This window comes from Molossus molossus, unplaced genomic scaffold (genome assembly GCF_014108415.1).
Source record: "Molossus molossus isolate mMolMol1 unplaced genomic scaffold, mMolMol1.p scaffold_m16_p_4, whole genome shotgun sequence".
Taxonomy (NCBI): domain Eukaryota; kingdom Metazoa; phylum Chordata; class Mammalia; order Chiroptera; family Molossidae; genus Molossus; species Molossus molossus.
In genome coordinates this window covers 73,392,534-73,500,466 of record NW_023425377.1, presented here as the reverse complement: position 1 = coordinate 73,500,466, position 107,933 = coordinate 73,392,534, and the positions used below count along the sequence as shown (strand labels likewise).

At 50.8% G+C, this 107,933-nt stretch overlaps 4 protein-coding genes and 1 long non-coding RNA gene across 7 annotated transcripts; 2 read left to right on the top strand and 3 right to left on the bottom strand.

The window, feature by feature from the left end:
• Positions 1 to 9,934: 9,934 nt before the first annotated feature.
• On the bottom strand, positions 9,935 to 15,048 carry SPC24 (SPC24 component of NDC80 kinetochore complex). Its single transcript, XM_036240873.1, has 4 exons — positions 14,889 to 15,048; positions 10,471 to 10,615; positions 10,194 to 10,298; positions 9,935 to 10,076 (listed from the first exon to the last, which is right to left on the bottom strand). Exons 1-4 carry the CDS (start codon positions 15,046 to 15,048, stop codon positions 9,950 to 9,952), a joined length of 537 nt encoding a protein of 178 aa, XP_036096766.1. The 3' UTR covers positions 9,935 to 9,949.
• An 8,051-nt stretch (positions 15,049 to 23,099) lies between these two features.
• Positions 23,100 to 47,849, bottom strand: KANK2 (KN motif and ankyrin repeat domains 2). 2 transcript variants are annotated; one of them, XM_036241347.1, is made up of 12 exons: positions 47,628 to 47,849; positions 46,574 to 46,688; positions 44,916 to 46,139; positions 33,660 to 33,827; positions 33,462 to 33,564; positions 32,350 to 32,586; positions 31,704 to 31,791; positions 30,713 to 30,932; positions 29,638 to 29,780; positions 25,916 to 26,116; positions 25,748 to 25,837; positions 23,100 to 23,611 (listed from the first exon to the last, which is right to left on the bottom strand). In XM_036241347.1, exons 2-12 carry the CDS (start codon positions 46,608 to 46,610, stop codon positions 23,558 to 23,560), a joined length of 2,565 nt encoding a protein of 854 aa, XP_036097240.1. In that variant the 5' UTR covers positions 46,611 to 46,688; positions 47,628 to 47,849; the 3' UTR covers positions 23,100 to 23,557. The 2 variants fall into 2 exon arrangements, with proteins under 2 accessions (XP_036097240.1, XP_036097241.1); XM_036241348.1 differs by having other exon boundaries at positions 33,687 to 33,827.
• Positions 47,850 to 49,393: 1,544 nt separating this feature from the next.
• LOC118615348 lies at positions 49,394 to 67,191 on the top strand. Its single transcript, XR_004956423.1, has 3 exons — positions 49,394 to 49,471; positions 61,519 to 61,756; positions 65,841 to 67,191. It is a non-coding gene; the product is annotated as an uncharacterized LOC118615348 (long non-coding RNA).
• Positions 50,280 to 95,686, bottom strand: DOCK6 (dedicator of cytokinesis 6). 2 transcript variants are annotated; one of them, XM_036240237.1, is made up of 49 exons: positions 95,636 to 95,679; positions 88,218 to 88,305; positions 87,337 to 87,512; positions 86,998 to 87,066; positions 86,621 to 86,750; positions 84,910 to 85,122; positions 83,775 to 83,860; positions 82,142 to 82,208; positions 81,892 to 82,041; positions 80,461 to 80,541; positions 80,195 to 80,348; positions 79,928 to 80,055; positions 79,730 to 79,823; positions 79,163 to 79,325; positions 75,949 to 76,066; positions 75,808 to 75,878; positions 75,463 to 75,601; positions 75,276 to 75,377; positions 74,472 to 74,558; positions 73,853 to 74,084; positions 73,432 to 73,593; positions 72,598 to 72,761; positions 71,260 to 71,364; positions 68,565 to 68,660; positions 67,770 to 67,910; positions 65,452 to 65,565; positions 65,178 to 65,348; positions 64,594 to 64,733; positions 64,338 to 64,507; positions 61,557 to 61,717; positions 61,248 to 61,430; positions 60,791 to 60,917; positions 60,388 to 60,472; positions 60,163 to 60,259; positions 59,894 to 60,028; positions 59,422 to 59,574; positions 59,124 to 59,282; positions 58,906 to 59,006; positions 57,733 to 57,925; positions 57,505 to 57,648; positions 54,270 to 54,401; positions 54,166 to 54,180; positions 52,731 to 52,856; positions 52,547 to 52,636; positions 52,001 to 52,237; positions 51,420 to 51,563; positions 51,230 to 51,336; positions 50,901 to 51,062; positions 50,280 to 50,499 (listed from the first exon to the last, which is right to left on the bottom strand). In XM_036240237.1, exons 1-49 carry the CDS (start codon positions 95,677 to 95,679, stop codon positions 50,457 to 50,459), a joined length of 6,249 nt encoding a protein of 2,082 aa, XP_036096130.1. In that variant the 3' UTR covers positions 50,280 to 50,456. The 2 variants fall into 2 exon arrangements, with proteins under 2 accessions (XP_036096130.1, XP_036096131.1); XM_036240238.1 differs by lacking the exon at positions 71,260 to 71,364 and having other exon boundaries at positions 95,636 to 95,686.
• ANGPTL8 (angiopoietin like 8) lies at positions 77,372 to 79,043 on the top strand. The gene is given in 6 exon segments (XM_036240239.1): positions 77,372 to 77,662; positions 77,862 to 78,023; positions 78,564 to 78,673; positions 78,840 to 78,903; positions 78,905 to 78,996; positions 78,998 to 79,043. Coding segments are annotated over 6 exon segments (765 nt in total).
• Positions 95,687 to 107,933: the final 12,247 nt, after the last annotated feature.

The window sequence follows — 107,933 nt, the reverse complement described above, 5'->3', positions numbered from 1 at the left end:
ATCGTGACTATCTGGCTAGTGTTTCCACTTCTATGCACATGCCCCTGAGCCACTAATCTCCCCGACAGGACAGTTGCTAGATGGGTGTCCATCTGAAACATGCATGGTGTTTCAGCCCTAAAACGTCCCCTGGGTGCGGTCATTGTCTGGGGCTTATGAAACAAGAATGCTTTCTGAAATTGTCACATTTACAACCGAAGAGACAGTGGGAGGAGCCCCCATGGCTTCCTTGTCAATTGTGCACTACACAACCACCAAACACTGTGCCCACCCTGTAGGAAACTGTAAAAGATGTTCCTTTCTGAAGCCTGTAAATAGAGCCCTGTACTTATGAGTGGGGCATTTTTCATTTGCACTTTGTATATTTGTTGAAACATTTATCACTCATATGTGAAAAATAGATCTATTTATTTTTACAAACCCTGGTACCGCATTTGTTCGGTGACCCCTGAGGGGGTCTGCATTGGGTGTGGCTGTCTGAGGTGCCTGTCTTTCTGTACAGATGATTCGAGCAACCCGTGCCTAGTGTTCTTCAGGAGAACCATGTCCATGTCTATATGGGACACTTTAGGGGGGGATGGGTTTTGATTTTAAACCATTGTATAGGATTTTGTATAGTCTGAATGTCTTACTTTGACTGATTAAATTTCTTAAATGAACCATTTGGTTAAACCTGACTCACTTTTGTCTTCTGTTCCTTACTTCATCTGTCAGTGGGTGGGCCTCAGCAGGGAGCGGGATCTGGAAAGGGAGCATTTCCCCACAGCTCAGGACAGGCTGCAGGCTCTGGGGGGTGATGTGCTCAGCTAGGGAGCAACTCTGCTGGGTACTTCCCTGAGTTTGGGTTTTGCTAAATCTGCTGCTTGTTCATTCATTCAACAAACATTCATTGGCCATCTGCTGTGTTGGCAGGTCCTGTTCTAGGCATATAGGACACTGCAGTGAATAAAAGACAATGAGCCCTGGCCAGTTTGGCTCAGCGGTTAGAGCGTCGGCCTGCGGTCCGGAGAGACCCGGGTTCGGTTCCCGCTAAGGGCACATACTTCGGTTGCAGTTTGTCCCCGGCCCTGGTTGGTCGTGCGGGTGGCGGCCACTTGATGTGTCCCTTCACGTCGATGTTTCTCTCTCTCTCCCTTCCTCTCTCTCCCTCCCACTCCATCTGTACAAAAAATGGAAAAATGTCCTCGGGTGAGGATTAAAAACAAAAAACAAAAAATAAAATAAAATAAAGAAAATAATAAAAGACAATGAAAGTGACCAAGAGCCTGGGCCCTCAAGGACATGACATTTTAGAAAGGGAAACAAAATTACCATTTTAAACAGGATAATGGGACAGACATACACCTGGCAGAGAATGATTCTCTAAGGTGACATTTGAGCTGAGTCCAAAACAATACCAACTGGCCATGTCAGGATCTGTGGGGAGAGTGTCATGCTCCATCGAACACGGTATTTCTGAAGGGCATATTCCTTCAAACCTTTGGGCCCTTGGAGTGGTTGGTGTGAGGTCCTCTTAAAGGATAAAAATGTGACTACATTCATCATTCTGAGATATAAAAATCAAGATTTCACAACACAAATCCAAATACATTTGGTGAATCTAACTTCAGATTCCATGTGGGAAAATTTGGCTATAGCCTTGGGTGTCTGCTGTGCATGCCATGGTCCGTCTCAGTACCCTGGGCCTGTGGGCATTTCAGACCCCTGTCCTTGAGCATGGCAGTCAAACCACAAATAGTCCTGGAGTATCAATTGGGTACAGTCAGAGCCCACTGCAGGTCTTTGGACAGAAAGAACTTAATACAGAGACCTAAGTATAAAAGACAAATGGGGCAGACCATGAGATGCATCTCACACCCAGTAGAATGACTGTAATAAAAAAATAAAATAAAATAAAAAGCATTGGCGAGGATGTGGAGAAACCGGAGCCCTTGTGCACTGAAGGTGAGAGTGTAAAATGGTGCAGGTGCTGTGGGAAATAGAATGGTGGTTCCCGGGAAAACTGAAAATAGAATCACCACTGATCCAGCAATTCTAGGTTTATACACCCCAAAAGAATTGAAAGTAGGGACTTAAACAGTTACTTATACACCAGTGTTTATAGCAGCATTATTCACAATAGCCAAGAAGTAGAAACAACCCAAGTGTCCATCAATAGATTAATGGATAAAGAAAATATGGTATATTCATACAATGGAATAATATTCAGCCTTAAAAAGAACATTCAGAAACATGTTACATGATTCTTGCTCAGTGAAATGTCAGTCACAAAAGAACAAATACTGTCTAATCACAGTTATAGAAGGTCCTTGAGGAGTCTGAGTCAGAGACAGGAGGTAGACTGGTGGGTGCTGGGGGAGGTGGATGGGAGTTAGCGGTTAGCAGGGGAGAGGTTATGTTTGGGAAGATGAGACAGTTCTGGAGATGGGTGTTGGGGATGGCTGCACAACTAGGTGAGTCTACTTAATGCCCCTGAGCTGTACATTTGAAAATGGTTAAGAGGCCCTGGCCAGTGTGGCTCAGTTGGTTGAGCGTCATCCCATGCGACCGGACACCCCATACAATGGGGAATCCCATGCGACCGGGAACGTGAAGGAGACAACCCATTGATGTTTCTTTCTCTCTCCCTATCTCCCTTCCTCTTTCTCTAAAAGCAACAAAAACATATTTTTAAAAAATGGTTAAAACAATAAATTTTATTTATATTGGACCACAGTTAAAAATAATTAGTGATGCCCTGGGCAGTGTGACTCAGTTGGTTGGGTGTCGTCCTGTGCACCATGGTCAGAGCACATGCCCAGGCTCTATCCCTGGGAGGGGGTGTGCAGGAGGCAGCTCTCACATTGATGTTTCTCTCTCTTCTCCTCCCTTCCTAAAAATCAATTAAGATATTAAAAATTAATATTAAAATATTAAAAAATTAATTAGTGATAATAGTTTTGGTATTTGTTTTTTTTTAAGACCAAACAGGGGCCCAGCCGGTGTGGCTCAGTGGTTAAGTGTCGACCTATGCACCAAGAGGTCGCTGGTTCGAGTCCTGGTCGGGACACATGCCCAGGATATTTCTACCTCTCCTTTTCCCTTCTTCTCTCTAAAAATCAGCAAAACACACACACACACACAAAACAAAATAGGGTACAAGGAGGCAACTAGAAATAAATTGCAGCAAAGGGAAGGCTTGACAGGAATGCCCTGGAGCAGAGGACGAGTGTTGGGCAGTGGGGCGGGAAAGAGCACAGAATGGGTCAGGCGCCTGGGTTGAGATGGATGACCTTGGGCCCAACAGAACGTTCCTCCAACTAAAAACAGGGTCAAGGCTAATCCCACCTCCCCATTCTGTGCGTTGAGGGTGGAGGATCTGTGGTTAGAGGTGAAGGCCAGGGAGCTGCAGGGACTGTTATCATTTCTGTCCACAGGGTGGCACTTCCTTCCTTCCGCCTTTTGTCTTGGGAAGGTTCCAAAATGCCTCTGGGAGTGAAAGCTGAACAGGACAAACAGGAAGCATCAGGGGCTTGCACAGGGGCGGTCAATAATTGGTTGATTGACTGATTCCATGCTCAGCCTTGTGGCAAATGGGACAAATGAACCTGAATAGCCTGCACAGGGGAGGGGCTGAAGGATGGCTGAAGGGAGCTGTGAGGGAGTGGGGGCAAGACTGAGAACATGGAAGAGGCCAGAGGTAGTGGAAGTTTCTGGTTTCTGGCCTTAGCGGTTTTGTTAAAGAAGTAATCACTATTATCCTTCATCAGAGTGGAGTTAGAGGTTTGTGACAAATAAGAATAAACATATCTCCAGGATTAACCCATCTGCTCCCCACGATGGCTGCCAGAGGGGGCGGTGACCAGTGCCCACTTTACAGATGGGAAAGGGGAACTCAGCGTCCCTGGACCGACTCCCCTTGCCTTTTTCCACCACCAGCCAAGGACCGTAACCATGGGGATCGTGATCTCCTTTCTGGCTCGTTCTCTGGGCTCAGAATGGGGATCCCTCAGTGAAAGTTATGAATGCCATCCAGGTAAGATTCGGTCCTTGGATGTGTGGCCAGTTCCCTGGTCTGTGGGCTTGGCGTGTGCCCAAGGTGCTGGTCCTGGAGTGGGAGGGGGCAGCAGTCTGGAGCTTGGGGCCTGCCATCCCAATTTGGGGTACAGGCTTGACAGCACTGGCAGCTCAGGGTGGGTGGCAGAGGAAGCTGCTTTCCCAAGTCTGAAACTCCATCTTGTGTCCTCTGCTGCTGCCCACCCCCAGCCCTGGCATCCCAAACCACAGCTGCCTGTGGTGAGTCACACTGGAGCCTGCAGGGCTGGACCCGGGTCCTCTGGAGGGAAGGGGGAGAAGGGGGACAAGGGGAAGGCTGCCCCAATGCCCTGCCTGGCAGGCCTCCACACAGGGAATGGGGGAAGCACCCCCTCACAGGAAGTGAATCCCTGCGATGAAGGAATGAGGCTGAGGATCGTGTGAGTGCTCAGGTCATATCACACACCCCTGGGTCTGGTCCAGTGTCTCCTCCAGGCAGTTCAGCTCAGGTTTCAGTGCAACTTTCTGCCCTCAGTGGAGGGGCTTCCTCCTTCCCAAGCCCCACCCTTCCCAGCCCAGCTGCTCCCACTCACCCTGGCCTCCTCGCCCATGCTGCCAGGATGGAGGAGGGAAGCTTGGGGTTCATAGTGAGACCAACCTTCTGGAATCTGAAACCTTCCCCATGCCTCACTGGACTGCAGGCCCAGGGTGACCAAGCCCTGTCCCTCAGGATTCCCTCCCCACCAGCCTCTGCACTTGCTGTTTCCTCTGCTTGGATCACTGTCTCCACACTCTTGTCCCCTGGAGCCTCAGGTCTGGACTCACATGAGACCTCCTCCCTGGACCTCCTACAAAGCACCCTGCCCGCGCCCCACCCCAACACACACACAGGGAATAGCAACAGCATTTATCAATAACTGAAATTACCTTCCGTAGGTCAGGGTTAAATTCAAGTCCTGGATACAGTTCAAACCCAAACTCTGCCAACCATCAGCTGCAAACCCTTACCCAGATAACCTGACCTTTCCGGCCCGTTTCCTCACAGCACCGGCTCAACCAGTTTGTCACGGCCTCCACTGGGATGTGGCTTCCTGAGGGGGCTTGGCAGGCCACAGGTGTGTAGTCCACATCTCTAAGTCAGTCAGGGAGGCCACTGGGAGGTCCTGGGGCCACTGGGAGGTTGGACCAGTGTGGGCCACACACAGAGTCCCAGGGAATCCAAACACTGTTGTGTTAATGCCGAGACCAGTCCTCTGGGCCTCTCCCCAGCCTCAGCTCACAAGCTTGTCAGAAGTCCAGGGAGAGGGGTTTGGCCTCTCAACTCAATATACCCTTGGCTATTTTCCCCAACACCAACTATCAACCAGGTGTGCAGATATCTGACCAGCAATCACCAATAAATAACTTGATATAATCTATTACCTTAGTCTGCTTTCGTCACTCTAGCGCTTGGCCAAGTGCAGATGTTAGTTCCAGTTCTCACTTGGTCTCTTTCTACCTGTGTGACCTCAGACAGGGGGCAGACACCTCAGAGGCTACTTCTCTGAAAAGCCAAGGGACCCTGGGGCCCCATAGCTAGGACATCACTGTCCTGATTCTGGGTAACAGACTGGGCCATGCCATGCCTGTTTCCCCATCTGTAAAATGAATATTCCTCACTACTTCGGATGATGCTGGCCCTTGGGATGGGGCTGTGAGGTACAAAGCAGGATCAGAAATGGGGGCGATGGTGTAGGGTTGACCCTCAGTTCTGTAGTCCAGCAACTTGGTTCCCCACTCCCTGGTCCTGGGGACATGAATCTTACTCCTCCCTCCACAGGGCTGGGCCTAATGCTCAGCATGCCTCTGGCCAGCCTCCAGAATTCAGAAAAGAACTGGGGGCTGCCAATGGAGCTGCTCTCAGAGAAAGAATGGGAGGGGGTGAGGGCTCGGGCTGGAGGCTGTGGCCTGAGCCTATCCTGCTGGCTGTCCCAGGCACGAGGCCAGATCTGGGCAGTGAGTCAGGGCCCAGGCATGTTAGAGGACCAGGGCCTCTCCAGGCCCCTGTGAGCTCAGGCACTTCCCTGAAATCACCTACCCGCAAGGTTCTGGCCAGGCCACGTTCAGCCCCAACACTTGCTTATTCCTTTGGGTCAGTCCCTGGGGTGCCTGGAGAGATTGGGGTGTGGGGGAGGACAGATATGACCCCTGAATCAGGGTTCACACAGCCTCCCTAAAGGGACCTTCTTCCCCTTGGGGAAACAGCTCCAGGCAGGCAAAAGCCTCTGTGGCCCCTTCCTAGAACAAAGCCAGGCTATTGCTCAGAGAGGGATAGCAGGCCCACAGGGGGATCAGGCCCTGGGCTGGGGCAGATAAACCTCTTCTGTGATGGAACCCAACCCCATGCCTGCTTTCTCTCCAAGGCACTCCCGGTCTAGGGGAAAATACTTTCTCCCGCCCTCGGCTTTCAGCTGGGCTAGGTCTATTCTAAAAAGTCCTTGGGGTCCTACCAGAGCTGGGGCGCACTCCTGGCACTTTCACCCACAGTGAGCAGGTGGGGAGGCCAGCTGTGTTAGCAGGAATGACCACCAGGGTGACAGCTGTTACTCAGCTGGCCACAGGCCAAAGCCTGGCTTGTACCTGGCTGAGGTTGCAAGACTGGTGGGCAGCCTTGTGCGTGGGCCTCCTCCAGGGATGCTGGCCAGAGTGGGAAACACTTGTGGATGTCACAACTGAGGTGGGTGCTCCTGGCATCTATGGGTGGAGGCCAGGGATATTGCTAAATGTCCTGCCATGTGCAGGACTGCCCCAACCACAGAGAATGACTGGCCCTGACTGTCACCAGGGCTGAGGTGGGAAAACTCTGGTCTAGGTCAAACCTTTTGCCCTTTGGACATTGACAATACAGATGGGGATTCTGCTCCTATTTCACACCATAGGACTCTACTGACATGGAAAATAGCAGCAGCCCAGAAAAGCTGTGTGAACATTTACTTCAATACATATAGCCAGGCGCTGGCATTGAAATAGGGCCCCTGAAGTTCTTCTGGAAATCTTGTGAGTTGAATGTACTGGGGTTTCTTACACTTCAGGGACTGTTGAGCCCTCTTTTTTATAGGGTCCATCTCCCTAGAGCCTGACAGGCAACCTTCCTTGCCCTAGGCTTCTTGTTCCGAGGGTCATTGAAATGAACTGTTTTTAGTGCTCACTGGACGTGCTCAGATGCTACTAGAACTTACTGTTTTCTCTGCCTAGATTGCCCCTCTGATTAAAACACTAATTGTGCTTATTGTAAACAATTCAGCTGTATAGAGGTTACAACACCCACGGGTTCATGTAACTACCTACTTGCTTCAGGCAAAGCTGTATCCAGGAGGCAACAGGTATCTTTCTCCTTAGGCAGGCAGACCACACTCTTGCCACTCTCAACAAAAACGAGGTTTAGAATCAGTGGTTTTCAACCTTCCTAATGCCGTGACCCTTTTAATACAATTCCTCATGTTGTATGTGGACGTATCTGCATGTGGGCAGACCCGCCTGGAGACGGATAGAGGAGCAGTGTCTCGGTTTCTAAGACCATCGGAAATATGTGTTTTCCGATGGTCTTAGGCAACCCCTGTGAAAGGGTCATTCAACTCCCAAAGGGGTTGCGACCCACAGATTGAGAACTGCTGGTTTAGATGAACACAATGATTGGCCGGCCCTGGTCTAGGTTACATACTTAATCAGTTAGGGTTTATTTTGGTTGTTTGTGATAGAAACACAAAAATAACAATGGCACATACAAGATAGTTTAGAGTCAACCTCTCTTCCCCCCTTAAAGAAGTCCAGAGTTGATATCAGCTCTACCATCATCAGGGAACCTGTTTCTTATAATAATCTCTAGAGCACTGCACCCTGGCATTATGGCTGCCAAGGCTCCAGCCATCACACCCAAATTCCAGAAAATGAAGGGAAAGGGAGGGGAAAGAAAAGGTATACTCCCTGCCTTTTAAGGATCCTTCTAGAAGACTCATACAACACTTCCACTTATATTTCATTGGCCTGCAAAAGAGGTTGGAAAATGTGCTTTGACCAGGCATAGCTTCAGGGTGGCATCTGCTCACATGTGGCTCCTCCATGAACCGAAGGGTTCCTTGTCACAGTCATTTGTGTCTTGGGTTCTTAGCACAATTCTGGAATACAATGGCACTCAAAGATACATCCTGAATAAAAAGGGGTCAAACTTGAATAATAAATGATAAAGACTTGGAATTTGCCCTGGCCGGTTTGGCTCAGCGGTTAGAGCGTCGGCCTGAGGTCCAGAGAGACCTGGGTTTGGTTCCCGCTAGGGGCACGTACCTCAGTTGCAGTTTGTCCCCAGCCCTGGTTGGGTTGTGCAGGTGGCAACCACTTGATGTGTCCCTTTCACGTCGATGTTTCTCTCTCTCTCTCTTTCTCCCTCCCTCCCACTCTATCTGAACAAAAAATGGGAAAATGTCCTTGGATTAGGATAAAAAATAAAAAAATAAATAAATAAATAAAGACTTGGAATTTGTCATCATACATTATGGTGTCATTTGTATCGTGTTGTCACACGTGACGTCACAGGCCTGGCGCAGTTACGTCAGTTCTCTATGGTTACCTAGCTCAGGCCAGTCCAGCATCTGAGGCCAACATGAGGGGGAAAAGAAATCTGGTAAAAATCCCATTTATGTACAAACATTTAATTTTAAGCTGATCTCACCACCAAGGCAGTAACCACACACCACAAATGATTTCTGCTATGTGCAAGACATGGTTCGCGAGGCTCCTGGCTACCACTCCGTGTCCACCAAACTCCAAAGATAGTCACTGATGAATTTCTGGGAGAGTTGGCTGCTGTCCAGGTGGATGGGCTGGGCAACGCTGGGGCCACGATGAACTGAGGGCATGATGTAAGGAAACCAGCCACACACAGCCCTCTCCATAACCCCTCAGTAAAAGGATACTGTCTCAAAAAATTTGTAAGGTATTAGAGCCTGAAACAAATTTTCGTGAAGAAAAATTTAATCTCTAATAATGCACTATCTTTTTTCTTTTTTTGGTACGTGCCCCTAGCAGGAACCAAACCCGGGACTCTCTGGTCTGCAGGCTGACGCTCCAACCGCTGAGCCAAACTGACCAGGGCTGCACTATTCTTTTTTTTAGATTATGATAAATACATACAAAATTTACCATCTTAACAATTTTTAAGTGTACAGGCCAGTGGCACTAAGCACATCACATTGTTGTGCAACCATTACCACCATCCATCTCCAAAACCTTTTCACCTTGTAAAACTGATACTCTGTCCCCATTAAACGCTAACTCCCCAGCCCTGGCACCCACCATCTACTGCCTGTCTCTATGAACCTCATGTAAGTGTAATCTTACAGTACTTGTCTTTTTGTGCCTGGCTTATTTCACTCAGCATGTCCTCCAGGTTCGTCCATGTTGTAATATAGGCCAGAATTTCCTTTTAAGGCTGAGTACTATTCCATTATACGGATACACCCCATTTTGTTTATCCAGTCAACTATCAATGGATACTTGGGTTGCTTCCACCTTTTGACTATTGTGACCAGTGTTCCCATGAATGCTGATGTCCAAGTATCTGTTCCAGTCCCTGCTTTCAATTCTTTACTGTTTATACTAGGAGTGTATAAGGCCCTGGCTGGTTTGGCTCAGCAGTTAGAGCATCTGCCTGCAGACCGGAGAGTCCCGGGTTCAGTCCCCGCTAAGGGCATGTACCTCAGTTGCAGTTTGTCACCGGCCCTGGTTGGGGCCGTATGAGTGGCAGCTGGTCGATGTGTCTCTCTCACATCGATGTTTCTCTGTCTCTCTTACCCCCGCTCCCGCTCTGTCTAAAGATAAATGCAAAACAAATGTCCTCAGGTGAGGATAAAAAAAAGTGTATAGGACCTGCCATCCTGTTTTTCATACCAGCTGCAGCATTTTACATCCCCACCACCAGAACACAGGGTTCCTTTTCTCCACAAAGGATACTGCCTTTGATCATCCCCGGTTCACACTCATAATCCCACTCAATTTTACTAATTCGGTGATAAAGTTGAGCCACATACCTGTACAAGACAAAAAAAAAAAGACAAGTGAGTTATCCCAGCGTCAACCCCAACACAGAACTGTGGGATTAAACACACAGAAACTTAGGCACACACACAGGAATTTATGGGACCTACATGGCTGCAGGGATAGTGACCGTTGTATCTTCGTCAACTTCCTTCTCCCGTTTTTCAAGGTCAGCCTCAATCTCCTTGAGGTCTTCTAGCTCCCTGGTGAGCTGAGTAAAGCAGGCAGTTAAGGATCCCTGGCTTTGGAGGGAGAGCTGCCTATGTGCTAAAACCAGCCATATGGGACCCAGGGCCTCTGGCTCCAAGGATGTTTTCTAATGTGAATGACTTTGCACCTCCTGGGCAAGCAGAGGCCCAGTGGTTTCGAGCAAGCAGGAAAGGATATATGAGGTTGGCCTTCAGGTGAGTGTCCTCCTCGCTGGCCTTCTGGAGCTTGGCTTCAATCTGCTGCAATTCAGCAACCCCCTGGCATGCTTGCTCCTTCGCATCAAGAAGGCTCTGGGCCACATCCTTCTCTGTATTGAGGATCTCTGCAAGGTGGGAGAGGGTTGAGCCCTCTCAATTCGGGCTTCCCAGAGCCTATCCTGGGAGAGCCCGAGGAGCAGATGGTGGTTCATCAGCCTGTGGCCTCAACTGCCCCCATGGATGATGAACCCTCCCATTTCCCGGTCGGTACCTCCCCAACCTGCTCATCCTATTTCCAAACACCCACTAGACAGTTTCACCTGGACCTTGCATAAATGCTTCCATTTCACTGAAACACATTTGAATCCACCAAACAAACAAAAAACAGGTCCAGCCCTGGCCAGTTTGGCTCGGCGGTTGAGCGTCAGCCTGCAGACCAGAGTCCCACGTTCAGTTCCTGTTAGGGGCATGTACCACACACAAAAAAGGTCCTTCTTTGCACATCTAATCTTAATTTATAACATCACGGTCCGCCCTGCTACCCAAGCACGAAGCCTGGGACTAACTTACATTTTTCACCCAGTTGGTCATCCAGGCTGGGCAAGTCCTCCTGCTTCCCTTGTGCAGGTCCTTTGTCCCTCCAGGACCACCCTGGACAGCCCCTGTGCCCTGCCTTGGTCTCTCCCGTCGCCAATCCTTTCTGCCCTCTGCCTTCAGGAGCTGCATTAGAGGCTAAATGTGAAGTCGCTCTCCTGCTCAAAGACCTCCCATGGCTATACAGTGGCTCTAGGACAAGGTACAGGTCCCTTTGAGCATCTTCATCATCCCTTCCAGCCTCCTTTCTCCCTACGTTTCACCCCACCACATGCCTTCCTCTCTGCTCTGGCTGCAAATGCCACGTTTTTCACAGTCCTGGGCCTCCACCTGCCTGTCCTCCATGGGACACATCCAGACCTGCCAGGTAGTGCCAGACTCAGACAGTGGGACACTCTCCTCTCCCTCCTGGGGCATGACTGTGCTCCCATGAAAGCCCCTATTACATTTAATTACTTATTCCTTGTCTTTCTTCATCGAATCAAAGACTACATTTTACAATCTCCATGTAGTGCCAGCACCTACTCAGAATAAACACATGTTGAACAAAACATCCAGAAAGATTAAAAGTACGTTAAGATTACTGTGTTCCTTCCCATAGAGTTGGAGGAACCTGCCAACTCAGAAAAAGCAGATAAAAAAATGCTTCCCAAAGGACTGGCATTTAAGTGTTTACAAACTGACATTTTAATTTGTAATCAAACTATTACATGTATATGGTTGTGAAAATGTAAACACATACACACCCTCTCTAAGCCTCTCCATCCCTCTGAAGCAGTGACTTTCAACTCTTCATTATTTTCTTGGGCACTGACCTTCATACTTCTAAATAATTTGCTTATGCTGCTATTTCTTGATTTGTCTGTTTGAGATGGTGCCTGCTGATTTCATTAGGCGAGCTGAGGGTCTGGCTTTCTTATGAAGCCTTCGCCCCTTCTCCACTTACCCTCCCGAGTGTGTGCTAAGTGTGCAGGAGAAGCTGGGAGCCCCTACTCAGTGCATTCTCACAGTGCTCTGAGGAGGTGGCTTAAACCCTCCCACCATTTGAGGTGAAGAACAGAAGCCAGAAAGGTTCAGTGACTTGTTCACACACAGCCCCGAAGCCTGGACTTGAACCAGATTCACTGACTCAAAGACCCAGCTCCCTAGAACACTGACTCTTCCCTTCAGCCCCAAATCCATCTGTTCTGCTAAAACCTAGGCAGGCTGGGTGATGCTGATCTCCCCAAACCATCCCTGGAGGGTGAGTTAGGTGGAGGGGAAAAGGAGGAAAGAATGAAGAGGACAAGAAAAGAGGGCAAGATCTTGACCAGGACACCCATCATTTTTAGATGAACAACCAAACTCCTCCTGAGGACTCACAGGCCTGGTGGGGTCTAGATGCTACTGACCCAATCTACCTCTTTCTCTTAGGTCTCTAAACTCATCCTCACTTCATAACCCTACATTTTTGTTCTGCCAGGAATACTCTTCCCCGAGTCATACATGTCTAGCTCCTAAGTCATTCAAGTCTCAATACACATGACACCTCTTCATAAAATGTAAATATAAAAAGGCATTAAAGCCCAGTGGGTGTGGCTCAGGGGATTGACTGTTGGCCCATGGACTGAAAGGTCCAGGTTCAATTCCTGGTCAGAGTACACCAGCTCAATCTCCAGTAGGGGGCATGCAGGATGCAGTTGATTGATGTTTGTTTCTCACACTGACAGTTTCTCTCTCTATCCTTTCCTTTCTTTCTAAAAATATCAATAAAAACATTTAAAAAGGGGGAGGGGGCATTAAAAACCCCTGGCAAGGAAACCACTGTGAAAAACTAGATGGCAATTCCTCAAAAAATTAACCATCAAATTACCATTTGATCCTATAATTCCCTCTCTCAAAAATACAAAAAAGAATTGAAAGCAGGGTTTCAAGGAGATATTTGTACTCCCACGTTCATAGCAGCATCATTCACAATAGCCAAGAGATAGAAGCAACCCATATGTCCACTGATAAATGAATGGATAAAACAAAATGTGGTACCCTGGCCGGTTTAGCTCAGCAGTTGGAGCGTTGGCCTGCAGTCCAGAGAGAACTGGGTTTGGTTCCCACTAAGGGCATGTACCTTGGTTGTGGTTTGTCCCCGGCCCTGGTTGGGTCGTGTGGGTGGCGGCCACTTGGTGTGTTCCTTTCACATCAATGTTTCTCTCTCTCTCCCTCCTGCTCTATCTGAACAAAAAATGAAAAAATGTCCTCGATAGGATTTAAACAAACAAAAAAAAGGTGGTGTATATATATGTAATGGAATATTATCTAGCCTTAAAAAGGAAGGAAATTCTGACATACTGTATGTTACAACATGGGTGATCCTTGAAGGCATTACGTTCAGTGAAATAAATGAGAGACAAAGGGACAAATACTGCATTATATAAGGTCCCTAGAGGAGTCAAATGAAGAGAGAAAGTAGAAGGGTGGATGCCAGGGGCTGGGCAAAGGGGGAAGGGGAGTTAGTATACAAAGTTTCAGTTTGGGATAAGAAAAAAAGTTCTGGAGATGGATGGTGGTGCTGGTTGCATAACAATATGAGTACATTTAATGCCGCTGAACTGTACTCTTAAAAGTGGTAAAAATGGTAAATCTTATTTTATGTCAATTTTACCACAAACAAATTTTTTTTTTTTTTTGTAGCCTTAAAAACAAAAAACCCTGGCACTGAGGATAGTAGCAACAATGCTATCAGCAGTCCCATTTCACAGATGAGGAAACAGGCTTGAGAGGGAAGTCACTGGACTGAGACCACAGGGCTCATGAGTTGACAGCTGAAATCCAGGTCAGAGCTTCTGGGCCTCACTCGTGGGAAAGGTTGGATCGAGCCTTCTCTATGACATAGTAAGATACTTAGTAGCAAAACTTTTTTCCTTCTCTATAAATTCTCACCTGAGGATATGTTTTACTGATTTTTAGAGAGGAAGGGAGAGAAGTAAAGAAACATCATTCGGTTGCCTCCCAGACACATCCCGACAAGGACGAACCTGAAACCTTTTGGTGTACTGAACGAGCCTCCAAGCCAACTGAGCTACTCGGCCAGGGCTAAGAGTCTTATATTTGATGGTGTCTTGGATTCGACCAAGTGTTTGTCCAGTGTTCTCTCCATATACAGTAGAAGGCACTTTATCAACATCGATTTATTTAATCCTCACCATAGCCCTGGCTCCCTCACCTCCTTTGAGTTCCTGCTAAAACATCACCTCGGAAGACTTTCCCTGACCCTGCCCCCAAAACATCATCACTCCTCCCTACACAACCTACTTTTTCTCCTTAGTCCAACACCTCCTGACCTATCCATTTTTCTTGTTTATTCTGTGTCACCCCCCATTAGCACACTTTAAGGGGTTTTGTCTGTTTTGTTACCTGCTGCCACCCAGGGCTAGCATTAAGCCTGGCACACAGCAGGTGCTCAGTAAAACATCTACACAACCCCAGGAATAGAGGTGCTGAGTTTCAAACACGACGCTTTGACTCCTGAGCCCCAGTTCAAACCCGGAGTTCCCCAGTTCCTGCTCAGCGAACGCTCAGAATTGGGCCTGGCGCTCAAACTCCTATATTTACCACTAAACCCCTGGAGGTGGTACTGTCCTAAAGCCCACTTCACCGGTGGATAAACTGAGGGTCAGAGCGAGCAGCGCCCGCCCGCTAGTCCCACGGGAAAAAGACCAAGGGTTGGGGGGACCCAGGAGGGAGGGTTCCGAGGCCGGCCTGGCCGCACCCTCCCATCCCCGAGGGCCTGGGTCGCGGTCGCGCCACCGCGCGGGCCCCGGTCCTCACCTCGCAGCTGCTGCTCGGCGCCGTCTTGCGCCTCCAGCAGCCGTTCCATCATCTGTCCGTAGCGCCCCAAAAGCCGCCGCTGCTGCGCCGCAGCGTGGTTGGCGCTCAGGAGGCTTAGCAGCCCCTGGCATAACTCCTCCATATCACGGAAAGCCGCCATGACTGCGAGAGCGCCAATCCCGCGCAAATTTAACTGCCTGCGGGGGTCCACCCCCTTCCTGAAGCGACACATTTTCATTGGCTTAACCCTCCGTCAGTCTTGAACGAATGTAGGCCGGCCCCTTCTGGTCTGGTCTAGTGCGCTAGCGCTGAATCCTCCGTCAGTCATCGCCGATGGCCAATCGACGCAGGGAGGGGGTTGTGCCTCCAGGAGTACCTGACGCGCCAGTGCAGACGCGAAGGCGGCTACCGGAGCTTGAAGCTGTTCGTTTCTCAGTAAGAGGAGTACCTGCTGCACACGGGACCCGGTTCTAGGGCCCAAGCAATGAATTGCTTCCAGTGTGCATGGGAAACTCACAATAAACAAGTAAATTCTGTAAGATGCTGCATAGCAAAATGGAGTCCACAACCAGATTCACTGGATTCCAATCCGTTTTGCCACTTACTAGCTGTGTTACCATGGTCAGATAACTTCATCCCTCTGTGCCTCACTTTCCCTTTCAGTGAAATGAGGGCCATCATAGTACCTACTTCAGGGTTGGCTTGATGATTAAATGAGAAGGATCTCTTACTCAATAAGAACTATACAGATGTTAAATAAAACTTAAAATGCTAGCCGGTGAGGTACCTAAGGCACCAAACATCACGCTATGTGCGGGATTACAGTAGGGGAAAGAGACTGCACACTTGCGACATGATCCTCAAACTGAAGTGAAGAAATCAATGTAGTGGGTCATGGCCAACAGTTTCTACAAAATGTAATGGGAAAATTTAGTGCATTGTGTGTGGAAGGTTAGTCAAGTACCTGTATTGTTTGTGAACATTCTTTTTTTTTTTTTATCCTCACTCGAGGACATTTTTCCATTTTTTTGTACAGATAGAGAGGGAGGGAGAGAGAGGAAGAGATAGAGAGAGGAAAACATCGATGGGAAAGGGACACATCGAGTGGCTGCCACCGCACGACCAACCAGGGCCGGGGACAAACTGCAACCGAAGTACGTGCCCCCCGAGCGGGAACTGAACCCGGGTCTCTTTGGACCGCAGGCCGACGCTCTAACCGCTCTAACCGCTGGGCCAAACCGGCCAGGGCTGTTTGTGGGCATTCTAAACTCTGCATTTGTATACTGGGTGTGGCAGATTGTGTTTTTGAAAAATGGCTACAGAAATACTGTAGTCCCAACCTTGCCACTCCCCATCAAAAGGTAGACTCTAATTCCTTTCTTCTTGAACCTGATTAGGATTTTGTGTAACAAATAGCATGTGGCAGAAAGGACACTGCAACTTCTGGCCATAGGTGAGAAACTAGAATACATCTTTTGCCTGGTGCTAGCTCTCTGTCTCTCTCTCAATTTCAGGATGCTCTTTTTCTGAGCCCAGCTGCTATGCTGGGAGGAAGCCCAGGCAACATGAAGTTCCCAGCTAAAGCCAGCATGAAGCACCAGATGAGTGAATTAATACTGAAATGATTCCAGCTCCCAGCCTTCAGGCCATCCCAGCTGACAAGAGGAGCAGAAATGAGCTGTCCCCATCAAGTCCTGGTCAAAGTGCAAATCTGTGAGCAAGATAAATAACCAGTGTTTAAAACCAGTAAATTTGGGGGTAATTTGTTACACAGCCATGACACCTGGATGGCTGGGTCACATGTGAAATTTGTATTACTTTAGGTCACATAAAAATATTATTGAAAGTCACTACTGTAGTGGCAAGACCTCATAATAAGCAAGAAAACATGAACAGGATCTTTTTAGACAGGAACATCTGCTATGAAGGAAATTAAACAGGGTCATAGGATAGTCACTAGATTTGGGGTCAGGGAGGTAAGTGACTTAAGTCTGGTGATCAGGGTTGGACTTCCTGAGCAGGGGACATATGAACCAGGATCTGAGTGATGAAAAGGTGTTGGAATACAAATAGCCAGGGAGAAGAAAGAGCAAGTGCAAAGGCTGCTGAGGTGGGGAAAATTTTAATTTGTTTGAGGAATATCAAGGAGGTTGGTGTGACTGGAGAGTGAGAAGGTTGCCAGGAGCCCTGGAGTTCTTTCTAGTGTAACAGGAAGCATTGGAAGGCATTAAGTAGGGGTGAGATAGGGAAGATCTCAATTCCAGGTATTCTGGAATTGAGAGAACTTGTGGGCAGACTGAATATGTAGAATAAGGAAGAGAAAGAGAAAGATTCCTGGGTGTTTAGCCTAATACCTGGATGGGTGGTGGTGCTAGTAGCCAAGATGGGGAGGAGCAGGGTTGGAGGTGAGGGGCTGCATGAAATGAACAGTTTGGGGAAGTTCCTAATGCCTGGGAGATGGTCACATGGAGCTATCAAGAAGGTGGTTGCTTTGCTACATGAGTCTGCATAGACATTTGGACTGGGGATAAAATCCAGGAGTTGTCAGGGTACAGATGAGACCACCTTGGGGGAGAGTAAGGAGTGGAGGAGGTCCAAGGCCCAAGCTCTGAAACTTTCCAACTCTAGACATTGTAGAAAATAAAAGAAGCTGGCAAAACAGAGAAGACGAGACACGGAATGAAGAAAGAAGCTACCACAGAGCAGTCAGGAAATGTGCTTTCATTTGACCATCAGGAATCTGACAGGTCCTAAACCCCAAGCCTGTGGCCACCTTCCTTCTCAGAGCTTACTTCTATGAGATAGTTTTTGCCAAGACCCAGGGGTCATGTTTTTATATTTCTACAGTAGTCATGTAGCTGGGGACACTCTTAGGACTAATAAATATATTTATTTAGTCTCCCTTAGGTCACAGACCACTTTGAAATCTGATGAAAGCAATATCCATTCGTTTGAGGATTTTGTGTAGCTTATGAGTTTAAGACCCCAGAAGACCATCCCAGATTTTTGGGTTAAGAAACTCCCCAGCCTTTGTCTCATGGACCAGCTAGCAGATGTAGAAGTCATGACACCTGAGTTATTTACTGCAGAAATACTGGTGTCTGGGCATGAAGCCAGGTCCCCAGAGTCAACACTCAAGGCCAGGATTGCTCACCCTCCTGATGGCTGAGCACTGGATGCTGACATTGCTCTGTCAACAATCAGCTATGTGACCTCTAGTGGCAGGGGCTCACTTTCTGTGCCTAAATGGAGTGGGGTGGATTACTTAATGCAGAGTGAAATAAAGAGGAAATAAGACCTAGGGTTCAGTTTCTAGTTCTGTAGTTTACCTGTGACCTTGGTAAGTTCTTAACCTTTCTAAGCCATAGACTAATGATAGCTCTTTCTTATCAGTTGGGGTGGGAGGTGTTCAAGAGATAAGCTATTTGAAATTGCACAACCATAGCCTGACAGCTATAAATTCTCCAGTCAAAAAAGGCCACTCCCTCCCTTCCAAAAAGCAAAGTTAGAACCACCTCACAGCCAGTAGGATGGCTAGTATAAAAAAAAGCAAGTCTTGGCCAGTGTTGCTGTTGGTTGGAGCATTGTCCTGTACACCAAAAGGTCGTGGGTTCAATTCCCGGTCAGGGCCCTCAGCTGGGGCACATACGAGAGTTGGCCGATCGATGTTTCTCTTTCACGTCGATCATCATTCTCTCAGTCTCTCTTTCTCCCTCCCCCTTCCTCTCTCTAAAATCAATAAACATATCCTTGGGTGAGGATTTGGAAAACAAAACAAAACAGAAAATAACAAGTGTTGGTGGGGATGTGAAGAACTTGGAATCCTTGTGCATTGTTGGTGGGGATGGAATGTAAAATGGTGCAGCCACTAAGGAAAACAATATAGCGGTTCCTCAAAAAATTAAAACAAAGTATCATATGACCTAGCAATTTCACTTCTAGGTATATACCCCCCAAATTGAAAGCTGGAACTTGAAGAGATATCCGTACACCTACCATTATTGACAGTAACCAGAAGGTAGAAGCAACCCAGGTGTCCACTGTTGGAGGAATGAATGTGGTATATACATATATGGGATATTATTCAGTCTTAAAAGGAAAGGAAATTCTGCCATATGATATAACATGGATGAATCTTAAGGATATTGTGCTAAGTGAAATAAGCCAGACACAAAGGACAAATACTGTATGGTTCCATTTATATCAGGTCCCTAGGGTAGGCAAATTCATAGACACAGAAAGAATGGTGCCAGGAGTTGGGGTGGGGGATGAAGAGTTAGTGTTTAATGAGGACCGAGTTTCACTCTGAGATGAAAAGTCCTGGAGCTGGATGGTGGTGATGATTGCACAACAATGTGAATGTGCTTAATGCCACAGAACTGGACAATTAAAAATAGTTTACATGGTAAATGTTATGTATAGTTTATTATTATTTTTTTTAACTTTTTTTTTTTTTATCCTCACCCGAGGACATTTTTCCAACTTTTGCACAGATAGAGTGGGAGGGAGAGAGAGGGAGAGAGAGAGAGAGAAACATCGACGTGAAAGGGACACATCGAGTGGCTGCCACCCGCACGACCAACCAGGGCCGGGGACAAACTGCAACCGAAGTACGTGCCCTTAGCGGGAACCGAACCCGGGTCTCTTCAGACCGCAGGCCGACGTTCTAACCGCTGAGCCAAACCGGCCAGGGCGATGTTATGTATAGTTTACACAATGAAAAATACATGTATTGCCCTGGCTGCTGTGGCTCAGCAATTAGAACAACAGCCCTTACACCAAAGGGTCACAGGTTCAATTTCTGGTCAAGGGCAAGTATCTGGGTTGCAGGTTTGATCCCCGGCCCATTGGGGTTGTGTGAGAGGCAACCAATCAATGTGTCCCTCTTGCATCAATGTTCCTCTTGCTCTCTCTCTCTCCCCCACCCTCCCTCCCTTCTACTCTCTCTAAAATGCAATGGAAAAAATATCCTTGGGTGAGGATTAACCAAAAATAAATAAATAAATAAATAAAAATACATGTATTAAAAAATTAAAGTACCCGGCTGGTGTGGCTCAGTGGTTGAGCGTTGACCCGTTCACCAAGAGGTCGCACATGCCCAGGTTGTGGGCCCCAATCCCCAGTGAGGGGCATGTAAGAGGAGGCCAGTGTTCTTTCTCATTGATGTTTCTAGCTCTCTCTCCCTCTCCCTTCCCTCTCCCTAAAATCAATAAAGAAAAAGAAAAAAAAAATTAAAGCAAGAAACTGGGTGGTGATAGGGAATGGGTTCTTAAGCATTAGCTGAACAAGATTAACAAAGATGACAAAATGGTCCTGGGCAATTACTTACGAGAAACAATTGAAAATTCCCAAAGGCCCCTTCTTGGCTCACAAATCCCTCTGAAAAACTGACAAGTGCAGTGGACCTTCTGCTCAGAAATACACAACTTTGCATAAAATTCCTGGGACTTCCTAAAACCTCTGAAAGCCACCCATCATCTCCTGGTTGAACAATCCGGAGGTAAAACAGAGGAAGTGAGAAGTCAGGAGAGCAGTCATGAATCATCAGTCACCTTTACAGGGAGCGAGAGGAAGGGGCCCAGGGACTGGGGACCAGCCCGGGATGCTCCACTTCCTGGCCTGGTAATGGTAACTTGAGGATGTTCAGTTTGTGAAAAGCCATAGAGCCATACATTATTGTGCCTGACTTGTGCACAAAATGTATGTATATTATACCTCAAAAAGTAAAACAACAAAACATTTAAAATGTTTTTTCCTTTATGGATTTTAGAGAGGAAATGAAAGGGAGATAGAAACATAGATGAGAGAGAACATCGATTGGCCACCTCCTACATGCCCCCATTGGGGATTGGGCCCACAACCTGGGCATGTGCCCTGACTGGGAATCGAACCGGTGACCTCCTGGCGCATGGGTCAGTGCTCAACCACTGAGCCACACTGGCCGGACTCAACAAAACATTTTAAGACCCAACCTATTAGAAAAAGGTGTTGACATGGCAGTGTTTATACTAAGTGGGACCATGGCCCCCTCTACTATGTCAAACATTTCTGTCTTGTTTGAATTTTGCCTTTTACGATTGCTCTGAGTTGTTCTGTCATGAGGAAAAAACAATCTATGAGGATTTTGTTTGAGGTCTTCACTGTAGGTGTTTGTTAGAACTTTCTGCCATGGTGGCAATGTTTTCTATCTCTGGAGCCCAATACAATAGCCACCAGGCACACGTTAATTATAATTTACACTGAAGTGGAAATAGCCACATGTGGCTAGTGGCTACAGTATGGGACAGTGCTGGTCTAGGACAGAGCATAAGTTTATTATGAGTCTTGTCACTTTTCTGTAGCTTTGAACACTGTTCAAAATAAGTAAACTAAAAAAGGTATCTATTTTAAAGATTAAAAAGGAATACAGCCCAGCCGGTGTGGCTCAAAGGATTGGGCATCATCCCCTGGACTGAAGTCCTGGTTTGATTCCCCATCAGGGCACATACTCGGGTTGTGGGCTGGATCCCCAGTAGTGGGCGTGCAGGAGGCAGCTGATGGATGTTTCTCTCTCACATCAATGTTTCTATTTCTCACCCCTTCCTCTCTCTCTAAAAAATCAATAAAAACATTTTTTAAAATAAGAGGAATACACTGAGACAAAGATCAGACACAGATATTGGCATTATCATAAAGTAGTTTTATTAAATTCCTTTACCATCTAAAAAATGATTACAAAAAGGAATACTTCATTTAAGTGTAATACTGTCTGTATGGATGTACCGTGGTTGGAAAGTAAAGTTAAAGGTCATGAATACATGTGAGAAGAGAATGGGGACAAAGGCAGGACCCCCATAGCATACCACGCCAAGCCCAATGGGTACCAGGGGAGAAGAGAACACAGGGAAAAATGGATTAGGTTTGGGGGGAGGGGGCAGTGTCAATGAGCTGCTTCTAGAAGCTTAAAATAAACACATCCCCTGGCTCCGGGCCAGGACACACAGGCACACAACTCTTGTACCGATTCTCAAAGCTGCCTAATGCTGCAGCCTTCCATCAGATACCAGAGGACATCTTCAAGCAGCTTTTTTTGTTTTCTCTCCAATTTACACCACACACACACACACACACACACAAAACGCACGCACGCCTCCCTCCTTCGACCATCCAAGCTCTTTTGTCTTAGGTACAAAGTAAAGATTTTGATCCCTTCAATCAAAATCAAAGCAAGCCAGACTACATCAAGCCAAGAAATCCACTTCTGTAGGAGAGAAGCCAGCATTTTGCTTTATTGAATGAACATGTGAGCACTGAGGGCCTGCCCTGTCCCCCTGTGGTCTGGCTTCGACCCTGGCAGCCGAGCTGAGAACTGGACGAGGGGGCAGGACACCTATTAGCTTGGGGTCTTACTCCCCTGTCACAAAGGCACTTTCTGAAGCTTGGAACCTATCCTTTTCTTTTTTTGTTCACAAAAGAAAGAAACAGGAAAGAAAATTATGTTGAGATTCTGGGGACAAAACAGGCCATTAAGGAAACTGAGTGTCTGGCGAGCCCCATTTCCAGCAGGCTCTGTTCCAGGCAGCTCCGGAAAGCCTGTAGGTTAAAAAAAAACCCAGCTGGCCCTTGTTTAGTTTTCGGCAAGGCCCTGACTCTTTAAGTTTGCGATGGGAGCCCTCCGGGGGCAGCCAACTTTTAATTGTGCACACATGGGGTTTCTGGAGCCGGCCCTGTGCTCTGCCAACAAACACATGGCCTGTTTTCTTTCCTTTGAAGAGAGAAATTCTGGAGTTTGAGGAGGATCAGGACGGCTGGTAACCCGGGTTCTAAGACCAGGGACTCAGCAGCCACTCTGGGAACAAGATCCATTTCCTGTGTCTCCAGGTCTGAAGGATTTTTCTAGGAAAATTAATATTTGGTGGGGCCTCCATGGGGGGAGGGGTCAGATTTCAGGGTAATTTCTTGATATGAACTGCTCAAACACCTTGGCTTGCACACCTCAGTGCTGAGTCCTGAGGCTCCTCCCAACCGGAATGGGGGCAACACTGGCAGTGGCACCGAGAAAGCAGAAGACAGGCCTAAACTTCCTACTCCAGGTGACAAGGGCAGAATCTATCTTGTGAAGAGACCAAAATCCTCCCCAAGAAAGCAGTCCGGGGAGAGTGGACAAAATGTTATTATATACCAGACAATTAAATGTGGAGGGCAGGGGGGAGTCAAGCCACTCCGACACTCAGGATCAAAATGAAAATATGCAATTCCAGTGACTTTAAAATTTGGCAACAAGTAATATGATTTCCCCCTTCCCTGATGGTGATTCAAAAATACAATACTTTTCCTCTCACCCTCCTCCATCCATCACTTTCAGTTGATTGTTCTCAGTGTTCTCCATAAACCCACGCCCCAGCATCAGCCACTGGCGCCAGTTTACATGAGAATGTAGCTTCAGTCTGCTGTGGCTGCTTTGAACTGGGGTATGGGGAAAAACCCGCTTCAAGCTGGAGTCTTGTCACTGTTGGGGGCTCCCCGTGGGAATTAGAAGAAAAACCCACTTGCCTTTGAGACTTAGGCCTTGGTGGGTATGGGTGGGGGTTGGCCGGGGAGGAGACCGGATGAGGAACAAGGGAGGAGGGACGGGTCTCTGTGGGGCTGACTGGCCCCTGAGGGGAGGTGCCTCTGGTCCCCCCTCATGGCTACTCTTCTGCAGAGGATGATGCAGGACTTTCGTCATCTGACATCGGGGCAAACTGAAACGAGAAGCAGAATTCCTTGTTTGGCATCCTTTCCACCAAGGCGCCGGCTTTGTTGGCTAGCCCTTTGGCTGCAGTGAGCGAACAAGAGGCTGCGACTCCTTGGCCTCAGGGAGGTGACATTGTAGGAGAGATGCCTCTAAGGAGTAAATAAATAAATGCAACAGAGGATTTTCATCAGGGATAAGGGATGAAGGGAATGGACAGCGGGTGGTCAGGAAGGGGGGTGTCTGAGCTGAATGATGCTGAGGGGCCAGCCCAGGGGGCAGAGCAGGACATTTCTGGCAGAGGAATGAGCCAGTGCAAAGGCCCTGAAGCAGATGCAGTGATAAGGCTGGTGTGTTGGAGCTCAGTGATTGAGGGGGAGAGACAGGAGAGTGGGGTGGAGGTGAGGGCAGTTGTGCAGGGCCTGACGGGCTTTAAGGATGACTTTGGCTTTTTCTCCAATTGAGGTGGGAGCCACAGAGGGCTGTGAGTAGAGAGATGTGCTCTGACTCAGGTATCCACAACGACCCCTGGCTACTCTGGAAAGAGCAGACTGGAGTGAGCAGTGAGGAGGTATGCAAGGGAAGAGGCAGCTATGGCAGTGGTCCAGGTAGACAGGGATGGAGGAATAGGGTTCCTCCCTCAGGTGTCCCTGGGGGCAGAAGCACAGGTCGTACAGCAAGCCATCACCAGCCATACCACCCCCATTTTTCAGTTGAGGACACCAAGGTCCAAAGCTGTTCCCCAGGTGATCCTGAGTGTCACTGCTGAGGCCCAGGGGTTCTGCAACCAGAAAAACTCAGAGCCTCAGAAGAACCTGGGAGCCAGGTGGAGACAGATGGCATATGTCTCTGCAACTTTTCCTCTCTTGTACTGTTCGGTAGACACTGACCATGCTACTCTTGAACCCAGACCCAGACATGCCTCGGGAAAGCTGGGCAAGTGCAGCTGGTGGTGAGGAGAGGGCAGCAAGGCTCCTGCCCAAGTTCTGGTCTGATGGACCCCAGGGCCTCTGCCCCTTTCTGGCTATGAGACCTTGAACCAAGGATGTAACCATTCTAAGCCTCAACTTCCCCACCTGAAAAACGAAAATAACAATAGTGCTTTATGCAAACAAATCAGGTTATTGTGAAAGGTTCAAGGAATCACACTCAGTAGGCACTTAGTATATTGTCTCCTCCATCACACAAGAGTATTGCTTTGAGGACCTACAAGGGAGTGCCCATCTCCCCCATCAGACTGGAAGGGCTTTCTCCTCCATCAGGCACATAGGACACAGACAGTGTCAATATCATCCTGCTATTATGCATCTGGAAGAGTGTTCTGCTAACAAGCACGATTTTTAAAAAGCCCAGATTTCTGTGATCAAATAAAAGAAATGCTGGGTTAAACTCAGTTAAATTAGTTTTTTTTACAGTGAGACTTCTCAAGGCCTTTCATACACTGATATGCTTCTAAATGCCGGAGTCCTCACTGTGGCCAACGAGGCCCTGCATGATCTGTGATGTTGTCTTCCTGTCCTCATCTCTTCCCAATGGGGAGCCTTGATGCCCCTCAAACACAGCAGACATGCTCCTGCCTCAGGGCCTTTGCACTATTTGTCCCTTCTGCCTGGAGAGCCACATAACTTGCTCCCTCACTTCCTCAAGTGTTGGCTCAAATGTCACTGCTTCATCAAGGTCTAAAGTAGCTCCTCCATCACTCACTGTCCCTCATATCCTGTTATATATTTCTTTTCAGTACTTATCATCCCCTGGCTATGATACACTAATTTGCTTATTTTGTCTTTCATTAGAATGTCTGCTCTATGAGGGCAGACACTTTTTTCTGTTTTGCTCAGTGTTGTGACTGCCAGGGCCTAGAACAGGGCCAGAGACAGTCGGTGCTCTGTAAATATTTCTCCAATGAGTGAATGGTGATTAAGAGCATGCATTTGGCACCAGACAGAACCGGGTTCAGATAGTTTTGCCGACCATGACCATGCAGTCTCAGCTCTCTGTGACTCATTTCCTCATGGGGCACAATGAAGGTTCAACAAGCAGATGACTATTAAGTCCCTGGCTCGGGACCCATACACCATTAGCTCTTCATAAACATCTGTCCCCTCCTAGAACCCCCACCCCCTGCCCTGCCAGGGATGAGACTCACCGAGCACTTGATGTTCATGCGGGAGTACAACATGGATGCAATTTCACTCTGCCCCGCGTCCAAGGCCACCATCAGAGCTGTGCTCCCATCCTGTAAAGCACTGTAGCTATAACAACACCTAGCACTGAGCTCCCACCCTCCCTGAGGTACACCTGAGTGCTGACTCACGCGGTCGGTGAGTGAGATGTCACAGCTGGGCACCGCCAGCAGCAGGCTCGTGATCTCCTTGTGGCCGTGCTCACAGGCGCACATGAGGGCTGTGGAGCCGTCATCATCTTGCACGTTGACGTCCGCCTCGCAGGCCAGGAGAGCTTTGACCACATCCACCCGCCCATGGCTGACTGCCAGCATCAGGGCTGTCTGCCCTGCCTGGGCAGGACAAGGCACAGGTTTATGAACTATGTAGGTCCGGAGGCATGTGACCCCTGCTCTGGAACCTTTCATGTTTCCCAGTAATCTGATGTAACAGCACCCCCAATCACTGGCCTCCGACTGTATCTCAATCAGTCCTTCTCACCACTGGGCCTTCATACTTGCTGATCCCTCCTCCTCCTGCTGTCTCATTCTCATGCCTCAGGTCTCAGCTTAAATGACTCCTCCTCAGGAAGATGCCATTTGCCTCCCCACCCCCACACCCACCTAAAGCAAGTGCCTAACTCACAGGTCTAAGCATATGTAAAAATGTATCAAGCTAAGATTTGTACACTTTTCTGTATGTCAGTAGAACCTTAAAAATTAAATCAGTGATCACAAGTAAATGAACAATAAACAAATTATGGTAAACCCATACTACAGAATATTATTGAGCTTTAAAAAGAAATGAAGTACTATACCATGGATGAACCTTGAAAACATTATGCTCATTGTCAGAAACCAGACACTAAGAGATACATACTACATGACTCAATTTATATGAAATACCCAAAACAGGTAAACTCAGAGGCAAAAAATCAGACTGGTGGTTGCTAGGAGATAGGGCAGGGAGAGTAGGGAGGGACTGCTAATGGGTGTAGGGTTTCCTTTAGGGGTGATGGGAATGTTCTGGAAGTAGATATAGATGATGGTTGAACAACACTGTAAATGTACTACATGCCATTGAATTGTATACTTTAAAGGAGTTAATGTTATGCCCTGGCTGGTTACTCAGTGGTTAGAGAGCTGGCCCACTGACTGAAGGGTCACGGTTTTAATTCTGGTCAAGGGCACATACCCGGGTTGCAGGTTTGATCATTGGCCCCAGTTGGGGTCATGTGGAAGGCAACCAATTGATGTGTCTCTCTCACATGGATGTTTCCCTCTCTCCCATTCCCTCTCTCTAAAAAAATCAATGGAAAAAAATCCTCAGGTGAGGATTAACCCCCACCCAAGATACTTTTTTAATTAATTAAAAAATAAAATAAAAGGGTTAATGTTATGTGAATTTCACCTCAATTTAAAAAAGATAAACTACTAATAACTTTTTTTTTTTTTGGTATGTGCCCCAGGCGGGAACCAAACCTGGGACTCTCTGGTCCACAGGCTGACACTCCAACTGCTGAGCCAAACCAGTCAGGGCCTAATAACTTATTTTTAATTAAAAAAATGAGATCAGTCCTGGCCAGTTTGGCTCAGTGGTTAGAGCATCCGCCTGAAGTCCAGAGAGACCCAGGTTCGGTTTCCGCTAAGGGCATGTACCCCAGCTGCAGTTTGTCCCCGGCCCTGGTTGGAGTCGCGTGGGAGGCAGCTACTCCATGTGTCCCTTTCACGTCGATGTTTCTCTCTCTCTCTCTCCCTCCCACTCTATCTGAACAAAAAACGGAAAAATGTCCTTGGTGAGGATAAAAAAAAAAAAGAAAAAAGAAATCAGCCCTGGCTGATTTGACTCAGTGGTTGGAGCATTGGCCTGCGGACCAGAGTCCTGGGTTCGGTTCCCAATAGGAAAACGTACCAAAAAAAAAAAAAAATTTTAAATCGGAGGTGTTTCATCTTGAAGGGTATTTGCTGCTTTCTGTTCTGAAAGATGGCATTTAATACCAGTCTTTGCATGCGTCATGATTGCTGGTACTCGAACTTAAAATCATTGGAATGAGTTGTGAAGAATAGTGCAGAAAGGATATTCAAGTAGAATCTGCAGATTTTTTGTGATTATTTCTGGTATTACGCTTTTCATCATTCATGAGCTGATGGCCATTTATGAAAGATACCAGGAGTCAGAGGAAATCATCACAAGCCAACTTCAATTAACAGGGTGTTTCATTAATAAGAATCAAATTGATGCCTCAGTAATGAAGAAACCAATGGACACCACCTCAGGATGATCTTAAATTAAACTTGGACATCTTTGGGCCTTTAAAAAAATCTCTTAAGCATTAAAAAAAAATTTTTTTTTCTTTATTTATTTGAGAGAGAAAGGAAGGGAGAGAGAGATAGAAATATCAATGAGAGAGAACATCAAGTGGCCACCTCCTGCATGCCCCCCACTGGGAACGGGCCTACAACCTGGGCATGTGCCCTGACCAGGAATTGAACTGGTGACCTCTTGTTGCATGGGTCAACACTCAACCACTGAGCCACACCGGCCTGGCTCTTAAACATTTTTAATTAGAAATAAATTCTGGCTTTAAAAACTACAAAAAAAGAAAAAAGAAAAGAAATCAAGCCCTGGCTGGTTTGACTCAGCGGTTAGAGCAATGGCCCATGGATCAAAAGGTCTTGGGTTTGATTCCTGGTTAGGCACATGCCTGGGTTGTGGGTTCAATCCCCGGTCCCAGTTGGGGTCATGCGGGAGGCAACCAATTGACGTTTGTCTCTCTCTCTCTCCCTCCTTCCCTTCTACTCTAAAAAAAGTCGATGGAAAAATGTCCTTGAGTGAGAATTAACCCCCAAAAAGGCCCCTCAAATCAATAGAAAAAAGCAAGCAGGGTTTGCTCCTGTCTTGTGCATCATTGCACCCTTCTTTCCTTCACTGCATTTCTGCTGTTGCAATTCCCTTCACTCCTCGCTGTCCCCACTGGGTTCTGGCTGCCCTGCTCTTCTGCCCCGACACCCGTCCATACCCCTGTGGCTTTCATAGTCTCCCAGCTTCTGCTCCCCAATGTGCAGCCAAAGGGAGATTTCAAAACAGAAAGTGGGCCATGCCACTGCCCTGATGAAACGCTTCTAGTGGCTTTCTGCAGCCCGAATCCGAATCCACTCCAAGCCTCCATACTGCCTGAAATGTGAGTGGCTCCCAGAGCCCCCCACTGGCTAGTGAGCTTCAGGAGGATGGGGACCGTGCCTGCTTGTCCACCATTTGAGCCTCCAGCATCCACTTGCTCCCAATGAATTACCAAGCAGCATGTGGGACAGTGTCAGGTTAAGAAAGGCTGAGGACCCCGTCCCCTCCCACCCCCTACCCGCTTCCACCAGAATATCCTGCACCACAGGCAGCATGCTGGGGAAAGTCATAAGAACGGGACTCTGGCCCTGGCCGGTCTAGCTCAGTGGTTAGAGCGTCAGCCCGCAGACCAATGAGTCATGGGTTCGATTCTAGTCAAAAGCATGTACCTCGGTTGTGATTCATCCCTGGCCCTGGTCGGGTCGTGCAGGAGGCAACCAGTCGATGTGGCTCTATCACATCGATGTTTCTCTGTCTCTCTCTCTCTCTCCTTCCTTCCTGCTCTATCTGATAATAAGTAGAAAAATATCCTCGGGTGAGGAATAAAAAAAAAAAGAACGGGGCTCTGAAGCTAGAACCCTTTGGTTCAAATCCCCCCTTCTCTAATTTGACTTTGAGAAAATGACTGCTTCCTTGTCTGTGGAGTGGGGACTCTCTCCTGGGTATGAACCAAGGTCATGTTTGTACTTGACGCACAGCTAGGACTTAGTAAATGGGAAGGGCTGCCCAGGTTTGTAGTGCCAAGGGTCCATACCTGGCTGGCTTTGGCATTGACGTCTCCAAGCCGGAAGAGCTGCAGGAGGGTCTCGATGTCATCCTGGGTCTTCAGGGTGGCCAGGGCAGTGAGCATGATGGGGCTGTAGCCAGCACGGTTCTGCTTGTCCACCTGGCAGACACCTGGGAGTGAGGGGGCAGGAGGATATGAGCCCTCAGACCTGCTGACACTGTCCAGGCCCACCTCAAGGTGGGGACGGTCTCCAAGGACCAAGCCACATCTCTCTTTTTCTTTTTAAATTTTTTTTCTTTATTGATTTTAGAGAGAGAGGAGGGAGAGGGAGAGAGAGGGAAACATTGATGAGAGAGAACATCAATTGGCCGCCTCCTGCATGCCCCCCACTGGGGATCAGGCATGTGCCCTGATCAGGAATCACACCGGCGACCTCTTGGTGCATGGGTTGATGCTCAACCACTAAGCCACACGGGCTGGGCCCGAGCCACATCTCTGTCAGACTGGGAGCCTTGTTTCACTTGAGCTCTGGGCATTATGTCTCCTCCATCAGTCTAGGTGTGGCCTAACTCCTCCCTTTTCTCAGACTGAGAAGCCCCTCGGCCCCAGGGTGTCCATCTCCATTCTGACACCATTAGGGGAGTGGCTCCTCTAAATGGAGCCATTCTACTCCTCCCTCAGACTGTGGCCCCCCGACACTGACACCCACATTTAGGGCTGAGAGTAAGAGCTGTGTCTCTCTCATTCATCTGAACACGTCTCCTTCAGACTGGCCTATGCTTTCTCCATCAGTTTGTGTGTTCCAAGCCCTTCATCAGACTAGGAGTCCATGTCTTCCCAGTTTGACTTGGAAAAGGAAAATATTTTTCTGCTGCATTGAGGACTAGAGGTGTGATCTCCATTATACAGGGGTCCGTGTACATGGTGGAAGGACCACATTTTCCCGAAGACCATGCTGCCCTTTCCAGATTACTGGGGCTATAGGTAGGGCGTGCATCTCCCCCACCAGAGTGGGTGGGCAGTGCCTCTCCCATCAGACCAAACCAGGGTGGCAGCTGGGCCACTCCCCCAGGGGCCCCTCAGCCTGCCTGGCAGGGCTTACCGCTGTCCAGCAGCTGCCGCACAACTGGGAAGTTGGCATGGGACACGGAGTAGTGCAGCGCGGTGTTGCCATTGCTGTCGGCAATGTTGACCACATAGTCCAGCAGCCGTGACGACATGGCCCGGAAGGTGACCAGGTGGCGCCGCACAAGCTCAGGGTGGGCATCACTGCGGCAGGCCAGGCGCAGCCACTCCTGGAGCACTGTGGTGTAGGCCACTTTCTGGATGCAGGTTGGAGAGGAGAGGGGATGAGGGCTGGCGGCAGCCCACCTTCTCCAGGGCTAAGCCCCAGGAGGGAAGTGTGGATGTCTCTATCCTGAACCAGAGCCTTGAAGGGGGAACGTGGGCACCCCACCCAGATGAGCCCCCAGAGTAAAGTGGTTTTCTTGTTAATGCTCACCCAAAGATATTTTAGATAGAGTGAAAGGGAGGGAGGAAGAGAGAGAGAAGAAAGATTGATGTGAGAGAGACACATCAACTGGTGGTCTCCCACATGACCCTGACCAGGGCCAGGGATCAAACCTGCAATGCAGGTACATGCCCTTGACCAGGAATCAAACCCAAGACCCTTGGGTCTGCAGGCTGATGCTCTAACTGCTGAGCCACACTGGCCAGGGTATGTCTTGTACCCCCACCCTGGACAAGGACCCTAGAAGGAAGTGTAGACATGGCAATCCAAGATCTGCCCCCAAGAGGAAGTTGTGAGCATCTCCATCCTGGATATGATCTTCAAAGGACAATGTGAGCACCAGGAGAGAAAAATATGACAGCCTCTTCCCTCAAGCTCCCAAAGGACCAGGAACCAAAGCCAGAGGGCAATCATCCTTGGGCCCCTCCCTGCCTCCCTGGCTCCTCTCTAAGGCCCTTAACTCAAACAGGCTCCCCCAAGCCCTCAGGGTCCCCCTGAGACCGGCACAGGGAGGCACTGCAGACCAGGAGAAGCCAGGGTACAGGGGAAAGAGGGCCCTCCCAGTCCCAGGGCCCTAGCATACCAGCTCCCGCTCAGTGAGGGCATTGGGGTTGTCCAGGTACTTTTCCAAGGCCAGGCAGGCTGAGATGAGGTCGGGGCTTAGCTCCATCCTGCGAGGAAGTTGGGGTTTATCTCGGGAACATCCACTTCAGCCTCCTGGGTTCCCCCTACTTTCCACATCCAGCTGGGGTGCTGAGAGGGCCTCAGTGCTCTCCACCATGACACTATCCGATCCTGCCAGGGCTTATCCGACTGGTAGAAACTCAGAGGCACCCTTCACCAGGGCATACATAGGGAACAGACTCCAAGATAAAGTGGACACACAGGCTAGTTTACTCCAAGTGGTTAGGAAAATCTTTCCTAATGTCAGATTTTTCTTCAAGGAAAAAAAGAGATAAATGGGATGGACAGGTAGGACAAAAATATCCCAAAGAGGTGGGTAGCTTAAGGACTTTACCTGCACCCTAAATCCTAACCCACCCGCCCAACTGTCCCCATCAGGCTCTTCATCAAAGCCTCCAGACCTTCAAGATGCCCAGAGGGAGAAAAGTGCTTCTCTGCTAATTTAGACTAAGGTGTGCATAACTGATGGGATGTTCACTCAAAAGGTGGGATTTGAGGTCACCCCACATACAACCCTGATCCTGCCTCTCACCCAGAAAACTAACCGGATCTCCTCCACATTTGATCCTGATGCCCCCTCAGCTGCAGGCACATGCTGAGATTCCCGAGATAGCTGGCACTCCTCCCGGTTGTTCTTGGCCACTGCTGTCCCCGTAGGCCTCAGCTGGGGGGCTTTGGCCACACTTGGCACCCTCGCCTCAGGCTCTGGGGTCTCGTTCTCTGTGCTCTCATTGTCTGAGAAGTTCTCTGCTGTGCTGGAGTCCTCAGATGAGGACTCACACCTGGGGAAGAAGGACAGGCAGGGTGGGAGAGATGTTGCAGATGGGACAGGGGGTGTTGAGGGAGGGACTACTGGACCACGGTTTCCCCATCTGTTAAATGGGGATAATGTCAGTCCTGCAGGAATGTGGCTTACAGCACTTGGCACACATTAAGTGCTCAATAAACACTAGCTGTAACTGGGATCACACTGGGGCGCCAAGAAGGGACACTGCTTTTCCCTTCTACCTTGTGGTACCTCTCACACATTTTGCTGCTTACACAGGTGTTACTAATTCAGACCCTCGCCACACCTCGAGCTTTTTGCTTCCTCTGGACAAAGTATAAGCTTCCTGGCATTTGAGGTCTGAAACTGTCCTTGACCATCACTCCCCATGCCTTCCATCTCTCATGTCACTGCTTCCTCTCACCTTTGAGCCTTGGTCCAGGCTGTGCCCTCCACCAGGAGAGCCTCTCACCCCCCTCTCTTCACTTTGCTAGCTCCTGCTGTCCTGCAGCACATGTGCCCATCCTTCAGTGATGTCCCTGGGGCATCCATGCCTCCCCAAGATCCCACACTGCCATGCCTGTCATTGCTCCAACCACATGCTGGAACCTCCCAGCAGGGCCAGGCAGGGAGTGAAATCCGATGCCTCCCAAGGGGTAATGCAGCACAGTAACTACAGCACAGGCTCTGTAGCCAGGCTGCCAAGGCAGACTCCTGCTCACCGCAGGAGCCCCAGCAAGGCACTTGGCCTCATGTGCCTATTTCCTCACCTCTCTACTGTGCTTTAGTTAAATGAATGAATCAAAGTGAGGGGCTTAGACCAGGTCCTTGGTACATTCTTGGAACAAACAGGGTGTGGGAGCTGGTGAGTGGTATGGGGGTTCCTCTCACCCTCCATTGACCCCCACGAACTGGAGGCTCCTCTGGTGGGCCGTGAGGTCTGTGGGCTCCTCTTTCCGCTTCATGATGGACCGCATGCCCACCAGGGGCCCACCTGGGGGAAGGGGTGGTGTCATAAGGGTCTCCCAAAGCCAAACTCCATGCTCAGGCCTCCAGTTCTCTGTCCGCTTGGCGGCCACCCCCACTCACCTGCATCTCCAGACTCCTCTGACTCACTTGAGGCTGCTTGCCTGGCGGGCTCCCTGCTGGTAGTGTTGCGGGTGGGCACCTGGCCTGCGTTCTTCTTTGGCTGTGCCAGGGGGGCTGCTGCAGACCCTGGGGGTAATGAAGATGACTCTGCAGAAGCCTGTGGGAGACCTGGAGGGGCAGGAAAGAGGCATTCACTGTGGGTAAAAACAGCAAAGCAATAACAATAATATTACTGCCTCCTGGGGTCAGGGGCTCTGAGGGCTAATTCTTGCATTACTTCCAACTCTTCCCAGTACATGAGAAGTTGGATTGTTACAGATGAGCAAACTGAATCACCAAAAGGTTGCTCAGTGACCAAGCAGCAGAAACTCCAACTCTGGTTTGTTGCCTGCCCCACACTGGTCAGGGACAAGGAAGAGCCTATGACCCCACAATGCTGGCTCATAACTCCTCTCCAACAACATACTAAGTGTTGTCTGGAAACAAGGTTTGATCACAGCTGAGTGTGGTGGTCACTGTAGGGAATCACGTCTTCCAGGAGCAGTCTGTGAGCTCAGGCAATTCATCGAACTTCTCAGTGCCTCAGGAGAAACACACTCCTACTTATCCTGGCATCCTATGAGACTAAAGACAAGGTGAGATGAAGAGCTGAGGACAATGCCTGCACTTCCAAAGTGCTCAAGAAGCATCTGTTAATTCAAAAGAACTGTAAACTACATATTATATATATATTTAGATAGAGTGGAAGGGATGGAGAGAGAGAAACACTGATGTGAGAGAGAAACATGGACTGGCTGTCTCCTGCACACCCCTATCAGGGACAGAGCTGGCAACCGGGGCATGAGCCCTGACCCGGAACCAAACTGGCAACCTTTTGGTGCACAGGATGACGCCCAACCAATTGATCCACATAGGCCAGGGCTATGATTTTATATTTTATTTTTACAAAAGCAGGGCTGTGCTATAAATGTCACTTTGTACGTGGCTTCCTTTTTTTCTTTACTTAATTGTAAGTAGGTGTTACTTTAATAAAAAGGAAAAAGAAGCAATAGAGCTACTAGAAAATGACAATTAAAACCCCACCCAGGCCCTGGCCAGTTTGGCTCAGCGGTTGAGCGTCGGCCTGCGGACCAGAGAGTCCTGGGTTCGGTTCCCGCTAGAGGCACATACCACCAAAAAAAAAAAAAAAACCCCACCCAGGCAGAGTTTCAGTCTGGGAAGATAAAAAGGTTTTAGAGGTGGGTGGTGGTGATGGTTACATAACAATGTGAATGTGCTTTAATGCCACTGAACTGGACACTTTAAAATGATTAAAATGGGAAATTTTGTTATGCATACCTCATCACACTTTTTTAGAAAACCCACCTAACTTGGTCTAAGGACAAAGATGACTGTGTGGGCACTAGGCCCTGAGGGTGCCCACTGTCCATCTAGGAATAGAACTGACAGGGACTCCAGCCTCAGATCACCAGCCTGGAACGAGGAACAGAAGTCTAGTCTAGTCGCCACTGTGTGTGGCTGTCTAAGTCTTGGAACAATTCAGGTCCACTCAGGCCACATGTGGTGTCTATGTCACTACTTCCTCAGGATGTCCCCTTCCTGCCACGGGCCACAGGCTCCACAGAGCAATTCATTTGAATTCTCTTTAACAGTTAAAACTTTTTTTGACATACACAGCAACTACTTCCTCAAGTCCCTGGATGACACTCAACTTGAGTTAAGAACAGGGAGTAAATACTTGACACAAGCACATAAAAAAGTTGAGACAGCACTCCAGTCCAGGGCGTGACTTGGGCCAGGCCCATTCCAGAGCCAGTTTTTACACAAATCTGATTTTTTTTAAAAAATTGATTTTAGAAAGAGAGAGGAAGGGAGGAGAAACAGAGAGAAAGAGAGAGAGAAACATCCATTTGTTGTTCTACTTCTTTATACACTCATTGGTTGATTCTTATGTGCCCTGATCGAACCTTGCACCTGCAACCTTGGTATATCTGGATGGCACTCTAACCAACTGAGTTACCCGGCCAGACAGAGCTCCTGATTTATTTTTTAAACTTGTCAATAAATTCACATTAAACAAACAGAAACATTATATGGCCAAGTAAAATGTGTCAGGAAGCAGATGGCCAGTTCACAATCTGTGTGTATGCCTCAAACTCACGCCCCAGATTTAAACACCTGGAAGGGTCAAAAATCAGGTAAAGCAGTATCTTGCTAAGTGAAATAAACCAGGCACAAGAGGATAAATACTGGGTGATTCCACTTACAGGAGGTCCCTAGAGGTGCTAAATTCATAGAGACAAGAAGTAAAGGGAGGATACGGGGGCTGGGGAGGGGAGTGAGTGTTTAAGGGGGACAGAGTTTCAGTTGGGGAAGATGGAAAGGTTCTGAGGATGGATGATGGTGATGGCTGCAATAAAAGTGTGACTACCGCCCAGCCAGTGTGGCTGAGTGGTTGAGCGTGGACCTATGCACCAAGAGGTTGCTGGTTCAATTCCCCATCAGGGCACATGCCCAGGTTGTGGGCCAAATCCCCAGTGGGAGGCACACAGGAGGTGGCCAAACGATGTTCTCTCTCATCGATGTTTCTATCTCTCTCTCCCTCTCTCTTCCTCTCCCTCTCAACTCAATAAAGAAACCAAATAATAATTTTTTTTAAAAGTGTGACTACTGAATGCCACTAAGCTATACACTTAAGAATGATTGCCCGGCTGGTGTGGCTCAGTGGATTGAGCATCGTCCCATGGACTGAGACATCCTGGTTCGATTCCCGGTCAGGGCACATGCCTGGGTTGTGGGCTCGATCCCCAGTGGGGGACATGCAGGAGGTAGCTGATCGATGTTTCTCTCTCCCTCTCCCTTCCTCTCTCTGTAAAAAATCAATAAAAACATATTTTTTAAAAAAGAATGGTTGTGATGGTAAATTTTATGTTATATGTATTTTACCACAAATTTTTTTTTAAAAAGAAAGAAAATGGAGTAGCACCATGGCCCATTCCGCCCCAAGGAAAAGCAGGCCTTGCCTCCAAAAGCTAGAATGGCTCCTTCTAGTGTGAAAAGGTCAAGATCAGACAGTGCAATGTTAAAATAATAACAATACTAAAAGCAATATTTATTGTATGTTTCACTGGGGGATGGGACAGACAATACCAAAATTTGTATAGAGAAACTAAAGTCCATGACCAGCTAAGATAATTTTACAAAAATGGGCAAAGGGGAACAGAGCCTGGGAGAGAGTATAATATATGCCAAAGGCAGAACAGTCCAAACAGTGGGTATTGTTACATGAAGAGATAGGCCAAAGGAACAGAGAAGAGAGAGCCCTGCACAACCCCCTCTCAGGGGACTGGGGGTAAGACAGAAGGGATTCCACAAACCAGTGGTAAAGGGTGGGCTCTGTGGTGTGGTGTTAGGGAAAATAGCTTACTCTAGCCAAGAAAAAAATTAAGCTGGAACCCTACCTCAGGCCTTACACAGAAAATAAACTCTAAAGGAATAATATGAAGGTACAACTACAAAACCACAGGAAGAAAATGTAAAATATCAGGGCCCTCAGGAAGGGGAAAGATTCCTTTAAAAATTCCTCAATGTCTAACCACTATGTGGTACACCTGGAATGAATATAATATTGAATGACAACTGTAACTGGAAAAAAAAACAAAAAACACTTCAACAAATAAAACTTCAAACTAAAAAAAACAAAAACAAAACTCCCCAGAGCGCAAACCAGCCCTGGACAGTTTGGCTCAGTGGTTGAGCATCGGCCTTTGGACCAGAGAGTCCTGGGTTCAGTTCTCACTAGGGGCACGTACCACAAAAAAAAAAAAAAAAGCACAAATCAAATATGAAAAATTCAAGGTGATGTCACTTATATATGGGATCTAATAAAAATGAACTCATAAAGAGAGCAGAGTAGTAGTTGCCAGGGTAGGGGCGGGGAATGGGTGAAAGGGGTCAAAAGGTACAAACTTCCAGTTATAAGAGAAGTAAGTCCTGGGGCTGTCATGTACTGCATGATGACTGTAGTTCACAATACTGTACTATATAGTTGAAAGCTAAGAGCCCAGCCGGTGTGGTTTAGTGGATTAAGTGTCATCCCATGGACTGAGAGGTCCCGGTTTGATTCCCGGTCGGGGCACATGCCTGGGATGGGGGCTCCCTAGTAGGGGGCATGCAGGAGGCAGCCAATGGATATATCTCTCTCACATGGATGTCTCTATCTCTTTCTTCCTTTCTCTCTAAAAAAAAAAAAAAATCAATAAAGACATATTTAAAAAGAAAAAAAAGAAAGCTAAGAGAGATCTTAAACATTGTCATCACCAGAAAAAAAACTGACTCTGTAAGGTGACAGATGTTAACAAAACTTACTGTGGTAATCATTTTGTAATCTATACATCTATCAAATCATTAATTTGTACACCTTAAATTCATACAATGTTATACGTCAATTATATCTCAATAACAATGGAAAACATATTTTTAAATACAATGGGTTTAACTATATCCAATATAAAGATTTCTATTTGATAAATACAAACAAACAAAAAAACCCAAAAAAATCATAGACACAGTCAATTGATAGAATACATACTGGGAGAAGATATTCACAGTGCCAAAAATGGGCAAGTGATAATCTTCTAGAACAAGTCAACAAGCCTTTTCTGTAGAGCTAGATAGTAAATACTTTTGCTACATGGGCTATAAGGTCTCAGTCAAAAAGAGTGCAAAAGCAGCTTCAGACAGTTGTCAATCAATAGGTATGGCTGTGTTTTTTTTGTTTTTTTGTTTTTTATCCTCACCCGAGGACACTTTTTCCATTTTTTTGTTCAGGTAGAGTGGGAGGGAGAGAGAGGAAGAGAGAGAGAGAGAGAAACATCGACGTGAAAGGGACACATCGAGTGGCTGCCACCCGCACGACCAGCCAGGGCCGGGGACAAACTGCAACCGAGGTACATGTCCTTAACGGGAACCGAACCCGGGTCTCTTGGGACCGCAGGCTGATGCTCTAACCGCTGAGCCAAACCGGCCAGGGCTGGCTGTGTTTTTTTTTTATTGTTACTGTTTTTTTTTTAATCCTCACCCAAAGATATTTTTCTATTTATCTTCAGATAGAGTGGGAGGAAGAGAGAGGGTGAGAAAGAGAGAAACACTGACATGAGAGGGACACATCGACTGGTTGCCTCCTGCACAAACCCGACCAAGACCGGGGATGAACCACAACCAAGGTAAGTGCCCTTGACCAGAACTGAACCCATGATTCTTTGATCCATGGTCCAACACTCTATCACTGAGCCAAACCAGCCAGGGCGTGGCTGTTTTTATAAATTTGAATTTCATATCATTTTGCTCATGTCACAAAATGTTACTCTTCTTTTCATATTGCTCAACCATTTAAAAACATAAAAATTATTCTTAGTTTGTGAGCCATATAAAAACAGGCAGCAGGTTGGATGTGGCCCATAGGCCATAGTTCACCAACCCCTATCCTGGGATATGCCAGAAACTTCTCAAAACTGCCCAAAGAAAAATGGACAAAGGCTACAAATAAGTGATCCACAGAGGAATCTTGTTAAACATATATGGTGATGCTTAACCTCATCAGAAATCAAAGAAATGCAAATTAAAACAACAAGGAGATACACTTTGCACCAGCAGCAGATGGGCAAAATATTAGAAAGACAAATCAAACTGTATGTCGGTGGGGATGTGGAGGATGGGCATCCTGAACCCAAGTGTAGCAGGTGGGAATTTGAACAGGGATAGCTTTTCCACAGAGGATCAGACAGAACTTCTAAAATTGTGCATCTGCTGCAGCCTAGTGACCTTCCTGAAGGGGAACAGATGAGGATGGTCTCAGCACCTTCATGGCAGACAGGAGTTGGAAGTAACCAGGTGCCCAACAAGGGGGGATCGGATAAGAAAAGTGTAGCACATACTAGGGCATTAAAAGTGACAAACCAACCTTGGCTGGTTTGGCTATGGTTAGGGCGTCAGCCCTTGGACCAAAGGGTTTCGGGTTTGATTCCCTGTCAAGGGTACATACCTAGGTTGCAGCTTCAATCCTGGCCAAGACAAGGGTGCATGCAGGAGGCAACCAAACAATGTATCTCTCTCACATCATGTTTCTCTCTCTCTCTCTTCCCTTCCCTCCCTCTCTTCTACTCTTCCTAAAAATCAGTGGAAAAAATATCCTTGGGTAAGGATTAACAAACAAAAAAAAAGTGACAAACCTGATTTATAAACATCAGTATGGAGAGTTTAAAAACAGTGTGTACAGCCCTGGCTGGTTTGTCTCAGTGGTTAGAGCATTGGCCTGTGGACCAGAGAGGCCTGGGTTTGGTTCCTGCTAAGGACATATACCTTGGTTGCAGTTTGTCCTCGGCCCTGGTTGGGGTCATGTGGGTGGCAACCACTCAATGTTTCTCTCTCTCCCTCCAGCTCTATCTTAAGATAAATGCAAAAATGTCCTCGGGTGAGGATAAAAATAAATAAATAAATAAATAAAAACATTGTGTACAGAGGAAAAAATACGAAAAGAATGAGATTTTTTTTTCTAAAGCACAATACCATTTTAGGAAATTAAACACACACATAGCATATTTTTCAAGGACATCCAAATATCTAAATAAGCTTCTAGAAGGTGGATTGCCAGGAATATTTTTTTTTTTTTCAGACAGAGTGGGAGGGATAGAGAGGAAGAGAGAGAGAGAAACATCGATGTGAAAGGGACACATCGAGTGGCTGCCACCCGCACGACCAACCAGGGCCGGGGACAAACTGCAACTGAGGTACGTGCCCTTAGCGGGAACCGAATCCGGGTCTCTCTGGACCGCAGGCCGCCGCTCTAACCACTGAGCAACCGGCCAGGGCACCAGGAATGATATTAAGTGGGGTGAGGGGTGAGAACTGATGAAGGGTGTGTGTGACTGCCACAGGGCAGAGATTGGCCAATGATGGCTCAAGGGCAGTTTTTACATTTTTAAATGGTTGGAAAAACAATTAAAAGGATTCCATTTGGGACACATGGAAATTATATAAAATTGACATTTCAGTGTCAACACATGAAGTTTTCTTGGCACACAGCCACGCTCATTTATTAATACCTATATTGTTTACGACTGCTTTCATGCAACAATGACAGAATTGAGGCACTAAATCCATCGAAATATATACATTAAAATTACACATTTTTTGCACAGCCAGAGAGTCTCAGTCAGTATAGTGTCATCCTGTGCACTGAGGGGTTGCTGGTTCAATTCCTGGTCAGAGCACATAAAATAGATCTTAAGAAAGATGGAAAAAAAAAAAAAGAACTAAATAGAACTGTGTCATTGCAACAGAGATCATATGGCCCACAAAGCTGAAAATATTTACTGACTCTCATCATTGAGGGTGAACATGAAGGTGAAAAAAAAGAGTAGAAGAAATTTCATTAACTCAGGTTTGGGCCTCTTAAGTCCAAAAGAAATTGTTATAAATGTGAATTACTCAGCCACCCAGTGCTGGAAAGGAGTGAATCCAAGAAGGTATAAAGAAAGCATTTTGGTAACAGACATCAAGGTCTTCAAAAATACCCTTTCAGAAACCTGTGCTGAAATGTAAAAACAGATCAGAGGATATGCAGGGTTCCTGAGGAAGAATGCCTGTGTGGCACCCTTGAGAGTAAACAACGATGTGGCTGTTCAAAAATAAACAGCACATCCCAAGAATTCTTAACATGAGAAAATGTCCCTGGGATAATGTTAAATCAAAGAAATCAATTATAAATCCTGGCTTTGAGAACTGTGGGCAAATCCCTCTACTCGCCTGTGCCTCAATTTCCTCATCTGTAACATGGGAATTAAAAACACTTCACTTTGCCCTGGCCGGTTTGGCTCAGCGGTTAGAGCATCGGCCCGCGGACCAGAGAGTCTCAGGTTTAGTTCCTGCTAAGGGCATGTATCTCGGTTGCAGTTTGTACCCGGCCTGGTTGGGTTGTGCGGGCAGCAGCCACTCGATGTGTCCCTTTCACATCGATGTTTCTCTCTCTCTCTCTTCCTCTCTCTCCCTCCCACTCTATCTGAACAAAAAATGAAAAAATGTCCTTGGGTGAGGATAAAAAAAAAAAAAAAAGCAAAAGTGTCCTCCGGTGAGAATAAAAAATAAAATAAAAACACTCTACCATATAGAGGTGCTGGGGATTTAAATGAGTTAAAATATGAAAAGGGAGTCAAATAATACTTTGGTCTATAGTAAAGGCTGGTTAAATACTTTTAAAAGTAAAATAAAGAGAAATGACAAATTCCACCAGCTCCATGTTGCCAGACTTGAAAAAGACATTATTTTCTGTGTTAAAAAATTCGGAAGGAAAGAAGCAGAAGTGTTGACAGCAGCTGCATTTGGGCGGTGGTAGGTTTATGGAGGTTTTATTTTGCGTTCTAGACTTTTCTGTACTTCCCAAAGCTTCCACAAAGAATATGACTTGTAAGAGCAGAGGCAATTTTAAAGTCTTGGAGACCCAGGGAAGTATGTGCCTGGCTGCCTCTTCTTCCACTGATCTCTCTGTGGTATCTGACAGGTCGGAAGACAAGACTTTGCGTTCTCCAGGCCTCTAGTAACCCTACCTACCTTTTCCAGCCCGAGGGGAAGACTGCCACTCACACTACCTGCCCTTCAACTGCAGTGAGCAAATTCTACAGGGCAGAGAGGTTGGGCTCCTCCTTGCCTCTTCCTCCAGGGAGCCCACCCTGACCTACACATCTAGCTGACTCTCACCTAAGCAAATACATGGTCCAAACACTTGTCAAGTCCTCTTAGTATCGTATCTCATTTTATTTCCTATATTGCCCCACCCCCTGCAATCTACAAACCCTACAGGACCCACTGCTGATGCTCACGCTCTCCATGACCTTGCTTCTCTGGCCTCATCCTATTCCAGTTTGTTTAACACCTTGGATGCACCCATGCCTCTCCTACCCTTAGGGCCTTTCCCCCTGCTGTACCCTCCCTCCCAGAACACTCTTCTTCCCACTTCTTTGCCACCTGGCTGCTTCTTTCCTTTCACATCTTGGTTCAGAGCCAACAGCTAATCCTTGAGTACCCACTGTGTGTCTGGTGCCACACTGAACACTTAAAATGAACTGATGCATTTAAGGCTTACATTAATCTGGTGACTTTAGACTGTCAGAAACCCCAATTTGCAAATGAGACAGAGAGGTCAAACAAATTGCTTAAGGGCACAGAGGTGAGGAGTAGGAAAACCCAGGCCACCACCCCATTGAACATGTATCTGCTTCAAACACGTATTCTCTGAAATGACTTTTCTTCACTTATTTATTGCAGTCTCCTATTTGTTTATTGCAGAGACTTTTGTCTATCTTGTGTACTGCTGTGTCCCCAGTGCCTAGAAGAGTTTGGTACATAAAAGGCACTCTAAACATTTGCTGAATGAGCAGACATTGAAATGAATTAGCATACTGGGGTGGCTGCAGCAAGGAGTTAAGTGAAACACTAGGAAGAACTGTTAGGGGGCAGCTTGCTTAGAGTGGGGACATCGCTACGTCTGTATACCGCAGGCAGGAGGCCCCGTGGCTGCCCTAGGAGGCATGTCTGGAATGGAAGTTGCCTCTCAGAGATCCCAAGGCTGGGCCAGGCAGGGCCCCTGGCTGGAGGCCAGAGACTCAGGGCTGGGTGTTTGGAATAGATACAGAACAGAGGGGTGGTGCCCAGAGCTGGCCAGGAACAACATGGAAAAGCAAGAAAACACAGCTGGGTCCCCACCCTCCAGCTGTGCCCTCGGGTCCCACCACGAGGCTCTAGGCACCTTAGACATGAGGCTGGGATAGGTTCAGGCCAATTTTGGTTTAAATCCTAGTTCAGCTACTCCCTGGCTGTGTGACACAAGGCAAGTGCAGCTTCTCCCCAAGCCTGAGTTTTCCCAACTATAAACAGTTGACCTGAAAATCATCAGCAGACGCAGAAACAAGCACCGACTGAGTACTTACTGTGTGTGCTAATTCACTAGCATCCTAGCAGTGGGGACCATTATTATGCCACTTCACAGATAAGAAAGCCAAGGCACAGATGGAAGTTGCTCACTCAAGGGCACACAGAAAGAAGTAGAATTTCAACCCAGGTTGCCTGGCTGCACGGCTCCGTCTTTAGCTCCTCTATGGGTGAAACACTTAGCACAGCACCCAGCATCGCACTGGTGTCTGACAAAGAACATGTTACTGCCCTGGCCAGTTTGGCTCAGCAGTTAGAGTGTCGGCCTGCAGTCCAGAGACCTGGGTTCGGTTCCCGCTAAGGGCACGCACCTCAGTTTGTCCCCGGCCCTGGTTGGGGTTGTGCGGGAGGCAGCTACTCAATGTGTCCCTTTCACGTCGATGTTTCTCTCTCTCTCTCTCCCTCCCACTCTATCTGAACAAAAAATGAAAAAAAATGTTCTCGGGTGAGGAGGGGAAAAAAAAAAAAAAGAACATATGTTATTACTATGAATCATTCTGGCAGCTTCTCCCAGGGGCCTCAGGGCAGCAGTGGTGGGCAGCTGCCATTCTGCACATCCCATATCCCCTTTATTGTCATGAGGGCTCAGCACTTCCTTCAGGGAGCACCCCTCAGGACTTGGCCACAGGTCTTGGGTGGGGTTCCTCCATCCCCAGGGGCTAGACAGTGAGGGGCAGTAATTAGCTTAGTGTTGGGCATGTGACCCAAGTGAGCCAATGAGTGCCATTTCTGGGATTTTTGTTGGCAGTATTTGGACTGAGGGGCTCCCTTTCCATTGAGCAGCAAGCATAGAGGCCCAGAGCAGTGGGGCCACCTTTGCTGGCCCAAAAGAGAAGCCTCCAGGGTGCACAGAGAAGAGAGACTTAGAGATTCCAGAGCACCAGGATCCAGCTATGCCTGATGCTATCACTTAATTACACAAACAACACATTTCCTTTTCATTGCTTAAACTGGTCTGAGATTGGTTCCTCCCACTTACTGAATAAGCAGGGATTTTGTTCAGCAAACCAACAGTCTTGGGGACCCTCCCCACCAAATACTTAGTGTTTTTTGGACACTTATAATGTGCTCATACATTTAACAGACACCCAATTTTTCAGCATAATCACTACAGCACTGAGTAGGTGGCACAATTTTGTCCCCTTTTTGCAAATGAAAAGACAGAGGCTCTGAGATGGGGAGCAATCTGGTCGAAGGCCAAGGCTGGGGCTGGACCCTGCTGTTCAGATGAAGAGGGACCCTCCACTGTCCTCCCCTGCCCATATGTCTCACCTGCTGTCCCACTGCAGTTCTGCTCCGTGATGCTGATCTTCTTCACCAAGTGGACGATGCCAGTGTTTGCAGCAGGCGAGGGGAACACTGCCTCCACCACTTCATGGCTTCGGAACACAAGGGGGCTCTCGGTTCCTCCAGATGTCGCTAGGGCCCGCAGCCCTGCCCCATAGGGCTCCAAGCTCTGGGCCCGCTGTGCAGGGGCCCCAGCAGCTGTGCTGGCTGCCACCTCCACCTCCCGAGGTCCCTCTACCACCCGGACAGTGTCCACACGAACTGGGCTGTCCGGCGGTGGCCACGCCTGGGGTTGGGGGTCGGGATGGGAGCCAGCCTGTCGGGCCTGAGATGCCTGCAACTCCTGGAGAGCTTTCTTGAGCTGGGTCTCCAGCACTGCGACCTTGGCGGCAAGGGCCACCTCCCCATCGGGGACACCCAAGTCCCGCTCACGGACCCAGGTGCCCACGCTCCGGGTCTCCAGTGTTACTGGGTCCTCAGGAGCCTCTGGGAGGTCAAGGCAGAGCTCGCTGCGGCCCCGGGCCCCTGAAGGGTGGCCCAGAAATTTCTGGCTCTTGAGCTGCACTGTGAGCTGCCGCTTCTCCTCCTGCAGCACTGACAGCTTCACCTGGAGCACAGGGATCAGCTTCACCTGCTCCTCCAGCTGCCGCAGCTTCCGCAGGGCACCCGCCATCTGCTCCCGAACGTGGGCCAGGTGCCCAGCACTAGGCGGCACTGGTGTGGACATTCCCGAGCCCCGTGGTGTCTGGGGTGGTAGCCCCACGCCCACGAGTGAACTAGTGGAGCTGGCTGCGCTGGGGGTCAGGGAGCCCAGGCCTGTGGGCACAGCAGTCTGGTCCTCGAGGCGGCGCCTGGCATCCAGCAGGGTACGCTCCACACGAGGATTGAAGCCACTGCGGGCCTCCAGAGCCCCGTACTGTGGGTAGAAGCCACGGCCACAGTAGGAGTAGGCAGAGTGGCGGCTGTCCCCACTGGCATTGGAGCACAGTGACTCGGTGGAGGTCCACCAGGAGCCAGGGCCACGGGGCAGCGAGCCGAGGCGAGGCCGGCGCTGCACAGCCACGCGTCGCAGTGTGTGGCCCTTCTCAATGTCATCCACATACTTGAGAAAGTCCAGGTCCAGGCGGTAGCCATAGGGTGTCTCCACAGAGTAGGGAGGGTCAGTCTCCTTGCCAGGGAAGGCAGGCGGGGAGGCTGGGCCAGGGGTCCCTAGGGCAGGAGAAACACTAGTACTTCCGCACACTGCTGTCCTCTGGGAGGAAGACTGATGCCCCCCCAGGAGAGTCAAGATTTATTTACCCAAGGGATGGGAACCTACTGGGCCCTCAACTGCTCAACTGTTTCCAGTTTCAGACCCCTCCAACCACCCCCCAACCCCCAAACACACACACATAGGATAGGGTCCTGTCTCCTTCTCAGATCCTCCAGGAGGAGCCAAATTGTCTCCATTCAGGCCCTCAGGGCAGGGCTGTGTTCCACCCTCAACCCCCCTCTTCCCTTCCCCCTCCCCCATCCCAGGTAGGGCCATATCTCTCCCCTAACCCCAGACCTCTCTCCCCTCCTTCAGGCCTCCAGGACAGGCCCATCTCCCCACCCCCCTCCACACCAACCCCAAGGGCCCTCTTCCTCTCCAGAAGTCTGACCTGGAAAGGGGGCTGGCACGTGCAGGACTTGGGCCATCCTCCCCTCTGTAGATGTTCCTCAAGAGTCACTGGGAAACCCTGAGTCAAACTGCCTTCAGCACGGGCTGAGGCTGACCTGGGGAGAGGGGGCAATGGAGACAGGAGTCAGGAAGGGTCTGCAGGGGAAGGGGAGGGGATGTGGCCACCGCCTTTCACAGCTATCCTCCCCAACACCCCTGTTCCCCAAGTAAGGACCCTCTCATAGGTGCACACCCAGCCAAGCTGTGGAAAGCGGTGGGATGGGGGCCCTGGGGCTTAGAACAAAGAAACCAAACCTCATAGCCTGCCTGCACATCTGTCCAGCCCCTGGACAGTCTCCAGCTGTTCCTATAGTCCCGCCTCCACAAGGCCCCCAGGCCAGGAGCCCCAAGCCCTTCAGGCCCCACCCTTCCTGGACCCCCTTTCCTCAGCCCAGGCCAGGAGCTGGTTAGGGAGACAGATGGGGGCTGAGGTGGGCAGGGGTCTGGGATGCTACCAAGGGAACAGCTATCCTACAGGGATCTGAGGAGACAGAGACAAAAAGAGAGCTACAGATCAGGGTAGGAGACCCCAAAACACAGCTGGGTCAGGGCAGCTGAGGTAGAGGGGATAGGAAAAATTGTGGGGAGGCACCGAGGAGCAAAGCCTTTCCCCTTTATGGAAACAATTTTCTCTAAAAATAAACAGTTTTGCTGCCGGGCTACACGAGAACTTCCTGCCCACCCCCAGGACACGTCCGGCTGGGGAGAGGGGTGCCCAGCAGCCAGGGCGGTGGCCCGGGAAGTCATGGGGGTGCGAGTAGGAAGTAAGAGGGGGTGCCTGGAGGCTGCAAAGGGGAGGTACAATCAAGGCCTCTCACTAACTCAACCCCCCAATCCTGGAGTCCCACCAGTGTCCTTTTGTCCCAAACACTCTGCCTAAGCTTAGCCAGTCCTTTCTGCTGTCTGATCTCCAGCTTTCCTGTTGCAGAGGCCCAGGCTCATCCGGCCACTAGGGAGGACCCTTTCTGGCCTGTGGGTGCCAGAGCAGTGTGTACCTGGGAGGATGGGCCAGATGGGGCACCTGCTGGGCATGAAGGCACGGTTGGAGCTCCAGGGGCTGTCAAGCTGCTCCGTTGTCTCTCACACACTGCGCGTCTCTTGCTTCGCGTCTTGCTTTATCTCTCTCCACGTCTCTCTCTCTCTGTGTCTTTCTCTACTTCTCTCTCCTTGTCTCTCCGCTTCTCTATCCACACTTCTCTGTCTTGCAATGCCTGGAACACACTGTCACCAAATGTAGGAAATTTGGTTTTCCACCTGCCTGGAGGCTTACCCCCTGAACAACAGGATTAAGAATAATTTCTGGTCCTGGCCAGTTTGACTCAGGGTTAGAGCATTGGCCCAGAGACTGAGGAGTCTCGGGTTTGATTCCCGGTCAAGGGTCCCTGGCTGCAGTTGTGATTGTGCGGGAGGCAGCCAATCGATGTGTCTTTCTCACATGGATGTTTCTCTCACTCTCCCTCCTTTCCACTCTGTCTAAAAATCAATGGAAAATACCCTAGCTGGGGGTGGGGATTAACAACAACAAAAAATTTCTGGGGACCCGAGAGACTGAAGGCAGGGAGCAGGACTGGAATAGCTTGTGGAGGTCCCTGGACAGGAATGGGGTGAATAATAGTAATAACTACAATAATGATCTGGGTACCAGATGGGAAATTTTGGGGCACAGAAATGTGCAGTGACTTGCCCAGGGTCACTGGACCGGTAAGTGGCTGATCCTGAATTTGAACCTAAGCCTGGCGGATTCCCCCACTGCAGGCCAAGATACCCTCATCCCCACTCCACAACCCTCTACCCATTTCCCAGACAGAGACTGACGTCTATGGGTCTCCAGCCGGATATCCGATCCTCCTCAGTGAGGACAGGTGACTCCAGGTGGAGAAAGCAGATTAGAGAGGGGATGTCTGGGGCTGAGGCCCCTCTCCCTTTATGAGACCCCAGGGGGACACAAGGTAGAGACAGAAAGGAAAATACGACACTTCAAGAGCAGACAAAGTAGGGGGCTCAAAGTCCGGGTGGGCCTGAATGTCCGACGGAGTCTTCCTAAAGCCCCCCTTGAAGACAGGCCTGGATGTCTCTGGGGTCTTCCCTCCCCTCTCCTCATCCCAACGAAGGGGGTGAGGGGGACCCCACCCGCGCAGGGAGAGGCGGGGCCTGCGGGGTCCCCAGCTAATGGCAAACAGCTGCCGCTCCCCACGCCGGCCCAACCGCCAAGCCAAGGCCCAGCCCAGCTGGACGCCCGGTCGCCTTCCCGCCGCCTGGGGCCTGGCTCCGGCCCGGCGTGGAGGGCGAAGGGGGACAGGGCGGGGGAAAGAGGTAGAGGGGGGCGGAGATGGGGGAGAGGGGCAAGGGGAGGCAGTCATGGGGCGGAGGGGTAGGGCGAGAGGTACAGATGGAAGAGGACGGGGTCAGGGGAGAGAAGCAGGGACGCGGGTCAAGATGAGAGCGGGGCAGAGACGGGGGACCGAGGCACTCAAAAGTCCGTCAAGTTTGGGCTGAGATGGTGGAGTTGGAGGCAGCAGCTGGTCGAGACTTGCGAGGTCACGCCCCGGAGCTGGGGGTTGTGTGGGGACCACGCTCAAACCCTGACTCGGACTCGAACCCCGATCCAACCCCCGGTCCTACTCGCCTCCGCGCTCCGGCCGCCGCCGTCCCTGCGTCCTGCCGCCCGTGCGTCCGCCGCGCGCCGCCGCCCGGCCTCCGGGCCCTCAGCGGTAGCTCCAACCCGCCCCCTTCGGCAGGCCCCGCCCCTTCGATAGGCCCCGCCCCCGCCCCGTCGCCTGCGGGCAGGGCAGCGGTGGGGAGAAGCCGCCGGGAGGACACGATCACACCTGGACGGCAGGTATGTGCGTGCGCGTAGGGGTGCCTGGCCTTGTCCCCGGGCCTCCCTTCCCCGAGTTCCCGGGTCAGGGGTCCCCTCCGCTGTGCTGCCCCGCCTGCTGCAGCTGGGCCGCTGCGGGGGGCGGGAGGGGGCGGGACTGGCCAGGCCCCAGCTTCGCGAGGGCGCAGAGGCAGGCGCTGTGGCGGCGGGAGACACCCCTCCCCCAGCGGGCCCAGGGCTGGAAGCCGCCCAGAACAGGCCTGGTACGCGGTGGCGTGACCGCCTCGGGGCGGGGAGGGGGCTGGGTCAGTTCGAGGCAGCACGGGCCTTGGCTAAGGCCCGGGCTGCCTGGCCAGCCAGACCTGGACTCCAGTCCCAGCCCACCATGCCTTTAAGTGCTCGGTGCCTCAGTTTCCCCATCTCTAAGATGGGGTTAAGAGTGTGTGTGCCTGATAGTGGTGCTGAGAAGATACACTAACCACAAGGCAGGGGCCTATTGGAGTTCCCTGGGGCAAAAAGACCCATAAATGGGGCAGTGTCTTTCTGGGAGCCTTTTAGTACAGGGCTGGGCAATCAGCAAGGGTTTAATAAATGTCCCTTTAAAAAAAATAAATGTTACTATTATTCCCCATGTACATATGTGACATTTTAATTTGTGTATTGCCTTTCCACCAGGATGTCAGCCCCACAAGGGCAGGCATTTGCATCTGTTGTCACTGTTTTGCCCCTGGCACCCAATAGGGTCTCAGTGGCTGTCAAAGATCAGGGTGTGTGGATAGACTGTGAATACATGACCCAGCCCCCAGGGACTACACCACACAGGCTGCTCATAAAAAACATTTTAAGTTAAAAAAGGGAAGAAGTATCAGTGCACAGACAAGAATAGAAGGTCCAGCACCACATGCCATGTGGTCCCCCAAGTGGGCAGTGGGACAGACTCCCAGAAAGGCACATAGCTGAGGCCAGGGTACTGGTTTCTCTGGGTGTGGTTTCGGGCCCTGTGAGCTCAGAGGTCGGCCTTCCGGAAACTTGTTCTGTTCAAGGAGTTCCTGGAGGAGGAATGAGGTGGGTCAACATGGACACAAGGCCCCCAACTTCATAGTACTCCCAGCCCTCTCCCTCCTCTTCCTCCAGAGCTGCTTCTAGCCTTCCCTGCTCCTTTTATATCTGTTCTTATCCGGCTAAGGATTCACAGATTCTCTCCTGGAATCTACCACCAGAGAATCATAACACACTCATTTTACAAATGTAGAAACCAAGGCTCATGTCTGGGAATGATGAAGTCACATGTCTGGGAACTGACCCACCAGGACCCAAAATGACTGCCCAGAGCGTGCATTTGTGCACACATCCAAGCAGTCACATCGTTGTGTGCAAAGCCAAGGTCATGTGTTGATGCGTCTGCCTCCTCTTGCCCTCTCTAGGATGGGGGGGGAGCAGGTTCAGGCACCTGAGGCTGGCTGTGGTTGGCACCAGTAGCTGGGGCAGGCGCTGGGTGAGCAAGGGCTGCAGAGCCTCCCGTAGGCGGGTGTAGTTGCGCTCCAGCTCACGGTGGTACTCCTTCTGGTCGGGCCCAATCAGGGCCTTGTTTTTCCGAAGCGCATCCTCGCACCTGAGGGCCAGACGGCAGGGTGCTCAGGGACTGGCACTCAGGAAAGCAAGCAAGACCAGAGGTGGAGGAGTCCATGAGGTGGGGTCAGGAGCTAGAATGGGGGGGTAAAGTAGGCAGAGAGCCATGATGAGGGTTGGAGGGGTTCAAATGGGTAAGGTCAGGCCTACTTCTTGCAGAAGTCCTTGAAACAGAGCCGTAGCTTGTTGTGATGCCTGAAGAGCTTGGGGTCTTCTGGGATCTCTGCCAAAAACACCTGGGCCACCTCTAGGGGACCCTGTGGGGTAAGAGGGCCTTGTGAGGATATCTGTATGGACCCTGGGGGGACCTCAGGCAGCCTGCATCCCCCACCGGCCATGCCTGGTTCACAGTGGGCCCCACAGAGCCCTGTAGCACCATCTGCAGCATCTTGGCATCAGGTGGGTCCTGCTCAGTGGCAAAGGCCAGCTCCCGTGTCTTCTTCTGCATGTCCTCGATGGCCACCTCCACTGGCGTCAACACTGTCTGCAGGATCAAAGAGCAGCATGCACTGGCTGGGGCCTGAAGATATCCTGACCCAGGCCAGCCCAGGACAGCTGGGTGTGGGAGGGGGTCTGAATGGCTGTGTAAAGAACAGTGTGTGGGGCTGTGGCCAGTTTGGCTCAGCGGTTGAGCATCGGCCTGCGGACCAGAGAGTCCTGGGTTCGGGTTCGGTTCCTGCTAGGGGTACGTACCAGGAAAGAAAAAAAAAAGAACAACAGTGTGTGGGGACTCCTGCCTGCCTGGGTCTGCCAGGGTCTGGCTCTGCCTTTGTCTAGCTCTGAGACCACTGATCTGGTTGTGGTCCAGCCTTGAATCATCTGGGCCTGGAGGTAGAGATCTGAGACCCCAGACTGGGGTCTGGAGATTGGAGTTCAGACTTCCTTCACCTCCCCCAACCCAGGTTTGGGGCCCCCATCTACCTCCTCCCGGTGGCAAACACGGATGCGTGTCTTGATATAGGGGAAGGCATGGTCTGTGCTCAGGAGTGTCTTGCGCTTGTGTTGTTCATGCAGCTCCCCATGAGCACGCCCATCGGGCGTGAAGGGTGTGCAGAACAAGAAGGTGCGCAGCCCGTAGTTGCGGTCAAAGTAGGTCACCCGGTCCTTGAGCTCATAGGTGTCAAAGTGAGGTTCCACATATGTGATCTGGATGTAGGCCTGCAGCATGGGGCACAGGTATGAGGTTCCCACTGCCCCAACCTACACCCCCAGGGCTTGCCAGCCTCCCAACAGGGCGGCTGGAGAAAAGGGATTTGGGCCTCCATGGGTCTGAGGGTTTTGCACCTGGGATTCCCAGGTCTCCTTATGTTTGAGAACTACCTGAGGTTAAGGATTTGGGGTCCCTAAGGGAGATAGCTTTGGAGTTTCCCAGAGAAAAAGGATTTGAGAGTTTCCAGGAAGTAGTACTTAGAGTCACCCTGACTATAGGACTTTGGGGACCTCAGGGAGATGGTCGGGAGCCCTCACCTTTTGGGAATCAAGCTTGGTCTTGTCAACGGGGTTCGAATCTTTGATAATCTCAACCACGTCTTCCCCAAACCTCTCCGCGTAGAACTCCTGGAGACACGGGGCTGACTCAGGCTGCACAGGTACAGGCCCCACTCTACCCCAGAGTAGCCTTGTGCCCCCCACCCCCACCACCAGGACATGCCTCCAGCCGGTGTGAGATCTCAGCCAACTTTGTGATGGATGGCTCCTTGTACACAAACTCCTGCTCGTCCAGGTCACCAAAGCGGGTGCCGTAGAAACCCACGCGGAAGTACGTTCCAAAAACTCGCTGAGGCTGTGGGAAAGGGGTGTTGGTGCCCAGGAGGCCCCACTGGAAGTGCCCTGCCCCAGAGGTGCAAGTCTTCGGTCCCCACATGTGGAAGAAGTGGACAGAGGCAGGGGAACCCAGAGAACTTCGGGATGTGAGGACCCCAAGACATCATATCATGGGCTCAGGCAAGGGTACCATAAGACTGCCAACTGCCCACACCCTTGCTCTTTCTGCCTAGCTCTGTCTCTTACCTCCCCCAAATCTTTCTCTTCATTTAACACAAGCCCCTACTTTCTGCTTCTCCCTCTCACTCCAGGCAGTTCTTCAGAGCCTGGATCCCAGTATGAAATCAGGACTGGGGCTGTATTGCTCACAGCTGTGTCCTCAATGCCTACTGGGCTGGGTATGCAGCAAGTGCTCAATAAATGCTTGGGACAGAGGCTCTGCCTACTTTGTTCCAGGGCACCTTCTCCCCCACCTCAAGCCCTAAGTTTGGAAAGAGGGACTCCTGCCCCCCACCACCAGAAAGGAAGGGGTAGCTCCGTGTTCACTCACCAAGGCAGATCCGGAGGGGTGCGGTGGGCACCAGGAGATGGGCATGGGGAGCAGGGAATGAAGAGACAAAGTCATGGGGGAGGTCAGAGGTCAAAGCCCCCAAACCCCCAGAGTCCTGGTTATGCTGCCCTATGAGACCAGAGATGCAGGGAGGGAGGGGACCTGCCTGCCCCACCTAGGCCCCACCCAGCCCCCACCCAGCCTTCCTTGGCTCTGGGTTCTTGCCATCTTTGGCCAGAAAATTCTCCCCAAACTAGGAGATGCCTAAAAATAGATCCAAGTGGGGGAAAGGCGGGAGAGGGGGAGCATTAAATGGCAGTGAGAAGCAGAGATACTGTGGGAGTTTGGGGAGATAGGGAGACATACCAAGAGAGACAGAGAGGGAGTGATTAGGACAGGGAGAGAGACAGAGATGGAGAAATGGAGGGAAAGAAACCAAGAGACACATAGAGGCAGAGAGAAAAAGAAACAGATAGAGAGAGAGTCAGAGCGGCCCCCCACCCCCACCCCAAGCAGTGACTGAGCAGGCCCTGCCGGAGGGAGGGGTGTCTCTGGACAGCTCCCAGCTGGGTGAGTCACAGGCTGCCCTGGAGATCTGGAGCAGGGAGGGGGGATCTGGGGGAAAGTAGTGGGGGGTGTCATCATCCACGGAGTCCCAACTCCTGTGTCCAGGCAGACACGCTCCTCCAGCGCCCCCTGGTGGCTGTCCCTGACCACTGCTGACTAGCCGTCTTGGGGGCCCCAGAGGCAGATGGCCACCCGGTTGACTAACCTCCCAGCCAGAGCTCTGTGGGGAAGAGAAGGGTTAAGGTCAGTGGAGCCTGGAAAGGGGGGGCGGGGCCAAGGGCAGGGTCTGGGAGGGCATCTTGGGCACACCTGGTGCATAATTTTGGTGAAGGCCTCCTGCAGTTTGCCGTGCACAGCAGCCAGTTTCTTGTAGTCACGGTGGGCTTCCAGGATGGGGATCAACATCTTGTACACCTCATTCACTGCCTCATAGAGCCCACCCTGGGGGTGGGGTGGAGCAGGTCAGGATTCCCAGCACCCTCCCCGGTCCTCTCCTGCCTGAAACAGCCCTCCCCTCTGTGCTCCTACCCACCTTCCAAGGCACCATCCATCCTCCATTAACTCCTCCAGGAAGCCTGTCCTGCCCTCCCCCACCCCAGATGGGGCAACAACCTTTCCACTTGGCCCCTACAGACCTCGCCGAGGTCTCCACAATGTTTACTATGGACTAGACCCTGTGTACATCTGCACCTTACCTATGTTTCTTCCCTGGTGGGAGGAGGTATGCGCCCCCCACCCTTCCTCAGAAGGGAAGCTGAACTTCAGAGACATAGAGACGCTCCCCAAGGCCAGGACCGGAACACCAGCCCACCTGGCCTGGTGCCTAAGACCTCTCTGATCACTGTCTTCTGGCACGTGGTAATGACCATTCATGGGCACCCTTATCTCTAGCTGGTGCCAGCATCGAGCGTGGAATACAGCAGGCACCCTGGGATGTTTGCTGACTGTTAGAAGGTCTGTGTCTACATTCTGATTTCTTCCCCTCATGAGGCTTTTCTCTGTGAGATTCCAGCAAAGTGACGAGAATGAAAACAACATTACTAGGAATCTCCTAGTAATTTTTAGGCAACACAGAAATCTCCCTGGGCAACCTGACCCTGAATTTGAATGGGGCTCCAGATTAACTACTAGTTCCCAGAAACACAGGAACCGAGGAGCAGATCAAGCAACAGCAAAGGGACACAACCAGCCCAGGGCAGGCCAGAAAGCCTTCTGGAACAAAGTCCCCATCTCCAACAAGTCAAATGCAGAAAAAAACCAATGGCTTTCACACCTTTACAACAATGGAAAATAAATGCTCAGGCATAAAATTACCAAGAAATCCATGCCCTAGCCAGGTGGCTCAGTTGGAACATCATCCTATTACACCAAAAGGTTGGGGGTTTGATCCCCAGTCAGGGCAGGTATGGAAGGCAACCGACTGATGTTTCTCTCACATCAGTGTTTCTCTCTCTCTCTCTCTCTCTCTCTTCCCTTCTCTCTAAAAATCAATGAAAACATATCCTTGGGTGAGGATTAAATTTTTTAAAAAGAAAGAAATGCATAACACTCCTATTGCAAAAAGAAGGGACTGAGGCCCTGGTTTTGTTTTTTCTTTTTTTGATTAAAAGAAACTTAAGAGGCTCTGGCCGGTTTGGCTCAGTGGGTGAAGCATAGGCCCACGGACCAGAGAGACCTGGGTTCAGTTTCCGCTAAGGGCATGTACCTCGGTTGCAATTTGTCCCTGGCCCTGGTTGGGGTTGTGTGGGTGGGAACCACTCAATGTGTCTCTCACATGTTGATGTTTCTCTCTCTCTCCCTCCTCTCTCTCTCAAGATAAATGCAAAAAATATCCTCAAGTGAGGATTAAAAAAAAAAGAAGAAGAAACTTAAGAGCCCTGGCTGATTTGGCTTAGTGGTTAGAGCGTCAGCCCGTAGACCAAAGAGTCATGGGCTCGATTCTGGTCCAGGGCATGTACCTTGGTTGCGGTTTGGTCTCTGGCCCTGGTCAGGGTCATGCAGAAGGCAACCAATTGATGTGTCTCTCTCATGTCGATGTCTCTCTCTCTCTCTCTCTCTCTCTCTCTCTCCCTCCCTCCTTCCCACTCTATCTAAAGATAAAAATGGAAAAAAGTATCCTTGGGTGAAGATTAAAAAAAAGGGAGAGAGATTTAAGAGACCTGCAGTCATAGTCATTTGTGGGTCGTATGTGGATACTGATTCAAACAAACCAACTTCAAAAAAAATTTTTTTTGAGAGAATTAGGGACATCTAACCATGGACTGGTATTTTAAGAATTCCTGCCCTGGCCTGTGTGGCTCAGTTGGTTGGAGCGTCGCCCCGTACACAGAAGAGTTGGGGGTTCGATTCCCGGTCAGGGCACATGCCCAGGTTGCTGGGGTATGTCAGAAGTCAACTGATCTCTCTTTCTCTCTCTCTCTCTCTCTCTCTCTCTCTCTCTCTCTCCCCCTCTCCCTTCCTCTCCATCTAAAATCAATAAAAAATACATCCTCGGGTGAGGATTAAAAGAAAAAAAAAGAATTCCTGTTAACTTAGTCATGCAGGATAAATATTGTGTAAAAGTGACTTTCTCAGCAGGAGCTGCACACAGGTACTCGTGGGTGTGACAGTGTGATATCAGATTTGCTTTAAGCTGGAATTTCTGTGACTCCAGTGCACGCAGGAATCAACTCTTGTTAAAATGCAGGGTTCAGAGCGCTGGGTGGCCCAGGACTCTGCATTTCTAACAAGCCCTGGGTGATGGTCACACTGCTGGTCGTCTGACCATACTGAGTAGCGAGAGTTTATAAATTTGTGAAAATTGGGATCTTGTTTTTTCAGATGTTAAAAAAACCCACAAAATCCAAAAACGTAAACCCAAAAAAGCTAGAGGTAAAGAGGAGATGGAACAAGATGGTAAATACAGGTGGTTGATGAATTTGAGTGCTGAGTATGGTAGTGGGGGTACAACCTTCTGTTTTCATGTGTGCTTAAAATTTTCTATAAGAAAAAAGTGGGTTTTTTTGTTTGTTTGTTTGTTTGTTTGTTTGTTTGTTTTGGTTAATCCTCACCCGAGGATATTTTTTTCCAATGATTTTTTAGAAAGTGGAAGCGAGGAATGGAAGGGAGGGGAAGAGAGAAACATCAGTGTGATAGAGACACCTCGATTGGTTGCCTCTAGCACGTGCCTTGACCAGGGCCAAGGATCGAACCTACAACTGAGGTACATGCTCTTGACCAGGAATTGAACCAGCAACCCTTCGGTGTTCAGGCCAACGCTCTAACCACTGACCCACACCAGCCAGGGCTATACTAAAAAAGTTTTTAAAACTAGCTAAATATGTTCAAGGCTATGATATCCAGCCTATATGTCAAGGGTTTAACAGGGAGAAAGGCAGGTAATGGGGACCTTTGAGGGTCCCCATTCTTCTTTATAAATCCCCCACCTGGAAAGGGCCAGGCAGCAGCTCCCCCTTCAGTAGCCCAGAGCAGGTATTGGGCCACCAGTGGATCCATGATGCCACCCAGCCCGAGCCCTGTGTCCTGCAGCAGCCCCAAGCCTCACCATGGTGAAGTAGGCAGCCGCCTGCTCCAGCAGCCCCACCAGCCCCAGCTCTGTAAAGTGCTTCCCAGAGCAGAAGCCCTCCTCGTCAGGCGACAGGATGTCGTCGGAGATGGCAGACTCCTCCAGCACGTTTGACGAGATGTTCTGGGGTGGGACGTGGTGTCAGAGCCTGATCCCTGCCCCACATGTGCCACCCCCACCCTGCCCACAACCCCTCCCACCACTCACCTGGAAGGAAACGCAGCCCACGGGCAGGTAGCGGCTGTCTTCGAGCAGGGCAAGGTACTCAGCCACCAGTGCGGCCGCGTGCACCATGCACTGTGCGGCCTCCGCATGGTTGCCCAGCTCTGCATGCTTTCCCGCCATGTTCTGCAGCCATGTCAGCCGCAGGTCCGGGGAGCCCTGGTAGCCCCGGGCAATCCTGGTGTCCAGGTGAGAGGGGATGTGAGGAGGAAGATGGGAGCTCACCTTACCCACCTCCTTCACTTGTTACCCTGCCCATCTGCCCCAATGACCAGCCAATCTCCTCACCTGTCCACCCTTCACCTGCTTCCTCACCTGTCTTACCTGTCCATCCATTCTCCTGTACCCCATTCACCAGGCCATCCTCTTACCCGTTTCCTTTACTGTCCTACCTTCTATCCTTTCACCTAAATCACCTGTCCATCCCCTTAGCTCCTAACCCACCTGTCCATCCCCCTTCTGTATCCTCACCTATCACCTGTCCAGTCCCTCACCTATTCCCTTGCCTGTCCAACCTCTCACCTGTCTGCCCATTTGCCTGTCCATCTCTCCCCTCTCCCTCCAGTCACCTGTCTTCTCACTTATCCAGTCCCTCACGTGTCCAGTCCCTCATTCAATCCTCACTGTCCATCCTTTCACTACCCCAAGTGTCATTCTCTCACTTGTCCTTCTGCCCATCTGTTTACCTGCGGAACCTCAGGCCACACCCTACTCACTGACCCCCCTACACATGCACCATTTCACCTGCCTCCCCAGGTCCAGCCCTTCTATATGCCCCCTAACTTCCCTATCTGCATCATCTGCTTTTTCGTCTCCCACTCCCCACTTTCTTACTAAATACCCCTCACCTCTCCTCCAGATCACTTATTTCCCTGATCTGTCACCCCTTCACCCATTGTTTGCACTCACCTGTCTCCTCTTGTCTTTGTTCTGTAGGTTCATCTAGCACCCTTTTATCTGGTCATTTACAAGTCCTCACCTTAACTTGTCCCCTTACCTATCCCCTCACTCACCTGATTTTCTTCACCTGTCTCTCTTTACTTGTCCCTCTTACCACCTGTGTGCTCACCTGCTCCCTCCTCACTTTCTCATATATCTACTTATCTGTCCCCTAGCCCGTCTGGGTGTGAATGGCTTAAGGACCCTAGCCCTCCTCACCTGTACATGAGGTCAATGAGCATCTCGGGGTCCTCCTGATGCTCTTTCATCTTAACTGTGTCTGTCAGGATCATGTGCAGGTTGAACATCAGGTCCTGGACCTGGAATGGGGAAGTGGACTTCATGGGGAAGTGACAGGGCCAAGGTGGTGTGATAAGAATTCAAGCAGGGCAGACTCTTGGGTTGCTGAGAGTAGGGCAGGGGCCTGGTGGGGTCACCTGCTCGGCGAAAGTGCTATCCCGTAGCCCCATGTCTTCCTCAGCATAGGTGAGGATGGTCTTAAGAGAGCGTCGCAGGTGCTCCTCACTGAAATTCTGCGTCGTCCCCACCAGGGATGACAGTGACATGGTCACTTGCATCTTCACACGGGCAAAGTTCTGCGGGGTCCAGAGAGGGGAGTACAACTGTGGGCCTCAGACCCTCACACCAGGACCTGCTCGACATGCTGACTTCACCCCTCTCCCTGCCCACCCTCCACCTATCACACCAAACCCCTGGTCGGCCCCCCCTACTTACATGGCCAATCTCAAAATTCTGGCGCATGAGGAGGTAGAGTGAGGCGCTGGCATGCGTGCGGATGGTGCTGATGCGGCTGCCGCAGTGTCGCAGGAGCCTCAAGCAGAGGTCAGCACACAGCTCTGTGTCTTCCTCAAACAGCAGCTCTGGGAACTGCCCCCAGGGCCAAGACAGACACGGCTCAGCCCCTCCCCATGCTAGATCAGAAGGTCCCCCACGGGGACTTGCGCAGGGGCACCTGTCAGTGTTCTGCCTTCTTTGGCCACACTGCAGGCTTTGGAATCAAACCTGGATTAAGCCCTTGCTGTGTGACACTGGGTGAGTGACTCTGCCACTCTGATCCTCAGTTCTGTCCTCTGTAAACTGTGACTAAGGAGTGTCTGCCTCACGGAATTGCTGAGCACATAGTTGGTGCTCAATGACTGGGTTGTCACTATGACTCTAAGAGCCAGAGCTGCCGAATAGTGCTCACCTTGGACACCAGGGACCGCTGTGTGGCCAGGCCATGCTGCAAGAAGAGGGCACTCTGGGCACTACCCAGACTATACAATACGACCTTCAGTACTGCACCCAAGATACTCTCCCGGGCCTCTGACAGTATCACCGTCTGTGGGGTCAGAAGTGCAGTTATTAGAGGCTGGTTTGGTTATGAAATCAGGAAAAAAGAGGGATTCTGGAGTCCGAGGTCACAAGGCATTGGGGTGGGGTCAGAGGTCAGGAAGACACTAGATCAAGCCTTACCTGCACGATGATCTCCAGTGTGTCCAGAACTATCAAGCTCGCCTCAGTTGCCAGGTTCCCGTCCACCAAGGCCTCGTGTTCCATTTCATCCTTGGTTCTAAAGGGGAGTGGTGGGGATTGGGGAGCCTCTCGAAGCCAGATCCTACCCCACCACTGAGCTGTCCCCCTCCCTCAGGTGCTCCTGAGGTGCCAGTTCTCTGGAAACTACTTCTGCCCAACACCTACTTGTCCACACGGTCCGAGGTTTGTCTCCAGTGTGTGATGCTCTTCCGCCAGCGTACATTCTCCTGGTTCCCAAATGGGCTCCTCTCTGAGATGTGTAGGCAAGTGTTCACAGATGTGCAAAAACATAAGGACACAGGTGATTGTGAGAAGTACACAGGCACAAAGATGCACGGGTGGAATAACCTATGAGGACACTGGGTGGTACGGCTGCCTGTGGCGTGGGTGCACACAGGTAGACATGAGTGACGTGAGCAGATGGGGACACAGACACCCATGTGTATGGGAATGATGCATGGCCTTCTGGAAAAAGTGAGTCAGGTGTAGGATGAGCCATCTTGGGGACCCTCGGACACAGGGTGGGAGCAGCTGGTGGGGACAGGGATAGGACATATCTCCTTCTCACCACGGCTCCGTCGCACCATCTCCTGTCGTGCTCCAATGGTGCCCAAGATGGCTTCTTCCAGCCGAGCCTTCATGTCTAGTGACTTCTTGAATGTGAGGCTGTTGATACGCTCAAAGGCCTTTTTCCCCTGGGACGTCAAAGAACGGGTTCCAGGTTGACTCTGCCCCTTTCCGTGGGACCTGGGCTATCCTGGTTCCCCTTCTTCTGGCCCCTTCCGACCTCTGGGGCCCCGTGCAGCTCTCCTCTTCACTGCAAGCCCTCAGCACCGTCCCAATTCTATTCACAGAAACAATTCTCCCTTTCCTCTTTGGCTCAGCACAGAAACAGGGTGCCCCTCGACCCACACAAACTGGCGCACGAGGACAGTCCGCCCCTTCATGTCCAGACCATAGCACCGAAAGCCCTGTGTGCATCCTCAGCCTGCCTCCTACATCCCAGTCCCTGCCCACCCCCAAACCTTGTACTCGAAGGCAGCCAGGCAGAGGTACAGCAAGTCTAAGAGACGACCCAGCTGAGGGAGGGCCAGGTCGCCAGCCCAGTGCTGCAGGAGGGCTGGCTCTGCATTCTTCAGTACCCACAGCACACACACCAGCAGGGTCCGGCTGGACTCGGCAGAGAGGGGACAGCCTGAGCGAGAAGCCTGGGGCGAGAGGGAACAAGGCACACAGAAGGTTTTCTTCAAATAAGAGAACTGGTTGATTAGAATCTCATTATAACTTCTATTACAGAGTTGGATGGTGTCTCTGGAGATCAGCCCTGTACTCACAGTTGCTGGGCCCTGGGAGATGCTGGACCGGGAGCCAGGGGCCAGGGGGCCACCAGCGATGGCCATAGCCACTGAAGGGTTGATGGTGCCTCCAATATCCCCTTCCGCTTCTGTGTCTGAATCGAGCATTGAAGCCAGCCTTGACCGTTGACCTGGGCCCTCTGGAGGGAGGAGCAGGAGGAAAGAAGTATGAGTCCTTGGTAAGTGCTGTCCTGCTGCCTCAAATTTCAGTTCACAGGTCACCTCCTCATGGAAGCCTTCCCTGATACTACCCCTCAAACCAGGATGGAGTCTCCAATCATCTACTCCCAGAGCTCCTTTATCATACTTATAATTAGATACTTATAATTAGATCATACTTATAATTAGACACATTGATTGTGTCCACAAAGGCATGGACTATATCTACTCTGGCCACTGGTATATGCTTAACACTCAGAACATGACCTGGCCCACAGGAACAGTAACTGTAAAGGTGATGACGGTGATGACAACAGCAACATACGCTGCTGCTTTAGCACAGCATCAGTTGGCACTTACACAGCATCTCCTATGTGCTAGGTGCTATTCTAACTTAAAAATTAACCACTAATCTTCAAAAAACCCTATGAGATAAGTACTTTTTTTATTCCTACTTTATAGATGGGGAAACTGAGATTAATCTCTCTAGAGGTTAAGTTACTTGCCCCAGGTCACACAGCAGGTAGGTACATAGGAAAGCTAGGATTTTAACCTAAACGGTCTGATCTTAAAAATCTATGATCTTATAAGAGTGCCCCTTCACCTTCACCTCCTCCCAAAACGTCTCAACAGAGATAGGAGTGGTCAACAAATACAGAATAGGTCTCACCCTAGAGATTCTTGAAATAAGTCAACTGTTTAACTATAGCTCCAGCCCAGCTTTACCAAGCTCAGTTTCTCACTGGATTGAGGTGATCCAGCCCCTGCTCAGCCCCTTAACTCATCTGCCTAAGAGAGGGAAAGAGGGACCCTCAATAGGGAAAAATAACATTGCTTCAATCCTGATGGTTCTTTTATATACAATAAAAAGCTACAAGACGTGTGAAGAAGCAGGAAACTAATTGATAGAGAAAGACAACAGAAGCAGGCGCGTAGATGACCAAAAGCAAACAAAGACTTTAAAATAATAAGAAGTAGAAAAGACAGACTAAAATGGGTAAAAAGATGGAGAATTTCAACAGAGAATTTGAATCTACAAAAAAAAAAAAAAAAAAAATCAAATAGACATTTTCCTAATCAAAAATATAACACCTGAAATTCAGAACTCAGTGGATGGAGTTAACAAAAACACGCAGAAGACAGAAGTAGTGAACTCAAAAACAGGTGAACAGAACATTTCCCAAGTGAAGCACAGAGAGGACAAAGAATGGAAAACAGAACAGAGCATAGTAGGCTTGTGCAACATGATCAAAAGGTCTACAGCCCTGGCCGGTTTGGCTCAGTGGTTAGAGCATCGGCCTGCGGTCCAGAGAGAACTGGGTTCGGTTCCCACTAAGGGCACGTATCTCAGTTGCAGTTTGTCCCCGGCCCTGGTTGGGTCATGCGGGTGGCAGCTACTCGATATGTCCCTTTCATGTCGATGTTTCTCTCTCTCTTCCTTTCCTCTCCCTCCCACTCTATCTGAACAAAAAAAAATGCGAGGCAGAGCCCGGCCTGTGTGGCCCAGTGGTTGAGCATCGACCCATGCACCAAGAGGTCACTGGTTCAATTCCTGATCAAAACACATGCCCATGCTGTGGGCCCAATCCCCAGTGGAGGGCATGCAGGAGGTGGCCAATCAGTGTTCTCTCTCATCGATGTTTCTATCTCTTTCTCCCTCTCCCTTTCTCTCTCACAACCTGGGCACATGCCCTGACCAGGAATCGAACCAACGACCTCTTGGTGCATGGGTTGATGCTCAACCACTGAGCCACACCAGTTGGGCGAAAAAACAAATTTTTTAAAGAAAAAATGAGGCAGAAAAAAAAATCTGAAGAAATAAAAACTAAGAATTTCCTCCAAATGATGAAAGGGTTCAATCCACAAATCCCAAGTCTGTGCTTCCAAGCACTGTCTATATGTCCCTAGGTAGTGCCCATGAATGTGCACATGAGTGAATGACTGAATGCAGGGCTCCACCTGCCCTGTCATCCTAATGTTCCCCACCTTCCTCACATCCTCTCTTCTTAGAAGCTAATGTTTTTTTTGTGTTTGTTTGTTTGTTTTTTATCCTCACCTGAGGACATTTTTCCATTTTTTGTTCGGATAGAGCGGGAGGGAGAGAGAGGAAGAGAGAGAGAGAGAAACATCGATGTGAAGGGACACATCGAGTGGCTGCCACCCACACGACCAACCAGGGCCGGGGACAAACTGCAACCGAGGTACGTGCCCTTAGCGGGAACCGAACCCGGGTTTCTCTGTACCGCAGGCCGACGCTCCAACCGCTGAGCCAAACCGGCCAGGGCGCTAATAAATGTTTTAATAATATCTCCCGTTTATTGTGGGCTGACAATGTCCCAGTGCTAAGGCTCTGCAAATGTTTACATAACTATAGAAAGCAGTTGGTACTACCACTCTCCCCGTTTTACAGGTGAGAAACCTGCGGCTCAGAGAAGTTAATGGCTTGCCAGAGCCCTGCACCAGCACTCGAAATCAACCTATTTAACCTAAATCCATGTTTTCACTGCTCTCCTAACTGCTCTCCTACCTTTCCCAACCTGAACTTTGTGTGTCAATCCAGCCCTTGGATTGTGTGACTCCATCCTGCCCTGGCCCACTGACCAGCAAAATCATGCAGCCGTGACAGTGTGTCCCGGGCCAGTGACAGCAGTGGCAGGTACAGCTCAGCCACACGGGCCTTCACGGTGGCCTCGGCATAACGAGGGTCAACATCATGGCCACAGAGCAGGCTGTGGACGGCACTGATGGCCTTCTTGTGCAGCTGGGATGCCCTGTGGAGTAGGAAGGCGCTCAGGAGAGAGTAGACACAGTGCCTGGACCTTCCCACCCGCTGGGGCCAAACAAGGCCTGTGCTCACCCCTCAGCCTCAGGCTCCAAGGCCAGCGCCAGTTCTGTCAGCAGAAGCCCAGCCAGAAAGTGCTGCTGTCGGAATGGCCCACTCAGCTCAAACATGCTGGTCACCTTGGGGTCTGGGGCCTGGCTGGAGAAGGTGGAACTCTGCAGAGGGCGCGGGGGGTGGGGTGGGGAGGAAGCAGGGTCAGAGGTGAGGGGGTAGGATGAATTCATCTGAAGTTAAGGGTTAGAAGTGAGAGATTAGAATTATCTGGAGGTGACAGTGAGCACAGAGTTCAGGGTCAGAGGTAAGCGAATGAGGTTAACCTATCTGTGAGGTGAGGGAATGGGGTCAAAAGTCAGAGGTCTGAGAAATAGCATATGGAAGGCAGGTCTGTGAGTTAAGATTTAGAGGTGAGAAATTAGAACCTGGTCTCCAGGAAACTGCTGAACATGAGGGGTCTGAGGTGCAGGATCAGAGGTAAAGGGTTGGTCCCCCTGGGCAGTGGCCCACCATAAAATGGACAGAGACTAGGGAACCCCAGAAGAGATTGGTTTAAGGTGAGAGGTCATAGGTCAAGAGAGGAGCCAGAAATGAAGCCTGCCCACCTGGGAGGTGGTGGAGGACACGGAGGGTGAGGGTGAGGCCGGGGGCGACAGGGGGCAGCAGGGGAGGTTGAGAGTCACATAGTGCTCGTGGCTGCACAGGATGCGGGTGAAGTCCATGCGTAGGGTCAGCAGCGCCACCGGGTTGGGGGCCGACTGCATCCGTGTGGCCACCTGCCATGGAGGGAGTCAGTGGGCAACATTTACAGTTTCTCCACCCACCACACCCACCACGTCACCACAGATAGGTGTGCCATTCCTACATGCCCACCCCTACCTGCTTGTAGTGGGCCCGGACCAGGCTGAACACAAAGCCTCGGTCCACCAGGGAGAGCAGGTCGCTGAGGAAGAAGGCCAGGCTGGCGTTGAGGCGCTCGGCCAGCTCCGTGTCCTGGGAACACAGGGCCTGTCAGCTCACACTCACACACCCCAACGAGCTTCAGTCCCCACACAGGGCCTGGCTCTCACCAAGGCCACCAGCGACCTCCAGGAGCCACATCACAGCCCCAGAGCCTTGGGTCTTCTTAACCCGCCCATCTCAGCGCTCTTGCCACTCCAGGCCTCGCTGGCTGTCTCCTTCCTCTGACTAGCCCCTTCCTTCCCCACACGTACGTGTCCACACCCCTCAGGGCACTGTCCTAACACTATTTTCTTTCCTCTCACCAGATTTAAATAACACAACATGGATGGCAGAGACTGGCTGCTGACTCCCCCCTAGACCCTCTCTTCCCATTTCTCAGGGTATGAGTTTGGAGAGGGGTAAAGACTACATTTCCCAGCCTTCCTTGCTGATGAGACTAACCATGTGATCACATTCCGGCCAGTGGGATTTGAGGGAAAATACCGCAACCACTTAAATGGAAGGGGCAGGTCTTCCTGGTCCCACAGCCTGTCAAGCCTGCCACACCGATGAACCATGGTGAACCCTGATGGCCAGGCCCACACTATGGAGCCACACAGCTCACTTATGCTCAGAAATAAACTTGGGGCACATTTAAACCACTTGTGATTATGTTGGAGCAAACTAACCTTGGTGCTAACTGGTAAGCCCCAACAATCGTTTTAATGACGAGCACGTACTGCTGGGAACCACAATAAACCAAAGGACTCCAGATAATTTTATGTGTTTCGAAGACAACTGAACAAGGTTTTGAGAGAAGTTTGAAGGATGAGAAAAAAGGCATTCTAAGCAGAGGAAAGGACAAGGCAAAGACCCTGGGACAGATGTGCCCAGCAAGTGTGAAGAACACAAGGAGGTTGCTATGGCTTCAGGGCCCAGCTGGTGCTTGTTCCTCCCTCAGGCTCTCACGAGCCACTCTGGCCTCACAAGTCAGTCTCAGTGGCTCTTAGTTCTCTGCAACCCGAAGAAAGAAAACCTGCTTGAGCTCTGAGTCCACGGTGGGGCAGGGGCTGGATCTGCCTTGTGCACTGAGCCTGATGCAGTTGGTGCTCGACAAATGAAACCACTGTAGCCCGTCACCGATGCCCCACTAGCAGCTCTGACGATGCTGCTTCTCGGGGGCATTGTTCTTCCCTGCAGCCCTTTCTCAGGGTGGTTTCCTCATAATTTGGGTAAGCCCCTGGGAATGTCAGCCCTTAGGGAGGCTCCAGTGGAACAAGGTCGAGACCTTCGAGACCAGCCCAGAGGTTGCAGGGGATTGCACAAGGGCTGGCTTGAGCCAGACTGGTGTTTCACAAATCTGGAAAGTTCCCATAAAATCCGAAGTCCCATTTCACTTTTAAAATGAGACATTATGGCTACAGCTAATGAGCACAAGCGCTCTGGTCCTTCATAGGCTCCACGTTCCCAACTGAAGGTGATGATAAGGGTGTAAGCTCTGGACTTGGTGGCTTGAGTCCGAATCCCCAATTCTGCCCCTTCTCTTTTGTGGTATCAGGTCTCTGCCTCAGTTTCTCCATCGGTAAAATGGAGATAATAATAAAACTTTATGGGGTTGTTGGGAGAATTTAATGATATGATTCATCTAAAGTGTTTAGATACACAGTAAGCACTCAATAAATGCTCAATAATATTACTATCATTATCATTGCCTGCCTAACTCCTAAGAGCATTGGAATTAGTGCTCCGGGGCCTGGACAATGGTCAAGGTCTCAGAACATTAATATCCTTCTATTGGACACTTACTGAATACTGACACTGTGGTAAGGGCTAAGGATCTGTCACTTCTCTGCCTTCCCAGCTCCCATTCCTGGTTTGCTCACTCCATTCCAGCCACAGTCATCACTTCATTGCTCCTCAGACAGCCCAGGCACCGCTCTGCCTCAGGGCCTTTTCACTTGCTAATTCCCCCTGCTTGCAATGCTCTTCCCCCAGAAGTCAAATAAATCGCTCCCTTCAAATCTCTTCCTAATAGTCAGCTCCATGAGGGCAAGGATTTAGGTCTGTTTGTTCACTGCTGTCTCTACGCCCAGCACGGGGCTCTGCACACAGTAGGTATTGAATGAACAGACCCAGCCAGCAAACGGGATTCATGGTCTCACAGCCAGGAAGCATGGGGCAGGATGGGTGTCCCTGCCTGGCTGGTTCTACCCCCTCCCTTCCCCCCTCCCCTATCGAGGCCCCTTCTCTTTTACCTTGTGGACCCGGGTGATGACTTCCAGGCCCACAGAGCCCACGAGAGCAGAAATGTCATCCAGGAAGCGCCCCGGGAAGCGAAGCTTGCGGGGTGTGTCCAGCCGCTGGCTCAGAATCAGGTGCAGGGCCATGCTTTTCACCTGGAGGCCAGGCGAGAGCCAAGGTGTGAGGGGCTGTGGGTAAGGGGCTTCACAGATGGGGACAGGGTTTGAGGGGCTGCAAATGGTATTTTAGCAGCAAGGGAGGCAAGGTAAAGGTGGGCATGAGGAGTCCTGCATGGGGCTTGAACCCCATCTTAGTTCTGAGCTAAGTTCAGGGCCTGAGGCTGTGGGCAGGACTTGAGAAGGCTATGGACAGAGCCTGAGTGGGCCCCAGGCTGAGCCAGTGTGGGAGGGGCTGAAGCAGGTCTTCTGGGGTAAAGTCTGTGGATAGGACAGGGCTTGAGGGGTGGGGTTTGAGGGAGCCCATCTGATTGGGGGGGGCCACAGCCTGTAATCAGGAGGGGTCTTTCAAGGCACCTCTTGAAGAGTTTTGGTGATGTCTCAAGTATTCCCACAGGGGTGTCCTCTCCAGACAGGCTCATAGGGAATGTGGGGGAGAGTCTTCTCCCATGGAGGGGGCTTCAGGGGATCTCTCTCCAGGGAAAGATCCCCTTAGGTGTCTCTTTTCTCTCTCGCTATGTGGGGGGGTCACTGGAGGCCATTTCTCAGGGGTCTCAGGTATAATCTCAGGAGACTTCTCTCTAGAGTCTCCCCGGGGGCCTTGTGCTCTGGGCAGGGACAAGGTCGTCTCACCATGAGCTGGAAGAAGAACCAGGCGTGCTGCAGGACCGCCTCGCGCACGGCACTGCCGCTGACCACCCACTGCAGAGCCAGCTCCTCGTGAAGTAGCTGGAAGCAGGGGCAGAGGTCACAGAGAGCAGAGGGGCCCGCCCATACCCCCCTCTGGAGAGCATGATGGGGAGGATGAAGCTGGAGGCTTGGGGTTAGAGCAGCAGGTGGCCATGCAGGAAAGAGGGAGCAGGTGTCAGACCCTGGGCTCTCCAGACCCTACTGGGCTCAGGGGATGGGAGCTCTGGACCCCTCTGTCAGGCCCAGGCCAACATTGCATGACCCACCCCTGCCTCCCGCTACCTTCTGCATAGTGGGTCTCGGCTGGGTGGCTGGTGGGGCCGAGGAGGAGCTCTCGAGGTAGGAAGAGGTTCGGCTAGAGCTGCGGTCGATGGCCTATGATGGGATGGAGTGAAGAGGGTGGGATGGCAAGGAGGGTTAGTGTGGGTACAGACGGATGGACAGGAAGAGAGCTGGCTGGTATGGACAGAGGAAAGATGTGTCCGTGTGGACAGGTGGTGCAGGTGTGGATGGAAGGAAATAGTGTGACAGAGATGAAAATAACAAGGAAGACGGAGTAAGGAAGTGACAAACAGGGTGAAGAGAAGAGATTAGAATGTGGACCAGAGAGCGTGTCGGCAGGGGGTGCAGAGGTGAGCATGGATGGAGCAGGACCCAGCAGGGACCCAGGTGAGAGCACGGATGGGGCGAGTGTAGGGGAGAAGGTAGTCACCGTGGATGCTGAAGAGAGAGTGTAGTTAGAGGAGGTAAGAGTGAGTGTGGACAAGGGTGGAGAGTGTGAGTGAATCAGTGAGTTCAGGGGTGGACAGATGTGAAGGGAAGAGTATAGACAGAAGGTTAAAGTGAGGATGGAAGAGGAAACAGGAAGAATTATAGGAGGAGGCAGATGGTGATGAGAGGCAGTGGAAGCAGCTGAGAGCCCCGGGTTCCAGGCCTGGCCCCACTCCAGCCTTCCTTGGGGCCTCACTGTGCCTCAGTGTCCCCATCTGTGAAATGGATATGGAGACTCAAGCTCCACTCTCCCTTCCTCCTTTGTTAGTTAGGAGGTGAGGCTGTTGGCAGGGAGAACAGGCCCTATGATGGAGGTGGCCCAGCCCTGGGTCCTGCCCAGGCCTTGGCAGTAGAGGCCCCACCCAGCTCCCACAATCTCAGACACATGCCCTGGCTTCTTAGCATGTACCGCGTGGGCCATCCACTGCAAAGGCCAGCCTCAGTGCCATCTCCTACCTGGAACGCCCACCCTCTTGCCACCTCATCACATCCTGTGTGATCTCCAAGGCCCAGTTGATCCCTCAGAGATCTGAGGGCAGTGCAGGGAGTCCAGTTAAAAACACAGGGGGACCCTGGCCAGTGTGACTCACTGGTTAGAGTGTCAGCCCATGCACTGAAGGGTCGCGGGTTCGATTCCTGGTCAAGGGCATGTACCTGGGTTATAGCTTCAATCCCTGGCCCCAGTCAGGGTGTGTGCAGGAGGCAACCAATTGATGTGTCTCTTTCATATTGATGTTTCTCTCTCTCTCCCTCCCTCCCTCCCTCACTTCCACTCTCTCTAAAAATCAATAGAAAAAATATCCTTGGGTGAAAATTAACAACTGAAAAAAAAAAAATGCAGGGGCCTGGCAGGACCCACGAAACCAGATTCCCAGCAATCCTGGGAAAATCTGTCCAAAAGTCCCCCTGCCCAATCTGCTAATGGTCCCTTGGACCAACATGCAGTGCAGGTCTCCTGAGCAACAGGCACAGGGCCTGGGGCCATGTTGCAGAGAATCCAGCCCCTGTGGCTTCCTGGCTCCATTTTACCCTTCAGGTCCCAGCAAAAATGTCACCTCTCTGAAGAGAAGCCACCAGACCCCCCAGAGGGAGGCTGGTGGCCCCATTTCTGTTTGTTTCCTTTCAGGCATTTTCACACTGTGCACTCATACACTGGTGCACTTGTTTGATTGGTGTCTATCTCCCCAACTAGCTGGAAGCTCAGGGGCAAGGCTGGGCCGAGGATCTATGTCACCAACATCCCACCTGCAATGCCCTAACTCTCTCAGGCTCAAGACTGTTGTGCTGAGCACTTTACTTCAAATCTTTACATCTGAAAATTCAGAGCCTGGGGTGTGAGCCAAGCCCAAAGTAGACCCAGGATTCAAACCCAAGTCTGTCTGAAAGCAAAGCTCTTCTGCATACCAGGTAACTTGGGAAGGAGCAGAATAAAGGGAGCTCCCCACAGGGCTCCCTCTTTGACTGAAACAGGATGGGGGAGCTCAGAAGTTCAGGTCTGTCCCCTTGGGACCATTCAGGTTGCAAAGAAACAGTTGAGAGTTTCCTGAACAGAGTGGATTAAAGGGTGAGAAATAGGCCATGCGGGGCAGTGAGGTTATAGTGGTTGGATTTGCATCTCATTTACATGCTATTTACATACCACCCATCCCTTCTGTCTCTGCCTGAGACTGTGGTCCATGTGGCAGCAGAAGGTTAAGATGACCCTGTAATGCCTACAACACTGACTCCACAGACCCAAACAAAGGCAGGACGGGTCTGCCACCTCCTTTAGGCAGCCCCTCTAGGTTAGTTGGCTGCAGCCAGGACTTAAGAAGGAGCTCATGCTGAGGTGAGGTCACACACGTGCAGGGACAGGGAGGAAGGGCACCTGTCTGGGTTCAGCCCCGCAATAAGGAGGTGCTCGCCGCAGCACAGACTTGCTGCCTCCTGGAGCATAAGCAGAATTCACCCAGGAGTGTGAGCGGTCGATACCCTGGAGATACATGGGTAAGTGGCAGAACCCATGGGCAGACAACAAACCAGCATGAAAAACCAAGTGTGTGCCCTGGCCATTGTGGCTCAGGCTGGGTATTGTCCCATGCACCAAAAGATGGTCAGGGCACTTGCCCAGGGTTTCGGGCTTGATTCCCCAGTAGGGGATGTGCAGGAGGTAGCCAATCAAAGTTTCACTCTCGCCCTGGCCAGTTTGGCTCAGCGGTTAGAGCACCGGCCTGCGGTCTGGAGAGACCCGGGTTCGGTTCCCGCTAAGGGCATGTACTTCGGTTGCAGTTTGTCCCCAGCCCTGGTTGGTCGTGCGGGTGGCAGCCACTCGATGTGTCCCTTCACGTCGATGTTTCTCTCTCTCTCTCCCTTCCTCTCTCTCCCTCCCACTCTATCTGTACAAAAAAATGGAAAAATATCCTCAGGTGAGGATAAAAAAAAAAGTTTCACTCTCACATCAATGTTTTTCTCTCTTTCTCTTTCTCTCCCTCCCTCTCTCTCTCTCTAAAAATCAATTGAAAAATCTTTTTTTTAAAAGTGTGAACACTGCTCTGGACCATATGTGTGTCCATGTAGGTGGAAAACTGGTGTGCACATACATGCACAAGGTGCATGAGTATATGAACCTGTGTTCACATGTGCATGGCATACACATATCTACACCCATATGTACATGCATGGGGCAAACGTATATATGTACCCATGTATATACATGCATGGGGCACACATAGATATGCATCTTTGAACATACGCACATGAGGCACACACATATATGTGTTCCATGTATGTATATTCATGGGGCATACATATTTGTGACTTGTGTACATACATGCATGGGGCACATGTACATGTACCTGAATACTTACATTCATGGGGCACACATGTATATTCACCCCCTGTATGTACATATGCAGGGCACACGCATATATGCACTGTGTATGTACATGGGGTACATATGTATATGTACCTACTGTACTATGTACACACTGCTCCTTTTATAACCAGGCCAAACTCTAGCCACCCATCCTTAGGTCAGCCCGTGTGGAGCCCAGTGTAAACCGAAGTCATAGCTCTCAACCTGTCACAGTCACAGCCCAAGAGTCAAGCCTGTGTCTGTGCTGTTATCTGCTGTTTCCTGTCCTCCGTCAACATTGATATCCTTCACCCACCCACCTGGCAACCATGGCCACTGAGGCTGCAGATTCCAGGGACCCCCTTGCCCTACCTTGCTGGCCAAGATGCGGGAGACCTCATCATCCACAGAGCCAGGGGCCACAACCAGGTCAGGGTTGCTGCTGCTAATGCTCTTAGAGCGAGCCAGGTAGAGGCTTGCAGGGCGGCCAGGGCCACGGGCCAATGTGGCAGGCTGCACTGTCACCGGAGGGGTCCCTGAGCATGGAGGGTATAGGGTCAGCCACCTGCCTACCCACCCTGATGACCTGCCCCGTCCCAGTGGGCTGCCTTTGGCAAAGTCATTTTCTTTTTCTGAGCCTCCAGGTTCTTCACCTGTAAAATGGGTGTGATGATGGCTACTGCCTCATAACAACTTTGGGGAGACTACAAAACACTGAGAACAGTGCCTGGCACATAGTAAGTGCCCAGAGTGGGTAATGGTTATTATTATTTAGCAAATGAGGGGAAAAAAATCCAGCTTTATTGAGTATTCACTGTACCAAGCCTTTTGCATGGATTACTATGCCATCTACTGTTACCAGCACCCTCAGGAAAGCAGGGCACATTATTGATGTTTTACAAACTGGAAAACAGGCTCAGAGAGAAGTCACTTGTCCAGGGTTACAGAACTTATAGGAGGCAGAACTGGGTTTAAATCCCAGGTAACCCTGTGAGTCCCTGCTTGCTGATTGGCTGAATCACTGGCCAGCAAGTATGCAGACACCACACCCCTGGAGGGTGGAGCAAAAAGTGACATTTCTTGCAAGTTGCCCAAACCAGCCAAAGCCTGTGTGGCCTCAGAAACTTTGCACATGCTGTTCCCTTTGTCTAGGATGCTCTCCTCCCAGAGATATCCTGTCCTCCATATTCTCCCACCAATACTCACCACCCAGGAGGCTGGGCTCGGTGCCAGGCAGTCGGAAGGCATAGTAGACATAGGCAGCCAGCAGTAGGCAGTGACCACGGACATCCTGAGCAGCCTCTAGACTCCGATGGATGAGGCTGACTACATGGGCCATTGCTTCAAAAGCTCCACGACCCAAGTTCACTGCCGGGCAGAACAGAGGTCAAGTTCCAGGGCCCAGGGCCTCCTACCTTCCTGAGAGAGATTTTAGGGTCCAACGGATCATGTGGCCATCAAAGGGTCACAGAGGACCAGCTCTCAGCTCAATGGGTTGAGGTCATTTTCCAGATGGGAAAACTGAGGCCAGAAAGATAAATGGACTAGGGGAAGTCACCTAGGATCAGGGCACTGAGGGGCCATTTTCCAGATGGGGAAACTGAGGTCTGAAGCTGTGCCTGCTCACCGATCTGGCCGCCAATGATTGGGGGCCGCACAACCAGACGTACGAGCTTGTCCAGCACGTGGTGAGAGAAGGCAACAAGGAACTCAGGGCTTGTGAGGCGCAGGGCTGCCAGGCTGGCCCGCAGTTCCTGCTCCACAGTGCCCTCGCTCAGCACAACGTCCTTGAGACGGAATGGGAAGGCGCCTTCCTCCAGGACATGCACCAGGGTGAAGAACTTGTCCAAGTATGGGTCCTGGGTAGGAGATCAGGGGTGAGTGGGGAGGGCCCAGGGACACTGGTCCAGGAAGCCCCAGGGCATTGAGCTGAGGCTGAATGTGCAGAGACACTAAGGCCAAGGATCAGTGAATTGATAATAAATAAGGACAGGGATGAGACACTAGATGAAGGGAGGAGAGAGGGAGTAACCACAGAAATAGCAGGGGACAAACGGGGGGAAAGAGAGACCAAGCAAAGAGCCAAAGCCGCTAGGGTGGCCAGTGGCAATGCTGCCCTGCCGAGTCAGCAGCTTCCTGGGAGACAGGTCCAGCTGACTGAAGTCATGTCCATGGCCCAAGGCCAGGCCTCTCCCTGATCAGTGGGAACTGTTGCCCAACTCCTGGGTTTCCGTCCCAACACCTACCTGGGGGTGCACAGAGGACACAGCCATGAGCTCCACGCTGAACACGCCCTTGTGGCCGTCCACCCAGCGCATGCCCGGCAGCGCCACCTGTGGGAGGGACACACCAGTGGGCACCAACTGGCCCGCCCCCACTGACCAGGCTGCCAGCCCCAGCCATTTCAACTATTGCGACACCATAGCCTGAGCATGGCCCTGCCTGGGGGAGCAGCTGGGTACCCTGCCCCCAGCCCAGCCCAGAGATGGGGGTGGGGCAGTTGGGAGGGAGCACTGTTGGGTTCCACTGGGCGGGCTGAGAATGGAGACCCAGGGTGAACATTAATTGAAGGGAATGAATCAAGAAATAGCATAATGTTAGACTTGAGGCCCCAGAGGCATGAATGAACAGCTTGAAGGTACATAGGAGGGTGACAGAGCATTCACGGAGGAGGCTGGGATGACTGGCCTTGAAGTACTCCTGGGGGACAGTCATCAGGGAGGCAGGCAGGGCTTGGGAGACGAGAGTGCAGAGGCAGGGATGAGGCAGGAACAGTGGAGGACAGGGAGGGACACAAGGGGCAGTAGGACACACAGAGGCAATAACAGGGGTGATGAGGCAGTCAGGGGCTCTTGAGGCCCGACAGAAGACAAGGCTCCCAGGGGTGTTGATGGGAAGAAAGGCAGGGCATGAATGGGGGACCACAAGGAGAGTGGGGAACACTAACAGGAGTTGGTGAGGCACCAGGTGTTGGTGGGAAGGTGGGTAATGCATTCCTGGGGGCCCATGAGGCACAAGCCTGGGGAGCTAGGGGGGACCAGGGCACGTACATCAGGTGTGAGCACGGAGTAGCTGGGCGGGGGCTGGTCCACAGACACAGGGAGGCAGAAGGGGCCTGTCCTCAGGCGGCCATGCTGCAGCAGCGGGATCCACTAGGAAGAGGCTGGGGGTCAGGGGTGGGCCAGGCAGGGGCCAGGAGGGCTGAGGAGGGGCATGCAGGCTGGTGGGGGGCCTCACAGTAAAGCCCACAGGAGTCTCCAGGGCTGTGCCAGGCCGGGGCTGGCAGCTGACATGGTAGAAGGTGAAGAGCAGATGGTGGTTCTCGGTCACACAGGCTGGAAGATGCAGCTTGAACTCCTCATAGAACTCAGGGGACCTGGTAGGGCCAGACTGGCATTCAGCTGGGGACTGGGATTCCCCTTGCCTGCCCTACCCCCTTGGTCATGAGTACCACCAGTCCTGCAGACCCCACTGTCTCTGCTCTCTGCCTTGGGTTCCCCGACAAGCACTTCTAGAACCCGCCCCTCCCTCCCCTCTTCCTGCTCCTGTCCTGTCATCTGTCCCAGTCCCGACTCCACCTACTTGTTGTGATAGACCACCGGTGTGAAGGCCTCACGGGTGAATTCACTGCAGCTGGACTTGCCAAAGATGACCTGGAGGAGCAGGGCCATGAGGGGCCCAGCAGGGACACCTTACCCACCACTCCCCAGCCCAGCCACTGACCGGCAGGGCCTGGCTGGGGTCCTCGCCCGCCATGTACTGCACTCGCACAGTGAGGTTGCGCACGGAGCCCTGGCGGCTGCTGAAGTTGAGGCTGTGTGGGTACACATAGAGCAGGTTCCTGTGGGCACAGGGGTGGGGGCATCAAAGGGACAGAAGGGGCTGGGCTTACTGAAACAAGCCTGGCCTGGGACACAGGACAGTGGCCACATGCTGAGGCACTGAAGGCTGGATGAGGGGCAGTTAGGGGCACGGTCTGGAAATGTGACTGGCAGCGAGCTGGAGACAGATGAGCACCCTCAGAGCTTAGATGGGGAAACTTGCAGAGGGTGGAAACACAGAGGTCTCTGGGGGGCACTAATGAGGCATGGTGAGGCAAAGGGCAGGGGACAAATGGGTACTCAGGGCTGAGGTTCCCAGGTGGCCAATGGGTCAGGCATAAGCCCTGCCCAGGCTGACCTGCCCCTCACATGCTCAGGGGCCTGTCATCTCCTTCCCCCAGGAGAGGCCACTAGTTATATGACCTGTCTCTCAGGTAGAAAAATTGAGACTAGAGTCAGCGTAGGGGCTGGCCTGGGGCCAGAAGTCTGCCTCCTTCCCCAGGGGTAACTCTGTGCAAGCCCCAACCTCCCTCTGGGCTTGTTTCCCTAACTGTATAATGGGGGCATTGAGCCTCCCAGCTGAGCCTCCGTAACCATACCAAAGACGACAAACAGTGATGACAATGACTGCACCAATAACTAATGGGGCACCTGTGTGCCAGGCTCTGTTCTAAGCACTCAACATGAAAGAACTAACTTACTTCTCACAAGCTGCTTGTGAAGCAAAACTAATGTCACCCCATTTCACAAGCAAGGAAAGTGAGGCACTTGCCCACAGTTCTCCAGAGAGAAAACTGGCAGTTAGCACTGATCTGGGACATGTGTGGGTCTTGACGTCAGAGACTCTTTTAGGAGAGTCCCTGCCACCTGCACCCACCCACCCCCAGTTCTCAAGCAGGCCAACAAAGACGCCTGGCATCACTGGCTTGTGGGAAGGGCATGAGAACCTCTACTGCAATGACAGTGGAACAGCCCTGAGCAAACCAGCAGAACCCAAAGAAGCCTCCCAATTATTACCATTACTTGTGCCTATCCACAGGTGGGGAAGCCAAAGCTCAAAGCCCCATGGTTCCCCTGCAGGGCCTGGGCCTGTTCTCTCCCAGTGCCCCCAGCCCACACCTGGCCCTGAGCCCCAGCCAGCGTGATTGCAGCGTGGCCTAGCTAGACATTCACCTGATGCAACCATGCTGCCTCTGCCAGGCCCTTGCACAACACAGGCACCCGACTGGTTGGTTAACGATTGACAAGGAATTAAAGGGGTATTGGGGCATAAAAGGAGGCAGCAGTGTCTCCATGACTGCACCTCCAGCCACTCAGTCACGACCATGCTTGCACTGTGTCTGCTTTGTGCCCTGCTAATGATGGTTTGGCCTGCCTCTGCAGCCCCCGCAGGTAGCCTGGAGCTGGCACAGCATGAGGAGCTGACCCTGCTCTTCCATGGGTCCCTGCAGCTGGGCCAGGCCCTCAACGGTGTATACAGGGCCACAGATGCACGGTTGATGGAGGCCAGGCATAGCCTAGGCCTCTACAACCATGCACTGGGGCTCCTGGGGGAGGAGGTCGGCCAGGGCTGGGATGCAGCACAGGAGCTACGAGCAAGCTTATTGGAGATACAGGTGAGGACTGCAGTTTCTTACTTCCTGGGGTGGGTAATAATCTGCACTGGAATTATGTTTTAGGGTGACCAACTGTTTGGATTTACCCAGGAACAGAGGGTTCCTGAGATATAGTACTTTCAGCCTTAAAATCAGGCATGTCCCAGGCAAACAAAGACAAGTTGGTCATTCTACTAATGTCTCTCTAACTACTGACCAGATGGAAGAGGATGCTCTAAAGCGACAGGCAGAAGCCACGGCCCAGGCACTGGGGGAGGCAGCCCAGGGACAGCAGGTGCTGCGGGAGAGCATGAAACAGCTAGAAGACCGGCTGAGAAGTGTTTGGCTGGGCCGTGCCCACCAAGAATTTGAGGCCTTAAAGGTAAGGGGCTCCCAGCCCTGGGGAGTGGAGACCCTGATTCCCAGCCAGAACTTGCTTCTAGAGCAAGTCCTAGAGATGCCCCCCTATCTAGGTCAGCCTCCCAGCACCATGGCTTCTCCCTGTGTGACCCTGGGCAAAACCCACGTCCCTTTCCCTGTCTCAGTTTCTTCATTTGCAAATAAAGGCGACAATGATGCCTCAGAGTGCAGCCAGGGGCTTGATACAGATAAGATACTCAGCATGGGGCCAGGAAGATGCTAGGCACTCAATAAATGCTTTCTTTTAGGGTACCTGGTAACATTTCTTGAGTGTCCAGTAAATACCCAGCACTGTTTTGTGCCCTTTAATAATCCGTATCATGCTCATAATCCCACCAAGTGAGTCCCATTTCTTCTCCATTTTACAGATAGGGAAGTTGAGACCTGAGAGTGACAGTGATTTGCTGGGTCACACAGCTGCAATGGGAGTGGGGGACTGGATATGATCAGAGGATGGGAAGTGAGGTGGCCCCCAGCTGAGGTTTCTGTCTTGACCCCACAGGCCCGTGCTGACAAGCAGAGCCATATCATGTGGGCCCTCACGGGCCACGTGGAGCAACAGAGACGGGAGATGGTGGCACAGCAGCACCGGTTGCAACAGATCCAGGAGAGGTGAGCCTGGTGTGGGTTGGGCGTGCAGAGCAATTGGACTGGAGGTATGCAGGGTACTGGATGGGCCACCTCGCCACCCACCTGCCTTGGCTGAGCCTCATCTCCCTTCCAGACTCCACACAGCAGCGCTCCCAGCCTGAGCCTGCCTAGCAGAACTAAGGATCAGCCATGCACCTCGGGACGCTTCCACGCCCCATGTGGCCTCTGCACAGGGAGGAGCTGCCTGTCTGCTGGGGTCAGCCAGGCTGTCAGGCCCCGCTTCCGGCCACGGATCAGAGACAGAAGCAAGTGGGGACGAAGGTAGAAGACATGGCCCCACTGAGGGGGTGAAGGAAAGACATGTGTCCCTTCATACCTACACAAACATTAAAGCGAGTAGTGGCATCTCACCTTGGGTGTCTGTGTGTGTCTGGGAGAAAGGGGGCCTCACTTTGCATGATGCCTGAATGCCCCCCATTCAAGTGCCCAACTGGGCCCCAGAAGCTGTACCTGTAGCTTGTGTGGGGAGCATAGACCTCACGGGTGGGAAACTCCAGGATCTCCTTGGTGGGCCGGCCCCTGGGGTCAGGGTAGGGCTTGACATGAAGCAGTTCCGGGGATAGGCAGAAGTGGGGGTTCTCGGGGGCCGGGGAGATGTCGATCTTGAGCTGGGCTGGGGAGGAGGAGCCAGTTTGCACCTGCCTGGGAGCCTCTCGGCCAGGCCCCTCCCTCTCTGGGCTTTGGGATTAGGGCTCTGACTCTCCCACAATGTTCTCTCGTGGCTGTCCTTCAGGTAATAAGGCCAGAAATTGCCCTCAACTCCCATCTCTTACCCCCATATTTGATCAGCTCTGCCCTCAGGATTTATGTCCCGCCAGCCACTACATCCCCCCAGTGACCCAATATCTGTCTTATTTATTCTGTTTCTAATCTGTGGACCCCACTGAAAAGTCCAGCCCCTGATCAGGGATTTGTCTATCATGGTCACTGTTGAGACCCCAGGATCAGACACAGCAGGTGGTCAGTGTTTGCTGAATGACTGTATGACACCTCTTGCTTATGGAGTGCACCACGCACCAGTCACAGGCCGTAGTCGCCGTAGCAAGGATGATGGGCGCCGCATGTCAGCCAGGAACTTGAAGAGATCCTCATCACTGAGCCTCTCAGCTTCCTGCACCAGACACGCCCCCATGAGCTGGGTCCCCGGGGCCTGTGTGGCCACACGGGGGGTCCCTGGGCACCCCTCCCCTTGCCCTCTGCCCTGTGGCCAGACACCTGTTTAAAGAAATTGGTGACAGTTAGCGTAGCAGGGCGGAAGCTGGAGAAGCTACAGGCGTCGTCCCCGCTACTCGTCCGCTCTGGGGGCCCCCGACGGCGACGGTCAGTCCACGCAGGTCTGCGCTCTAGGGGAGGCAGTGACAGTGAGGGATGGAGAGGGACAGAGAAACTTGGAGACTCAGCCTGGTACAGAGTAGGCCAGCAGAGGGCGCCCTCCCTTTCCCCAGTAGTCCCGCCCCAGGGCCCTCAGCCCCGCCTCCTCACCACCCTCTGAGTCTGAGTCGCGGTCTGGCTGCCCAGCACTGCTGACGATGTTGGCTAAGTGCACGGCTGTCCAGGCGAATGGCATGCGGTAGCGGCCCAGGCGGGTGCAGAACTGCTCGGCCGCTAGGCGAAGCTTCTCCAGCTTCTCTTTGTTCTGTGGGGAGACCCTCCAACATCCACAAACTCAGTGCCCCAGGCCTGCGGAATGCAGGATCTGCCCTGCCAGGTAGCCCATTCACCACCAGGTCCAGCTTCCACCCCCTTACCTTAGCTGTGTCCACTTCCTTCATCACCATGTAGGGCTCACAGCACTCACTGATGTCCCCCTGCTGTAATACCTTCTCCAACTGAGGGACAGACAGGCCCAGTGAGGTGCTGTGGGAGCCTAACCTTCCCACCTTACCCCCAACCTCCTGGACCTCTCATGAGCCCCCAGACACCCCATCCACTAGAGCTCTTGTTCTAACACCTCCCATGGCTCCCACTGTCATTGGGACTGAGTGCTAGCAGTTGACCTGCCTGGCCAGCTGCCCTTCCCCACCTTTGAACCCACCCCAAAGCCAAGGCTCTATATTTTCCCTGCATCTACAGTTCTTTGTCAGTATAAACAGAGGCCACTCCAAGCATGGCTCTGGGCCACAAAAACTGGACTTCAACCCCGACCACTCTGGGCCATGGGATCCTAGTTTCCCCCCCTGTGAAATGGAACCACGGCAACCCCTACCTCCCAGGGCAGCTGTGAGGACTAAAGGCGGAAATTCCTGTGACACCTGACTGACAGTGAGCAAGTGCCTGCATATAGGTGCTCAATTAATGTCACTAGTATAACCTAACTGAATGTTTTGGGAAGGGAAATTTGAGCTCACTTTGGGAAACAGAAAATCCCAAATAAATGTGTCAACTAGGTCTTTCCTTCCCTAAACTGAAAAACTCTCAACTTAAAAAAATATTTTAGGCCCTGGCCAGTTTGGTTCAGTGGTTAGAGCGTCGGTCTGCAGTCCAGAGAGACTCGGGTTCAGTTCCCGCTAAGGGCATGTACCTCGGTTGCAGTCTGTCCCCAGCCCCAGTTGGGGTCGTGTGGGTGGCAACCACTCGATGTGTCTTTCTCACATCAATGTTTCTTTCTCTCTCTCTCTTCCCCTCTCTCCCTCCCACTCTATCTGAACAAAAAATGGGAAAATGTCCTCGGGAGAGGATAAAAAAAATAATAATAATAAATATATATATATATATATATTTTAGGACCTGGCTGGGTAGCTTGGTTTGTTAGAGCATTGTCCCAATACACCAACACTGTGGGTTCGATCCCATCAGGGCACATACAAGAATCAACCGGTGAATGCATTAACGGGTGAAACAACAAATCGATGTTTCTCTCTCTCTCTCAAATCAATAAGTGGGAATGAATATAAATATATATATATATTTAACATCTGTCCCCCTATGCCAGGATGCCATTTCTCTACAGACTGCCCACTCATGGGTCTTGGCCCAACTGTCACCTCCCAACGGATGCCTCAGTGATTTCTCTCCACCTGGGTTGGGTCAGGAGCCTCCTCCAGGATTGCCCCACTGCCTGTGATTCTGCCATAAGAGGCCTGATCACCGTTCTTGGGATATCTGTGTTCTTCCATGAGAGCAAGGACTACGCCTGTAGTATTCACTGTTACCCCACCCTTGCCCAGCCCCAGTGGCACCTTGATGACCAGGAAGATGTCGGGCGAGGGATAGGTCACGGAGAAGATGGCAGAGCGGGCCAGGGTGGAGATGGCCGGGTGAGTGCTGTGGGCTCGCAGCAATCCCTTCATGGAGTCTGAGTTCAGGTCAAAGTAGAAGTTCTCCGAGATCTGGGGGCACAAGAGGCAGCTGGACCACCACCTCCAGGAAGTCCACAGCCTTGCACCAAGGAGGGGAGGAAGGGAGGAAGGGGAAGAAAGGGGCTCCTACCTTCTTTTTCTCCCGCACATCATACAAGGCCAAGATGCCAAAGATGGGCTCAATCTCGATCTCGAACCTGTGGGTGAATGGGGCCATCTGGCAGAAGCTGCACCTGACACTCCCACCACCCACACTCCCACTCTTTCTTGAAACCCAACCCAGCCTTGTGCAGCATGGGGAGCAACTAGTTCCCATTGGGCCACATGGAACCACCACTTAAGGGCTTGCAGAAAAGACCTGTTCCATTTTGCAAAAGAAGTAACTGAGGCACTGGTTTTTTCTTCTTTCCTCTGTCAGTAAGTAACTCACACAGAACCCCTCCCCCAAATATCATGGCCCTTGCTCATTTGGCACAGAGATGGCTTTTGGCACAACACCCCCACCCCCCAGCTTAAAATTCTCAACTCCTGGGTCTCCCTGTCTCCCCTTTCTGGGTGTCCTCTGCCACCTGTGCCACCCTGGGCTGAGTTCCATCTGCACTCACCTGAATGATCACTGTAACCGCTTCCCTGTCTTACTCTGCCTTGCTGGCACCCACTCACCACCTGCCTTCTAAGGAAGCATCTTAAAACTTAAATTGTTTTTTATCCTCACCGAAGGACATTTTTTCCATTGATTTTGAGAGAGTGGAAGGGAGGGAGTGGGGGAGACAGAAACATTGATGTGAGAGAGACACTGATTGATTGCCTTCCATATGTACCCCGACTAGGGCCGAGGAATCGAACCTACAACCCAGGTATATGTCCTCAACTGGGAATTGAACCCATGATCATTTGGTGTGTGGGCCGATGCTCTAACCACTAAGCAACACCGGCCAGGGCTTAAATTTTAAATGTTGAGGCTTCCCACTGCCCTGAGAACAAATTCCCGCATGGCCCCGCCCCGCCCCACCTCTTGATTTCATTTTCCCCCTCTCCAGACATCTCCCTGCCTTTGTGTGTGCTGTGTCCCCCACCTAGAGAGCCCTGTGTAGTCATCCCACAATTACATGCCCTGTACACAGTAGGCACTCAATGAGTGCTGAATGACTAGATGAACCCACAGAACTCCCAACCCTTGTGCTTGGAGCCCACCCGGGCCTCAAGCCAGACCAGGCCTCCCTTTCCTGCCCTGTCCAAGCAGGAACTCAGGATGGAAAGGGGCAGGGCTAGGCTCAGGTCCAAGGCCACATCCTGTTTAGCTCCATTCCCACGCATTTTTGGCTGCTCCCTAGGGGACTGATGTGGAAGGGGCCTCAAGCCCCAGGGTCATCAGGGCCCCCTCCACCTGCATCCCAGCAACAGAGTGGGAGTGTGCTAGACTCTGACCTAACAAGTTGTGTGATTTTAGGCACAATGACTTCGTCACTCTGTGCCTCGGCGTCCCCACTTGGGCCCACTTCACAAGGTTGTAGTGAAGATTAGAGTTAATCCACGTGAAGGGCTGAGAACAGAGCCTGGCACACAGCATTTAAGGATTGGTGGCTTCGAATAATAAAAAAGGAAGTCTTATATCCCGTCTAAAAGCCCATGGCCTCACGGGCCTCGTGGCTGCGCGTGGTAATGGCACGGCTCTCACGGTGAGCGCCCAGTGTGTGCCACACCATAATCTATCTATCCAATCCCTCGCATGTCTGAAGGGGGGAGCAGGTAAGCACACTCACTTAAGTGACAGACACTTGACCAGGATCCTCTGTCCGAAGTGTTCACAAGGCGGTTCCGGGTGGCTGCAGCGTTCCACGGCCTCATCCTGCCAAGAACCAGGGGGAGGGGGAGAAGCTGGGACACATCCTCCAAGAAGAGCTTAGAATACACAGCCTGAGACAAATCTACCCCCAGCCTGACTAAACTTGAAGTCCCTTGCCTCTGAGCTTTTGTACATGCTGTTCCCCTGCCTGTAATGCCTTTGCTCTCCCTTCTTCCTTATCTGGCCGACGATTGCTCATGGTTCAGGTCACAACTTACCTGGCACTTCCTGCAGGAAGCCTTCCCTGACCCCTGAGGCCTGAGCAGATACCTTTTCCAAGTGCTTACAATGCCCTGTTGCAATGTTGGACATGTGGCTGGGACACTGAAGGCCATGTGAAGGACAATTATCAGTACCTCATTATGGTATTACTCTGTCTGGGTTGTAATTTCCAGGTAGGAGGGTATCTCTTCCACTAGACTGTGAACTTGGGGAGCACAGCTTAGGTCTATCTTGCTCAGGGCTGTATCCTCAGTACCTGCTATACAACAGGCATCCAAACATGTTGGTTGAATAAATACAGAGGTATACAGTAGGTACCTACTAAAAGTTGGATAAACAAATGTATACAGAAAGCATTCAATTAATGCTGACTGGACATATGTATATATATATATATATATATAATAGATAAGTACTGACTGAATAAATATAAGCGTATACAGTAAAGATTCAATAAATGGTTGAATGAAAACACTAGGTACCCAATAAAAGTGGGCTAGATATAGTGGTATACAGTTGATGTCTAATAAAAGCCATTGAATAAAAATAAAGTGTATATACTAGGTGTCCAATAAGCATTGGTTAGATAAATATAAGCATATAATAGACACTCAATAAATTCTGTTTGATTAAAGAGAGGTCTATACAAAAGGTATACAATAAGTATTGCTTGAATAAATATAGGGGTACATATTAGGCATCCAATTAAGACACTGAATAAAATTACAGGGTATACAGTAGGCACCCAGTACATGTTGGTGGGATAATATATAAGATAACCAGTTGGATAGTTATTGGCCTCAGGGTCTATGTGGGCTGCAGGCACCCACCTCATCAGGTGCCGGGTAGAGGGTGAGCAGGGTGCGGGGCCGGTGCTGCCTCCGTAGGGCCTCATTGCGCCGGTCCACATCCTCGGGGGCCACTCTCTCCAGCAGTGAAGGCAGCAGTGAGTCGGCTGCCAAGTTCCTCAGGTCAAAGATGCCAGAGGCGCCACTGCTTCGAGGAGTGTCCTCTGGGGAGCCTGAGGAGTGCCGGAGGTCATCCTGACAGTAGAGAAGAATGGGCAAACACTGAGTCACCACTACAAGGGTTTCCTATGGGCTTTGCTGATCCTCTTTCTACAAACTCATTTGGCGCCTCCCTCCTTTACCATTTTTGGGAAGGCTACTCTCATCCCCAGGTTCTGAGCTTCACATGACCCTCATCTGGCCAACCAAACACAACATCTACCAGTCCCAGAGAAAGGCTCCAAGGTAAGGACATATCTGGGCTGGGCCAATGAGAGCCTTCCCTGGGACTTTGCTCACTGTTGCCAGGAGAGGAAGGGTTGTTTTGGTTTTTTTTTTAAACATTGATGAGAGAGAATATCGACTGGCCCCTCTTGCATGCCCCCCCACTGGGGATTGGGCCCACAACCTGGGCATGTGCACTGACCAAGAATTGAGAATCGAACTCTTGGTGCATGGGTTGATGCTCAACCACTGAGCCACACCAGCTGGGCAGGGAGAATTCTTCTTAAAGGGGCTGTCTCAGCCCAGAATCCTGCCTGACATCTAAGACAGAGCTATGGTCAGAGCCAGAGTGCCCTGGCTCAAATCCCAGCTCAACTCTGTGACCCCAGATCTAGACCCCAACTCTAAGGGCCTCAGTTTCCCCAACTACCTCTATAAATAGTTACAGTGAAAATAATAACAATAACTCTTAGTATAATTATTATTGGTATAAAGTAGCTGTTCAGTAAATGTTAGCTGGCAAAATATAGGATAGAGACGCAGTGGAACAGTGAAGGCCCTCTAATCCCCTTGCTGTGCCTTGGTTTTTTTATTTTGTTTTGTTTTGTTTTTATCCTCACCCGAGGACATTTTCCCATTTTTTGTTCAGACAGAGTGGGAGGGAGAGAGAGAGAGAGAGAGAAACATCGATGTGAAAGGGACACATTGAGTGGTTGCCACCTGCACAACCCCAACCAGGGCCGGGGACAAACTGCAACCAAGGTACATGCCCTTAGCGGGAACTGAACCTGGGTCTCTCTGGACCGCAGGCTGATGCTCTAACCGCTGAGCCAAACCGGCCAGGACTGTGCCTTGGTTTTTAACCTGCAAAGGGCATAATGGTTGCCCTGCTTCACAGGATGAAAGATGAGGACAAGTACTGAGTACTTAGTATACACTAAGCATAAATGTTTATAATTATTAGCCTTAACTTTTAACCTATAGGGTCAATTTCCTTTTAAATTCAAGGTTATCACCCTGGACGGTGCAGCTCAGTTGGCTGAGCATCATTCCATGTACTGAAAGGTCACCAGATCGATTCCTGGTCAGGGCACACACCCAGGTTGTACAGGAGTTATGTACAGGAGGCAACTGATTAATGTTTCTTACTCTCTCTCCCTCCCTCTCCTTTCCTCTCTCTCTAAAATCAATTTTAAAAAGCATTTAAATTCAAGGTTATTTGGGTCATTTCCAGTCACATGTGACTGAGAGCTGGAGCTGGAGCCCACACATATACTCCTACAGTGACCACCACCCAGGGTTCCCTCACCGAGTCCTCCAGGCCAGATTTCTCATCTCCAGAAACATCTTGTTCAAAAACTTGGCGGGTGAGGCCCTTCTGTCGCTCTCGCTGGGTCTCTGTGGTGATGGGGCTGTATGCTGCACTCAGATGCTGGTACCTAGGGGGAGATGGGGCTGGGTGGGTAGCAGGGATCAGGGCTCCCCAATGCACCCCAACACATCTGCAAGGCCCAGGAGATGCCTGCAAGGCCATCTACCTACCCTGCATGCCATCACTGAAGTCCAGCTGCCCTTGCAGGGACAGTGGGCAGATAAACAGGAGGACCGGCCACAGGCAACGGGCTCTTCTGGGCTCAGACCCGGCCTCTTGACCCTCCACCCTGAGCTGCCCGCAGCCAGACCCACCTTCTGTGGGCGATGATCCAGTCCTCTGTGTACATCTCCACCGCGGCCCTCACCTGGGCATCTAGCTTTCTGCGCAAAATAAAACCAGGGTAAACAGAGGCAGGGCCTAGTGTCAGTCCTTCCAGTGATCTGTGAGGTGGGGCATGCCCTTCTGCCCATTTCAGAGATAGGGAGATAGAGGGTCAGAGAGGGAGGGCGACTTGTCCAAGGTCACACAGAGGAGGCAGGATCTGAATTTGGGGCTGCTAAGAGTTTGACAGGAAAGGAGGTCTGAATGGAGAGGGGATGCATGGAGGCGGAGGGGAGTTACAAACAGGGAAGACGTGGAGTTGAACCCACCCATCCTTGGGGATCCCAAGCTCTGTGGTCCGGCATTCTCGGGGCTGCAGCAGCAGCTCCAGGTCATCAGCTGGAAACTCAACCAGGTCTCGGAGGGGCCCAGGTTCAGCATCTGGCGGCCGGCTCAGTAGCACATCCTCAAAGTCCAGGGGCTCAATGATTTCAGTTAGTGGGACCTGAGTCAGAGCAAAGTGGGTGTGACCCCTGTCCTGGGCACTAGGTGTGGGGGTGGAGGGTGAGTGTGGGTATGGGCTGGCCTCAGACTCAAACAGGAGGGCAGTGGGAGCCATGGAGAGTGCTGGAACTGTAGAGGTTCTATGAAAGGCAATGATCTCAGACTCTCCTCTCTCACCCCAGCTTGGCCAGCCCCCGCTTTTTTCCAGGCAGGAAATCACACCCTATGCCTGGACGGGCAGGGAACTAATGGTGGAAGGAAAGGCCTATTGACTGCAGCAAAGAAACAGACAATTCCTAAGGCCCAGTGGCAAGATGGCCCCACCCCTTCCCTCTGTAGCGGATGTACCTCCCAACCCCCAGGCTGCTCTCCCTCTTCATCTGGGTGGTCCAGACAGCAGGACGTGGGGCTATATTGGGCTGGAGCCTCTCCCCCCCACCCCACCCAGACCACCCACAGGGCTGTCTCCCCACCAGGCAACAGCTGCAGAGAGGGGGACCCCCTCCCCACTCACAGGGAAGCAGGAATGGGGACAGGACTGGGCCAAGCCAGGAATCCCTCCCCTGCCACAGCTGAGTCAAAGTCCCCTCAGCTTCCCCTCAGGACAGGGATGGGGTGGGTGAGACAGAGCCCAGGCAGAGGGGAACCCCACCACTGCCAGGGGGCAGGGTCTGGGTGGGGAGCACCTTCCAAATACTTTACTTACCCCCAGGGAGCTGCTGCAGCGCCTGCTGGAGTGGGGAGAGCCACTGCGTTCCCGGGACACCTGCTTCCGCACCTCGGCTGCCACTGTCCTGCAGGGACAGCAAGGAGGGCATTAGTAGTAGAAAAACTTGGGCAGCAGGGCCCCAAGAACCTGGGCTTCAGGGCCAAAAAATTCATTCTACAAGAGAAAAATCCAGGCGTGGCAAGAAAAAAACAAGGCCTCTCGGCCAAGAGAACTTAGGCTTCCAGACCCACAGATCTCATACTATGGGCCCTTCCTACTCCCTCTCCAAGCACAGATGGGGGCAAGTGCCATTGGGAAGGCCCATGAGGGGTCCTAGATCCCTCTTTGTCCAACCCCCGACCCTACCACGCCAGCCCTCTGGTACCTGCTTTCTCATCTGGGGGACCTCTGTCCATCCTAGGGTACCTCAAAGATCTCACTGTACAACCCATCCAAGATGTGTGCCCCATCCCATACTTGCTAAAGAGCCTTGGACAGGTCACTCCTGCCTCTGAGCCTCAGTTTACCCATTTTTGGCTGCCCGGACCTCACAGGGCTGCTGTGGGGAGCTGAGCAGGGCCTGGCAATCAGAGGGCACTCCACATATGCACGTTCTCAGGGAGTCTGAGACGAGGCTGACAGTGTGTCAGAGGCCAGCATAACTCTCAGAGCACACCCCGCAACCAGGGTTAGGACTGTAGCCTGCCTGAGTCACCTACATCTGCACTGCCCTTCAAAGTCAGGGAAGGGCAAGACCCACAGGGGAGGGGGCCAGCAGGAAAATTTGGGACAGACCCAGTGAGGGCAGGGATCCCCCAGGCCCTCAATCCTTCAGCAGAGTTTGGAAGGAGGGGAAGGAGAAAGAGTCGTGCAGTTGTCTGGGGGAATAGTGTGCCAGGCAGTGGGAATAGCCAGTGCAAAGGCCCTGAGGCTGGGCTCTGTACTCTGAGCATGGACTCCTGCTCCCTGAGATCTCTGTGAAGCAAGAGCCAGGACTGTGTGGTCCCCAGAGGCCCTAGTGCTAGACCCTGCATATAGCAGATGCTGTGTGTATGTGTGTGTGTGTGTGTGTGTGTGGGTGTGTGTGGTGCGCGTTTAACAGAATGAGTGTATCCCTCCCAACTCCTACCTAGTCCAACTTTCTTAAATCCACTTAAGTTGAGGGAAGCCCCAGACCTTTAAGCCATGTGGCTTTGGGCAGTTGGGATACCTTTTCTAGGCCTCAGTTCCTCTTAAAATTGAGAAGGCAGTTGCCTGAGTGTTCAGGCTTCATCTTCTGCTTCCCACTTTTCTGTGTGCTGAGAAATTTTCATAATAAAAAGTTGTTCCCGCCTTGGCCAGTTTGGCTCAGCGGTTAGAGCATTGGCCCGCAGACCAGAAAGGCCCAGGTTCGGTTCCCACTAAGGGCGTGTACCTCGGTTACAGTTTGTCCCTGCCCTGGTTGGGGTTGTGTGGGTGGCAAACACTTGATGTGTCTCTCTCACATCAATGTTTCTCTCTCTCTCTTCCTTCTGCTCTATCTAAAAAGATAAGTGCAAAAATGTCCTCGGGTGAGGATTTAAAAAAAAAGTTGTTCCCCCCAATTCCGGCCAGTGTGGCTCAGTGACTGAGCATCAACCCATGCACCAAGAGGTCACCGATTTGATTCCAGGTCAGAGCACATGCCCAGGTTGTGGGCCTGATCCCCAGTAGTGGGCGTGCAGGAGGTGGCCAATAGATGTTTCTCTCTCCCTCTCCCTTCTCTCTCTAAAAATCAATAAAAACATATTAAAATAAAAAAAATTGTGCCCCCCAAAGCACTATGCTGAGAATTGCAAACTTGATGGTCCACAGGCCACCAATGAGATGGATGTGTGCAGGGGCCAGATAAAACAGGGTGGAGTGAGGGAGACGGGCCAACTGAGAACCGTCACCCCATCCAGAAGCCTCTGAATTCAAATCCATGTGGGTCACACAAAATTTGATCATGACCCTGATCCAACACAGGGTCCTCCAGTTTGAAATCTCAGCCTCACTCTTCTGTCCCTGTATTCTATTTTTCTGCCAGCTACCCTGATTCTTGCTTCTATTGACTGGGAGGTAGGGGAGAGAGGAGGGAGGAGCTTCTAGAAAATTAAAAGGGTGTTCAAAATTAGGGATTTGTCCTGAAATTCCCAAAATTGGGGCAGCCTCCCCTGGAAGCCTGGGCACACAAGGACTTGGGAGGTAATCTGCACAAGATGCTGGCACAGGGGACCTGTCTGTGTCCTGGTCCCAGCTGTTCTGCAGCTGCTGCCCCAGAGCAGGGAGAGGGAGGGGGAGGGCTGGAGCTCCAGCTTCGTTTTGTCATGAGGCTCAGAGAGGCCCCAGAGTGGGAAAAGGATGGGTCCACAACGCCACGGCCAGGGGGGCCGGTTACTGACTCACAGGGTCTGTGCTTGGAGCTGGGTGAGCACAGGAGAGTGACCTCTAGGCTCGGGGAACAGTATCCACACTTTACTGAGCTGTTTGGAGTGTAGGGCCTGGCACACAGTAAGTACTCAGTTAGGTTCTCTGCCTCAAAGAGGATCTTGGGAAATTAGAATTCTGGCCCTGTGTTTGACACCAAAGGTGAGGGAGGCTCAGAGAGGGGTCGTAACCCACCCAGGTTCCGCAGCTGAACGCATCAGGGCCAGAATTAACCCAGGTCAGCCAGAGGTCAAAGTCTGTCCCCCTCAGCACTAGGCACGCCATGTGGCCCATGATGGAGAGAAGGGCCAAGACCAGGGGCTCCAGAGCCTACCTGTCCCTGTCCATACATACCCTGCACACCAGTCCTGCCTAGCCTTGGGGCTTCAACACCTTCTAAACACTAATGAATCCTCGGTCTGCCCTTTGTGACACCTGCCTCCTCCGCATGCCCACGTGGGGGGTCTTGCAGGCATCCTGCACTTAGCATGACCATCGCTTGCCCTCCCACTGTCTCCCTGTCTCACCAAGGGCAGCCCCACCCTCTCAGGTGTTTGGAACCTACCCCAACTTCTCTCTTTCTATTTCCACATCAGATGCCCCCACATCGAGCACATTTCAAAAAAGCAGGCAAACTGTTGAGCTGAATTTAGTGATTTTCCCAGAAGTGATCTCACAATCACAAATGAGGGAAACTGTAAAGATCAGGTGGTGGGTTATAGCTATCGGTGAGTTCAACTGTCCAAAGGTGAAAAATCGACAACCCTGTGTGACACCAAAGAGGTGCTCAGAGGGGAAAGATGGAGCATCACTGGGAAATCATGTAAGACTGTGGACCTTGCCCTAGCCGGTCTGGCTCAGCAATTGGAGCGTCGGCCTGAGGACTAGAGAGACCCGGATTCGGTTCCCACTGGGGGCACGTACCAAAAAAAACAACTGTGGACCTTACCCCAGGGCTGGCTAGATTAGCAGAGGTCTACCCTCACTGGAAAGGACGATAAAACCAGAACAAGAACCCTGATCGGTTTGGCTCAGTGGTTAAAGCATCGGCCCGCAGACCAGTGAGTTGTGCATTCGATTCCGGAAAAGGGCACGTACCTCAGTTGCGGTTCGTCCCCAGCCCTGGTCAGGTCATGAGGGAGGCAACCGTCGGTGTGTCTCTCTCGTTTCTGTTTGTTTCTCTCTCTCTCTCTCTCTCTCTCCCACTTCCTCCCATTCTATCTGATGATAGATGAAAAAATATCCACAAAGAGATTCCTCTTCACACTCTACCCCACCCTCCTGGGCTGGCAGAAAATTTTAAAGACAACTATATTATGAGTGCCAGTGATGGCGTAGAACAATAGCTCTCACATGCGGGTGGTAAAACCCCCTTTGAAAACCATCTGTAATTATCAAGGAAAGCTAAAGATATGCCCATCCAGCAATTCCACTTGGAGGCGTGGACCCTCAGGAGGAAACATGTGGCTGAGAATATTCTCAGCTCCAGTTGTCCTGATGGTGACAGCTCCAGTGTGACACAACTCATGTGTTCCTTGACCAAAGATAGAGAATGCACAGGCAGGGGAATACTATGTAGCAATGTAAAGGACAAACCTGACTACAGGCAATGGGACAGATAAGTCCTCCTGACATGCTGGGTGAAAGCTGGGTCCATGTACTAGACATCTCACATGATTCCATTTATAGAATGCTCTAAACAGGCAAAACTGAGCCCTGGCCAGGTAGCTCAGTTGACTAGAGCATGATCCCAATACGCCAAGGTTTGGGGTTTGATACCCAGTCAGGGAACATACAACAATTAATCAATGGCCCTGGCCGGTTTGGCTCAGGAGTTGAAGCGTCGGCCCGCGGTCCAGGGAGTCCCAGGTTCAGTTCCCGCTAAGGGCATGTACCTCAGTTGCAGTTTGTCCCCGGCCTCAGTTGGGGTCGTGTGGGTGGCAACCAGTCGATGTGTCTTTCTCACATCGATGTTTCTCTCTCTGTCCTTTCTCTCTCCCTTCCGCTCTATCTGAAAATAAATGCAAAAATGTCCTCAGGTGAGGATAAAAATAAAATTTTAAAAAAAGAATCAATCAATGAATGCATAAATAAGTGTGGAATAACAAATCAATGTTTTTCTCTCTCTCTAAAAACAAATTTTTAAATAAATAAACAGGCAAAACTAACACACAACAGAAAGGGAGCCATCTTGAATGAGAAACCATAATACAAGTGAGGAAGGGATGGCAGTAGCCATTGGCATGGCGGTTCTGAGTGGCAGAACCAGGTGCACCTCAGGAGGGGCTGCTGGAGCAGGGAGGCCCAGGAAGAAGGAGATGGCCCTCACCTTGATCCAAGTGATTTTTCCTTGGCATTTGTTTTACAATTGAACCTTGCATACTCCTGCATGCATGTCTTACATAACAATTTTTAAAAAGGCAATGATATTGGTGTGTGCTCATATTTGCAGACATATTTTGGGATGGGACAAGGAGGAGCCCTTTCCTTGAAAGTCTAGAGGTACCTTTGGAATTTTGTCAATGTCTGTTTCATGGTCCTCCACCAGTCCAACAAATCATTGTCTTTAAATGAGAAACGCAAGCTGCCCCATATCAGACCATTGAGGGGCAGAATGAAGATGCTGTTCGATGCCCAGGAAGAATGAACAGACATGCTTAGGGATATGTGGTGGCACAGTTTCCAAGATGGTTCTGTGCTCTGGGGCCCCACACTCCTGGGCTCACTTCCCTACAAGAGACTCTCAACAATGACCTAACCACATCGATAGTTATACCTATATCAAGAGGCTCTGGTGACAAACAACTGATATCCCAGATGGAGATAAGCATATGGCAAGCATATTATAAGTACCGGTCATTATCACTATTCTATATTGTATTGTATTGTATTGTATTTATTTTTCTTTGTTAATCTTCACCTGAGGATATTTTTTCCACTGATTTTTTAGATAGAGTGGAAAGGGGGGGCATTGATGTGAGAGAGACAGATTGATTGGTTGCCTCCCACACCCACCTGTAACCCAGACATGCCCTTGATCAGGAATCGAACCCATGACCCTTCAGTCCTTGGGCCGATGCTTTAACCGCTGAGCCAAACCAACCAGGGCTATTGTATTTTATTTTAAATAGTACAAGTGAAAAAAATGAACACATTATATTGCATACAATAACATTTGTCCATAATATTTATATTTATAAGAGTTTATACTTTTAAGTTGTCCTCCAAAATCTTGTTTCTAAAATCTGTTCATTAGGAAACTGGAGGACTATCTTATATTCAGGTTAATATGGTTATTGTGGAGTGAACGAATGAATAAATAAATAAATGAATACAGGACCAGATCTGAGCATGTAGACACCTGAGTGTCCACCAGACAGCTCTGGAGACCTCATCGGAGAGTGGCTGGAAGACTTGAGCCATTTGCTTGTGGTTCACTGGGGCCCCAGGACCCTTCTCTGCTCTCTTTACCCTGGCCTCTGTAGCATCTGTTCCACAAGGTGGGACCCAGGACCCTCTTACTCACAGAGTGGAAGCCAGGATCCAAGAACACAGGGATTCAGAGGCAAAGAAACAGGCTCAGAGACTCCAAAGTTCCAAGACAGAGAGATGGCTCAGAAACATAGAGATGACAGAAAAAAAAAATTCCACTAACACAAGGTCATATCTCTCTGTGTAGAACCCTTCATGGCTCCCACCTCACTCAGGACAAAAGTTAAAGTCCTCCCCACAACCCACAAGGCCCTGCACGATCTGTTCCCACAGTCCCCTTCCTCACTCTCAGCAGCCCAGCTGGTCTCAGATGATCTGTGAGCACATCATGCCTTTGTGAACACATAGGGCCTTTGCACTGGCCTTTTCCTGTGTTTGGACCCTTCTCCCATATTTGGGCATGGATGCACCCCTTCCTCACCTCCTTCAGATATTTGCTCAAAGATCACCTTCTCATCTAGTCATTCCTGACCCACCTCCCATATCTAAAATAGCCCCCACCCTCCCTATCTCCCTTCTCTGCTTTGTGTATCCCCATAGCACTCCTCACTAACAAATCATCTACTTTATTGTGCTTCTCATCTATCTCCCCTATTGTATCTGCCCCAAGGGTGAGATCTTTTCTTGTGTCTCCATCAGGCCAGTGCTGGACCCACAGGGTGGCTTTTCACCTGGGGGTGGCCAGGTTAGGTCCCCTGTGGAGAGGACCACTAAGCAGATTCTGATCCCTCTGTGCAGGCAAAAGCCCCAACAAGGAAGAGCCTCTTCATCCTGAGAATCCAGCATCCCTCTCCCAGGCCGTCTCTCACAATCTTCAGTGGCCACGGAAATGGATCCCCCAGCGCCTGGTGCCTGTCCCCTCCCCTGTCTGCCCACCAGCTGGTTCCGTCCCCAGCCCCCACTCTCTCCATTCAATCACCCATCCATCTCTAGCCGTCCAGCCGGTGCTAGGAGAGCCTGAGGCAGGGCGGGGGGACATCCACAGCTGTCCCCTGCCCCCTAGACAGCTGGGCACGGGATCCTGGGAGGGGGGGCTGGGGGGTTAGCGCACGGGAAACTTCTCCATGGGATTCAAAGGCTGCCAGGAGCACTATCCCAGTTCACAAATCCCGGCGCCCCAACCAGGCACAGAGGATGGGACGTAAAAGCCGCCCCACTCCATTGCCCTGGGATTCGGGGACTGGGGAGGGGCCTGGAGGTTGGGAGGGGACGCGCAGGACGCCCGGTACAGCTTTCTCTGTACCACCGCCTCCAGGAAGGCCCCCGGGCCACGCCCCCACGGTCCCACGGCTCCGAGGGTGGACCTCGGCCACCAGCGTGCTTGCTGCCCGGACGCGACCACCAGCCCGAACCCCACCACCCTCCCGCCTCCTCGGACCCGGGCGAAGGCGGAAGGGGCTTGAATGGGGGGCGCCCTGTCGCGGTTGGGCCGGACCACCCGGGGGCGGGGCTCGGGCACGTGGGGCCGCCAGGAGGGAGCCCCGCGGCCGCGCTACCTGTTGATCTTGTGCGCGAAGGCGCGGCGTTCGGCGGCCGCCATGGCGCCCCGCGTCCCAACACCGCCACCGCCGCGCCGTCAGGGTCGTGGCCGCCGCCGCCTCCTGGTTCTGGGCAGCCGGGCTGGGCGGGGCGGGGCCGGAGGCGGGGCCCTTCCGGATGTCCCGGGCCGCTCTGTGCTGCCCCTGCCGGCCTGAGTGGCGCGTGTCCTCCTCCGGGTCGGGGTGGAGAAACTGAGGCGCCAAGAGGGGAGGGGAAGAAAGGCCGCCAGGACAGACGCTCGGGAAGGGGGCGAGGAGGAGGGGTCCTCGGACTCTGGGGGAGTCTCTTTTGCCATCTGACTAATAATCACCATAAAAAGTATAATCTCAAGCGTTTATTAAGCATAGCCCAGCATTCACATGTGTGACAAGAATTCTCATTTCTCCCATTTTACAGGTGAATAAACTGAGGCACAGAAGTGATCGGGCACTTGCCCAGGCCTGAGGTTGATCATAAAAATTTCTGAGGCCTCCAGGGGGTAAAGGAGCCTGGGGGTCCAGCTGCCCTCCACTGCGACAGATGTGAGTCAGAACATCTGGTAGTGGGGCCTGAATGAACAATTTGAGGAGGCTGGACTGACCCTGCAGCCTCCACTGGGAGAAGGATGTGGAGATGTCTTAATCTGTGGTCTCACTCTCATCCCGCTCCTAGTAGCCCCCCTCCCTGCCCCACTACAGTGGTCTTACAGAATTCTCCAAACCCCCCCCCCCCCCCATCCTCCGAATCTTTACATAGGCAGATTCTTCCTCTTGGTGGCCCTTCCAGCTCCAGTCCTAGGGAGGATTTTTTTAAAGATTTTAAAATGGATTTTGAGAGAGAGAGAGAATTGATTTTTAGAGAGAGAGAGGAAGGGAGAGAAAGAGAAACATCGATTTGTTGTCCCACTTGTTTATGCATTCATTGGTTTCTTGTATGTGCCCTGACCGGGGATCCAAGCTGCAACCTTAGCTGGCGTATCAGAATTTCTGACACTCTAACTGACTGAGCTATCCAGCCAAGGCCCTAGGAAGAATTTAAAGCTGAAAAATACTAGGGCACAGCTCTACCCAAGGGCCTTTGCATGTGTTATTCTCCTTCCTGTGTATGGGTGTTATCATTATCCCCCTTTTACAGGTGAGGAAATTGAGGCCCAGAGAAACAAAGTGACTTGCCCTAGTTGTCCAGTGGATCACTGTCAGGTCCTGAGCCCACAGGAGGGAGTCCTGGATTGAAGGGGAACCCTCATACTGGGCCACTTTGCCCCAGCTCAGTGAGGGCACAGCAGGGTTGCTCCCAGCTTGGCGTGTGACGTGCACATGTCAGCAGCCCACGCACCCGCCCAAGTGGTCCAGCCACTTTGGCTTGGGAGACGCCAGCTGTGACCCCACCCATCACTCCCTAATGTGTCCCACCCTGAGTCACCCTCACTCCAACATTCAGCCTCCTGGACCAAAGTCCTTGACTCATCTCTTGGGCTGCTGGGAGCCAAGGTGGGCAGGAAATATGGAGATGAGTAAAGGTTGGTGGATTTCTCCCCTCCCCTCTGCCTTATTCCAGTCCAGCCTCACCTTAGCTGGTCTGGTTCCTGCCCTCACCCCTCACAGTTTGTTAATTCCTCGGTGGCCAGAAGGAGCCTGGGAACACCCAAGTCAGGTCATGTCCCTCCTCTGCTTAGTATCTTCCATCTCATTCAGTTTAAAAGCCAAAGTCCTTACCATGGTCCACAAGGCCCTGTATTATCTGCCCTTGTCACCTCCCTGTCCTCCCTTCCTCCCATTCTCTCCCTCAGTCACTCCACTCCAGCTGCTTGCTTCCTCAATGTTCCTCTAAACACTAGGACACAGCTCTATCTCAGGGCCTTTGCACATGCTGTTCCCTATCACATATGTGGCTACCATCATCATCTCCCTTTTACAGATGAGGAAAATGAGGCCCAGAGAGGCAGAGTGACTTGCCACATTTCACCCAGCAAATCAGTGTCAGATCTGTGGTTCCAGATCTGTGACCCAGGGAACCTAACCCAAAAATGGTATCTATAAATCAGCCGGGTTCCAATCTGGGCCAGGCTGTGTAAGCCAGGGTAAATCTCTTAACCTTTCTGAGTGTCCTTTTCCTTGTCTGCTTCATGAGGGCTCATGGTCAGACACAGCATGAAGCATGGACATTGGGACCTCCACGCTCCAGGCCTTGTGGGGCTGAGACCACACCAGAGCCATAAGCCCAGCAACTCCAAGCCCTGTCTTGGTGGAAACACAGCTGCAATGATCCCTCCAAGTAAAGACCCTGCCTAGCTGCCTGGAGCCCAGTACCTGCTGTGGTGCCTGCCAGACCTGATTGGCGAGACAGTTCTTCTGCAGGCCTGACTCAGCTGGGCGGGGCTGGGGTGACCTGACAGCTGCTCAAACAGAGGCCAAGGTTGGTGGGGACTTTGGCCTCCTTTGGCTGCTGTGGGAGAACAGACTATGTGAGGGTAGAATCTGCAGACCTGGGAAAAGGGACTGCACTGGTCCAGGTGGGGGACGACTGGGCTGGGTGGGGGTGGGGCCAAGGAGATGGCTGGAAGTGGGTGGGTTCTTGAAGATCCACTTGCTGGCAATTTGAAAGTCTGGGTGACCAATAAGGTGGAGTTGAAGACCAACTCTTTTCACACCAATCAGCATCCAATGCTTTTCCCTCCACCTAGAATGTTGTTCCACCCACTCCTCATCTGAGTCCTTCTCTATCCCTCAAATCTCACCTTGGACATCCCTGCCTCCCACAGCTGCCTGTGCATCCCCCATTACAGCCCCGATCATACTGTGTAGAGATGGCTAGGTTATCTGTCTTCAAGAGGTCCCCAGCAACCGGTACATAGTTGGTGCTCCACAAATATCTATTTATGGCCTCTCCTGTTTCCTTTTTTTTTTGTACATGCCCCTAGTGGGGACTGAGCCCAGGACTCTCTGGTCCGCAGGCCAATGCTCCAACCACTGAGTCAAACCGGCCCGTCTCCTGTTTTCCTCATCTGCTGTTCAGTGCCTGTTTCAGGGCCTCATAATTTGAATCAGTATAGCATTATAATGTGCTTATTTATCTGTGTGTGTGTGTGTGTGTGTGTGTGTGTGTGTGTGTGTGTGTGTGTGTGTTGGGTGGGGTGGGGGGTTGCAGCTGCTTCCAGAACTTTGCACACGTATCCTCTGCCTGGAGCACCGTTTGCTCTATACTTTACCTGAATGAACTTCTATTCATTCCTCAGGTTTCGTGCCTTTTGGAAGCCTTCCTTGACCACTTCTCTCCCCTGCCAAAGCTGAGTCAGGGGCTCCCCTAACCCCCTTCCCCAAGCCCCTGGGTTTCCCTATCACAGCCCTGAGCACCCCCCTGGTTGCTATGTCCCCAGCACCCAGCAGAGGGGTGTGCATACATTAGGTGCTCAATAAGAGAATAAATGAGGCAGAGTAGGACAGGAGTCCAGGGACCAGAGGACCCTGATGCCTTTCTCTCCCCTGGTGCCTCCCATTTCCACCATCAATGTGGGAGGAGAAGCTAGCCTGCTGGCAGAAAGATCAATTCTTTCTTAAATTTTTTATAATTCTGTTTTTATTTTATTTTTAAAAATTATTTATTGAGGACATTTTGCATTTTTGTTGTTGTTCAGATAGAGTGGGAGTGAGAGAGAGGAAGAGAGAGAGAGAGAGAAACATCGATGTGAAATGGACACATTGAGTGGCTGCCTCCCACAAGGCTCAGCCAAGGCTGCAACTGAGGTATATGCCCTTAGCAGGAACTGAACCTGGGTCTCTCTGGACCGCAGGCCAATGCTCTAACTGCTGAGCCAAACTGGCCAGGGCTGTTTTTATTTTATTTATTTTTAATCCTCACCCAAGAATATTTTTCTATTTATCATCAGATAGAGTGGGAGGGAGGGAGGGAGAAAGAGAGAGAGAAACATCGATGTGTGAGAGACACATCAACTGGTTGACTCCCTGACAACCCTGACCAGGGCCAGGGACCGAACCTCAACCAAGGTACATGCCCTTGACCAGAATTGAACTCGAAACTCTTTGGTTCACTGGCAGAGGCTCTAACCGCTGAGCCAAACCAGCCAGGGCGAGAGATCAGTTCAGTTTTCCAAACTGAGGGTCGCTGGTGGTAGGTGGCCACCAGGATGGGTAGTGGGGGTGGAATGGGGGTGCCCACTGCCCCCTGGTGCCCACAACAGGGATAGCAGGACCAGCCAGCCCAGGGCATTTGTCCTGCCCCCAACTCTCTGGTCCATGGGCAGGGGAAACCCTCTCACCACAAGGTGAGTCAGGGGAGTAAGCAGATAAGGTGGGGTGGGGGTGAAGGATGCAAGGACATTCATTCAACAGGTATCGTCTGAGCACCTGCTGTAGGTAGGTTCCAACTAACCCCAGAGGTGGTGTCATCAACCCAGGTCATCAAGTTACAGATTTAGGAAACTGAGGTTAAGAGAGGAGCAGCCACTGTCCTAAAATCACACAATATTTGAGTCATAGGACTTGAACCGGGTCTGTTGTATTTAAGTAAACCTCTCCCCTGATTCTTCCCTTCATTTTGACAACTTGGTGAATCATTTGATGAATGAATGTAGGCATGAATGAATGAATGGGCAAGTGGATGAATTAATAAATGAGTATCTTACAGTTAGTGGTGAACTTACAGTAAGTAAGAACAGTCACAAGCAGGACTTAGAGTCCAAAGAGACCAGAATTCCAGTCCTGTCTTAGCCACAGCCAGCCTGGGTGACCTGGGGCCATTTTGGGCCTCAGTTTCCTCATCTGTGAAACTCCAATGGTACTCTCTGAGCTGGCCCTATGGGAATGTGATGGGGGCCCAAGAGGTGTTGTCAGGAGAGCACAGAACTCAGGAGACACTGAGCACAGAACTTGGGAAGATGCTGCCTTGTCAGATTGTTTTTCCTGAGGCTTCCGGAGCCGGAGCTGGGGAAGGAAGCAAGAAGCCAGCTGGGGGTGTCCTGCCTTTGAGAGTTTAAAGCACAAAGGCTGGGCCCAGAGAGGCCAGAGGAGCAGGCCACAGGCTTCCTGTTTGTCTTTGGACAGATGGTCCAGCTGCCTGTCCCATGTCGCTTGTCTGTCTGGATGCTTGTTTATTACCCCTGGAAATCACTCCTATCCCTCTTGATGACACCTCTATCTAGTTTGCACATTTTCTGGCTGTTTTCACCACATCCCAACATTTGAGGAGTTTTTATCAAGGTCCCCAGACACCCAAGAGGTCTATAAATAAAATTCAAGGAGGTCCATAAACTTGGAGAAGAAACTGGAATTGCTCATACCCTGCATCTAATGATTGGTCTTTAGACCTGCTGCTCAGCCTCACCACTTTGTACGTTTAGAAAGACGCACACATTTCATCACAATTAAAACATATTTCAATAACTGCATCCCAATGTAATGGGTTTGTAATGGGCTTCCTCTACCATCAAAGTGTTTTATTTTAAGCACTTAAAAATTTCCACTGTGAGGGCCCATGGTACAAAAAGGTGCCCCTACAGATAAGAAGAATGTTTCCAACATGCCTCTACCCTCCTTAAAGTCTGCTATAGTACCACATGAGGGAGACTTGACCTTACCTGTGGTCTACAGACCCTCTCATCTGCCCCACAAACCTGTCCCTTCCCCTTTCCCCTCATTCATGCATTCATTCATTCATTCTACCAGCATTTTTTTAGTACCTGCTAGGCATGGGGGCTTCTGGAAGGAGGTGAGGACTAAAATTCAAGTGAGTGTCAGCCAGGCAGAATCAGAAAGGGAGGAGTTCCAGGCAGAGGGACCAGCAAGGCAAAGATCGAAAGGAGAAGTCACCCGTGTGGTGGGCAGGGAGGAGATGGTGAAACTCGAGGGTGGTGGGTTTTCAGCTCCAGGTCCTGAAAGGCCTCCCAGTGGGATTCTGGGCATAGCCCTGCAGTTAGTGAGGAGCAATGGAGAGGTGGTGGGCAAGGGCGCCCTCTGGTTTGTTTCAAGAAGATCCAATTCTCACGTCCATCACTGGCAGAGTTGTCCTTAAGTAAATGTCAAATGGAGGACAAATCAGCTGGATGCTTCAAAATTACAAATCTATAAACCCTTGGACTCAAAAAGTCCACTTCTAGCTAAGGACATTTGTGGCAGTGTCAACTAAACAGCTAGGATTGGTAACGACGATCCACATGGCGCTGGCTCCAACTCTTTCTGCATGGTGGAATACTATGCAGCCGTGAAAAAGAAATGAGACTGCATTTCAATAAAAGAAACAGTGAGAACAACATCTATGCAGACAGTGCATGAAATGGTTTGGAGTAAGAAAAGGTGCAAAACTGGGTGTATAGGAAACCATTTTTTGTGTATTTGGGAAATAGGTATATACCCATATTTACTTGATTTTTCTAGGTGTTCTCTTCAAAGAATTCCAAGATGATGAGGCTAGGCTAAAAGGTCAGAGAGACACGTTACTTTTAAGAGATGTTTCAGTTTACAGAAAATTAAGCAGATAATACAGAAAGTGTCCATATGTTTCCCTCACCGCTCCCCCACAACACAGTTTCTTCAATTATTAACATCTTGCTTGAGTGAGATACATTTGTTACAACTAATGAAGCAAAATTGATAAATTATTAACTAAAATCAGTAGTATACATTAAGCTTCACTCTTGATGTACATTCTGTGGGCTTGGACAAATGCACAAAGACATGCATCCACCATTACAGTATCACACAGAGTAGTTCCACTGCCCTAAAAAATTTTATGTTCTGCCCTGCTGGTGTGGCTCAGTGGTTGAGCATCAACCCATGAACCAAGAGGTCACCAGTTTGACTCCCACTCAGGGCACATGCCCAGCTTGTGAGCCAGATCCCCAGTGGGGGGCGTGCAGGAGGCAGCCAGTGTTCTCTCTTATCCATGTTTCTATCTCTCTCCCTCTCCCTTCTTCTTTCTCTAAAAATTAATTTAAAAAAAAATCTATGTTCTGCCTATTCATGTCTCCTCCTCCCCAACCTCTTGCAACCACTGATCTCTTTACTGTCCCCCATAGGTTTTGCCTTTTCCAGAATGTGACATGGTTAGAATCATATGGTGTGTAGCCTTCTCAGATTGGTTTCTTTCACTCAGCAATATGCATTTAAGTTTCCTGCATATCTTTTCATGACTTGAGACCTCATTTATTTCACTTGCTGAATAATATTCCAGGAAGGGACACTTACGCATCATATCCATCATCACTCAGGCTGCAATATGGGCTCATAGTCTCCATCCCTTTCGGTGGTTGGACAACCTGAGGCCACTCAAGCTGTCTCAAGTCCCCAGAGTTCTCAGCCTATCTAACTTCCCTCAGACTGGCCCCAACAATGACTGTTTCTTCGTCTGAGTTTCCTGGGCCACCTCTTCCACCATCGAAGCACAGATGTGAGTCGACTGTGAGGAGCGAAGGAACAACTTGCAGGAACTTTCTCACTGACTGGCCCGGGCTTCAGGGAGCACCTTGCCTCTGTGAGATGGGACCTCAGAAACACATTCACCTGATGAGACAGCTAGGGTTCAGCAGGACTCAGGCCACCCAGCTGACAAGTGATAGAGTTTGGGTTTGACCCTAGAGCCACCTCTTATCCCCAAACCCTGCCCTCCTGCCTGTGGTGTTTCCTCCTTAGCACAACCTTTTTGGAGCAGACAGCAACAATTCCGACAAAACTCCATCTTCTCAATCGCCAGGCTTTCTCAGCTCAACTACTTCCTTTTTTTCTTTTTCTTAAGGAAACTGTTTTATTCTGATTGCTGGTTCTGAGCTGATTTTGAGGGTTTTTTTTCAGTCCCAAAGTGGCTTCTTCTTTATATCCTTAGTTATAGGATTTCTGTTCATCTAGTAGTCTTCAGATGACTCTCCAGGTTGATTGTTCTATAACTTTTTTTTAAAAAAAACCTCACCCAAGGATATTTTTCCATTGATTTTCAGATATGGGAGGAAGGCGGGGAGGGAGAGAGAGAGAGAGAGAAACATTGATGTGAGAGAGACACATCGACTGGTTGCCTCCTGCATGACCCCAACTAGGGCCAGGGATTGAATTGCAACTGAGGTACGTGCCCTTGACCAGAATCGAACCTGACACTCTTTGGTCCACGGCCACCAGTCTAACCACTGAGCCAAACTGGCTAGGGCGGTTGTTCTGTAACTTAGTTGTCATTTTGATGTGGTGGTAGGAGGAGGCGAGCACAGCGCCCACCTACTCTGCCCTCTAGACCAGAATCCCCAGTGACTGCCTCCATCTCTGGAAGATGGCTCTGGCAAGAAGAGGAGGTGGTGCCACGCGGTGGACAGATGCTCAGACTTCAGCTCACAGTGCCAGCCTTAAAGGACCTTTGTTTCATGCCGATTAGAATGAATAAACTAAAAATACTGACAATGTCAAGTGCTGGTGAGGAGGCGAAGAAACTGGGCCCCTCCGATGTTGCTGGTGGAAATGCAAAATGGTTGGTGGCTCTGAAAAAGTTTGGTGGTTCTTAAAACACTAAACATGCAACCACCGTACGACCCAGCAATCCAACTGCTGCACAGTTAGAAATGAAGATTTACGTTCACATAAAAGTCTGTACGTGAATGTTTACAGCAGCTTGATTCATAATCACCGATAGCCAGAAACAACCCAATTGTCCTTTAGTGGGTGATGGAAAACAACTTAGGGTCCATCCCTGCAATAGAACATTCTTCAGTAAAAAAATGGAACAAACTCTTGATACAGGCAACAAAGTGTTTTGCTCCAATGCTTTATGCTGCAGTGAAAGAGGCCACACTCAAAGGCTACATAGTGTATGATTCCATTGAGATAACATTCTCAGGAAGACAGAACTGCAGTGTGGGAGAGGTCAGTGCTTGCCTGGGGTAGGGGAGGGGTGGACTACACAGGGGCAGCATGAAGAAATGTTGGGAATGTTTTGGAGTTTTGGACCTGACTGGCAGGGCAACAGATGGGGTGGTAATCAGGACTGTAATGGAGGGATCCACAGGAGCCCCGAGGCAATGTCCGACCCAGGGGCTGGGCTTCTCAGAGGAGGGGCAATCTAAACTGAGACCTAAAGGCTGTGCTGGATGGTTGTCAGGCAGGTGGAGGGCCTTCCAGGCAATGGGAACAGCATGAGCAGAGGCCCGGAGGAGATGCATTCAGGAAAGCAAGTGACCTACTTTGACTGGAGTACAGAGAGGTGGTGTGTGTGTGTGTGTGTGTGTGTGTGTGTGTGTGTGTGATTAATCCATTTTGGGGATGAAGACTGGAGAGAAAGGAAACTGGAGAAGTTGGTGGAATCTTGGGAGATTTGGAGCAGAAGAAGAAGGCAGCTGGCCTTTATTTATTTATTTATTATTATTATTATTATTATTATTTTTAATCCTCACCCGAGGACATTTTTCTATATTTTGTTCAGATAGAGTGGGAGGGAAAGAGAGAGAGAAACATCGACGTGAAAAGGAACACATCAAATGGTTGCCACCCGCATGACCCATCCATGGCCAGGGACAAACTGCAACCGAGGTACGTGCCCTTAGCGGGAACCGAACCCAGGTCTCTTGGAACCGCAGGTCGACACTCTAACCGCTGAGCCAAACCGGCCAGGGCAGGCAGCCGGCCTTTAAACTTTGTTTTAGAAAGACTGCACTGGGCTCAGCTGTTGTGGCTCAGTGGTTGAGCATCGACCAGTGCACCAAAGGTCTCCGGTTTGATTCCCGGTCAGAGCACATGCCCAGGTTGTGGACCAAATCCCCAGTGGGGGGGTATGCAGGAGGCGGCCAATCAATGCTCTCTCTCATCAATGTTTCTATCTCTCTCTAAAATCAATAAAGAAAAATTAAAAAAGAAGAAGAAAGAAATATTGCGCTGGATCTAAAGTGGAAGTGACTTGGAATGGGAAAGACTGAGGTAGGGAGGATGAGGTGGTGGTGGCCTGAAGGAACCAAGCCGGGGGCTGGCAATGGAGAGAAGTGGGCAGACTTGGGAGAGACTGAGGTAAAAGGGATGAGATCTATGTTTAATGCAAAGTCCCCTCCAGTTGCCTGTTCTATGGGAGATGACATCTGTAGGGTCTGAAACCAACCAAGGCCTGAGGCACCACTGCAAACCAACAAGAACAGGACAGCCCCACCCATACAGACAATGTGTCAAGAACAGGAACAGGTAACTCGCCAAAGAGGATCCCACCAAAGTCATCATATTGTATATATTAAAAGTGTACAGCTTTTTGTATGCCAATCATACCTCGATAAAGTGGTTTAAAAAAGGAAAACCAGAAGGTGCATGGACTTGCCAAGAGATGCTCAATGAGATGCTGATGATGGGAGACATGCAGATTTAAATAAGAGATGGCTTTAAGGAAACCAGGTTGGCCAGAATTAGCAAGATAATGCACTGCCTTGCCCTGCTTCTGTGCTGGGTGAAAGCAAATGTTTGTGATAATGTGACTGTAAGCTTTCCTTAGGCAGGAGGGGGGTGGGAAATGATAGCATCTCTGATTGATCATGTGTGAGATACAGGAGGTACCCCTGCCTCCCAACACAAAGCCTCGCACTCGGCCTGTCGGTTCTGCCTTTGGGGTCTAGCCAGAATCTAAACACTTCTCTCCTCTTCCTCAGCCTCCCACCCTGGGCCAACCTCTTTCATCCTTCACTTGGACTCACAGTCACCTCTGCCCTGTCCCCTGACTCCTCCAGCCTTCACCTCCCACACTTTGTCTGTCCTGCAGCAGCCAGAGGATTCCCAGAGCACCTGAGTCAGAACACATCCCTCTGCTCTGAACTCTCCATGGCTACCATCTCACTGTGGTAAAAAACCCAAGTCCTGCTCTGGCCAGTTTGGCTCAGCAGTTAGAGCATTGGCCTGCGAACTGGAGAGACCTGGGTTCAGTTCCCACTAAGGGCACGTACCTTGGTTGCAGTTTGTCCCTGGCCCCGGTTGGGGTTGTGTGGGTGGCGGCCAGTCGATGTGCCTCTCTCAAATCAATGTTTCTCTCTCTCTCTTTCTCCCTTTCTCCCTCCTACTCTATCTGAAGATAAATGCAAAAATGTCCTAGGGTTGTCCTTGGGTGAGGAGAAAAAAAAAAAACCCAAGTCCTGCCCTGGCTGGCTTGGCTGAGCTGTTAGAGCGTCGGCCTGCGGACCAGTGAGTCGTGGGTTCGATTTCGGTCAAGGGTACATACTTCAGGTGCAATTTGTCCCTGTTGGGGTCGTGTGGGAGGCAGCCAATTGATGTGTCTCTCTCACATCAATGTCTCTCTCTTCCTCCCTCCCACTCTGTCTGAAGATAAATGAAAAAATATCCTGGGTGAGGATTAAAAAAAATGGCCCAAGTCCTCCCCATGGCCCACAAGGCCCTGTACCGCCTGCCCTGTCACCTCCCTGCCCTTCCTTCCTCCTGCTCTCTCCTTTGAGCATTCAGCTCCAGCCACACCAGCCTCCTTGTCCCACACGCTGTTCACCTCAGGGCCTTTGCACTTGCTGTTTCCTCTGCCTGGAATACTCTTCCCCCTGCTGTCTACAGGGCTCCTTCCTCATTTCTCTTTCAGGTCTCTATTTAAAGACCATATTCCCAGAGACACCTTCCCTGACCACCCAGTAGAAAACGGTGCCTCTCTGCCCTGCTTTGTTTTCCTTCCTGGTACATCTCTCCACTTGACATTTCACGTTAGTTTACACATCTGTTTGTCATCGCTGCCCCACACATCTCCCCCACGCACCGCCACAACCGGGAGGATGTCAGCTTCAGGCAGGAAGGTATGCTTGTCTGCCTTACTTACGTCTGTGTCCTAGAACAGAGCTTGCCACATAGAGGTTACTCAATAAATCAACCTAAGGCTCAGAGAAGTGAGGCCACCTTAAGAGGGCCATTTAGCAGGTAAGTGGCAGAGCTTGGATTTGAACCCAGCCCATGTGAGTCCAGCCCTAACCATCCCGTTTATGCCTACCTCGAGGCAGAGAAGAGACTGGGTGGCAGAACTGACCTGGGATCCCACCCAGGCAGCTCCAGGCCAGGCAAAGCTCTGTGCTATGAACCCAGCCCGGCTTTATTCTCTCACTGGTCCATGACTACCATTTTACAGACGAGAAAACCCAAACTCAGAGAAGTGGTTATTTATCCCCTGATGTTACCTTGGAGACAACTGTGGCACAAAACTAAGTGCTCATATTCTGGGGTCAGACAGGCCTGGGTTTGACCGATGTGTATAAAAAGGGGGAGGTGATGCTGAAAGCTGAGGGATGAATAGAAGTTTGGTGGACACAGACCTTGCCATTGAGATCCTCGC

Coding starts and splice junctions, on each gene's coding strand:
- SPC24 (XM_036240873.1), bottom strand. CDS start 15,048: ATGGCGGCTTTCCGTGATATGGAGGAGTTATGCCAGGGGCTGCTAAGC. Junction 10,616..14,888: donor CGCCGAGCAGCAGCTGCGAG/GTGAGGACCGGG, acceptor CCCACCTTGCAG/AGATCCTCAATACAGAGAAG. Junction 10,299..10,470: donor CACCTGAAGGCCAACCTCAT/ATATCCTTTCCT, acceptor TGCCTGCTTTAC/TCAGCTCACCAGGGAGCTAG.
- KANK2 (XM_036241347.1), bottom strand. CDS start 46,610: ATGGCCCAAGTCCTGCACGTGCCAGCCCCCTTTCCAG. Junction 32,587..33,461: donor TTCGTGGGGGTCAATGGAGG/GTGAGAGGAACC, acceptor CTTCTTCCCCAG/GTGTGAGTCCTCATCTGAGG. Junction 23,612..25,747: donor GCATGAACATCAAGTGCTCG/GTGAGTCTCATC, acceptor TTCTCGTTTCAG/TTTGCCCCGATGTCAGATGA.
- DOCK6 (XM_036240237.1), bottom strand. CDS start 95,679: ATGGCGGCCGCCGAACGCCGCGCCTTCGCGCACAAGATCAACAG. Junction 68,661..71,259: donor GCGGGGCTGAACCCAGACAG/GTGCCCTTCCTC, acceptor CCCTGCTTCCAG/CTACTTCACGAGGAGCTGGC. Junction 60,029..60,162: donor CACTGGAGATCATCGTGCAG/GTAAGGCTTGAT, acceptor CTGACCCCACAG/ACGGTGATACTGTCAGAGGC.